This window comes from Nycticebus coucang, chromosome 10 (genome assembly GCF_027406575.1).
Source record: "Nycticebus coucang isolate mNycCou1 chromosome 10, mNycCou1.pri, whole genome shotgun sequence".
Lineage (NCBI taxonomy): Eukaryota > Metazoa > Chordata > Mammalia > Primates > Lorisidae > Nycticebus > Nycticebus coucang.
In genome coordinates, this window is record NC_069789.1 from 17248 (window position 1) to 161426 (window position 144179).

The 144179-nt window shown below is 38.9% G+C and overlaps 1 protein-coding gene and 1 pseudogene across 2 annotated transcripts; one reads left to right on the forward strand and one right to left on the reverse strand.

Moving 5' to 3' along the window:
- Positions 1-20567: 20567 nt before the first annotated feature.
- On the forward strand, positions 20568-77892 carry CENPC (centromere protein C). 2 transcript variants are annotated; one of them, XM_053607664.1, is made up of 19 exons: positions 20568-20786; positions 21871-21917; positions 25183-25253; positions 25963-26057; positions 33128-33236; positions 41095-41380; positions 42193-42402; positions 43008-43603; positions 45202-45369; positions 50712-51003; positions 53284-53430; positions 55615-55697; positions 61796-61855; positions 62411-62515; positions 63783-63911; positions 66405-66500; positions 68109-68263; positions 75484-75574; positions 77577-77892. In XM_053607664.1, the coding sequence occupies exons 1-19, from the start codon at positions 20769-20771 to the stop codon at positions 77645-77647; spliced, it is 2829 nt and encodes a 942-aa protein (XP_053463639.1). In that variant the 5' UTR covers positions 20568-20768; the 3' UTR covers positions 77648-77892. The 2 variants fall into 2 exon arrangements, with proteins under 2 accessions (XP_053463639.1, XP_053463640.1); XM_053607665.1 differs by lacking the exon at positions 53284-53430.
- Positions 51489-51630, reverse strand: LOC128597754 (uncharacterized; annotated as a pseudogene).
- Positions 77893-144179: the final 66287 nt, after the last annotated feature.

Below are 144179 nucleotides of genomic sequence, written 5' to 3' on the forward strand. Positions count from 1 at the left end.
AAAAATATTTGACAACCTTTCTGATGAACTTTGCCTATAATTAAGGTCAAATTTTTACATAGTGTGGCCCACATAAGCCCATTGCCCTTATCTGGCAGTGATGATGGCCACTGTTATCCTGATAACCATTGCATATGAGACACTGCTAGACAAGCTCTGATGAAACCAAATATGCCTACATGCCAATGTCTACAAATGATTTACTCACTTTCAAACCCTACTGTCATAGATAAGAGACTAGACTTCATAATAGCAAAGAACCAGGATACTCTATACACTCAATAAAATATTAACTGTAGAGGAATGCTTAAAAGACAGTTACTGATTCTTATCACATGAAAGGGAAATGCAGAGAACAGGACAGTTTCCTGGCAAGCCTAGAGATGTTTTGTGACTTAGGGGCAATCCCCCAAGTAACTCAGTGTTCCAGAATGAGATAAGATCGGTCACTAGTTAGTAAGCAGGTATTAAACATTGATGCTTGGTGCTCCTTTATGGGGGTTTTGGGGAAAGAACATGTGAAGAAACAGCACCTGACAATCCTTAGGCATGCAGCCCTCCTAGGTAATTACCTTAACTCTCCACACCTATTGTGTAAGTGCTTACCTCTCCACACCTGCTGTGTATAACCTTAATTAAATACCCGTTCCGGAGGTGGCTAAGGGCTCTCCGGCACCTCTGGTTAGCCCGCTTCTTGCAATCTAGCACTTCAATCCATGTCCAGTCTGGTTCTTTCGTGCAGTGGCGCTGGCAATAATTAACTATAAATTTAGACTAAATAAAAACACTTTAAAAATACAGCCACTTTAAAAACAAAAAGAAATGTTAACTTTATAATCTATAGACAGGAAGATCTTTTTAATATTTACTATGCTAATTAATAACATTACTTACACTTTTACTATAAAAATATAAAAGTATATAGGCAGACATTCAGAACCCAGATTTACTAGCTAGGATGGCAACAGAAGCTGGCAACTATCAAGAGCTATGGGTTAATATTAGTCATTCTTTCAGCCTTGTGCCCAGGCTCCGTGGGTCCTTGGGCAGAATCTTTTGTAGCCTGCAGAACCCAAACTGATATTCATCATCAGGATCACAGAGATCAATGCTGTCAGCCCTGATATCCAAAAGCTGTTGAAGTTTCTTCACCTTTGCTAGATCCTCAGTGGAAACTTTGTCAACTTAAAGGTCAACATGGCTTCAATTAACATGCAGAGGATTGTAGAACCATACATTACATGGGGGTACCCAGACCTGAAGTCAGTCAATGAGGTTATTACAAGAGTGGTGACAGCAAAATCAATAGGGAAGACCAGATCAACAGGCTCATTAGAAGAATGAACTTAGCCATCTACCCTGACTATTTTGTAATCTGGTCAGTTAATAAACAGTGACTGCTTTCAATAAAAAAAATATATATATATATATACACACACACACACACACATATACATATACATGTAACCCTCTGCAAACCCCCCCCCAAAAGAACAGCTCTTTAAAAAGATATCCTCGTGGCTCTCGGCACCTGTGGCTGAAGCAGCTAAGGCGCCAGCCACATACACCTGAGCTGGCGGGATCGAATCCAGCGTGGGCCCACCAAACAACAATGACGGCTGCAAACAAAAAATAGCCCGGCATTGTGGAGGGTGCCTGTAGTCCCAGCTACTTGGGAGGCAGAGACAGGAGAATCGCTTGAGCCCAAGAGTTGGAGGTTGCTGTGAGCTGTGATGCCACTGCACTCTACTCAGGGCGACAGCTTGAGGCTATGTCTCAAAAAAAATAAAAAGATATCCTCCCTCTTTGCAATTACTGACTTTTCTATAAATAAAAATGAAATTCTTAATCTCTCATCCACTTTTCCGTCAATAACTTAAATAACACTCATTAGTCCAACAGCAGCCAAACTCACTCAGAGGAAAAGCAAGAAGGTGCAGGGCGAGCTGCACTGACAAGCCTGAGCTGCAGGTGTCTGCAGACTGCGGCAACTCGCACCACAGGTGGTGAAGTGAGGCGGCCAGTGGATTGAACTGTCAGGTAGGAACTGGTGACCCGGCCGCAGGTCAGTCGACAGGGATACCTGGAGGAGGGGGTGAGAATGGGAAGGGGCAAGGGGTGCGAAGAATGGAGACAAGACAGGAGACTGATCAAGTCTCTTTTATTACAATGTTATCTCAGGGGTGGGTGTAGGAGGAGGTTTGCGTCACCAGGTATCCAAGCAACTCGGCCACAGCACCTGGCAGCAGCAGAAAATTCCCATCGGCAAGTTTCCAAGTTTTGCTCACATGATTTATGAGAAGAGGCCTAGCGTTTGCAGGGAAATAGAAACATAAGTCTGTTAGTATGGGAAATGGCACTTGGCCTACAAAATAGATGCTGTGGTGTCAGCCTTCCACAAACTGGGTATTTACCGATCTGGGATTTAATGGGCGCCAGCTGAGACAACGTCCCTGCTTTGGGTCAAATACTGGGGAGTACTTTGTGTGCAGTGGCAAATCTGAGACATCAATCAGCCATCACTGGGGAATCTGAGGGGGAAAGAGCACTATTTGTTGTACTGCTGTTGCGAGTTCCCTAGAAGTACAAAATTTCGGGAAGTAAATGACTTTTTAAGACAGTCTCACTCTGTCGCTCTGGCTAGAAAGTGCCTTGGAGTCATAGTTCACAGCAACCTCAACCTCGGGGCTCAAGCGGTCCTCCTGCCACACCCCCCGGAGCAGCTGGGACCACAGGCGCCCCCTCCCGCCCCGCAGAAGTAAACACTTTAATAAACAACCCTGTCAACGCCCTGTCAGTAAAGCAGAGACGACCCAAATCCAGCTCACCGCAGCTGTGGAACCAAGCGCCCAGGTCACAGTCGACGCCACTTTAGTGCGGAGAAGCCACTAAGTGGACTTCACACCAGCGGCCAAAGCAACTCGTGTGTGGAGGACCTGGGCGCGGTGGACACAGAGGGCTCTCCGCTTCCCACACGGAGCCCTCCCCGGGTCTCTGAACACCAGCTGCCCCTCAGCAGGCACAGCGGGGACAGGGAAGTCGCAGTCACCGTTGGAGTCCCGGAGCCCAGGCGTCCTGAGGTCCCTGCGCTGATGCGGGGGCCCCGCTCATCCCCCCAGGTAGGGCGGCGCTGAGGAGTCGCGCTTCCTCTCAGCCCCACGCACCGCAGGGCCGCGCGTTCTCCACGTCGCTGGCGGAGGAGGCGGTGCCGCGTCGTCTCACGCCCGGGCCCAGGCCGCGGGCAGGACAGGCTGTTCGCCCCTGCTGGCCATGGAGGGCACTGCAGCCTCGCGGCTCTCTGAGACCTCAGCTCCAGTTCCTGTCCCACCACACCCCGCTCTTGGAGCTGTCCCTATCCTAATTCCCAGACCCTGTGAATGTTCCTGCACCTGTTGAGAGGAGCTTGGCTATGTGATTAATTTAACGATTTTAAAATAGGAAATGATACAAGATTACCCCCAGGAGGGCCCAATGTAATCGCAAGGATCCTTGCAAGAGAGCAGCGGGAGGCCACGGAGACAGGACACCCTGTTGCGGGCCTGGAGGTGGCAGCGCAAGGCCACAGCAGAAGCCTGCGTGAGGAGGAGGGAGAGGAGAGAAGAGAGGGAGGAAGAGAGAGGAAAGAAGAGAGGAGAGGAGAGAGGAGAGAAGAGAGAGGGGAGAAGAGAGACTGTCCCTGACACCGCAGAAGTCGGGCAGCGCAGCCAGCGCCTCGACTTCAGACTGGGTTTTAAGCCACCGTTAGTGGTAATTTGTTACGGTATTAGGAATCTAATACAACTGGCATTTGCTACTCATTCCAAAAAACAATAAAGTCATTATCATCTTTAAAACAACAGGTGAGAGAATGAGGCTCTGCCCTACTTCATCTCTTCCTTTTCCACATGGTGCCTCCTAGCGTCTACATTCATTATCTCCACTTCTTCCCCTCAAATTCCTAAGGAGTGTTCCTCTAGTCCAACTTTCAACCAGAATCTTCCCTGAAGCTCCTCTCCCGAATAACTTCAGTGACGATCCACCCATCACTGTATCCAAATGAGCTACGGGCGCCAAGCCATGAATCTATTCTTGATGGTGAAGGTTTTCTGATTTCCTGAAGCTTTCTCCATCCCCAAAGGAAAAGTTATTACTCTTCTGTATACCCATAGCATTTTGCACATTTATTACAATATTTGCCTTATATTTTAGTTATTGGTATACATTTTGTATCAACAGGAAAATGAGTTCTTCAAGGGGAGAGACTGTTTTAAATAGCAGTTGATAAGTAGATTGCAATATCATTTATATAATGAATATGAGTTAAAAATATGATTCTAATTTAGAGAATTGTTAGCCCCCATTGTGACAGAAGTTTCATTTTTCTGATATATGTGACCATGGGTTGACATGTGATTCTTCTGTTGTCATGTAAAACAATCATGTTACGATGCAACAATTGAAAATACATGAGAACCAAACTATTATTCACAGCCATCAGCAGCATCTGTGTCACAGGAGCTTGTTATAAATCAGGTTATATGTCAAATTTACTCAACAACTTTGGATGGAGTATAATATTGACTCACATAAACCAAAAATCTCAGTGCAGTTTTGAGTCCTCTATGGTATAACGCCATTCAAGCCAATGACCACCCATTTTTACAACAGCTAAAGCTCTCTAATGTACATTACTATTTACTTCTTAGAATTCAATCAATTCTACGTCTGAACAGGAGGCTTTGCTCCCCCCTCACCACATTTTGACCTTTGTTTTACTTACTATCTATCGATGATTTATTGCCATATATATCACAATTCATTTCAGTAGATTTCAAATATTTGGTTTCTTTTTTCTTTGATACAGAGTCTCACTATGTCACCCTTGGTAGAGTGCCATGGTGTCCCAGCTCACAGGAACCTCAAACTCTTGGGCTCAAGAAATTATCTTGCCTCAGCCTCCCAAGTAGTTGGGACTACAGGCACCCGTCAAAATGCCCAGCCATTTCTTGTTGTAGTTGTCATTGTTTGGCAGATCTAGGCTGGGTTCAAATATAACTTCAGTGTATATGGCTGGTGCTGTCACCACTGTGCTACAGGTGCCCAGCTGATTTCAAAAATATTTGAACTGAATACATTTATGTTTATAATCCATAACTGAAGAATACAACTTCAATTTTAGCCATTATGTGCAATACTTAAAGCTCAGTATTGACTGTTATGAATCTAATACAATCTGTATTATGATAGAAGAAAGCACCATTTTCAATGAATAAAATGCACATCATAATGTCATAACCCCAGAGATTCTCAGATACCCAGGATGGGGTTTTCCACCCCGTTTGCCTAAGAATTACCATGGAAATGTTTCCCTGAAGTCTTCTAACACAGAAAACAAATGAGTAATTATTTCTATGGAAATTATATTAGTAACTCTGTCACAATAGTTTAATTATAATTTTCAGTACAAGAAGTCACTCCTAAAGTAATAAGAGTTCTTTCTAGTTCACACTATTTTTGTAGTATAGGTATCATTTATATTATTGAGATATATATATATTTTGGAATGCCAGCTAGATATGGACACTGGTTTCCAAACTAGGTAAATCACAGAATAATGGTAGCTTCACTAGAAACTGGAAATTTCAGGGTGGGAGATAGTTTGGGAGGCATAACAATAAATTAGTTTAACCATTTCAAACTTGGTACATATAAAGATTTTTCTTCCAATTAATTTATAATCCTTCAGTGGTTTTTTAGGGAATAAGGTGGATTAGTGCTGAACATCCATTCCAACCTTTCCAGTATGCAATTCTTTTTTTTTTTTTTTTTAAACTACTTTTTTTTTTTTTTTTTTGGCCGGGGCTGGGTTTGAACCCGCCACCTCCGGCATATGGGACCGGCGCCCTACTCACTGAGCCACAGGTGCCGCCCTCCAGTATGCAATTCTTTACTGCAGAGGCTGAAAAGATAAAAGCCACATTTCCCAGACTTCTCTGCAGTGAAGACTGGGACACATCCAACACAATGGGCAAGACAGAAGGGAGGCAAACGTCATTCTTAATACTGCCTTTGGTTTTCCTAACTAATGAAAAGACAAGTATGTTCTGTAGGCATCTGATTTTCTCCTTCCTTCCTTCCTTCCTTCCTTCCTTCCTTCCTTCCTTTCTTTTTTGAGGCAGAGTCTCACTGTATCACCCTGGGTTGAGTGCTGAGTTGTCATCACAGTTCACAGCAACCCCAGACTCCTGGGCTCAAGTGATTCTCCTCCCTCAGCCTCCCAAGTAGCTAGGACTAAAGGCGCCTGCCATAACACCCCATTAGGTTTTCTATTTTCAGGAAAGATGGGGTCCTGGTCTTGTTCAGGCTGGTCTTGAACTCCTGAGCTCAAGCAATCCACCCTCCTCAGCTACCCAGAGTGCCAGGATTAGAGGCATGAGCATCTGATTTTTCTGTGGCAATGTTGTCAGAAGCCTGGGTGTCTGATCACTATTTATTTTTTGGTTTGCTTATATGTTTTGAGACAGAGTCTCACTTTGTTGCCCTCAGTAGACTGCTGTGGCGTCACAGCTCACAGCAACCTCCAGTGTTGGGCTTAGCTGATTCTGTTGCCTCAGCCTCCGGAGTAGCTGGGACTACAGGCACCTGCCACAATGCCCGGCTATTCTTTTGTTGCAGTTTGGCCACGGCTGGGTGTGAACCCATCACCCTCAGTATATGGGGCCAGCGCCCTACTCACTGAGCCACAGGTGCTGCCCTGATCACTCGTTTTATGGGTGTTGATAGTTAAGCAGTGGGATGTCAGTTTGTATGTGCATTTCATTGTATGGGTGTGGTTCTGAGGCCACACTGATTGGCAGATTCTTATTTGTGGTGGCTTCCATAAGGTGGCAGTTTTGTAATTGTGGCAGCTTCCTGATTGCATGGTTAAGTACAGTTTTGGAGACCTTAGCATTAGCATTAGCTTCCCCAGTTTATAGATCACCTTGTCATTGTAGAAAAAGCAGCTGCCTCTAGGTGGTTTAATTCAATAGTGAGTCTTTGGGAATCATTACTGAAAGTCCAAAGTACACTGTCTTCATCCCTCTGAACAGTTCTGTTAGCTGTTAAATGCCTAACAGTAGACCCCTTTTTACCTAAACTAGCTATCATGGATTCTATTCCAAGTAATTGATTTGATTGATACAGTTCCCCATCACCTATGCAATAAGTAAAAAGTTATTCTGATATCGAGGGTGCCCTATAATCTAGTCCCATTTTGACAACATGAATGGTTTTCAATATCAGACAGATTTCATGTGTCATAACACCATTTTTGCCCCCGTGTCTTTGCTTATACTTTATCTTCCTATTTCATCCAACTTTTGTTATAAAATCTCTTACTGGGAGAAAGCTACAGTTCTGTCATTTTATGAGTTTCCACAGACCCTTGAATTCATAAATATCTCGTATATAATGCCAGATATATGCTTTTGTTGTTTGGGATAGGGTCTTGCACTCTCAGACTAGAGTACAGTGGCATCATCATAGTTCACTGCAACTTTAAATTCCTACTGTCTTTTGATCCTCCTGCCTCAGTTTCCCAAGGTTGTGTTTACATGCTTGAGCCACCATGCCTATCAATCCAAATTTAGCAGGTAGTATGACAATTCATGAAAAGATGCTTACTCTGTATTATAAGTTATAGCTGATAAAAATGCAGGCACTGTTCAAACTACTCTCGATAACTTTGTTTTGTTTCGTTGAGACAGAGTCTCACTATGTACAGCCCTTGGTAGAGTGCCATGGTGTCACAGCTAACAGCAACCTCAAACTCTTGGGCTTAAGTGATTCTTTTGCCTCAGCATCCCAAGTAGCTGGGACTACAGGTACCCACCACAACACCCAGCTATGTTTTGTTGCAGTTGTCAGTGTTGTTGTTTTTTTTTAGCTGGCCTGGGCCAGGTTAGAGCCCTCCACCCTTGGTGTATGTGGCTGGCACCTTAACCACTGTGCTATGGGCACTGAGCCGCTTGATAACTTTTTTTACAAAGAGCTAAAGCACTTTAATTCTTAATGTTTCTAATTAAATTACAATGTATTGATACTAAACTTACAATGTGGTAAATAAATGTTTTATCCTTTTTTTCATTTCTCCATACATTTAAAGGTCATGAAACACCCAGAATTTTCCTCATTGATTATTAAGACCTCTTTGCATGGTTTCAGGTTACACAATCATTTTTAGGGTTTCATACTACCTTATATACACCAATAGCTGCCTGAAATTTCAAACCTATGACCTATATTATTTACCAATTTTTACTCAAAGTAATTTAAATTTTTCAAGGCTAACAAACTACATTATTAAGCTTTTGAAAATCTAAATGCGTTTTCAGCAACAAAGTTCAGTTTTGTGAGTTAAGAACTATTTTGACTATAGGATACAGAAGAGACTGTAGAATCTAGTGTCATTTGTTGTTCTTGGATTAAGAGAAACAATAAAATATAATTGCAACCAAGTATTAAGTGGTTGACAGAAAGGCAATTTCAGAAATGTGGAGGTCTGTTAATTTATACAGAACTTTACAAGTAAGGGCTCATTGCAGACCTTAACACTCACCCTTCTGTAAAACTGTGTTTTTGTGAACGTTGCTGCTACCTACTTACACATTGCAAGTATGCTTTATTAACTTGGCAATTATGGTCTAGGATAGCATTTCTATCTGAGAATAATTTTGTCAAATGGCTACTTAAGGGGTGGGCACAGTGGCTCACACCTATAATCTGAGCACTCTGGGAGGCCAAGGTGGGTGGATTGCCTGAGGTCACTGTTTGGAGACCAGCTTGAGCCAGAGGGAGACCTCATGTCTGAAAATAGCTACTTGTGAGGCTGAGGCCCATGAGTTTGAGATTGCTGTGAGCTGTGACACCATAGCACTCTGATGAGAGCAACAAAGTGAGATTGTCTCAAAAAATAAATGAATATAGGCTACTTAAAGTGAACTTACTTAGCCACTGGGACCACATTTGGCAATAAAAATTAAAAATATTTAGACAATAAAACTAAAATTATAAAAGTAAGTTTATTTTACCTTAGCAAATTTTAAGCTATAATTGGTATACATTGTAAAAAAAATTCATTTTGGGATTATGACAAAGCTATATGATAGTAATTTGCTGATATTTTCACTTTTGCAGAATAATAAATGTTCTTAAAAAAAGTTTTAAAATCTCCAAGATTTTTATTATCACTTTCCCACATGATTTTACAATGAAAGATTTCAATCATACCGAGAACTTGAAAGAATAGTATTAATAAACACCTATTGTATTATTAAGCACCTAGGGTCAATAACACTTACCATTTTGCCATACTTATTTAATTATCTCAATTTCTTTTTGATTGAACATTACAAAGCACTTACAAATATTTTAACCCTAAATACTTTAATGTAGACCCTAAGAGTGAGGACAATGTATTACATAAACACAATTATGCTATAATGCCTAAAAAAACTTATATAATTCTCTGTCACCTGATAATCAGTTAATGCTTTGATTTTCTACTTGTTGCCTAGTTCTCTTTTTAGCCACTTTGTTTTGAACCAGACTCTGATCAAGATTCACATATTGAATTTGGTTTTCATTCAGTCCATCTGAGCCTCTTTCTCATTTTCTCTCTCCTTCTTTCATTCTTCCCCCACCTCCCATAAGGTTTACTGAGGTGTAACTTACAGCAAAAGTTATTTTTCTTTAGAAAGACAATTCTAGGAGTTTTGAAAAATATATGTAGTCATGTAACCTTAATAATTAATCCATAAATTATTTCCACCCCTGCCAAAAGTTCCCTAATGTCTCTTTACAGTTAATCTCTCCAAGTCCCCATAAACCATTGATCACATTTCTTTTGGTTTACTTATCGACATTCAGCTTCTTTCACTTAATGCTTTTGAACCTCATCCATATATTTTCTTTTTTTTTTGTAGAGACAGAGTCTCACTTTATGGCCCTCGGTAGAGTGCCGTGGCCTCACACAGCTCACAGCAACCTCCAACTCCTGGGCCTAAGCGATTCTCTTGCCTCAGCCTCCCGAGCAGCTGGGACTACAGGCACCGGCCACAATGCCCGGCTACTCATCCATATTTTTATATGTATCAGTAGTTTGTTTTTATTGCTGAGGAGTATTACACTGTATCAATGTACTATAATTTGTTTATCAGCTTTCCAGGACAGTTGCTAATGTTAATCTTCCAGGTGGAATTAAATGAAAACTTAGTTTTGTTTTGTTTTTTGAGACAGAGTCACAAGCTGTTGCCCTGGGTAGAGTACAGTGGCTGGCGTCACAGCTCACAGCAACCTCAAACTCTAGGGCTCAAGTGATTCTCTTGTCTCAGCCTCCCAAGTAACTGGGACTACAGGTGCCTGCCACAACACCCGGTTATTTGTTTGTTTTTGCAGTTGTCATTGCTGTTTTAGCTGGCCTGGGTTAGGGTTCGAACCTGCCAGCCTCAGTGTATGTGGCTGGCACCCTACCCACTGAGCTATGGGTGCTGCCCAATTAAAACTTAGTTTTAAGTGGTTAGTTGACTTTTGAATATTTTTGTACCTTGACTTCTGATTTTTTATGGAACCTTGTAACTAAAGAGATTTTATAATAAATACCTGTACCTTAAATGTTCAATGGAAATCAAACATCTAAAACATTCCTTGAAATATTTTTTAAATTTAGAAAGTTTAGGCTTGGCACCTGTAGATCAGTGGTTACAGCATTGGCCACATACTCCGAGGCTGGTGGGTTCAAATCCAGCCCAGGCCAGCAAAACAATAATGACAATTGCAAGAAAAAAATTGCTGGGCATTGTGGCGGGCACCTGTAGTCCCAGCTACTCGGGAGGCTGAGGCAAGAGAATCGCTTAAACCCAAGAGTTTGAGGTTGCTGTGACCTGTGATGCCACGGCACTCTACCTGGGGCAACACATTTAGTTAGACTCTGTCTCAATAAATAAATAAAAAAATAAAATTTAGAAAATTTAAATTATCTACCTAAAATTATAAGGAACTACCGGTTTTTCCTTCCCTTCTCAAGATAAATTTCTGGATACTATTACTTTTTCCATATACACACCTAATTACGTATACTTACATAGATTTATAAGTAACTTCCCCACACATACCCCTTACTTAGGTAAGTAGCTGTGAAACAAAACTTCAGGATTGAATCAGTTGTCACAGTATCTCACAAGGAGTAATCTTGATGCATTTTGGGGGGAGATTTATAATGGCAAACTTGTGGGTTTTAAATCAGCGTTACTCTCACGTTAATTAGCAATCCTATTTGAGGGTACTAAAACCATGCTGGGGCTATTAAATGCTAGAACAGCAGGTACAGATGCAAATGAGAAGTTTGCCTGGAAATTGTGGAGTCCCCGTAGCTCTGTTTTTGTAGAATGCTACTCCTTCTCTTTACAGCACTTCATCTCCAACATCTCTGTGCCCTGAATTCTACCCAGAACAAGTGGTCACATTTCAAGTTCCTCAAAATAACTGTGGGACTTACTGTTTCTACGGGAAGCAGGAGGACGTCATGGTACTTGTGGGACTTTACATCTATGATTGTGCTTGCTAAAATTTCAGACTGAGAGACAAAAAGTATACTTATTAATAGCTCAGTTCCGAAGTCAGAATCCTTGGGTTTATACCTAACTCTGCCATTTCTTGGTGGTGTGACCTTTAGCAAATGACTGTGTTCCAGTGCCCTAGTTTATACAACAGGGATATTAATTGTTCTCTCACAGGCATAAATGTTTCAAATGCCTTTGAAGTATTTACAGAATTTGTCACACTCAATAAATACTAGGTTTATTATCTATTCCAAATGTGACAGCACCAAATTGTATATAATGCAGACTGATTTGACAAAATTGGTAAATGTAGTAAAAAGTTCTCCATAATGATATCAATACCTTTTTTAAAAAAAGAATCGATCTCTTTACAAATACAAATAGTGTTATTATTGAATTCCTACTATGTTCCAGGCATTGGGATTAAATCTTAATAGGAATTATTTAATTCCAACATGTCAACAACTTTAATATTTTCCCCATTTTACAGACAAAAGAATTCAGAAACATAATTTAATTAATTTGGAGTAATAATGGCAGAATTACTGGAGTAAAGTGCAATCCAGGCATATCCGATTTCAGTGTCCTGAGTTTATAACCCCTAACAAAAGCAAATACATAAAATAAAAATTGGCTTTAATAGATGACAGCATTTGTTAAAGCATTACAGGTGTTTAAAAATTTCCTGATTAATGTATTTATTCAATTAGTAATCTATTTTCTCATTAAAATTATTCTGTAATCTTTTAAAATTTCAGATGAATATGAGGGTACAAATGTTTAGGTTACAATGTTTTCAATTCTAAGGTAAACTTCAAGTTGAAATTGAGCCCTTCCCCCAGGGGGTGTGTAGAACACCCTCACATTGTGGTGTTAGTTGAGATGCTGCCAATCACCCTCCCTTATCTTCTAATTTTTAATTGAATCCTAAAAATAAGACACAGTTTCAAAGAATCATATACTGGTGAAGTAGGAAAAAATCTTCAGAACATCTAATTTAGACTTCCATTCTATCATTTAAGAAACTCTCTGAATGGTGCACAATTTTGCCTTAGATGACAAGTGAAGCTAGTCAATGGCTGGGCAAGTTTTAGGGCTCTTGGTACAGAATTCTTTTCAGAACACCATAGTCAAATGATATACTTACATAGGTCATTCTTTTGGCAATATATCATGAACATATCACCCCTATACTTGGAAAAAAAATACAATCCATCATTATCATTTTACACAGTATTATTTTCAGAGACAATGTATATATAGAGGGTCGGTGTGGCTAAGGAATCTGCACAGGGAAATCTTTCTCTTCAAAATGTCTTCTGCAGAAAACCAAAGAAGGAGCGGAGCAAGATGGCAGCCAAGTAACAGCTTCCTTGCATCTGGGCACCGTGAGTCTGGGGATATAGGACTCCAGGCATCTCTGGCTAGTGAGATCAGCCTATCATCACCCCTGAGAGGATACAGGGATTCAGCGAGAGACTTCTGGACCCCAAAAGGAGGACTAAAACAGTGGAAAACCGGCAAGTGGTCGCGTGTGTTCAATCCGTCTAAACCCGCCCGCAACTGTAAGTTCAGTAGCAGCGAGACTGCAAACCAGAAGGGCCTTACCTGTGAACTGTTTTGGTGTCTTCGGACTTGGCACTCAGCTGAACTGCCTTGGGGAGAGCCTGAGCGGGAGTGCTTTTGTCTAGGGCCCCAGTCTGAGCCGTAGAGCCAGACGGAGCTAATAGTGTTTGGCTCTGGGTCACAGGCAGACATTGTGAGTGATTTGCCCCGGCAAGCTCCGCCCTCAGGGTCGCAGAGCTGGAATTGGGTGGGAGCTGGTAACCCAGCAACCAAGTAGCCTAAGGGCGGGGTCTGAGCCGCCTTGCAGCCCTAACCCTCGGGGGCAGAGGGAGACCAGTTTTGAAACACAGGGTAAGTGGATAGCCACTTCAGCAGTGATTCCAGCGACAAGCACTTCCCTGAGAAAGCTTCTGCTCAGTAAGTGAACAAGTTCAAAGTGCCTTTTAAGTGGGCTGAAGAGAGATTTAGGGTGTCTACCTGCTGGGGTTTGAGAAACTAGCAGCCTCCAGTCGTATCAGAACTGTGATTAACATCTCATACCCCAGAAGACCATGTGATGCCCAGACAATATTCAATAACATATACATACTGCTTTGTTTTTGGTTGTGTTTTTTTTTTTGGTTTGGTTGTTTTTTTGGTTTATTTTGATGTTGTGGATTGTTGTTTTGTTTTTTAAGTTCAACCTTTTCCATACAGATCCTTTTTCTTTCTCAATTTTTCTAGTTTAATTATAATTTCCTATTGCTGCCTATTTCAATAATTAGAACTTCATTTTTGTTAGTGTTTCTACTGCTATTATTTGGTTTTCTACCCAATTTTATCCCGTAAAGTTTTCTGTTTGCTTGTTTTGATTTGATTTATAGCATTTTTGTCTTTCCTCTCTACTTGGTGTAGGTGGGGTACTGTGTCTGATCAGGTTAGCAAAGAGCTGCTGACCTCAAGGGAACCACCCAACTGGGCACCCCCAGAAGGTGGTTTTTTTTTAAGGTTGTATCAAAGTACCCTACTGTACATCTATATTGCTCTGTCTCCCTCTTTCTGTGCCTCTCTTCTTTTTGTCAATATTCCTTTTACCCAACCCCTCTCCTTTCTCTATTTTTCTTTTTTTTTTTCTTATCACTCGGTCCTCCTTTCTTTCATCCCTTTTTTGCTCTTCAACCTTCTCACCCTTCTGGTCCTATAACCCTTAGTCCACAGGCACGAGAACTTAAAGAGCAAGAGGAAGTGAAAGGAAAATTAGGGCAAGGAAACAGATAAAAGAAATCACCCATGAGGAAGAATCAGCAGAAAACTCCAGGCAACATGAAGAACCAGTCCAGAACAACCCCGCCAAGGGACCATGAGGTAGCTACTACAGAGGATTCCACCTATACAGAAATGTTAGGAATGACAGAAAGGGAATTTAGAATATATATGTTGAAAACAAGGAAATAAATGATGGAAACAATGAAGGAAACTGCTAATAAAGTGGAAAATAACCAAAAGGAAATACAAAAACAGAATCAAATCAGAGATGAACGATATGAAGAATATAAAAAGGATATAGCAGAGCTGAAGGAAATGAAACAGTCAATCAGGGAACTTAAAGATGCAATGGAAAGTATCAGCAACAGGTTAGACCATGCAGAAGAAAGAATTTCAGAGGTAGAAGACAAAGTTTTTGAGATAACGCAGATAGTAAAAGAGGCAGAAAAGAAGAGAGAGAAAGCAGAACGTTCACTGTCAGAATTATGGGACTTTATGAAGCGTTCCAACATACGAGTTCTAGGAATTCCAGAAGGGGAAGAAGAATGCCCCAGAGGAATGGAAGCCATACTAGAGAATATTATAAAAGAAAATTTCCCAAATATCACCAAAGATTCTGACACACTGCTTTCAGAGGGCTATCGGACCCCAGGTCGCCTCAACTCTAACCGAGCTTCTCCAAGACACATTGTGATGAACCTGTCCAAAGTCAAGACAAAAGAAAAGATTCTGCAAGCTGCCAGGAGTAAGCGCCAGTTGACCTACAGGGGCAAATCCATCAGAGTGACCGCAGACTTCTCTAATGAAGCTTTCCAAGCAAGAAGACAAGGGTCATTTACCTTTAATCTACTTAAACAGAACAATTTCCAGCCCAGAATTCTGTACCCTGCTAAGCTAAGCTTCAAAATTGACGGAGAAATCAAATCATTTACGGATATACAAACATTGAGGAAATTCGCCACAACAAGACCAGTTCTACAGGAAATACTTCAACCTGTTCTGCACACTGACCACCACAATGGATCAGCAGCAAAGTAAGAACTCAGAAATTAAAGGACAGAACCAAACCTCCACACTGATGCAAAAGACAAAACTAAGCAATGGACTCTCACAAAATAAGACAAATAGAATACTACCACACTTATCAATTATCTCAATAAATGTTAATGGCTTGAATTCCCCACTGAAGAGACATAGATTGGTTGACTGGATTAAAAAACACAAGCCATCCATTTGCTGTCTGCAAGAAACACACCTGGCTTCAAAAGACAAATTAAAGCTCCGAGTCAAGGGTTGGAAGACAATTTTTCAGGCAAATGGAATTCAGAAGAAAAGAGGAGTTGCAATCTTATTTTCAGATACATGTGGATTTAAAGCAACTAAAGTGAAAAAAGACAAAGATGGTCACTTTATATTGGTCAAGGGAAAAATACAACAAGAAGACATTTCAATTCTAAATATCTATGCACCCAATTTAAATGCTCCCAGATTCTTGAAACAGACCTTACTCAGTCTGAGCAATATGATATCTGATAATACCATAATAACAGGGGACCTTAACACTCCTCTTACAGAGCTGGACAGATCCTCTAAACAGAAATTAAACAAGGATATAAGAGACTTAAATGAGACCCTAGAACAACTGTGCTTGATAGACGCATATAGAACACTCCATCCCAAAGATAAAGAATATACATTCTTCTCGTCACCCCATGGAACATTCTCCAAAATTAATCATATCCTGGGACACAAAACAAATATCAACAGAATCAAAAGAATTGAAATTTTACCTTGTATCTTCTCAGACCATAAGGCACTAAAGGTGGAACTCAACTCTAACAAAAACGCTCGACCCCACCCAAAGGCATGGAAATTAAACAATCTTCTGTTGAATAACAGATGGGTGCAGGAAGAAATAAAACAGGAAATCATTAACTTCCTTCAGCATAACAACAATGAAGACACTAGCTACCAAAACCTCTGGGATACTGCAAAAGCAGTTTTGAGAGGAAAATTCATCACTTTAGATGCCTACATTCGAAAAACAGAAAGAGAGCACATCAGGGCGGCGCCTGTGGCTCAGTCGGTAAGGCACCGGCCCCATATACCGAGGGTGGCGGGTTCAAACTCGGCCCCGGCCAAACTGCAACCAAAAAATAGCCGGGCGTTGTGGCGGGCGCCTGTAGTCCCAGCTACTCGGGAGGCTGAGGCAAGAGAATCGCTTAAGCCCAGGAGTTGGAGGTTGCTGTGAGCTGTGTGAGGCCATGGCACTCTACCGAGGGCCATAAAGTGAGACTCTGTCTCTACAAAAAAAAAAAAAAAAAAAAAAAAAAAGAAAGAGAGCACATCAACAATCTCACAAGAGATCTTATGGAATTGGAAAAAGAACAATCTAAGCCTAAACTCAGTAGAAGAAAAGAAATATCCAAAATCAAATCAGAGATCAATGAAATTGAAAACAAAAGAATCATTCAGAAAATTAATGAAACAAGGAGTTGGTTTTTTGAAAAAATAAATAAAATAGATAAACCATTGGCCAGACTAACGAGGAATAGAAAAGTAAAATCTCTAGTAACCTCAATCAGAAATGATAAAGGGGAAATAACAACTGATCCCACAGAGATACAAGAGATCATCTCTGAATACTACCAGAAACTCTATGCCCAGAAATTTGACAATGTGAAAGAAATGGATCAATATTTGGAATCACACCCTCTCCCTAGACTTAGCCAGGAAGAAATAGAGCTCCTGAACAGACCAATTTCAAGCACTGAGATCAAAGAAACAATAAAAAAGCTTCCAACCAAAAAATGCCCTGGTCCAGATGGCTTCACTCCAGAATTCTATCAAACCTTCAAGGAAGAGCTTATTCCTGTACTGCAGAAATTATTCCAAAAAACTGAGGAAGAAGGAATCTTCCCCAACACATTCTATGAAGCAAACATCACCCTGATACCAAAACCAGGAAAAGACCCAAACAAAAAGGAGAATTTCTGACCAATCTCACTCATGAACATAGACACAAAAATTCTCAACAAAATCCTAGCCAATAGATTACAGCTTATCATCAAAGAAGTCATTCATCATGATCAAGTAGGCTTCATCCCAGGGATGCAAGGCTGGTTTAACATACGCAAGTCTATAAACGTTATCCACCATATTAACAGAGGCAAAAATAAAGATCACATGATCCTCTCAATAGATGCAGAAAAAGCATTTGATAAAATCCAGCATCCTTTTCTAATTAGAACACTGAAGAGTATAGGCATAGGTGGCACATTTCTAAAACTGATTGAAGCTATCTATGACAAACCCATAGCCAATATTTTACTGAATGGAGTAAAGCTGAAAGCTTTTCCTCTTAGAACTGGAACCAGACAAGGTTGTCCTCTGTCACCTTTACTATTCAACGTAGTGCTGGAAGTTCTAGCCAATACAATTAGGCAAGACAAGGAAATAAAGGGAATCCAAATGGGAGCAGAGGAGGTCAAACTCTCCCTCTTTGCTGAAGACATGATCTTATACTTAGAGAACCCCAAAGACTCAACCACAAGACTCCTAGAAGTCATCAAAAAATACAGTAATGTTTCAGGATATAAAATCAATGTCCATAAGTCAGTAGCCTTTGTGTACACCAATAACAGTGAAGATGAGAAGCTAATTAAGGACACAACTCCCTTCACCATAGTTTCAAAGAAAATGAAATACCTAGGAATATACCTAAGGAAGGAGGTGAAGGACCTCTATAAAGAAAACTATGAAATCCTCAGAAAGGAAATAGCAGAGGATGTTAACAAATGGAAGAACATACCATTCTCATGGCTGGGAAGAATCAACATTGTTAAAATGTCTATACTTCCCAAAGCAATCTACCTATTCAATGCCATTCCTATCAAAATACCAACATCGTACTTTCAAGATTTGGAAAACATGATTCTGCGTTTTGTATGGAACCAGAAAAAATCCCATATAGCTAAGGCAGTTCTCTGTAACAAAAATAAAGCTGGGGGCATCAGCATACCAGATTGTAGTCTGTACTACAAAGCCATAGTGCTCAAGACAGCATGGTACTGGCACAAAAACAGAGACATAGACACTTGGAATCGAATTGAAAACCAAGAAATGAAACTAACATTTTACAACCACCTAATCTTTGATAAACCAAACATTGGGGGAAAGATTCCCTATTCAATAAATTGTGTTGGGAGAACTGGATGTCTACATGTAAAAGGCTGAAACTGGACCCACACCTTTCCCCACTCACAAAAATTGATTCAAGATGGATAAAGGACTTAAACTTAAGGCATGAAACAATAAAAATCCTCCAAGAAAGCATAGGAAAAACACTGGAAGATATTGGCCTGGGGAAAGACTTCATGAAGAAGACTGCCATGGCAATTGCAACAACAACAAAAATAAACAAAGGGGACTTCATTAAACTGAAAAGCTTCTGTACAGCTAAGGAGACAATAACCAAAGCAAAGAGACAACCTACAGAATGGGAAAGGATATTTGCATATTTTCAATCAGACAAAAGCTTGATAACTAGGATCTATAGAGAACTCAAATTAATCCACATGAAAAAAGCCAACAATCCCTTATATCAATGGGCAAGAGACATGAATAGAACTTTCTCTAAAGACGACAGACCGATGGCTAACAAACACATGAAAAAATGTTCCTCATCTCTATATATTAGAGAAATGCAAATCAAAACAACCCTGAGATATCATCTAACCCCAGTGAGAATGGCCCACATCACAAAATCTCAAAACTGCAGATGCTGGCGTGGATGTGGAGAGAAGGGAACACTTTTACACTGCTGGTGGGACTGTAAGCTAGTACAACCTTTCTGGAAGGAAGTATGGAGAAACCTCAAAGCACTCAAGCTAGACCTCCCATTTGATCCTGCAATCCCATTACTGGGTATCTACCCAGAAGGAAAGAAATCCTTTTATCATAAGGACAGTTGTACTAGACTGTTTATTGCAGCTCAATTTACAATCGCCAAAATGTGGAAACAGCCTAAATGCCCACCAACCCAGGAATGGATTAACAAGCTGTGATATATGTATACCATGGAATACTATTCAGCCATTAAAAAAAATGGAGACTTTACATCCTTCGTATTAATCTGGATGGAAGTGGAAGACATTATTCTTAGTAAAGCATCACAAGAATGGAGAAGCATGAATCCTATGTACTCAATTTTGATATGAGGACAATTATGGTTATGGGGGGAAACAGAAAGAGGGAAGGAGGGAGGTGGGTTGGGCTTTGGTGTGTGTCACTCTTTATGGGGTCAAGACATGATTGCAAGAGGGACTTTACCTAACAATTGCAATCAGTGTAACCTGGCTTATTGTACCCTCAATGAATCCCCAACAATAAAAAAAAAAAAAGTCTTCTGCAAATAGAATTTGAAGTTTAGAAGATAATTTTAATCCAAAAATAGATTACTTATGGAATAAATACATCAATCAGGAGTTGAGCTAATGATTTTATTTTTTTTTTGAGACAGAGTCTCACTATGTTGCCCTCAGTAGAGAGCCGTGGCGTCACAGCTCACAGCAACCCCCAACTCTTGGGCTTAAGCGATTCTCTTATCTCAGCCTCCCAAGTAGCTGGGATTACAAGCGTCCGCCACAACGCCCGGCTATTTTGGTTGTAGTTGTCATTTTTGCTTTGCAAGCACGGGCCAGGCTCGAAACGGCCACCCTCGGTGTATGTGGCTGGACCTCTAGCCTCTGAGCTACAGGCGCCAAGACAGAGCTAACAATTTTTAAAATCTTGTAATGCTTTAATAAATGTTGACACCTCTTATACTTAGCAGTATTACTGATTATTCTATAATAGCACTGTTGAGAAGTTTTACACTGGGCTCAAGGGGCCAAGGCGGTTCCCAAGACCGTGTCTTCCAATAAAAGTATGGCCAAGTCTCGCCCATCACACGCGCTGGGCTGCGAGAGGGAGGTGTAACCTAGTAGAGGAAAGTGGGGCGGGGCTGCGGGAGGGGGGGGCTATAAGGGCCGGAGCTCAGCGGGGCTGTACAGGAGCGCGGCTTTAGGGGGCGGGGCAGCGACCTAGAGGAGTGAGGGGCGGGCCCAATAACAGCTCTGCCTTATTGGGTCGCGCCGGCCTCTGTGCGCATGTGTCGTTCATTTCAAACTCCGCCGCGCGTTATTTCCTAGGTTGCTGAGGCGGAGTCCGGAAGCGGACGGTCTAAGGCGCTTAGCTTTGGCGGCCGCGGCCTCTCGCCTCTAAGGCGTTTGGCCGGTCGCTTTGCAGTCGTTTCCGCCATTCGGTCCCTGCGTCTCCTCGAGCCGTGACCAGTGAGGGCCTCCTCGGAACACTGCGCTGGCGTCGCTGGGCCGGAACATGGCGATGTCGGGCCTGGTACGCGCGGCCGGGGCGGAGGCGGGACGCTGTGATCTCTCCGGGCTGCGGTCCTCCCGGGGTTTGAACTCAAGTGCGATCGTGCAGATAGCCGGGGCTAATTTGCGGTGCTGCCCCCGAGGCGAGTCGTGTGGGGATTTCGCCCACGGCTTCCTTTTCTCAGCCCGTCTGTCCACTCGCTCCCGCTGCCGCTGCGGTCCCGGTCCTCAGCGCTCTCCTGCCGCAGCGCGTAGACGCCCAGCGGGTGTACTCCGCGCCCGGCTTTCTGGTCTGCAGAAACAGGCTGATTACGTAACAGATCTGTCTCGAAATAATTTGACTTTCTCGTTTCTCTTGTCAACATGTTGGCAGTGTACGCAATTTCCGAGGCGTAAGTCAGCGGTGACGTCCCGGGAGGCGCCCTTAGTTGGGTTGCCGGCTGGCGGCGGGGCGGGGCGGGGGTGCGGGCCTGCGGGCCTGCTGGTCTGTTGGACTTCCTGTTATTGTGGCTCTGCTTGTGGTTGCTATGGATTATAAGATCCTTGTCTGTCTCTCTCTCTCTCTTTTTTTTTTTTTATTGTTGGGGATTCATTGAGGGTACAAAGTCTCTTTTCTTATTTATCTCCCCTTCTAAGAAAATCTTGCGTCGATGATCTCTTGTTATTGGAAATTATGTGTGCATGAAGAAACGTACAAAAGGCTAGCATGGTGTGCACTTTGCATTGTGGACACCTACGTTGTTCGTATTATATTAAATTTGAAGAAGCAATAAAGCCATTCTCATTGGGAGAAGAGAAAGGGAGTAAAATTTACTAAATGCCTGTAATTCATTTTTCAAATGCCTGTCATAACCTGTTTTGAGTTCTACTATCTGACTATGTGTCATAACCCATTTAAACTACAAGGGAATAGGAATTTGGAGATGATCCCTGGCCATCCAGTACTTAAGTAGTTCTCAACTAGGGGCACTTCTGCCTCCAGGTGATATTTGGTGTGTGGCTTGCCCAGATTGAGGTGAAATTGTTAATATCAGTACTTTGAAGATAAATTGTATTTGAATATATTTTAAACTGAGAACCTAAACTGATGCTTTGCTTTCTTTCAGGATCATCTCAAAAATGGCTATAGAAGAAGATTTTGCCGACCTTCCAGGTTATTTATATACTTAAGCTTTTAAGATGATTCTTATTCCTGTCTTTACAAAGTTGATTTTTAAATGAAGAGACTATGACTAAAATAATGATTTTAATGCCCAGCAGAAAGTGATACACCAGTGATTAGGTGTGGTCATTTTACCTATTTTATACTAACAGGAGAATAGTAATGCAAGCAGAATGCAAGTAGGCAGTGAGAAAAGAAATTCATCTGGTAAAATAGTAACCGGAAGCAGTCTCAATTCTAAGTGAAAGCCCATTGAAAGAGCACTATTCAGAGTGGATGTAACAGTAAAACTAGAGAGATGTAGCTCATTCAGTGGGGCAAAAAGAAAAATACTGCACGTTATCATGCACTTGTTGGATGCTTATTTGGATTGCTTTGGTCCTTTTAGTTGTATAACCAATAAAGTCGAATTTTCTACTTAAATATTGAGTACTAATAGGATGAAAAGCATGTTTTTTAAGTGAAGATGTTATTATCAATAGCATCTTATTTACTGAGCATCTACTTTGCTAGGCCAAGCAGGGCATAGAAATAGGTTCTTTGCCTACAAGAAGCTTTTCATTCCTGTTGGAAAGATGAATACATACATTTGTGAAATAATGTAATGAACAAAAATATTACTTGTAAACATAATGAAGTAATAATTTATGTGTCATAAGGATCATCTCAAAAATGGCTATATATATAATGGCTGTGTATAATTAGGCATTACCTTGCATTGTAGGCAGACATGTAAGAAGTTAGCAAGGGATTTGTGTGTTCTTGATATTAAGGGAAAGCTTTAAAGTTGTGGTGTAACTTACATGCAGTGTGAATAGAGATTTAAAGATTTGGGGAAAGTACATTCCACACATAGAGAGTCTCTTAAACACAGGAATACATACGTGGTTTGTCAGCAGTGGGAAGACCTGATTTAAGATGGTGATAATGTTGAGTAGAAGTAGAAAACAAGACCACATGAATTGGGTGAGGGAGAAAATGGATATGTTAGTCTTTAGGCATCTATTACAGTCTTGAATAAACCATCTTAAATCCTCTTTTGGATAAGGCCTACCAGATATGAACACATATATAGATACCACATTAAAAAAAGCAAAGAAGAGTAGTTCGATGTTTATAGGTTGAGGTGCTTTGCTGCTAAGGTATTAATGAGGAGGAGGAAGAAAAGGTGAAATGGAGAAAATACTGAAAAAGCTGTAGGTCATTTTATGCACACATTTGGATGATAATTGTTGGCTGAGATGGGTCCTAAAATATTTCAGTTTTAAAATTCTATGGTGGATGACCTAATTATGTATTGTGGCCTGCAATCTTGAGTTACTTCATATATAAAACATTTCATACTCTCAAGAAAATAGGAATGTTGTAGATCAGGGTCAGTAAACTATAGCCCATAGGCTGGATAATTGTTTTGTAATTGGTTTTGTTTCAGTTTTATTGGAGCACACCTATTCGTTTACATATTATTTGTGGTTGCTTTTAAGATATAATGGTAGAGTTTAGTTGTGATAGAGACTTTATAGTTTTGTAAGCCTAAAATGTTTACTCTCTGGCCCTTTAAGGAAAAGTTTTTTAACCCCATTAGAGGTGCATGTCAGAATTTTATACTGTTTGAAATTTAGATATCCTTCAGTAGGTAAATGGTCAAATGTTGTGGTACACACATAGCATGCAACACTTCTCAACACTAAATTACTAGGAATGAACTACCGAATACATAGAGCAACTTGGATGGATCTCCAGAGAATTATGTTGCGTAAGAAAGGTCAGTGTAGAAGTTTATATACTAACAGTTCCATTTGCATACAATTTTTTTTCACATGATAGAATTTTAGAAAAGGACAACAGAATAGTAATGGACATTAGGAATAACAGGATGACAGGAGGAAGAAAGAATGGGAGTGGGAGGTGGGTGTGGTTGTTAAAAGGCCATAAAGTTATCTTCTTGGTGACAGAACTGTTCACGATCTCCACATCATATAGAACTAAATACACACAAACACATACAGAAATCAGGACATGTAGAACTGGAGAAGTTGGTGGATTTTATGTGTATCAATATCAGTGTCCTGGTCGTGATATTATGCTGTAGTTTTACATGGGGGACACTAGATGCAGTGAATAAAGGATCTCTGTATTATTTTTACAACTGCATGTGAATCTACAATCTCATTATAAGATTTAATTTTAAAATTTTATACTTCCTGTAATCTTAGCACTCTAGGAGACCAAGGTGGGTGGATTGCTTGAGTTCAAGAGTTCGAAAGTAGCCTGAGCAAGAGAGACAACCCCATCTCTACTAAAAATAGAAAGACTAGCTGGGAGTAATGGCACATACCTGTGCTCCCAGCTCCTTGGGAGGCTGAGACAAGAAGATTTCTCAAGCTCAAGAGTTTGAGGTTGCTGTGAACTATGATGCTGTGGCCCTCTACCCAGGGCGATAGCGTAAGACTCTGTCTCAAAAAAAAAGAAAGAAAAGAAATTTATACTGATTCATAAGCTGCTGTTAAGATTAATGATATTGAATCAAAAGTACATTTGAGAATTTATAGGGAAAAGTATGTTACTTGTAGATTTTAGGGGTTGTGACTGTAAAGTCACAAAACCAATCAGAGTCACTCCAGAAAGTTTGTTTTTGTTGAGATATAATAGTAATCTAAAACAGCTTTAGACATGGCTATTTGACTAAGGAATATAATTGTCAATATAGATTATTATGACATTCTACTTCTAATTATGAAGTGAAGAGTTCACTTGAAGTTACTCTTGAACTCTTAAGTACTTATTTTGTTTTCAGATAGTGAAGATATTTTTCTGCCTGGCATGATGGCTTGTGCCTGCAAGCTGAGATGGGAGGATTGCTTTAGGCTGGGGATTTGAGACCAGTCTGCATGACCTGGCAAGCCCTCCGTCTCTCCAAAGAAAAAAATAAAAACAGAAGAGAATAAAAAAACTAGCTGGGCAGGGTTATATGCACTTATATTCCCAACTATTCAGGAAGCTGAGGCAGGAGGATTATTTGAGCCCAGTTCAAGCCTGTATAGTGCTAATGAATATGCCACTGTGCTACAGCCTGGATGATAAACCTAGTCCCATCTCTTAAAAAAAGATAAAAAAAAAAAAATTTATGCTATTAAGTCATTAACATTTCATAGTAAGGAGATGTGGAATTTTCAGGTAGATGGCAACATAAATCAAAAATATCTTCTAGAAATGATAGGTTACTTTTTCTTTTCATTCTCTTCTTTTTTATTAGGGCACCTGACATTAACCCAGAGCAAGGCCACAACATACTGGAAATCTTACAAAACTGTTTTGAAGAAAAAAGTAAGGCTTTGGTTTTGAATGGGCTTTGAGGGTTGAGATGGATAAAAATCTAAATTTGTCATATTAATTCATATCAAATGGAGCAAATATGTTCTAGTATTTAAATATATGCAAAATATTTACCCTAGAATTTTGAGCTCATATGCAATCCTTCATGTACCTTCTGGTATACCTAGGATATACCAATAAAAATTATTGACAACAATTTGATAATAATTTGTCATTCCCTTTAATTCACATTATATTCCTGTAATCTGGAATATACATAATTACTATATACAGAGAAATTATTTCATTCAATAAAAATAGATGTGCAGAATTCTTGGAGTTAGTAGAGAGTTTAAAGTAATCTTTACTGAGTCACGTCCCTTTCTAAGAAGTGGTGAATTATGGCAAAAACTTTTCTAAGACAAGAGAATGGGCCAGCCAACAAAGTAAGGGCAGTGGGGAAAGAGAATCTCTTCTACACATGCTCTGAGAGAAGAACTGGCATATGCTGCTTTAGGATTTTTGTTTGTCTTACTTAGTTCCTGCTACTTTTTAGGAATGTTTGAATATTGAATTAATATCTGTGCTTGATTTAAGCCAATTGTGTTTAGAGTCAACAGGCAGTACTTCATGTGTCTCACAGAGCTACTGCTACTTTTAATTGTAACCAATAGATACTATACTGTATTTTGTTTTCAAAAATTGTATACTTTTTTTTTAGGTTTTGTCAATGACTTTAGTACAGATTCTACAAAATCAGTGCTTTATTCAACACCTAAAATAGAAAACATTTATATTCAGTCATCAAGCCAAAAGGTAAGTCATAAAGGAGAACTGGGATAGGCTTAATATATTAATGAATGTATTTATATACAATATACCTATGTACATGTTAGTTGTTTATAAGTCTTATTATTGAAAGATTTTACATTCCCATTGGCTTTTTATAAAATGTGGAGATATTTTGTGAAAATTCTGTCTTGATATTTTCTGTGTTTGGGGGCCTGGGAATTAGAATTATCAAATTGTAGCAATCATTTTTATTTTCTCCTAAAATAATACTTAAATTAGGTTTTTACTTAAAAAAAAAAGCTATTGAAGTTGCTGATCAGGTTGACAAGTTTGGTTGTTTTCTGAAAACTGAAGACATTCCATTGATATAAAGGGAAACCAATCCTTAAGAGTATTGGTTGACTTAACTATATTAAAATAGACTTTCAAATAGAGGTTTTGAAGCTAGTGATCTAAGGTAAATTATTCAAAAGCATGATACTAATTAGAAAAATCATGTAGTCTAGAAATAACATTCATTAGAAAATTATAAATGAGCATATTAAACATATATAGCCTTTTGGCTCCTATGAATAAAGACAGCCATTTCTTTTTGTAATGTGATAAAATACATTGATTTTTGAAAGTTAAATCAACTTCACTTTGTAGAATAAACTTGACTTGGTCATACAGTATTAGCTTTTTTGATTGGGTTTGTTATATTGAAGATGTTTCCATCTGTGTTGATGAGTAAGATCATCATTCTTAAAACGTTCTATGGCTTTTATACTACTATACATTCTCTTCTAAGTAGAATGTAATAAGTTGTATTTGGCCAACACTTACACTAAAACAGCTAATTTTAAAAAATGAAATGCAGAACAAGTTACGTTTTTAGATATGTGGGGAGCTGCAGAAATAATAAGGAGTAGCAGCAAATAATGCATAGCTAATTTTTCTTCCCTTCTGAGGCAAAATACCTCTGTGTGCTCTACTCAATGTCCCCTGACTTATGGAAGGTTTCCAATCTAGCTAGTAAGTATAGTCATTTTTCTAGGTGCTGTATGACTCAGAACATTCCCCCTCTGGCTTTACGTGGTTCTTTCCCTGGCCTTATGTGGTTTTCTCACAACGTGTGCTCTGATCAATATTTAATTGAATGCTTGAGGGAGATCTTTTGTACATCTCTGAGGTTCTTTCTCTATGTAGTTATCTCCTGTCTAATACTTTGCAAATTCTAACTACCATGGCCTTCCTAGATCCTCAACCTTGGCTCCTCAACTGAGAATTTACCCTCCGTGTACCATACCAGGCTATAGCTACAGCAGAAGGTTCCCTTCATGTGTTCCCCATCTCTCAAGGATCTCTCTGCTTTTTGTTTGATATCAAATTTCTCAAGATTCTTGTATATTTTGTCTGTTTTTCAAATTGTTTTAGGCAAGAGTGTACGTCTGGCTCTTAAGCAGGTGTTATGACATCTTCTCCTAAGCAGAGAGGTCTACTGCAATGACTTCCAAATGACTTTGGATCATTTAGAATAGGAAATATTCCAAACAGAATGATAAAAATATGACTTATCAAAACTCTTGAGATTTAACGAAAATAGTGTTAGAGGGCATTCATTACTTTAAATATATAAGAAATAAGGGCGAGGCATGGTGGCTCATAACTATAATTCTGGCAATTTGGGAGGCTGAGGCAGGAGGTTTCCTTGAGCCCAGCAGTTGGAGGTTTCTGAGGGCTATAATGAGGCCACTGCATGCTAGCTCAAGCAACAATCAGACTCTTGTCTCCAAAAAAAAAACAAAAAAAACCCACAAAAGAAATAAATGTTGAAAATCAAGGTTCTACTCGAGATGTTGTGCTAGCCTTATAAAGTAAGTTGTTCAATTTCCCTTTTTTCTATACTTTTAAAGTGTTTTTATGAATCAGATTATTATTTCTTAAATATTTGATGGAATTCAGTTACCTTGTTTTTGAAAAAGTTTTAACATATGAATTCATTTTTGTTTTTCTATGAAATATAGCATAAAGTGTACAGATCGTAACTGTATCTTTTGATGATTATTTATTTACAACTACTAACTAGATCAAGGTATAGACCATGAAGGATTTAGATTCTATTTAATAATAATGGTATATAATTTCAACTTTTTTTGTTCTAAATTTTTTTCTAGGGATTTGTTCATTTTATTTAAATTCTCAAATTTATTAAAGTTTGTGATAGTCTTCTATAGTTTTGTTAATGTCTTCAGTATTTATAGCAATGTCCTCTTTTTCATTCCTAAAAATAACATTGGTTATTTATGCCTCATTTTTTACTTTGATTAGTCTTGTCATGGTATCAAATTGTGTCTTTCAAAAACCAACTTTGGCTTTGTTGGTCCTCTCATATGCATATTTTTAGTTTCATTATTTCTTTTTTTTTTTTTTACTTCATTCTTTGTTGTTTGTATTTTATGTTATTAATTTTTTCTAATTCTTTTTTTCTTTTGAGTCAGAGTCTCACTTTGTTGCTCTCAGTAGAGTGCTCTGGTGTCATAGCTCACAGCAACCTCAAACTCTGGGGCTCAAGCGATTCTCTTGCCTCAGCCTCCCAAGTAGCTAGGACTACAGGCACCTGCCACAACACCTGGCTATTTTATAGACACAGGGTTTTGCTCTTACTCAGGTTGGTCTTGAACTGTTGAGCTCAGGCGATCCACCTGCCTCAGCCTCCCAAAGCACAAGGATTATAGGTGTGAGCCACCATGCCCAACCTCTAATTCTTCAGATAGATGCTTCCAAACAATACTTTATAGGTATTAGAGTTTTTCCAGGTAAGGTCTTTTTGCGCAGTAAGCTCTGCCAAAGCTTTGCACATAAGAAATGGAGTTTGCTTACTTTATTTAAAAATGAAATGGGTTAATCAGACCTAAGACTTTATGTATCTTAAAGGTTTTCTATATAAGAAATTGTATAAGATTCATAAGTCCAATTATTTCATATTTGTATGTCTTTAAGTAAAACAAGACATGCCTTGTTAGGTTTTAATTGAAACACAAATTAGCTTCATAAGATAAATTAGTAGTTTGTCTCATCTGTGTTTTGGGAAACTTGATTAAGCAGACATGATCAGTTCCTTCAAATTTTTATTATTTGTGAAACATATGGTTGGGGCTGTTTGGTAGAGATGTTTGTGATTATCACTTTAATGATTATTGGTTTTTTTCCATTTTTTTTTTTTTTTGCTACTTTTGGGATTTTATATTTCCTCTTTTCACTAATTGAATTTAGTTAACTTTCTTTTATGATCTTTCTCGTATCTATAGTTATTACTCTTTTTATTCAGCATATTGCTCATTTGTACCTTTTTTTTTAATTTGCCTTGTCAGAGGCGGTTCTCTCTCATTAGCGTTTTCAAAAAAACCATCAGTCTGCGTTGGTTTACTATTCTCTTTCCTTTTTACACATTTTTTATTTCTTCTTAATTTGTTGGAAGAATAATTTTTTAAGATCAAGGCATTATGTACATAGAAGTTCAAATAGTTCTACAAGGCATATTACAAAAAGCAATGGACTCCATTCTTCTTCTCTGGAGTCCCACTTCTTACTCTTAGCTAGTTCTTCTATTTGCCTTCATGTTTCTAAATAATGCTTATACTATTTCTTGATTCTGTTCAGTCTTAGCTGTTATCTATTGGCTTTACTATGGAAATTTAGGCTTTATTTGTCATTGCTCCTGTTCTGCCACAGCCCATATACTTCCCATTCATTGGTGCTTCATATTACAACTTTTGGTAGGATCAGTATTTAGTGTTTACAGTATTATTTAAGAGTACCTGTGGCTGGGTGCTGTGGGTAATCCCAGCTCTCTGGGAGGCCAAGGTGGTGGGTTGCTTGAGTTCGGAAGTTCAAGACCAGCCAGATCAAAAGTAAGACCCCGTGTCTCCACTAAAAATAGAAAAACTAGCTGGCTGTTGTGGACGGCGCCTGTAGTCCCAGGTATTGAGGAGGCAGAGGCAAGGAGACTGCCTGAGCCTAAAGGTTTGGGGTTGTTGTGAGCTATGATGATGCCAGGGCACTCTACTGAGGGTGACAGAGTGAGACTCTATCTCAGAAAAAAAAAGACTGTCTCAATAATCACAGCAATTTAGAATACCAATAGTTAACTTTTCTTTATGCATAGCTCTTAGTTTTCTCTTGACTTGGTTTTTCCATTTGTTGACATTCTGTGTTCCTATGACTGATTCATCACTAATTTCTGTGATAAAAGTAGGAATATCTTCTCAGTACATGTAGATACATTAAGTAATTTATCATTTTCAGGTTTTTTTGGGGAGGATACATTCTCTAGATCTTGCTACTCATTTCACCCTTTTTATTTTTAATTTTTCGCTCCTGTATACTTTTAGGCTTGTCACATAGGTGATGCATTACGTTCTTTCTTTTTCCCAGCGCATCCATTTGCTTTTCTTCTAAATTGCATTTCATAATTTTTAGATCCTAACTCTTCCTTTTTTTTGCTTTGCTGCTTCTTTTTTGATGGGGCTCATCCTTTAGAAGCATACTGAGAATTTAAGATCTTAAATGTTTGAAAATACCATCATTTTATGCTCATGATAATAATTTGGATGGGTAGAGAATTCTAGGTTAGAAATTATTTTTCCTTACACTTTTTAAGACATGGCTTTATTTTCTTTTAGCTTCTCCTGTTGCTGAGAATACCATTTTGATTCCTTGATCCTTTATGATTGACTATTTTTTCCTTCTTTGCAAGCTTTTAAGATCTTGTCATCTGTATTTAATGATCTGAAATTATGTTATGATAAAATAAAATTGATGTTAGGTTTCTCTAATCCTGTTCATTAAGTTTTCTTCTTACTATTAAGTACCTTCTTGGCTTTGCTCATTGCCTTTTACTTTAGAGCCTTTTATGAAACATTGAGTGATCCTAAGCATCTCCTCCTGTTTAAGAGAGGGAATCTAAAATGGATGGGAAACTATATCCATAGTAAAATTAGTAGATTGGTGGATTTCATACTGGACCATTTTATCTTCCAATGTGTAGATCTAATCTGTTTGGATATCCAGGTGTTATTATCTTCAGTTTTTTTTTCTCTTGGACTAGTGAGTTTTTCTAATGAAAAATCTTTCCTGCTTAGGGGTCTGTTTCTAACTGTGAATGTTCTCAACCAGGTGAAACAAAGGGGAAGGTGCAGCTTGAATGCTCTTATTTAATGTCTGTTTCTAGTGTATTACCCTTACCTTCAACTGTGTCTCCTGCGAGTTCCCAGTCTCCCTGATTTAAAAACTCCAGATAGTAAACATCAAATCTTCTGAGAGAGTTGGAGTAGCACTTTTGTTTCACTACTTTCTACATACACTTTTAACAACCCTCTGTTGTAGGCCCCAATGGTACCCTCTCTTTTAAATGTGTTTTATATCCTTAGTTACTGATCATTTTATGGGTTTCTCCATAAATATGATTCTATCTGCCTTTGAGTTTTCTCCATTGCTAGGATGTTTCTGTTCTTTCTGGGCTGAGACTAGTTGCTGCTTGTCTTCTTTCCAGTATGAAAAGGTTTGTGGATGTATCCACTCCCTTCTGTCTTTGACATTCTGGGTTTACGCTTTTAAAAAACTCTCGATGAAGGTTTTTTTTGAGACAGAGTCTGACTTTGTCACCCTGGGTAGAGTGCCATAGTGTTGTCATAGCTCACAGCAACCTCAAACTCGTGGGCTCAAGTGATCCTCTTTGCCTCAGCCTCCTGGATAGTTAGGACTATAGGTGCCTGCCTCAACACCTGGCTAGTTTTTCTATTTCTAGTAGACACAAGGTCTTGCCGTTGATTAGGCTGGTCTCGAACTCCTAAGCTCGCCTAGTCTACCTGCCTTGGCCTCATGGAGTGCGAGGATTAGAGGCATGAGTCATTGTACCTGGCTCTTGATGAAGTTTTAAGAGGAAGCAGAAATTAACTGAAAGCTTGCCTTTGTTTTTTTCTGTAATTGAATTCCATAGTGTATCCTCTAAATAGCAGTGTAGTGGATTTGTTCTTTATTTATTCCCCCGTTGGTAGAGTTTTAGGTTGTTCCTATCTAGTCATTATTACATTGATGCAGTAAACATCTTTGTTCGTGCCTCTTTGTGTATATTTTACAAAATAAATTTCTTTAGAATATGTACATTTGAAATGAAATTTTTAAATATTAAACTGATGGCTTAAAATATTTCAAATTGACAAAAAGTATATAATTTTTAAAATAATATAAATGAACATTCATATACCCATTACTTGGTATAAGAAATACAAATACCTTTGAAGCATTGATGTTTCTTTTTCTAATCCTATTCTGCTTTCTGTTTTTTTCACAGAGGTAACCACTCTCTGGAATTTCATGTTCATCATTCTTTCTTTAACAGTGAAATGCAGTAACATGAGAATAGTCTTTTTCCCCAGGAAAGCCTTTTGAAACCCAGCCCATTTTTATTGGAGGCTCATCCCGTAGGCAACCTCTGCCCACCAAAATTCTACACTCTCTGAAGGAAAGAACGCAGGTGTTCATTATAAATCACACTGTTACACAGTCTAGGCAGGCTAGTATAGCAGGCACAATCTTATCAGTTGATGATGGAGAGGATGTCTTAAAAGCCAAGTCTCCAGATGCCAACCAAAGGCTAGCCCTGTAATTGTCCCTTAAAACGATCAGGCCTCCCATGTTGTCTACTCTTCTCCATAAAGTGTACCTCTGTGTGCCGTATTGCTTTACATGTCCTTGTATATATTTTGAACTTTACGTAAGGACTGCATGCGTACTTCTGCATATTGATCTTGTTGGCTAAAATAATCATTTATTCATGTTATAGTTTCACTGCTGTATATGTAATATGATATAGCTATACTGTAATTTATTTATTCTCTCTCCTGTTAATGTACTTTTTTGTTCTTCAGAGCAACATTGTTGAAAAAACAGGAAATTTTAACTAGATAATGTCAAATTGTTTTGTAATATAGTTACTTCAGTATACAACTCTATAAGCTGGTTTGTTGTTTTAAAATACTTGGGGTTTTCCCCATTTTAAACACAAATAGTGTTAATGAGAATTGGTAATTTAATAAAAGTTGTATTTCTAGTATGCTCAGTGCCAGAAATCCCAGCCCAAGTCATTTCCAGTTTCTTCAAGGAAGAAAGAAGCTTCTCTGCAATTCATTGTAGAACCAAGTGAAGCTGCCAGCAGATCAGGTTGGTGGCATCATCATGGGTGTTACTTGCCTGACTCTTAAAAAAGTTAGAAATGGCAAAGGTAGCATCTGTATTAGTCTCTGACAAAATCAGCATGAGCCTAGGCACAATTGTGAAATGGATGCCTAGCACTCTGGGAGGCCAAGGTGGGTGGATTGCTTGAGCTCATGAGTTTAAGACCAGTCTGAACAAAAGAGAGACCCCCTCTGTACTAAAAATAGAAAAACTGAGGCAAAAGGATCGCTTGAGCCCAAGTTGGAGGTTGCTGTGAGCTGTGACGCCACGGCACTGTACCCAGGGCGACAACTTGAGACTCTGTCTCAAAAAAACAAAACAGAAAAAAAAATTTTGAACTGGATGAATTTGTTTTTGGTTCCCTCTCAATTCCATGGCTAGTGTTCTTTTTCTTTTTTCTTTTACTCCATAGTTACATGCGTTGGCTACTTTTTAAAGTTTTCTTTATTTTCATTTAAAAAGACTACCGCTCCATTTGAGGTTAATGGAGTCAAAGATTCAAAAGAAATATTTAATTTATTACTCTCATGATTCTACTGAGGTAACCTTTGAATCCTTCCGTGCTTTTTCACTGGTACTCATACATGCAAACTTACGTAAGCATGTGTGTGGGTATGTGTTGGTGTCTATGTATGCTTTCAGAAGAGGCTATTATAATTTTCTTCCACACCAACAGTTGTAGGAGAGTACCTTTTAACTGATAGACTACGACTGTTCTATTTTTTTGCCAGTTCATTGTTATTAGGTCATGTCATTGTTATTTTAGTGTCCATTTCCATAATTACCACTGAGTTTGTGCACCTTTTTGTTTATTGGCTATTGGATTTTATTATTTATTTATAGACAAAGTCTTAATTGTTACTTTCAGTAGAATGCATGGTGTCATGGCTCACAGCAACTTCAAATTCTTGGGCTTTGAGGCATCAGCCTTTTGAGTAGCTGGGACTACGGTACTTGCCACCACGCCTGGTTAGATTTTCTGTTTTTAGTAAATTCAAGGGATCCTCTTGCCTCAGCCTCCTAGAGTGCTGGGATTACAGGCCTGAGCCATTGTGCCTGGCTTTACATTTCATTTTCATTATTAAGTATCTGACTTTTATAGCTATAAATTTTCTGTTTTATTTAAAACATCTGGCTCACCCTAGTGGTATATGTAATTACTTCGATTTTATCTTAATATCTTATTTATTTATCTATTTATTATAGATTTAAGTCTTTAATCCATCTGGAATGTGTTTTGATATGTAATGTGACATAATTTTCCAAGTTTAATTTTTTTAGATGGTCAGTTGTGTTGGGTCCATTTGTTAAATAATCCATTCTCTTTTGAATATACTTATTTATCATATATTAAATATATCATTCAGTATACTTTTAAATTTTGATCTATGTCAACACAGCATTTATTACTGATGGTAGCTTTATGGTATGTTCTGATATAAAGATAAATATCCCCACTATTCTATTTCCATTCTCAAGGCTTTTTTCTAGGGTACTTTCAGTTTTATCCATTTCCCAATAAACTTTTTGGAACTCTAACTAGAATTGCATTTACTTCATATAGCAATTTTGCGAAAATTCACATTTTAAAGCTACTTAGGTTTTCTATAAAAGAAATTATGTGTAATGTACTTATTTCTTATAAAAATGTTAGTCTGAAGGACACTATCAAGAATATGAAAGGATAACCCAAGAGTAGGAGGAAATATTTGCAAATTATTTGTCTGGTAAGAGATTTATATCCGGGATATATAAAGAACTCTTACAATTCAATAATAACAAATAATTAAAATAATTAAAAAATGGGCAAGGGACTTGAATAGACATTTCTCTAAAGAAGGTACATAGTTGGCCAATGAACATATGAAAAGATGCTCAAAATCTTTAGTTATTAGAGAAATGCAAATCAAGGCCCCAGGGAGATAGCACTTTACACCCACTAAGATAGCTATGATTTTTTTTTGAAACAGAGTCTCACTATGTCATCCTTGGCCCCAGTAGAGTGCAGTGGCATCACAGCTCACAGCAACTCTTGGGCTTAAGTGATTCTCTTGCCTCAGCCTCCCAAGTAGCTGGGACTATAGGTGCTTGCCAAAATGCCTGGCTATTTTTTGTTGCAGTTGTCATTGTTGTTTAGCTGGCCTGGGCTGGGTTTGAACACACCAGCTTTGGTGTTTGCAGCTGGTGTCATAACCACTGTGCTACCGGTGCCGAGTCCAGATAGCTATAATTTTATAAGAAAGAAAGGAAAATAAAAAATGTTGACGTAGATAAATTAAAACTCTCATGCATTTATGATGTGAGTGTAAAAGGGTGCTGCCAGTGTGGAAAATAATTTTGTAGTTCCTCAAAAAGTTAAGCATAGAATTATATGACTCAGTAGTTCCACTTCTAGGTATATGCCCCAAATAATTGAAAGCAGAAATTCAAGCAGACACTTGAACACAAGTGTTCACAGCAGCATTGTTCGCAATATACAAGAAAAGGTGGAGACAACCCAAGTGTTTGTCAACTAATGAATGGGTAAACAGCATGTGTTATATACATAGAATATTATTCAGCCGTAAAAAGGAATGAAGTTCTTTCTTTTAGAGACAGGGTCTCATTCTATTACCCAGTGTCCTAACTCACTGCAGCCTTAAGCTCCTGGGCTCAAGTGATCCTGCACAAGTGGTTTCACTTTTATTGGGAGTAGAGAGTATGTACATTCAGAGACAGGAAGTAGGATAACAGGTTATTGGGGCTCCGGCAAGAGGTGGTAGTTAGTTAATGGAATCCCAGAGTTTCTTTTGGGATAATGACAAGTTCTGGAAAAAGATAATGGTGATGGTTGCACAGTGTTGATGCCACTAAATTGTGTTCAATCTAATCATTTCAGTCTATCCTATTGCCTTTGCTAGAATCCCTGAGTCAATATTGTCTCATATGGTGAGAGTAGGCATTCATGTCTGTTTTATGATTTAAACTGAAATTATATTAGTGATATACCATTTTAAATAATTGTGGATTCTTTGTGGGTAAATTTAATCTGTGCCTTTAATTTATTGCATTTTAGTATTATGTTAAGAGTGAAGGGATGAAAATCCCAGCCTTGATCTTGCTTTTATAAAACATTTGGTTTCATTATTAAGTATAAGGTAAGCTGTAGGCATTTTGCAGATGCTTTTTATAAGGTTAGGAAAATTTTCTATTCCTAGTATACTTAGAATTTGTAATCATGGATAATGTGGATTTTGTTAAATGTGTATTTAGGGTAAATTGATATGATCATATGACTTTTCTTTACGCTGGTGATATGTTGGCTTCTACTGATAGATTTTTTAATCAACCTTGCATAAAATTTTCACTTGGTCATGGTATATTATTGATTTGGTATCTTTCTTCTTTTCAAGTGTCTCCATTTATTGATACAACTGTCTTTGTCAGCACTGCTATAGCTACATCTCACAGGCTGTGTTTCTGTTTATTTAATTAATTTCTATGTGTTAAATATCCTTTGAGACTACTTCTTTAACCTACTGAATATTTAGAAGTGTGTTAATTTTCAAGTGTGTAGTAATGTTTATATTATTTTCTCCTTATTTTCTAATGCTGAATGCTTTTTAATTTTTTGAGACAAGGTCTTGCTTTGTTGCATGGGCTAGAATGTAATAGCATCATCATAGCTCATTGCAACCTTAAACTCCTCAGCTCAAGCAATCCTCCTGGCTAGCCTCTTAAGTAGCTGGGACTGTAGGTGTGTGCCACCATGCCCAGCCAGTTTTTTTTTTAGTTTTTGTAGTTTTTTAGTTTTGCTACATTGTATAGGCTGTTTTGAACTCCTAGTTTCAAACTGTCCTAGGCTAAAGTGCTAGGATTGCAGACTTAAGCCACTGGGTCCAGCCCAATTCCTTTATTTTTAAGTAATGTATTTATTTATGAAAAAAGCAATGCATAGTACAACTTCTTATTAATTTCAAAAGACAGAATCACTCTGTGTATTTCTCTCTGAAGTTCTAAACATTTTTTGTCAATTTCTTCATTTTTTTCTCTCAATTTTTGTACTTTTAAAAAATTTATTTATTTATTTATTTATTTATTTATTTTTTTAGAGACAGAGTCTCACTTTATTGCCCTCGGTAGAGTGCTGGGGCATCACAGCTCACAGCAACCTCCAACTCCTGAGCTTAGATGATTCTCTTCCCTCACTTTAGGTGATCTCTTTTGTCCCGAGTAGCTGGGAGTACAAGTGTCCGCCATAACACCTGGCTATTTTTTGTCGCAGTTTGGCCGGGGCCGGGTTTGAACCTGCCACCCTCGGTATATGGGGCCAGCATCCTATCCACTGAGGCACAGGCACCACCCTGTACTTTTCTTTTAATTTAAAAATATTAAGGGCAAAAATGTTTTTGTTATATATATACAATGTATAAAGCTGATGTTAGTGCTTTCATTATGCCTGCCAACAGGACAGTGTTCATTATACATAATAAGTAGGTAAGTTTTTAATCCCTTGCCTTCCTCCCAGCCTTATCCACTTCTTAGCTTACAGTGTCCTTTCTGTCTTTTTTGTGCTTGTCTGTGGCAATCACTTAGCTCCCACCTGTTAGTGAGAACATGTGATGTTTGTTTTTCTGTTCCAAGGATAATGTTCTTCATTTCCTTCCAAGTTGCTATGAATGACAGTATTTCATTCCTTTTTATGGTTAAGTAGTACTCCATGATATATGGATAGCATTTTGTTTATCCACTTATTAACTGATGAGGACTTAGGTTGATTCCATATCTTTGCAGTTGTGAATTGTGCTGTGATAAATATTCAAGTGTAGGTGGCTTTTTGATAAATTGATTTCTTTTAAGTAACCCAGTGGTGGGATTGCTAGGTCAAATGGTAAGTCTGCTTTTACTTCAGAATCTCATAATGTTTTCCGTAGAGGTTGTATTAGTCTGCAGTCCCACCAACAGTGTGTAAGTGTACCTTTTCTCTGTATCCATGCCAGCATCTTTTGTTTTTTGACTTTCTGGTGGCCATTCAGTGTGCCTGCCACCAGGATGCTGTTCATTGTACCCTGTAGGTAAGGTAGGTAAGTTTTTAATCCCTCACCTTCCTCCCACCCTACCCCCTTTTTAGCTTACCATGGGGCGAGGTGGTATCTCATTGTGGTTTTAATTTACATTTTCCTGTTGTTAAGTGATGTTGAGATTTTTGTATATGTTGGCCATTTGGCTGTCTTCTTTTGAAAACCTTCTGTTCATGTCTTTTGCCTACTTTTTGATGGGGTTTGTTTATTCTTTGCTCTTTTCAGTTCTTTGTAGATTCTGTTTTGTTTTGTTTTGTTTTGAGACAGAGTCTCACTCTGTTATGCTGTGTATAGTGCCCTGGCATAGCTCATGGCAACCTTAAATTCCTGAGCTCAAGCAGTCCTTCTTGCATCAGCCTCCCTATTTCCTACCAGCACTTGCCACAATGCCCAGCTATCTTTTTTTTTTTTTAGAGACCGAGTCTCACTTTGTCACCCTCGGAAGAGTGCTGTGGTGTCAGAGCTCACAGCAACCTCCAACTTCTGGGCTTAGTCAATTCTCTTGTCTCAGCCTCCCGAGTAGCTGGGACTATAGGCGCCCACCACAGCACCTGGCTCGCATTTCTTTGAGAGTTTCTGTCTTTTTCATTTGTTTCAAGAGAATTTGTAACTGGTAGAGCATTTTAATGATGTCTGTTTTAAGATTGTTGTTAAATAACTTTCACATCTGATTTATCCTGTCCTTTTGTTTCTTTTGATGATATCTTCTTTTTCACACATGTAAGTTTTTTGGTTTTAGGTATTGTTACTGGAATTTCTTTCTGCAGTATGTACTTGGTCTAGGGGGTTCAAAGAATGAACCCATGGACCACAGATCAGTGGTAAGATAGGATCTATTAGAAGGAATACAGAAGGAATAAAAAGCACCAGAGCTATTGGCAAAGGGGAAGACCCAAGGTGGGAAGTCTCCTTGTGGATCCTTTGGTCTAGGGATATAAGATGTTGAGAATTACATTTGGCCTGGACTTGGTAGACTAGAGACACTTTTTCAATGTTTCTGAACAAATGAATGAATGTAGTCCCTCCAGGGCATTTCCTTCTTGAAATTGCCTAGGCCTAGGAAACTGGGGTTCCCTTGTCCGGCTCTGAATGGGGCAACACTGTATCAGTATGATGATTCTGATTCTATCCTTGGTATTTTCATTATTTATATTAAGAGATTCTTGATCATAATTAAATCTTTTGTTCTAGTATATATTTGCCCTATTTTGATTCTTTCCTACTTTTATGGGTTTTATTTCCAATGATAGTTAAATGTTCAGAGTCCTACTAATAGTATTTTGGTCTGCTTAATTTCCTGATGCTGCTGGGATTCTAGCCCACTTTCAGTTGGTGCCATCTGGGGTGGGGTGGAGTTGAAGTTACCTGATGTCCTTGTTCACCTATGTGGGATTTTAGTCAGAAGGTACTGAGCCTGGGTTTCCTTATATCATTGGGTGAAAGACAGATACTGTTCTTGCCTCAGATTAGACTGCTGCTTGTGAAGTAAGGGACTATATGGCCCGGGGTATAGACTACCAGTGGATTGAACTTTGGGCTGTGAAGCAGGGCTTGGAAAGGTCAAGCTGCCTGTTGGGTCGCACTATTTGCCATCCCTGATGGCTGGAGCTGAGACTGGGTTGGTCTGAGCTCCTTTGCTGCTATTGTCCCATAGTGCAGCTTAGGGCTTTGCTGCTGTGCCACTACAGACAGAATGGCATGTACTGTGGCTCACATTGTAGAAGGGGGTTGGGTTTCCCCACTGTAGAAGGGTTGGTTGGGGTTCCCTTGTTCAGAGAATTCAGACTTGCCCTGCCTCCCTTTTCCAGGTTGCAAGCTTCTCCAGTGCCCAGTCCAGGGGTATATGGCAGACAAATAGAAAATCCAAGGGACTGACACATTGTGTGTTGTATCTCAAGTCTTTTCAAGCTAGTCCTCCTCCTTCCTTACAGGTTTCAAAGTCTTAGTGTTGATTAATAGATAGTTTTCAAAAAATTGGTTGTATTTAGTGGAAGAAGCTGGGAAATGGCATCTCATTCTAAAACCAGAATTGCTTTGTCATTGTATTTTAAATTTGTGCTTTGATTTTTTTTAAGTTTAGGAATCACTATGAATACTACCCAGACATTTTTTTTCTTTGATGCTGAAGGTTGAGCATTAAGAGAACATATATACACATAGGGTGCCAAAAATATTTATGCACATTTTAAGAAAGGAAAACCTGAATTAAAATTGTAATGTTTATTATATACTGATAACTAAAGATGAATACAAATAACGTTGAGTACTTCTTGCAGTTGCAGAAGTCAAATGTGACTTGAGTATTACAAATTTAAATACAGTTTTTTCATTCCTCAAAATGTATACATTTTTTGGCACCCTCTGTATATCTTTTTTTCCCATTACATATTCATAGATGTACACATATACATGCATACAGTACCTATGAGGTCAGACAGTAAGGTCACAAGCTCATCCTAGAAAAAGTGCTACGTGCTTCATTGCTGAATATCAATACGGTAACCAGATAGCCATGGGAAATACACACATACACATATGTATCATTATATCTCTATATATCTGTTACATATCTGTATTCGTGTATGAATATGTGATCATGTAGCTGCCCTAGATTATTAAGTGTTTATATATTGTAATCCATATATCTTTGATTTTTAAACTTAATAACTTGTGAATTTTCTCAAAACTATTTCTAATTAAGTCATTGCTTTATTTTATAAGGTACATTTGATTCTGATGTTATTTTTGTAACTGACAAGTGTCTTTATATAATTTTCTTCTAGTTCAAGGCCAAGAAGTTTGTCAGAAAGATCTGGCAACTGATGGTGGTTCTGAAAACACACCAGGCTCTAAAAGTATGTCAGATAGAAAACCAAAGGATTCTCAAAGGGAACCAGATGAAGAGTTTTATTTATCTATTGGCTCGCCATCTGCCCTTCTGGATGCAGAAACATCTGTTTTGCAAAATGCTATTCCATCTATTGCCCCAAATAAAGAGACTTATACTTTTGAAAATTCAGTAAATACACTATCTTCAAGTGCAGAGATTTCTCTTAAAACCAAAAAAAGGTAATTTTTTTAATCATACTTAAAAAATTTTACCTTTCCAAAGTGATAATTCAGTCTTTTTACATAGTTTTGTAGTAAAGATTAAGGATTATTAACATGTTATAAGAGAAACAATTTACATTTAGTAGATATGCAGTCTCTAATAAAGAAGGCCGTAATGTATACTTCAGAGAAGTTTGGAGGTTAACTTTTCTGTAGCCTGTGGAAAAATGTGTTTTCTTTCTTTCTCCTAAAAGAAACAATTTGTATTTCCTATATTATTATTTGTAACTGCAAGTATAGGTATGAATTAGGTCATTTCTAGGGCAAGAAAGTGTAAGTATTACTGGGAATGCATTGTGGTAAACTCAGTTCCATTTCCTGGGACTTTACCTTTGGCTTTCGGGAAGCAAAGTTGATCATTAAGCTTCTTTGCTATTGGAGACCTTTGTAATGAGTCTAATTTGTGTCTACAGTCTTGTATGATCTCCAAAGACAAGGAGTTAAGTATTGTCTAAGACTTTGCTATTCACAATTTGGTCTGCCACAGTGGTATAAATAAGCTGCAAACCAGTGCTTAGCTGTGCATTTTCTTGGTACATAATTTAACCATTCATTTCTCTTGTTTTTCTATTGACAAACACAAAATTTAATTTTGCTGAGCAATTTACCTTTGCTGATTTAGAATTTACAAATCAGCATTTACCAATTTTAAATAAGGGCTTAGTGCAAAATTTCTAAGTGGTCTTATAGTCTTTGTAAGGGAGTTCAGGAAGACTTACAACAGCAAACCCTTGGGGATCATTCAGCTTGTCCTCCTTTTAACCGTTCAGGTTAAACTTTGAAGATAAAGTTATTTTGAAGGAAGTAGAAGTAGAGAGTAAAGTAGAACAGTATAACATATCAGAAAGACAACAAGAAAGGAAACCAGCAGAAACATCTCAAAAAAGAATACAAGATCCCGAACATGGAATTCAAGCACAGGCTAAAAAGAAGTTTTCAACATTGTTTTTAGAAACTATAAACCGAAAAAGTGAATGCAGGTGAGTTATTAAGAATGTCCTTTGAGGCATTTTTTTCTTTTACATTCTATGAACCATATCTAAGGATTCCTTATGTTATTTAACTTAGAAATAAATCTTTTTTTTTTTTTTTTTTTGGCCAGGGCTGGGTTTGAACCCACCACCTCTGGCATATGGGACCGGCGCCCTACCCCTTTGAGCCACAGGCGCCGCCCAGAAATAAATCTTTTAATTGACACAGATTTTAATTGAAATCTTGCCTGGACTATAAGGAGAAGTAGTTTCTTACCAGTAAATCACCTCCAAAGCCATCCTTTAGTAGGTACTAAATTAGAGGTGAAAGCAAATGAGTTTATTTAGTTCTCATTGCTTCTGCTCATCAACACTTTGCCGTTTTCCGTATATGATATCAAAGAATGAAGGCAATGCACTATTTAGAAACAGAATCATATTAGAGTGCTTGTGTCACCGTCACAGGTTTTAAATCTTTTTTTTTCCATTTCTTCTAATTGTGCCAGTAAAAGGATAGTCCTAAAATAAATGTTAATGTGTTCTTGCCTACCTAAAAACTTCCATTGGTCTATCCAGTGATTTTTAGCCCTGATTACAGTAACGTTCTGTTTCAGTTCCATTGTTAGGCATTTGGCAACTGCTGCACCTCATTTGTCACCTCCAAATGATATAAAGTTGATAGAGGATGAATTTGTAATTGATGAATCGGATAGAAGTTTTGCCATTCAATCTTGGATTACAATACCAAGAAAAGCTGGGTCTGTGAAACAAGGCACAGTATCCCCTGCTGAGAGCACTGCACTCCTTCAAGGTAAAGAGTCAAGAGAAAAACATTCCCGTGTATCACCTAAGACTTTGGCAAGTGACGAAGCTTCCTGTAAAGCTCAACCACTAGAGAAATCTCAGCCCTCTGGTCAAGAAAGACTGGGTACAAGTTGTATGGAAAATGATTCTAGAGCTACAAAACGTGAAATATATTCTCAAGGTACAAAATCGTCTGGAAGCAAAAAAGCTATAAAACAGAAACAGACAAGAAAACTTAAGGTCAATATAGTCAAAGAACAGCTTGATATGGAACAATCTAATGATGAAAATTTAAATACATCACATATTGCTCAAAACAAGTTTCAAAGAAATTCACTTAAAAGTATGGAAGAGTGTGAAAAGATGAGAAATGATCATACTTCCAAAAAACAGATGTCACTTGTGGGTAAGGGTTTATATTAAATATGTATAACTATGAACATTATTCTACCATTTTATGTTTTTCAGTATCCCTGCCTAGCTTTGAAAAGTAGGCAAAGTAAACCTAAATCAACAAGGAGCCTCAAAAGCCTACAGGCTCTTTTCTAGACTCTTTTTGTTTTGTATATAATTCAGTTGTAACTCACTAAGTTATTGTTTAGCTTCTAAGATGGCCACATAGACACAGGGAGAAGTAAAAGGGAAAGACTAGTTACTGTAGTTGTTAAATGCCAGGTGCTATATTAGGCACTGAAATCACAAAAATTACTTAAGACACAGTTTCCTCTGTTAACAAATCATTTTGGTAGGTCTGTAAACCAACAGATAAATATAGATATATAGTATGAAAATAGAAGAGAGAGAGAATAGAGAGAGCAATTATCTTACCAGTGCCTTAGTATATCTTTGTATCTTGGGTGGCCATATAATTCCTCATCCAAATCAGAACCCTCTTGAGAATGAGTCAGGGCATTAACCCTTTGACTGCAGAGTGCTCAGAAATGGAATGTGCCATTTGAGACAACACTATTGCTGTCGTAAAGGTCACCACACACTTAATGGATTAAAATAACACGCTTTTATTATCTTATAGTTCTGTGGGGCAGAAGTTGCACTGGCCTGGCCTCAGGGTGTTGGTGGGGCTTTATTCCTGTCTGGTGGCTCTAGGAGAGAATCTGTTTCCTTGCCTTTTCCGGCCTCTTGAAGCTGCGGGTATTCCTCTACTCCTGTCCACCTTCCTCTGCCTGAAAAACCAGCAATGCCAGGCTCCTCATGTTTTGAATTTCTCTTGCCTTTTTTGTGGTCTCCTTTCTAACCATAGTTTTAAAGGACAAATGGATCTATCTGGACAACCCAAGATAATCTTTCTATTTCACAGTTTATATCTTAATTACATTTTCAATCTCCTCTTCTAAAAATTAGATTGGAGGGCGGCGCCTATGGCTCAGTGAGTAGGGCGCTGGCCCCATATGCCGGGGGTGGGGGGTTCAAACCCAGCCCTGGCCAAACTGCAACAACAAAAAAATAGCTGGGCGTTGTGGCAGGCACCTGTAGTCCCAGCCGCTCGGGAGGCTGAGGCAAGAGAATCACATAAGCCCAAGAGCTGGAGGTTGCTGTGAACTGTGTGACGCCACGGCACTCTACCGAGGGCAGTAAAGTGAGACTGTCTCTACAAAAAAAAAAAAAAAATTAGATTGGAAAAGTCATCAATTAAAACAGAAAAGCATTAATTGCCAATTTTTTTTTTGGACATTGGTAAGTAGGAATTAACCCTATTTTCTTTTTTAGAATATACTTAATTTTTTGGCTGAGGAGCATGTGCATTATCAAGCAGTGTGAAAAGTTTGCATTTAATAGAAAGTTGGTGCTCACTTTGGCAGCACATATAATTATCAGAAAGTTAGAGATCTTGTTGAGAAAATGTGATGTTTTAAATAGTAGAAAGGAAAAGACCACGGATAAATCTAAGGATTTCCTATGGCTGAGAGTGTTTTTGTTTTTTTATGTTTTCCTAAAAACTGTTCAGTAGATTGTGAATTGTTTTTATGGTTTTCATTATCTTAGAAAGCAAAAAAAGTAGCAGCAGAAAAGGTAAGGAAGAATCTAAAAAGAAGCGTTTTTCCACTGAGTCCAAGAACAAAGTTGTACCTGAAGAAGTGACCTTAACTGTCACAAGAAGTCGAAGAATTTCCAGGTGTCCGTCTGATTGGTGGGTGGTGAAGTCAGAGCAGCGTAAGTACTTTTATTAAATAATGTTTGTTCTCCCCCCAAAATCATTCTGTAAGGGGCTTTATGTATGTTTAATTTATAATTCATTATCCACAGAGAATCTCATGAGAACCAAGTTGAATTGGGTCATCAAAAGAAATATTGCATCAGTTATAAAGAAATTCCTTGAGGTTTTAAAATATATACAGTATTCTAAGAATAGGGGTATAGCTAAGGAAAAACAAAGCCAAAATTTGAAAGTCTTTGCTCTTATGGAGCGTACATTTCAGTGGGGAAAGATAATATAAATAAATGATTTATGTAGGGATAGATGATAAGGAAAAATAAAGTATAACTGAGTGCTTTCTTCACTTTAAGAAGGGTTCAGGGTACCTGTTGGGCTAAGATTTACCCATCCTTCCCACTTGAATTCACTGTTTTTTTTTCTCATGTGAGCATGTAGATATTAATCTACTTGTTTCAATTAGTACTGAGTACATGGGATACTTGTTTTTCCATTCTTGTAATACTTTGCTTAGGAGGATATTCTCCACTTCCATCCATACAAGAGTTACAAAATTTCCATCATTTTGTGGCTGAATAGTATTTCACAATATACACATACCACAATTTATTAATTCATTCCTATGTTGAAGGGCTCTTGGATTATTTCCACATCTTTGTGATTGTAAATGATGCTGCTAAAACATTCAAGTGCAAATGTCTTTATAATAAAATGACTTTTTTTCTTTTGGGTAAATAACAGTAGTGAGATTGCAAGATCAAATGGTAGGTCTACTTTTAGTTCTTTGGAGAATCTCCATACTTCTTACCATAGAGAGTGAATTAGTTTGCAGTCCCTCCAACAATGTGTAAGTGTTCCCTTCACTCTACACTGATGCCAGCATTTGTTACTTTGGGATCTTATGATGTGGGCCATTCTTCCTGGGGTTAGGTAATATTTCAAAGTGATTTTGATAGGCATTCTCTGATGATTTGGAATGATGAGCATTTTTTCATGTGTTTCTTGGCTGTTCGTCTTGCCTTCAAGAGAAAAGTTATGGTTCATGTCTCTTGCCCAGTTTTTAATAAAGGGGTTTGATGTTTTTTCTTGTTGTTTTGGTTGAGTTCTTTGTAGATTCTGGTCATTAGTCCTTTGTCAGATGTTTAGCATACAAATATCTTCTCCCATTTTGTAAGTTGTCTCTTTGCCTTGTTGGTTGTATCCTTAGCTGTGCAGAAACTTTTAAGTTTCAAACTTCCTTTATTATTAATACAGAGTACACAAACTAATTCTCAAGAGTTTTTTTTGTTCCAAGATATATTCATACTAGCAAGAGTTTATTTATTTTAAAGATTACTAGGTAAATCCTTTTATCTTTTATTTTTCAATAAGTTTTATAGTGTCATTAGGTCATTTTCGAATTTTTAATGATGAGCTCTGTAATCTGTGCTATCAAAAATCTGTAAAAAGTTTTTAACTTGATTGGGTCCCATTTATTTATTTTTGTTATTGATGTGATTGCCATTGGGGTGTTCTTCATACAGATTCCCTGTTCAATAAATGGTGCTGGGAGAACTGGTTAGCCATATGTAAAAGACTAAAACAGGACCCGCACCTTTTGCCACTCACAAAAATTAACTCAGGATGGGTAAAAGATTTAAATCTAAGCCTGGAATCTAAAAATTCTAGAAGAAAATGTGGGTAAAACTCTTAGTGATATTGGCCCAGGATATTTTTTGAAGGTAACCTAGAGGAAGTACTCTAATTATAGATTAGAGTGAGAGAAAGGCAGGAATCCAGCCTCACGGGTTTTGTTGATGCTGAGCTAGTAGAATGGAGCTGCTGTTTTACTGAGACAGGAGGAAAGGTATGAGAGAAGCAAATTTGAGAAGGATATCAAGATTTCAAGTTTTGATATGTTGATTTTGAGGTTTCTGATAGATATCAAAGTGCATAGATTGAGGAAATAGGATAAATAAGTTAAGGAAAGATGTAGTAGAACTGAAGGAGTGGCTTTTATTGAAAAGATGATAGCGTTAATATATTGGTAATCTCAAGGAGTTCAAAGAGTAGTAGGATCAGATAGTGGGGTAATTGAAACAAATTTTGCAAGTAGTGCAATAATAGATATTAAGTTTTGCAATGGGTGCTGTTGAAGAAAAGGCAAGCTACTAAGAACACATATCACTGTAGGCTCTGCTTAAATACCACAGATTTTTTTTAAACTTCTTTGTGGAAATCAGTGGATAAGGTCAGAGGAGTGTTAATCCTGCCGTTTGAAGGTAGTGGTTGTGAAGGTTGTAAAGGTTCCCATCAGGAGGTTCTTGCCACCAAGGAATTTACAATCTAGCAGATTATAAGTTAATTACACACACAAAAAAATAATTTGTGTTGAAGGTCCTGAAAACCACTTCTGGGTTTGTTGATTTGCTAGGAGAATTTGGCATATAGTTGTACTCAGAGCTACGATTCAGTACAGCAAAAGGATAAAAGCAAATTCAGTAGCAAAAAAGTACACAGGCTAAATCTAGAGAAGATCAAGAGTACTCTCCCAGTGGGTTCATCAGGAGGTACTTAATTTCTCAGCAGTAACGTTGTTACAAACATGTAAGTGTTGTCCTCCAGGGAAGCTTATTAAAGACTTAGTGTCCAAGATTTTTATTGGGCGTGGTCACATAGGTACCCTCTGTCTGGAAAGTACTAAAATTCTAGGAAAGCAAATATCAGCATAACCTGTATTTTTGTGTCAGCAGTTATATGAGTCCTAAACCATGCTTGTCAGTTAGGAAATGATGGCAGTTCTTCTGAAATTCAAGTTCACAGGGCTGACTTTGCAAGAAGGCCTTAGTAATGATAGTATTTTCATGCTTGCTATGCTCTTCTGCATATCATGAAACATTGTGTTGGAAAAATTATCATTTTTTTTTTTTTAGTGACATGGTCCTGAAAAATTGGTAGATTATAATATAGCAGTTACATATATAAATACTATTGACTGGAAGACATTTAGATCAATAAATGAAAGACTAGTACAAATATGGCACATCTTTGAGGCCTTGTTATGAATTATCGAATCATTGGGATCCTTTACTTATAGCAGCAAGTACTATTTATTCTGCTGTAGCCCTTTTTAGATTTTGGAGTTGGATCTGAATTCAAATTATGATCTTCCCACTTTGGGTGCACTGCTTTGGTAAGTTTCTCACTTTAATGTGATTACCATTCCCTCTATCTCATTGAGTTTGTAAGGATCAAATGTGATGGCATGGTAGGTGGCATATAGTTTTGAAATGTTAAGTGCTACTGTTACTGCCTTGGGAACTCACTTAGGAACCTGCCCCAGGTTGCCTGAAACACTTTAGTACTACGGTAGATGACTTTATGGGTTAATAAAAAACTTACAGAACTTGGTTACATGCTAGAACTCTGAAACTTAACAAAAAAGACTTGTGTAACAGTCCTGAGGTAGATGTTAGGAGTCACACAAGTAGAGGAATGCTTATAGATCAAATAGTACAAATTCCTTCATTTGATAGAAGAAGAAACTGAAGTCTGTAATGCAGAAAAACTACACAACTTGCCCCTAGCCTGCTTGTGGTACATATGTGTCGCTGTTGTCCTTCTGTACACATATTACATAAAAAAATGTTTATTGAGTGCTCAGTGTGAAGCAGGAATGGTGTGAGGTAAGACCAGGACTAGGGTAAGGCAAGCAAGGCACTCGAGTGGAAATTTAAAGGTATTTGGTTTCAGGGTTGTACGAGTTCAGGCTCTGTACCTACATGACTCTGAAAGTAAGCACCTTAACTTTCCACCCAAGGGTACACTCTGGCTTGCTTCAGTACAGTCCGAACTCTGTTCTTAGGCATTGGGAATTAAAGATTAGTAAAATACCAATCAATTCTTTGATCTCCAGGAATTGTCTGTCATTTGGAGGTAAGAGACAGACATAAGTAAATAGCCAGATGTGTGATGAACATTATTAAAGGCTTGAGAGAGAAGTATGCGAAGACTTGAGAATTAGGGAAAGCTTCCTGAAAGGTGAATTAGGGATTAAGTATTTGGTTGTGGTGAGGAAGGAGGATGGACTGTTTCAAGCAGTAGTAGCAGGTGCAGAGATCTGAAACTGAGAGCTGCTTCTTCTCTTTACTTTTTTCTTCACTGTACCTCAGAATTATCTGGGGGGCTTGTTAAAACACAGGTTAATGGGCCTGACTATGGGAGTTTCTGATTCATTAGGTCTGAGGTGAGGTCAGAGAATTTATGTTGCAAAGAAATTTTCAGGTAATGCTGATCTTGTTGGTTCAGGGCAGGAGTCCTCAAACTACGGCCCACAGGCTGCATGAAGCGGTGTGATTGTATTTGTTCCTATTTTGTTTTTTTACTTCAAAATAAGATATGTGCAGTGTGCATAGGAATTTGTTCACAGTTTTTTTTTTTTTTTAAACTATAGTCAGGCCCTCCAACGGTCTGAGGGACAGTGAACTGACCCCCTGTTTAAAAAGTTTGAGGACCCCTGGTTTAGGGATTGCCTTTTAGGAACCAGTGCTTTAGAGAAATTGCATATAGAGTTCAGTACTTCTGGCTTTTTTGGTCTGTTTGTTTGGAGAGGACTGTTGAGAGTCATGATTGATGAAATAAGCAAACTCTAGATGTAGAAATAAATTGACGTTGAAAGTATTTGAACTCAATCCTGAAGCTACAGATAATCACTAAAAGATTTTAAGCAAGGTTGTATTGGTCTAATTTTTGTTTTCCAGAGATGATTGTTGTAGCAGCAGAATAAAGAATGAATTGACAAACAACAAGGCTAGAGAAGGGGAGATGAGTTAGGAGGCTGTTTTTGCAATCCAGATAAATGATGAGGGCTTCTGTTGATGATAGTAGATTTGAGAGGCATTAAAGAAGTAGAACTGATAGGATTTAGGGCTTGATTGTGGGTAGGAGTGGAGGCCTTGGATGACTCAGATTTCTGATTTCAGTATATCTGCGTAGGTAGTTGTATTTTTCATTACGATAAGGAATAAAGCATAAGAGGCAGATTTAGGGGAGAAGGATAAGTGGATGTTATTTGTATCAGCATATAGATAATAATTAAAGCTGTGGGTAGATAGGTCCCTCAGAGAAAATATATAGAGTAAAAAGCTAAAGCTGGAACCTTGGGGAAGACCAGGATCTTAAGGATGGCCAGAAGAGTTCTGGGGAGAACTAGAGAGTAGTTTTAGAAGCTTGTGACAAATAAGGGTCTGGTACGAGATTGATATGTGTGTGTCTGAATGTAAATATTAACAATGTGGGTATTTCAATGATCTAGATAATCTGGACAAACAGACTAAATTTAGGTTATCCTTGAATCCTTTAGGTCCTATCAATAGCAATTCTTTAATAAGAAATGATTTATCAGCGCATCGAAACAACAGGCAGAAACCTACAAAGAATAAAAATCAGTCATCTAAGAATATTGGAGAAAAACCTGTTCCATTTAAAAGGAAGAATACAGCAACTCAAGGCAGCTTAAGAATACAGAAGTTTTCAAATGCTGAAAGTTCTGAAGATACTGGCCATGATAAAATTTCCAGTTGTTCCCAGAGTGAGCCATTGGAGAAAGACAAAGCAAACCTAGCTAAGAAGAAAGACCTTGATAATCATTTTGGGTAATGTCTGAAATGTGTACAAAATAGTTTTTTTGTTTATTTGTTTGTTTAGCATTTAATAGTTTATTATTTAATCATTTACAGAGAGGCAGTATTAGCATAAAGGGCTCTGCAGTTCTCATAACTTGGTTGGTATTAAATCCAGCCCCTTACCATTAACTGGATAACAGTTATGCAAAGTAGTATCCTGAACCTTTTTCTCATTAAAATGGAGAATAACATGTAGCCCTTGGGATTGTGACTGTTAAATTTAACAAAATATTATTCTAGCCCAAGAGTTTTTTTTTTTGTTTGTTTGTTTTTTTTTAAGTTTTGGTAAACATGTAACATAAAACATTTTAATCATTTAAAAGTGTACATGGTATAGTTCAAATTGTTTTCCTTTTAAATGAAATTAATGTGATATTAATAATTAGAAATATATCTCAATATTTTTCTTCTTTAGATGATAATAGTTCTATCTTTTGAGTGCTTTTCTTTGTGCCAAGTATTTGCTAAATGATTTGAATGAGTTCTTATTGGTCCTAACAGTGCATTGAGTTAAGTATGTTTTTATATATTCCTGCTTCTTTAAGCTGTTAAGAACAGACACTGTACTTGATCTTAGCCAGAAGACCAGGAAGCGATATAATTCTTGCTTTTTGCTATCGGATGCATTCAACAAATAATATAGGAGAACCTCCATAGTTCACTATCTCCTTACCTTGGCCACCTCCTTAAGTTGACCTAATTTGCGTACACTAGCCATGCACCTCATATATGTAACAATACATTAGGCCTAGGTCCTTATGTGGACCACCTCTGTATGTTGGCCAGTTGGTTACAGTCCCTTGAGTGGTAAACTCACAGAGGTTCTACTGTATATACTGTGTGTTAGAAATAGCAAAGCGCTAGAGATGTACCAAAATAAACAATAGAGCATTCTGAAATATGTTGGCATGTGTCATTATTGTACGTAAAGAAATCTCATATACATTCTATTTAATTCTTCAGACATTCTCCTATTTACCCTCTCTTTTTTATGTGTTACTGGATTTGGTTTGCTAGTAATTTGTTGAAGTGTTCTTTTCTATTTTTTGTTTTCCTTGTGATGTCTTTGTCTAGTTTTGGTATAAGGGAAATACTGGTTTCATAAAATAGGAAATTTTGTTCTGTTCTGTTTTTTGAAAGAGTTGGTGAAGAATTTTTATTAATTCTTCTTTGCTTGGTAGAATTCAGAGGTGAAACCATTTGGGCCTTCCCTTTTCTTTGTGGGTAGTTACTTTTTTTTTTTTTTTTTTTATGGATAAAGTACACATGCTTTTATTCCCCTATTCTCTTTTTTTTTTTTTTTTTTAATTCCTTAGGTCTTTTGGGGCTGGGCATGTTGGCTCACACCAGTAATGCTAGCACTCTGGGAGGCCAAGGCGGGTGGATTGCTTGAGCTCAGGAGTTTGAGACCAGCCTGAGCAAGAGCAAGACCCTGTCTCTACTAAAAATAGAAAAATTAGCTAGGCATGGTGGTACCTGCCTGTAATCCCAGCTAGTTAGGAGTCTGAGGCAAGAGGATTGTTCAAGTCCAAGAGTTTGAGCTATGCTGTCATGATACTCTACTCAAGGTGACAGAGTGAGACTCTGCCTCAAAAAAATTTTTTTTTTCCTTAGGTATTTTGAGATTGTTTATTTCTTCTTAAATCAGCGTTGGTAATTTATATTTCTAGGAATTTGTCCATTTCATCAATGTTATCTGATGGTTGGCATTAAGCTGTTCATTACTCTTCTCTAATAATTTCTTTTGAATCTTTTGACTCTGATGTTAGGACCCAAAAGGATAGTAGAACCTAAAGAAATAGTCACTAGGAATAGTGTATCTTGTTTGCATATGTTTGGCGTAAACTAACCAAAGAGATGAGCTGGGTCCCTCTAAGAGCCCTGCTGTCCCTTAGTAGGCTTATTGGGGTTATCAAAGAAAACAATTTTAGTTGGTTACTGATAGAGTAGTAAACCTTGATAGATTAGCCATGTAGTGTCTACTGTAAGGTGCCTCTTGGTAAGGTCTCCCAGTGTCCTTCTGTCATTACTTCCATCTTAGTTAGACTTTGTCTGCACCATTTCTCTCATTAGAAATTTTCAAAATGGAACTCTTGATAGGGCTGAGAATCAAATTTTCTTCCTGAGCTATCGTAAACCTTAGAATCTGAATGGGACAATTTCATATTTGTTATAGCCAATAATATATTATCTCTATGCTGATCCATGTATTGTTTCTGGAATAAATTATACATTTTTTTATTTTCATAGATGTACAGGAAGCTCAAAGGATCAGGATGGTATTATGAGTGCACACAATTTTCATCTAAAGACTAAGACCAATAGCTATACACGCACTACACCAGCAGATTCTAACTTGGATTCTGAAGAACCTAATGCTTCAGTTTTGGAGGAAAGGTGTGTATGTATTATGGCTGCGGTTCCCAGCCTCCAGACTGCAGACCTGTACTGGGTATTGGTCCATGGCCTATTAGGAAACAGGCTGCACAGCAGGAGGTGAGCAGTGGGTGAGTGAGTGAAGCTTCATCTGTATTTATAGCCACTCCCCATTGCTTGCTTCTCTGACATCTGCCTCCTGTCAGATCAGCAGCAGCATTAGATTTTTACAGGAGCATGAACCCTACTGTAAATTGCACATATGAGGGATCTAGGTTGCACACTTCTTATGAGAATCAATGCCTGATAATCTGAGGTGGAGATAGAATCATCCTGAAACCATGCCCCGCCCCACCCAGGTCTGTGGAAGAGTTGTCTTCTATGAAACTGGTCCCTGGTGCCAAAATGGTTGGGTACTGCTGTTCTAAGGATAATGAGATTTATTCTCTATATTAGTTACTCATTATGTATAAAATATTACTCCAAAACTTAATTTTTTTTTTTTTTTTTTTGAGACAGATTCTCACTATGTCACCCTGGGTAGAGTTCTGTAACATCTCAGCTCACAGCAACCTCAAACTCTTTGGCTTAAGCTATTCTCTTGTCTCAGCCTCCGTAGTAGCTGGGACTACAGGCACCAGCCATAATGCTCAGCTATTTTTTGTTGCAGTTGTCGTTGTTTAGCTGGCCCTGGCTGGGTTTGAACCCACCAGCCTTGGTGTATGTGGCTGGCACTGTAACCACTGTGCTATAGGTGCTGAGCCCCAAAACTTTGTATTTATTTTGTTATTGGCTATCTAATATTTATTATTTCATAGTTTTATGGGCTAGAAATCTCGGACAGGCTTAGCTAGCTAGTTCTGGCTCATGGAATCTCAGGAGGTTGCAGTTAAGGTGTGTTTCTGGTTTGTCATCCTCTGAAAGGCTTGATTGAAACTGAATCAATTTATAAGATGCCTTACTCACATGATTATTGGGTGGACATCCCTGTTCATTCAGTAGACCTTAGTTTCTTGCCATATGGCCCTCTCAGCTATTTAGTATGGCGCCTGGCTTTCCACAAAGCAAGTGATTACAGAGAAAATATGACTATGGTAGAAATCACCATGTCTTTTAATGGCTTAGTCTTTGACATTGTATACTGTCACTTCTTATACTTTAATTCTGTTCATGGAAACAAATTATTAGGTCGAAACCACATTCATGGAGAGATGGAATTAGGCTTCACTTCTTGAAAGGGATAGTATTGAAGAAGTTGTGGATATAGTGTTAAAACATACCCACTTTGTGAGCAAATTTAATTAATCTACTCTGATATCCAAAGTCATATAACCTTTTAAAAAATGAATAGATGGTAAATTATACGAATGTGTCACTTTTAAGGGATGGCTAAGATCTCTTTTTTTATGTGTGGGGTTATGATTAGGCCTATCCTACATCTATAAAGGAGGAAAGCATTTAGAAATGGAATAACCTGAGTCATCTCTATTTCTAGATTACATTTTAAGTTCCATTTGTTTTTGACTCTAGTTTTTAAAAAAATTCAGATATACTAATTTATTTGTAACTTCTTATAATTTGACCTTTATTATTATTTGAGTTGACTAAATTCATAACTGATCCATGAGTTATTTTAAAGCATTATAAAAAATATATTTAGCGTGTTTGGTCATTAATTATGAGGTTAAATTGTAGTCTTTGTTTTATGTAGTAAGTGTGCTTAATCCTCCGTTATCTGTGGGTTCCACATAGGTCTGTTACGCTAATTCAGCCAGCTGTGGATCAGAAACATGCAGGAAAAAGCCCACAAAACAATAAGAAGTAATGATATAATAATAAATAATACAAATAAAAGTATAGTATAACAACTATTTATGTAGCATTTACATTTTTTTAGATATTGTAAGTAATCTAAACATTATTTAAATTATACTGGAAAATGTGTAAAGATTATATGCAAATAATGCACCATTGCATATAACAGACTTTTGAGCATCCTCAAATTTTGGTATTGCTGGAGGATTCAGGAACCAATGCCTTGCAGATACTAAGGGATGACTGTATGTTTGAACATCTCTGTAGGTTTTATAGGAAAGAAACCTAATGGTAGTTTGAGAAGAAAAATGATGATTAAGGTAGAAACATTAGATACATACGTCATAAAAGCATCAATTTTGTGGTTTACCTTTTTTTTTTCCTCTTAAGTGGGCCTTCTGGGCGCAAGAATTATTTAATGTCTAGACAGAATAATTCTGATGTGAATGATGAGAAAGTTCAGGAAAGTTCAGGTAAGTTATTGTTTATTTCCAGCTGCCTTGATTTTATGATGGTGTATATATGGAATAAGGTGTGCTAAATTTTATTTAAGTTGTCATTGATTGAAAGGTATATTGAGTACCTATTCTTGTGACTCATGCTTTCTAGTTAAAATTTATGATACCCTGTACCTAGGTGAGAGAGAGATAATGAATGTCAATTTGCTTCTTTTAAAGTACGATGAAATGAAAATATCTACTCCACTATTTGAAATTGTTAAGTTGGTAAGGGTATATGCATGAAGGAAGATCTGCTGTCTGTTGGTGATTATTGAAGTTGAGTGATGAATATATTGGGTTTCATTATACCATCTTCTCTGTTTTCAATATGTTTGAAACTTTTCATACTACAATTTTTTAAAGGCTTCTCTCTCTTTCTTTTCTTTTCTTTCTTTTTTTTTTTGAGACAGAGTCTCACTCTGCTGCCTTGGGTAGAGTGCCATGGTGGCACTCAAAGCAACCTCAACTCGTGGGCTTGAACAATCCTCTTGCCTCAGTTTCCCAAGTAGCTGGCACTAAAGCTTGCTACAAGCCTCGGCTAATTTCTTTTATTTTTAATAGAGATGGGTTCTTGCTTTTGCACAAGGTGGTCTTGAACTCTTGAGCTCAGGTGATCTACTTGCCTTGGCCTCCCAAAGTGCTAGGATTACAGGTGTGAGCCAGTGTGCCCGACCTTAAAACGCTTCTTAATAGAAAATTTTATAATCCTGAAAAATGTGTGCTTGGATAAAATCTGTTATATTGTTTTTTATTTTTTAATTCACTAATTCTTTTTCCTTTTTAATTTTTTCCCCATCTTTAGATTTATTTTATTTTTTCTCTTTTAATTTGAATACTTTGTATGTTTTTCTGCTTTTTGTTTGATAAAGAAAAGTAATGTTTTTCCTGAATATAGTATTAGCTTCATTTAAAAACTTTTGCTATGTAGTGTCATTGTATTCTTTTTTTTAAATACATAAATCTAATGCTTTAATGTAACATAAAAATCATTAAGTACATGTGTTATCTTTCTCCAACATTATAGTATTAAATGTTTGATATTTAGTAAAAACATACAGAATGTATAAAACCTTCAGTCATATGTAGTGGAGACTAAAAAGTGTTAATCAAGTAGACTGTGGGGTTTTCATATGTAAAGATGGACATTTCAGAAAGAACTCAAACTGAAGTAAATCCATTAACACACATATTGCAAAGATCACCCACAAAAATGTTTACCACTTGCACCTATATACAGAAAAAAAACTGCCCAGAAATTAATATTGGAAATCTTACTAAGGGTATTATAGTGATCAACCTGAAAGGACGAATCACTTATTGGGGGTTTAACATGGCAGAGATCAGTGTAAATTAAATAACATATGAGTGAAAAAATATAAAATCTACAATAGCAAGAGGTGAGAAAACTGAATACTGTGAAAAAGATTTATTAGTCCATACAAGTTGGTTTGATAAACTACTGTTTACCTATTATAGCAAATTACCGAGATTTTCATTGTGACAGCATCTTCCCATACACATAAGAATCTGGAAACAATATATCTTTCTCAAATTGTCATTTAGTGTTTTTCTTTTCATTTTCTTTTCACTAATGTCATTCAATGTCATTGTATTCTAAATTACAGTGATTTTTCTTTAACCCAGCAGTTACTTTAAAAGAGTACTTTAGTCAAGAGGTTGGTCTTCAGAGTCAGGGACCTAGAATTGAATCTAATCTACTTACTAGTTATCTTGAGTAAGAAATGTCAATGTTGGTAACTTTAGTTTTTTTATCTATAAGTGATAATGTCACTTTCAATATCATAAGTTGATATAGGATGAATGTATGTCCTTGCTTAGTTTAATAGCTGGTGTATGTTAAATGCCCAATTTGGGCTATTATTTTAAGAAGTTGTATTTTTGGCTTGGCACCCATAGCACAGTGGTTATGGTGCCAGCCACATACACCGAGGGTGGCAGGTTGGATCACTGCCTGGGTCAGCTAAACAACAGTGACAACTGCAACAAAAAAAACCATTGTGGCGGGCACCTGTAGTTGCAGCTATTTGGGAGGCTGAGGCAAGAGAATTGCTTAAGCCCAAGAGTTTGAGGTTGCTGTGAGCTGTGATGCTTCAGCACTCTACTGAGGGCGACATAGCGTCGCCAAAAAAAAAAAAAAAAAAAGTTTTGTTTTGTTCTTGTTTGTTAAGTGTTTTCCTGTGTGTTGTTTCACTGTTCTGGAGTAATTGGCCTGTATTATTTGTTTGAATTTATTAGGATTTTCTTTGTGTTTTCTAATGTCTGTTTAGTTTTATATTTCCATGGATGTTTGAAAAGAGAATATTTTATATACGGATATGGGTTTAAAGATATGTATCTAGTCATGTTAATAATATAAATAGATATTTATATTATGTATTTTTTACATATGCTTTGGATATTTATGGTTTAAAGTATATATATCTAGTCATGTTGATAGCATAAATGGAAATTATTTTTGAATATGCTCTGGATATTTATGGACATTTAAGTTATTTATAGAATATTATGGAATTTTTACTGTATATTCTTTTATGGGCTTAGAGAGGTGGCAGTGAATAAAACAGGCAAAAATTTTTGTCCTCCTAGAACTTACTTTCTGGTGGGGTCAGATAATAAACAATATAAAAAGAGAGCAAAAATTTATGATTTGTTTGATGGTAAGAGAAGAAAAATAAAGCAGGGGTTTTAGGCTGGGAAATGGAGGTTATATTTTTGGGTAGGTGAGTAGGGGAGGCCTCACTGAGGAAGTGATTATGGTGCAAAGATACAGAAGAGGTGAACCACCCAGCTATCTAAGTAAACAATGTACTGGGCAGAGGGAAGATCAAAGTCAGAAGTTTTGATGTAGTAAGCAGTCTGACTTGATTAAGGAATGACAAACAGGCCAGAGGGCTAGAGGGGAGGAAGAGAAAGAGAGAGTTGACAGAATGAAAGATCACCTAGGATGTTAAAGGTTATTGTGAGGACTTTTGATTTTTATTAGGAGAGATGGGAATCTTTTTGAGAGTTTTGAGCAAAAGAGAGCTGACAGAATCACTGAAACTTCTGTGTTAGGAATGAACTGATGGAGCTGAGAGGCAGAGGAAGGTTGAAAGCAGGAAGACTAGTTGGTGAGGCATTAAAATAATTCTGGTGAGCTATGGTGCCTTGGACTATGATGGTAACAATACAGTGTAGAGAACAATAGTAACATTTTTAAGTATTTTTGAAGATAGAGTCAATAGAATTTCCTGATGGGTAGGATGTGGGGTAAGAGAATGAGAGATATCGGGGATAATGTCAAGATTTTTGGGCCAAGCACCTGTAAGAATGGCCTTATTATTGCCTTATTTGGGAACTATTAGGAAGAAGTGGGTTTGGGGGAAAAGGACAGAATATCAATTTGGACATGTTGCGCTTGATGTTATTCTGATTATTTATATCCTTCCTTTTGATTTGTGATCCCTTCAGGACTATTAGAGTCAAAGTGTTACCTTGCTGCAGTCTGTTTCTCCTTGTTTTTCTTGCAGTCTTTCTTACGTACATTTCAGTGCTGTTACTTACCTTGTACTTGCTTTGGTCAAATTTGTCTTCTTGATCCTGTTAAGTGCTTTTTACTTAGTATTCTGTTTTGTCTCATATTAGTAATGTGACCTTTGTTTGCTTTTGGTTAGTTGTTGTTTCTTCTTTGTTCATCCTTTTATTTAATCTTAGAAAACTAAAAGTGGCTTAGAAACAGCATATGATTGAATTGTTATGTTCGAGTAGTGTTAATATTTTTTCCTTTGAAAGATGTGTTCAACTCATTTGTACTTAATTATCAGCAGATATGCTTGTCACTTCTTTGTAAAGTTGGTAGACATTCTGTACTTTCACATATGCTAACAAGGACTCTTTTTTTTTTTTAAATACAGCGAGTTACCAGTCATATAGGAAAACAATCTCAACTCATGATCTTTTTTCTTTTAAACTATCCAGCTGCTGCTTTTTTGCTTCATGAAAGCTAATGCTTATGAATAGAAATTTGAAGGCAGCTTCTTTTTTTTCTTAGTGGAAACCTATTTTCTTCCATTCCTGTGCTTAATTAGGATTCCTTAATCTTTGAAATTTACGAATTGTCTCTGTATTAGTTGCTTTATTTTTTTAATTTAATTTTACTTTTTTGAGACAGAGCCTCACTATGTTGCCCTTGGTAGTGTGCGGTGGCATCATAGTAACCTCAGACTCCTGGGCTCAAGTGATCTTCTTGCCTCAGGCTCCTGAAGAGCTGGAACTATAGGCACCTGCCATGACACCCAGCTAGTTTTTCTATATTTAGTAGAGATAGGGTCACAATCTTGCTCAGAGCTGGTTTCAAACTCCTGAGCTCAAGTCATCCACCCACCTCGGCCTCCTAGAGTGCTAGGATTATAAGTGTGAGCCCCTGTGCCCAGTTGAGTGGGGGCATTTAATTGTCATGTTCCCCCCATTTCATTCAACATTGAACATTTCCTTAGTCTTTTCCCAAATTCCCTAACATTGACATTTTTAAAGAGTATAGAGTTTTCATTCTTTAGAATGACCTTCAAACTAGCCCTTTCTGATGTTTCCTCATGATCAAATGAGTGCCAAGCATATTCCACAGGAATACTGCAGAAGTGATGCTCCAGACTGGCAGGCTAGAGTGCAGAGGCAGTTCCTACTCACTGTTATCTTGAATTCCAGGGCTCAAGTGATCCTTCCACCTCAGCCTCCCAACTAGCTGGGATTATAAGGCATACTGACACACTACACTCAGCTAATTTTTTAATTAGAGACAGGGTCTTGATTTGTTGACTAGGCTGGTCTTCACTCCTGGCTGCTAGCATTTCTCCTACTTCAGTCTCCCAAAGTGCTGGGGTTACAAATGTGAGCCACTAGTGCCCTGCAACTGTTAGACTCTTCAGAAACATTTATTGTAGCTAAGTCTGTAGAAATGTTATGCTACTTTTTCTTATTTATTTATTTTGCTTATTGATTATATTTATTCTCTAGCTGGCTCATATAATTTGCTTAATTTTAAGCTTTTTTTTCATTTTGTAAGTTTCTAATTTTAAAAAATTTTATTAGGTTTAAGGGATACATGTGGTTTTTTTTTTTTTTTTTTGTTACAAGGATGAATTATATATAGTGGTAAAATCAGGGCTTTTAAGTGTACCTGACACCCAAATGTTTACCTAATAGGTAAATTTTCATCCTTCTCCCCTTTCCCTGCCCTCTAAGTCTTTCTTCCTGTGTCCATTATACCAATTTTTATAACTATGTATACCCATTGTTTAACCCCACTTATAAGTAAAAACATGCTGTATTTTTACTTTACATAGGATAATGGCTTCTAATTCCATCCAAATTCCTAAAAAAGATATTATTTCATTTTTTTATGGCTGTCTGAGTAGTATTCCGTGTATATATGTATATATAAAACTTTTTTTAAAATTCTATCGAAGTTGATGGGAATTTAGGTCGATTTCATATCTTTACAATTGTGAATCATGTTGAGATAAATATACAAGTGCATATGACTTCTTTATATAATCACTTTTTTTTTTTTTAGGTAGATACCCAGTAGAGGGATTGCTAGATTGAAAGCTAGGTCTACTTTTTAGTGCTTTGAGAAATCTCCATGCTGTATTCCATAGGGGTTGTACTAATTTTTAAATTTCCATCAGCAGTGTATAAACACTCTGTTTTTACCATATCTGACTTGCTAGCATCTAAGCTTTTAGTGGCTCTACACTAGAAATCTGGCTTTTGCCTTCACTCTTGGTGTCTCTCTTACCTCTTTTTTGTCTTCAAGTGTTTTTCCTCCGGTGATATATTCAAAATACAGATATTTGATGATTACTCTCCAAAGAACCTGCCTGTAGTCAGCTATCTTAAAAACCCTTTTTCTTAGATTTTGTTCCTCAGTAAGGAAGACCAAAAATAATAAAATGTATTGTCAGATCAGGTTTTGTTTAAAGTACTTAAACTAAAGTTGAACAGGTTATACAGTTTATGTAAATGTGGACTTAGCAGCTATTTCTCATGATATTATCTTTTGCGTTTTGTAGATGACTCAAGACTAAAAAGATTTAAAGTGACACCAAACAACAAAGTACATCATAAATTAGGTAATATTATTTTTCTCTTTTAACATTTCCATGGAGGATAATGATATAATTCAGTCTGTTTCTAATATAACTTTTTTTAAATGGAGGAAATACTATTATTTGGATTAACTGATGACTAAATTAAAATTATGTGCTTAGCTTTCATGAATTTCACAGTAAATCATTAGAAGCCACTGAGTTAGTCTTTTGTCCATTTTATAAATCCTGTAGCTCTCTCACTCTTCTGTCCTGTAGTGGGGAACATGATTCCACCCAACTTAAGAAATTAGGGTGGAAAATTTTGTCAAAAAAAATAGGACTGCTAGGTAGATGCCATTCTTCAGAGCTTCTCCCCTCACTTACATTCAGTTAACTCCTAAATGCAGTAGTAGCTAGCATGGTAAGTAAGAAAAACTGGGAGGTATGGAATCCATAGAGAGTCATGTGAGGATTTTTAATCCTTTTTTCTAGAAAAACATTCATGTTGTAAAAAGTAATACATGTATGAATCTTTCTTCTAAGTGTCATCAATTCCACACTTATATATTGATGATTTTATCTGACATCTGCTTATAGTGTTGCCCTCCAACACACCAAATGTTCGCAGGACCAAGAGAATACGTCTGAAACCTCTGGAATACTGGCGAGGGGAGCGAATAGATTATCAAGGAAGGCCATCGGGTAAAACCTAATTTACACTGTTGTCTGTCCGTAAAAAGTTTACGTGTACTGTGTTCCAGGCACTGTGCTACACATTTACTTCCATTCCTTCATTTAATTATCACCTCCCCAAAATATAAGAATAGAATTCAAATCCAGATTTGTCTGATTTCTATAGTGATGCTGGTATGTTTTTCTTTTTGGAAGCTATTTGTGTGACTTTATGGAGTGTTATTGTTGTATCTGACAAGGTTTCTAATGGCATAAAATAAAGCATTTGATTGGTAAATGCTTATGCTTATCAACCATTTTCTTATATTTTTCTACAAAATGATGTATGATAGGCAGCAGCAAAGTGTAGTGTTATGTTTATGTTATTTCCTTTCTTTGATGGAAATCAAATCAAGTCAAAGGAACAAAGGAATGTCGAATCTGTAGTTCACAGACCATGTGGATTATTTGAGGACACTTTGCTTATCTGTGGTGTCAGATATCACAACAAGTATGCACAGAACCTTTTATTTATTTATTTATTTATTTATTTATTTATTTATTTTTTGAGACAGAGCCTCAAGCTGTCACCCTGGGTAGAATGCCGTTGCATCACAGCTCACAGCAATCTCCAACTCCTGGGCTTAAGCGATTCTCTTGCCTCACCTTCCCAAGTAGCTGGGAGTACAGGCGCCCACCACAACACCCTGTTATTTATTGGCTGTAGTTGTCATTGTTTGGCAGGCCCGGGCTGGATTCTAACCCGCCAGCTCTGGTGTATGTGGCTGGCGCCTTAGCTGCTTGAGCTATAGGTGCCGAGCCAGTGTTTATGTATTTAATTTGTAGCCCAAGACAACCCTTATTCTTCTAGCGCAGCAGTTCTCAACCTGTGGGTCGTGCCCCCTTTGGACTGTATTAAAGGTTCATGGCATTAGGAAGGTTGAGAACCACTGTTCTAGTGTGTGGCAGAAAAAAAAAAAAAGGTTAGGCACCCTGTGTGGATTTCTATGAACAGTTCATTGTTTTTGTTGTTTAACATTCACTGATTTCAAAAAAGCAGCAGAGATCATCCAATCATGTTCTGTGAATGCTTCTAGATTTAGTGTGGTAGAGAAATAAGTGAAATTGGTCAGGGTTAGGGTTTTGTTATTTGAAATATTAGCTTTAGAATGTAGTTATAATAATATATTCCCTGATATTTTGAAAGCAAATGTGGTGTATTAACTTAAAGAGTTTTACTTCAAGATTTTCTCCTTGCCATATAGGGTATTTTAAATTTTTTGATACTATATTTCAGGAGGATTTGTGATTGGTGGAATATTATCTCCAGACACAATGTCATCTAAAAGGAAGACAAAGAGAAACATGGAAAAAGTCAACAAAATAGCTAATCAGAAAAGGATCTGTCTTGATAATGAAGAGAGAAGTATGAATTTATTTCTGAAAGTAACTTTTATATTTTATTTTGAGTAAGAATGCTTTGACAGGAAGCTCTTTGCAAAATTCAAAATTTACTTTTAAAAAATTCAGATGTGATACTTACTGTAGGTAGAGTTCTTTTTTTTTTTTTTTGAGACAGAACCTCAAGCTGTCGGCCTGGGTAGAGTGCCCATGGCATCACAGCTCACTGCAACCTCCAACTCCTGAGTTTAAGCGATTCTCTTGCCTCGGCCTCCCAAGTAGCTGGGACTACAGGTACCTGCCACAACGACTGGCTATTTTTTGGTTGTAGTTGTCATTGTTGTTTGGCAGGCCCAGGCTAGATTCGAACCCTCTAGCTCTGATGTATGTGGTTGGTGCCTTAGCCTCTTGAGCTACAGGTGCCAAGCCAGAATTCATTTTTAATGTCAATTCTTTTCCAAATTTTGGAAGTAAGATAATTTTATTAATTAAAAATTTGTTAATGTAGTATAAGTCTCTCTCTCCTTCTCCATGAGGGGGGCCCACTTCGGTCTTTGGAAGTGTTCTAAACTTCCTCTTTGTTTTTAAATACTTTCTTTTCATCTTTCCTGGAGGTCCTCTTCCTATCCTTCCACATCAGATACCAGAACAGACATCACCTTTGGCTGTGAAATTCCTAAGGCACGCTGCGGCATTTGTAACTTTTCCTTATAACTTTCAAACATTAAAATTAAGAGATTAAGATTGGGAATTAAATTTTCAGCTTAGTCTTCCATTTTACTTTTCCACTTCTCTAAAGAATCTGAGCCAACTCCTCTGTCCTGACCACGCCCCAACATCATGAGGGTTGGAGCACTGGTTGGCAGTGTGTCTACTTTAGCCCTTGCCATAAAAGTCTTTGTCTCCTCTAAGAGAATAGCAAATAGGTTTGTAGTACACTTGTTCTCCTTTGCTGGCTCCTCTCCTACTTAGTAGAAGAGGAGGTCCCTAGATGCTGCTTTTGTATTCTACTTTTGGAAGACTGACCTGGCAAGGAGCAGAGTGGTACACTGAGCCTATAATGCAGCTTGCTTTTTTTTTTTTTGCCCTGTTCCCACAGAGGTGAGAGTGGCAGCTGGGTAAAGCTCTATCTAGGCAGTAGTCACAGGCTGTGGATGTTCACTCCAACTGGGTCAAATTGTGATTGCAGTTCAAAGCTAGTGGGTCCCCGTTGGAGTATTAGACTATGAGGGTGGTTCCCGCCAGGCAACCAGCGGAGGCCTCAGGGACAAGGCCACCAGACCTAGGGTCAGTGCCGTATCCTCAAAGGCAGAGCTATGAGGCTAGGCAGCAACACTGGAGCTGTGGCCTTGCAGGTAGGGCAGGAGCTATGTGAGTGGATGGGAGTCGGGATAGCAGCATGGCAGCTGCAGAGGTGGAGCTGCATGGGGGGTTGTGAATGTAGGTCTGTGAGTGGCCTTTGTTCTCCCACCTGCTCAGGTCCTATGGAGGTAGTCACTCCTAGGGTTCACAGGTAGTGTCTGTGATGTCTGTTCAACTCAAATCCCCTGTTGTGGGGGAGAGGTCCTCATCTGCCTGAAACAGCCTAGCGCAAGAGAGTATACTCTCTGCCTTCCCCTTTCCTGGCCCAGTGGGGAAGATGTGGAAGTGGCTGCTACAAAGCTGAGCCCCACGTAGACTTTGCATCTTAGACCTTAGAGCTCAGAGTGGTGTCAGTTGTAGTAACCTGGGAACAAAAGTTACCAGGTCCCTGTTGCAACTACTGTCTGGTGCAGTGTTGCTGCACAGACTTCAAGCAGCTCGCTGATCAGTCCAGAGGTCTGTGGAGCTCACAGGGGCACCCTCATAGCTCAGGCCATAAGTAGATGCCTCCTCTTCCTATCTGCAGAATTTGCTTCTCCAGTGTCTCACAATGCTCTTTCCAAGAGTGTAGACCTGCAACCACTTGGAATTTTGAATCCTCTTCTTGACAGTGACATTTAAAAGCTGATTATAGTCTACCATCTTGCCCCTAAACTCTAAAGAATTCTTTTTAAAGTGTATTACATACTTATAACTGTTTTAGAGAATTTGAAAAACATTATTTAACTTATTGATGATATAGTAGTTCAGGAGTTGACATGCTATGATAGGCTTATGGAAAAAAAAAATAGAAAATTTAAGGTGTTTGCTTCTCTATTAAATCATTGTGGATTTTGTGATTGGGTGTGGTGGCTCATACCTCCAATCCCAGCACTTGGGGAGGCCAAGGCAGGAGGATCACTTGAGACCAGGAGTTGATACCATCCTGGGCAGTGGTGGAGCAAGATCCTATTTATAAAAAAATATATATATATTGTGAGTTTTGAGTTTGAATTATTGTTTGTCAGAGTGATCATTTATAAACAGGAAGAGACTGTTATGCCTGTGACGTATTTCTTTTATAGCTTTTCTATGCTTACATTTTGTACTGTACTTTTATATAATTGAGAAGAATTTTAACTAAGTGGTTTGTATTTCAATGGCATTTCTTTTGCAGGGAGTAGATTAATGGTAAATCTGGATATACCTCTCGGAGATCCTTTGCAGCCAACAAGGGTAAAGGACCCCCAAACGAGAGAGATTATTCTCATGGGTAAGATCAGAGATGATACTGAAAATACTTAATCAAACCATTAGTAAGAACAAACTGCTTGATGATCAGCTTGTCTACTTTCCTTTGCTCTTCTGAACTCTTTCAGCCCTCATGTCCAGCAGAGGGTCTACTTCTATTAAGCAGTCTATGTGAGGACAACTGTGAAGAGTATTGATGACAGACTACCTCTAGGGGATATGTGTTTGTCCTCAAGGGGTATAAGTGACTTATGTATCATTAGTGTCTCTTCCAAAAGGGTCTGAGGCCTTCTGTGACGAGCAAAACACATAGGGACAGGGGATGTTTATGAGGAGTTGAGGCAAGTTAATTGGCAGACCCAAGGATACATTCTAACTGGGGGGGCCAGGCAGGGATTGGGGACAGGGCACAGACACCCTTCTGGGCCTGTGGATGCCAATAATGGTACCTAGGACATGAAACTTTTGTTGAGGATGACTAGCAAGGACATCAATCAGTCGTAACAAATGCCAACCTTAACCACAGGCTGACAACAAGGTTCTTGACGTCTCTAGCTATTACATAGGCATTAAGTATTTAGTCTCTGGAAAGCTATGTAAGGACTACGGTGGGGTAGAGGTTAAGGAATACTCGGCAATTACCAATTCGGCAATATTTACACATGGGAAATGTTTAAATATTTTAACAGCTGTTAGGATTGTACCACCTAGTACTAAGGATTATTTGTCCTAAGTTAAAATACAAATAACTCAAACCAGAAAGGTGGTAATAGTATTCCCAATTAAAATGTCGGCGATGAACTAGGTTCCATTTGACATCTTAAGTTAACAGTCAAGTTATTTCTATAATCATATTCCTTTTTGTGAACAGAGGTAGAAGTACAGAGAATTTCATTTAGTATAATGTCTTAACTATAAAAACATAGCTGTATTCTACCAGATTAGAAAAATTATGAGTTATCAGTTCACTTTTTATCTGTTTCTTTAATTTATGTATTTTTCTATATCATCTGCTCTGTGGGATCACTTACGTTCTAAAATATCTAAGAAAGTAGAAGCTGGTGATAAAAGAATATTTTAATTATAGATCTGGGAAGGTTAGTAAGTGAAAGGGAAATTTTTGAAAGTGAAATAGTAATTTCTGAGTAACAGAATCCTGATTTCTCGTAGCTTTTACCTGATAAATGTCTTACCAGTCAAGCAAATAGATAAAAACTATTGGCACGGTGATGATACACTTGTGGGCTATTTTAAATTAAAAAAAAAAAAGCGTTATTTTGTTAAATCTCAGCTAGAAATAATAATGCTGCCATTATTAAAAACTAAGCCTTAGCATAGTGCTTACTCTGTGCTAAACAATGTTTTAAGTAGCTTACACATACTAACTCTTTGATAGGCATAGCAGCTAATTAAAATAGATGGACTATTATTATTATACTTCACAGAAAAGGAAATTGAGGTAGAGAAAATGAGCTTAATTAACTGGCCTGAGGTCATATTCCTTACAAGGCAGAGGCCAGATTTGACTCCTAACATTCTATCTCTATATATGTGTGTGTATGTGTGTTGTATCATTGACCAATGAGTTTTATTGCTACTGGTTTATATTTATATTACTATTTTCACCTAGATCTTGTGCGGCCACGAGATACGTGTCAATTTTTTGTTAAGCATGGTGAGTTGGAAGTATATAAAACATTGGATACACCCTTTTTTTCTACTGGGAAATTAGTAATAGGACCACATCAAGAAAAGGGAAAGCAGCATGTTGGCTCAGATATATTGGTGAGTATATTTCATCATATAGACCTATTTATGTTTTGCTGTAGATGTAGATTTGATGAGGCATTAAAATGTTTTTTCTCAGAAATGAAATCCTATTCTATGTTACACAGAGAAATGTTTTTATTTGTTAAATAAAACCAATACTTATTGGTATAACCAATACTTATTTAACCAACCAATACTTACTTAAAAGTACTTGTTCTACGTATAGAACTGCAGCCTTGAGTCCAGAATTTTTAAGGAATGGTCTTTATATAAAAGAATCTGGGTGTCCCTCTTTGCTTCCTCAGTGACTCACAATGTTCTTTACAAGAGTGTAGAATTTTAGAGATGGAAGAGATTATAGAAATGAAGTCTAATTCCACATTTTTCTTACTATACAATTGAGAAATAAGTTAAAAGATTCTTCAAAAATCATTATTATCTCAATTACCCTGATTGGATCATTATACATTATATACATGTATCAAAATATCACATGTACCACATAAATGTGCACAGTGATTATCTATCACTTTAAAACAGTAACCTGAAAAAAAACGAAAAATAAAAATAAATGAAATTTAAAAAAATTACTTAACTATTTAGCAGTAGTCTTAGGACTAAGAACTAGTTGTTTCAGTAAGTGCTAAGTAACGTACTATTATCTATAATAACATTGACTGAGGTTATAATGAGATTCAAGGTGAGTGAGTCTCTCTTTTTTTCTTTTTTCTTTTTCTCTTCTACCCCCAGTTGGAGACATATACCTTTGCAACTGAATTTGAAAATTATAGAATTTAAAGCCAGACATAGCAGTTCACACCTGTAATCCTAGTACTCTGGGAGGCAAAGGCAGGGTGGATTTCTTGAGCTCACAAGTTCAAGACCAACCTGAGCAAGAGCAAGAGCCTGTCTCTACTAAAAAATAGAAAAACGGAGGCAAGAGAAGCGCTTGAGCCGAACAGTTAGAGGTTGCTGTGAGCTATGATTGATGACGCCATGGCACACTACCCAAGGCGACAAGCCGAGACTCTTTATCTCAAAAAAAAAAAAAGAAAAAAGAAAAGAGTAGAATTTGAAAAGCATCAAATTTTAAGAATATTAAACATTATACCTGCATTTAAAAATGTTACAGCCAAAGGATATTTTTCAGTTTGTGACATTTTAGGAATCTGTGAAATTATTAGTTACCAAAGTATCACATTCAAAATGATTTTTTTTACTGTCAAAATTAAATTCAAAAAATGAGAAAAAAAGTGAAGACTCTCGAGTTTATATTAACAAAAAAGGGCAAATTTAGGCAAGAAAAGGAATACATATAAGGATTAAAGATTTATTTTTATATTAATGTAACTAGAATCCTGACTTGAATTAATGTAAAAATATTCATTAATCCAATCGTAAAATGTTACTGGCCTCCATTTATTATTGAAAGAATAAAAACACCTTTTTTTTGAGACAGTCGCACTTTGTTGGCCCAGGCTAGAGTGTAGTAGTATCAGCCTAGCTCACAACAACCTCTAAATCCTGGTTTGTTATCAACCTCCTGAGTAGTTGGGACTATAGGTGTCCACCACGGTGTCCCAGACTTTTTTTTTTTAAGTAGAGACAGGGTTTTACTCTTGCTCAGGCTGGTCTCGAACTCCTGAGCTCAAGGGATCTTCCTGGGTTGGTCTCCCAGAGTACTAGAATTATAGGCATGAGCCATCTAGCCTAGCTGTGACACATTTTAAAAGCAGCAGGACTGATAAAGTAACAATAATGAGGATAAACAGTATGAAATGTTATCACTGAACATAGCAGTTACTCATTGAAATGTAATGCCTTTACTATACAAAAAGATATTCAAATAGTAAGTTTGAAAGTGTTTAACCTAGCTAATATTCAAAGAAATCCACATTTAAAGCCAAATGACACTTTGTAATTACTGAGTTAGTGGATGTTATTTAAAAAATATTCATATCCTATGACCTATAAATCTCATTTCTAGAAATATTTCTTAGAGGAAATAATTTAAAAGTTAAGAAGGAATCTGAACATACGTAGTTATTTATTGAAACATTGATTATAATTGCAAAAATGAGAAACCACTGGAATGCAGGCAGGAAGAAAATTGTTGCATTTTTATTTGATTTAGTAATGGGAAAAATTATTATATGGTACAACAAACTGTTATATGGCACTTGTATGTTTCAGGCACTGTACTAAGCATTTTAAAATTAGTTTAAGCATGTTATTTTGAAGAATAGCCGTATGAGAGGTCTGGGGATAAACATTTAAGCAAATGTGCAAGATATAAGTTCTTTATATAGAGAGTAGAACCTCTATAAGTTGACCACCCAAAGAACTGTAACAAACTGATCAACACACAAAGGTTGTCAACATAAGGATCTAGGCCTACCGTATATATCATGTGGTGCGGATCTGGTCTATGAAAATTAGGTCAACTTTAGGAGGTGGTCAGCTATGGAGATTCTACTGTTTTTTGGTCAGAAAAATAGATACTATACAGTAGAACCACAGAAGAATTAACATATGAATTATGAGAGCTGTATGTAGAAGTCTCCTAGAAGACACCAAGAAAATATTAAGAAATAAAAAATATTAAAGTTAAATAATGTGGAGAACAGGGGAAAACATGCCAACATAAATAACCAGAATTTTAGGAGAGAAAAATATCTCAATGAACAATGGTTGGAAATATTTTTTAAATTAGACAATATATGTTCCAGAACTTGAAAAAAAGTGACAGTACCCTACTAAAAGGAACCAGTTCCTTGGAGAAATGCTTGATTCCAGGCTTGGGTCTGAGCTTAGAGCATTTTTAGTATACTTGACAGTCCACTTCTGCTAAAGATCATGCAAAAAAACAAAAGCAAATACAGAACCTGAATTTGATCAAGTATCTAGATCTGACAACTAGTTTATAGTAAATAAAGGATATAGAATCTTTCAAATGACACCTGGGCACATAATCAGTAAAATTCAGTTGTGTGAAGATTTTCATGATAAGCTGCTTGATGTATTTAATAAATAAACTTTAAGAAATAAAAAAGAGGGCGGCGCCTGTGGCTCAAAGGAGTAGGGCGTCAGCCCCATCTACTAGAGGTGGTGGGTTCAAACCTGGCCCCGGCCAAAAACAGCAAAAAAAAGAGAAATGAAAAAGAGACAACCAGGAGTTTCTCAACCATGACACTTGATATGTTGGACTAGATAAATCTTTGCTGTCAGGGGATTCTCCTGTTCATTGTAGGATATTTAGAAGCTTGCCTGGCCTCTACCCATTAGATTCCAGAAGCACAATTTTAGTTGTGAGAAATGTCTCCAGAAATTACCCATTGTCTCCTGAAGGGAAAAATCACCCAAGATTGAGAACACCTAATATAGATTGAAAGATTTAAGAAGTCAGATCAACCAGTCAATGTATGTGACCCTTAATTGAATCCTGATTCAAACAAATTCTTGAAAATATTATATTTAAGACATGATTTGGAAATTTGAATATTGCCTGGGTATTTGATATTAAGTATTTTTTGGTGTGATATCAGTATTGCATTTACATTATTTAAACACTTGATCTTTCAGTACACACTGAAATATTTGCAGATGAATTTTGATTATGGGCATTTCAAAATACAGTAGAACCTCTGTAAGTTGACCACCCAAGGGACTATAACAAATTGGTCTACATATGGAGGTGGTCAACACAGGAAACTAGGCCTACTGTACTGTTAAGTACATGTGGTGCATGTTTGGTCTATGAAAATTAGGTCAATTTAAGGAAGTGGTCAACTATGGAGGTTCTGCTATAATGTCCACTGAAGGAAGTAGAGAGACCCTAAATTGGACAGTTTGTTAGTATTAGGTATTCATGGAAGTTCATATTTTTGTGAATCTTAAAAGCCTTCTTAAATATTTTTTTTTTTTTTTATTAAACCATAGCTGTGTACATTACTATGATCGTGGGGCACCATACACTTGGTTCATATATCGTTTGACACATTTTCATCACATTAGTTAACATAGCTTTTGTAGCATTTTCTTAGTTATTTTGCTAAGACCTTTACATTCCACATTTACTAGGATTCACATATACCCTTATAAGATGCACCGCTGGTGTAATCCCATTAGTCTCCCTCCTATGTATTCTTAGAGAAACAAATTGAATAGATAAGGAAAAAACAGCTAGAAATTGAGGCTTGACTTTTTATACATACATATGTACATACATACATACATACAGGGTCTTGCTCTGTTGCTGGGGCCAGAGTGCAGTGATGTCATTATAGTTCACCGCATCCTTGAGCTCTTGGGCTCGAGCCTCCTTCCTGAATAGCTAGGACTATAGCCACAGCTAATTTTTAAAATTTTTTTAGAGGCAGTCTCACTATGTTGTCCAGCTGATCTTGGAATCCTTGATTCAAGTGATCTTCCCACGTTGGCCTCCCAAAGTTCTGATAGTACAGGCGTGAGCCACTGTGCTGCTCCTGTGCTTGACTTTCTGTGGTGTTACTTTTCTTTTTAATTGTTGCAAATTCTCTTTTGGATGTAATAAGAATTTTTTTTTTCTTATTAAGTTATAAAAATGCCTTTAGAACATTTCAGGACATTTTTTCTCATTTAAGGAGGCATTATATCATAGTGGTATAGGGAATAAATTCTGCAATCAAAGTGCTTGAGTCAAATCCCAACTCTGTCAGTTACATGATGATGTTGGAAAATTACTTAATCTCTCTGTGCCTCAGTGTCTTCATCTGTGAAAGCTATTAAAATAGTACTTGTCTCATTAGTAGGCACATACATTAAATGAATAAAAATAAAGTGCTAGGAACAGTGCCTGACACAGAGTAATTGCTGTGTTAGTGCTAGCTATTATTGCTTTTTTGGTATTTTAGGCTCATTGTGTAAAGTAGCCAAAAAAAAAAAAAAAACAAAGTAGGACAAATAATTATGAGGCAAAATATTTTTGATGGATGTCTTAGTCAGTTTGGGCTGGTATAATGAGAATTCCATTGACCTTGATCTGTGTCTCTTCATTAATTCCATTCTTGAAAGCTCTACCCTCATGACCTAATTATCCACCAAAGGTCTCACCTCCTAATAACATCACATTAGAGGATTAAGATTTTAAAATATGAATTTGGGGGATATACATTGAATCTGTAACAATGGCTGAAGCTAAGTATTTGAAGGCCTTACAATTTTTTATTTTTAGTTGTCCCCAGTAAACCAGATTATTGCCAGCGTGCTACCTATGTATAAAGTGCGAACTTTGCCATGTTTGAATGTGAAAGCCAGCATAACTTTCTTAATCTTGATGCTTGTGTAAAATGTGATTTTTCTGGGGGAAAAGAATTTGGATTTAGCTTTTTATTCTTTTTGATTCATCAGTCAGATTGAGTTGTTGGATGTCCCCAAGCATGGAACTTTTCATGAGGCATACATAAAACCTAGCTATATTTTTAGTATAACTAGGTGATAATCTTTATAGTGGTTATGGCTTTTCATAAGCTAATAAATAATAAAAACAAAAAGAAATCTTCCTGTTGCTGCTCTAACAGATTACAGTCATGGATCACTTAACAAAGGGGATATATTCTGCGAAATGAGTGAAAGGATAATTTTGTCATATCAGCACCTTAAGGTGGCACAGCTTACTCTTCACCTATGCAGTGTGGGGTAGCCTGTCTCTTCTAGGCTGCAGACCCGCACAGCGTGTTTTTGTGCTGAGTACTGTAGACTATGCTAAATCTAGAAACAATTTTTATTTCTTCAATAATAAACCAAGATTAGCTTAATTTTTTTACTTCATAAACTTTTACATTTTTTAAACTTTTTTTGTAATACTTAAAACACAACCATATTGTACAATACAATAAAATATAAAAATATTTTCCTTATATCCTTATTCTGTAAACATTTTTCTATTTTCTAAATTTTTTATATTTCTTTTTCAACTTTTTTATTAAAAACTAAGCACGCACACACACACACACACACACACACATTATCCTGGGCATAGAGAGGGTCAGAATCATCAAATCACTGCCTTCCATCTTGATAATCTTGTTTTACTACAAAGTCCTCAGGGACAGTAACACACATGGAGCTGTCATCTCCAATAATAAATGTCTTCTTCTGGATAGGTAAACTGTAAAATTGTTTTTGGTTTTTATAAGTAGATTTTTTGTTTTAATAAGTAGAACTAGTATACTCTAAAACAGTGGTTCTCAACGTGTGGGTCACGACCCACAGGAACTGTATTAAAGGGCCACGGCATTACTAAGGTTGAGAACCACTGCTCTAAAATAACAATAAAAAAGAAAAGCTAAGTACATAAACCAACAACATAGTTGTTTATTATTATAACGTATTATATACATATACTATACATAATTATATGTGCTGTACTTTTGTAAGACTGTCAGTGTAATAGATTTATTTACACCAGCATCACACTATCTTGTGAGTAATGTGTTGTGCTATGATAGCTATGATGTCACTAGACAATAAGAACTTTTTAGTTCCTTTATAGCCTTATAGGACTGCCATTATTTATGTGATTCGACATTGACCAGAACATCATCATGTGGCCCATGACTGTACCACAAATTTAGTAGCTTAAAACGATACCCTTTTATTATCTCAGTTACGTAGGTTAGAAGTCTGGCAGACTTGACTGATATCAGAAAGCTGGAGTCAAGGTGTTAGCAGGTCTGTTTTCCTTTCTGTAGTTATGAAGGTGAATCTGCTTTCAGTTCATTTATAGTCTTATTCAGATTGTTGGCAGATTCATTTTCATGTGGTTATGAGATTGAGATTACAGTTTCCTCACTAGCTGTTGGCCTGAGTGACATTCTCAGCTTCTAGAAATAGCCTATGTTCCTTGGCTCGTGGCCTATGCGTTTTCATTGCCAGCAACAGTGCAAATTCTTTTCCATGCTTTGAATTTCTCTGACTTATGCTTCAATATCTCCTCTGCTTCCAGCAGTAGAAAGTTTTCCATTTGTAAGGGCCCATGTGATTAGATTGGGCCTGTCTACATTATCAAGAATATTTTACTCCTCTCAGGTTTCCTTTTGCCATGAATTAATAACATATTTATAAGTCCTGGAGATTAGAGTATAGGCAGTCATTAGGAAATTGTTATTCTGCCTTCCACATTTTCTTTAAGGTTCTTTGGTGTGGTGTTGTCGTGGTTCACTTGGAAACGAGATTTTTATTTTTTAATTTTACAGATATTTTATGTTAACTTTGGTTACCTTTTGTGTACCTTACACGAAACATCTTACATAATAACTACTGGGGATTCTTTCTATATTCCTTCAGGTAAGTGTAATTAATGACATTTTATTTTACATACCTAGATAATATTTATATAGTTGCTTAAGGGCATTATGAAAATTGAAGCCACAGTACTCAAAATGAAGTGTGGTATGACTGATGCCAAAGCAGTTTGGTACATACAGTAGAACCTCTATAACCCAAAGGACTGTAACAAACTGGCCAGCATATGGAGGTACTCCACATAAGGAACTAGGCCTACTGTACTGATAATATATAGGTGGTGCATGTCCAGTCTATGAAAATTAGGTCAACTTAAGGAGGTGGTCAGTGTAGGGAGGTGATCAACTATGGAGGTTCTACTGCATTTTCCTTTCATTTAACATTCAGTAATTGCATTACTATTCTGGTACATAAATGAACAAGTTGTTTATTTTTTTTTGGCCGGGGCTGGGTTTGAACCCGCTACCTCCGGTATATGGGACCGGCGCCCTACTCCTTGAGCCACAGGCGCCGCCCAAGTTGTTTATTTTTAAATAAACTAAAAATTTTTTATTTAGAAGATACATTGTATTTCAAGGTAGGAAGAAGATTATTTCCCCTTATTTCCTAGAGATAAGAAATTATGTGCTCATTTTTTAGTGGGTTATTTTAAACATACAGAACGGTGTACTTTATTCACCTATTAAAGAGCACAAATCATTGGAAACAGGTATTTTAATCTATCCTGAAAGTTTGATCAAAACAACCAAAATCCCCGAGTTCTAATTGAAAGAGACAATAATAGGGTGGCGCCTGTGGCTCAAGGACTAGGGCGCCGGTCCCATATGCCGGAGGTGGTCCCATATGCCGGAGGTGGCGGGTTTAAACCCAGCCCTGGCCAAAAAAAAGAAAGAGATAATAATAGTAGTTAAATTTATATAATCTTTGGTATATGTCAGCCAGCACTGTTTTAAATATATTTAACTCAGTTAATCTTTTTTTATTTTTTGAGACAGTCTCAGTCGCCCTCAGTAGAGTGCTGTGACGTCACAACTCACAGCAACCTCCAACTATTGGACTTGAGTGATTCTCTTGCCTCAGCTTCCTGAGTAGCTGAGACTACAGGCACCCACCACAATGCCCAGCTATTTTTTGTTACTGTTGCCACTGCTGTTTTAGCTGGCTGGGGCCGGGTTCGAATCCGCCACCCTCGGTATATAGGGCTGGCACCCTACCTGCTGAGCCACATTAAGATACATATTATTAATCTTAATATGTATCAATTTCTAATATATACAAAGTCTCAGTAATATATGTAATAGCATATGTAGTGCTTATTATTTATCTGTAGTTCACTTTTGCTGTTATTTATCACCCCATTTTATTTAAGAGTAGCATTTGGGCTCAGTGCCCATAGCACTGTGGTTATGGTGCCAGCCACATGCACCAAGGGTGGTGGGTTCAAAAGTGGCCCGGGGCAGCTAAACAACAACAACCAAAAAATAGCTGGGCGTTGTGGTGGGCACCTGTAGTCCCAGCTACTTGGGAGGCTGAGGCAAGAGAATTGAGGTTGTTGTGAGCTGTGACACGACAGCACTCTACTGAGGGTGACTATAAGTAAGACTCTGTCTCAAAAAAAAAAAAAAAGTAGCATTTGCCTTTTTTAAATTTTGAAATTTTATTTTAATTAATACTGTACCTTTGTATGTTTTCCTTGTATTTGCATTATGTCAGGGTTAGGGGAATCAACAGCAGTTCTAAAGACCTAATAAAGATTGGTGTCAAAAAGACATTTTCCTTTCCCATACCCTTGATTAACTCATCTCTGTATTTATTACTATAATGATGAGAAATTTATGTTCTTTCAAGCCTTACCTGGATCATTTGCGATAGTTAACTCTTAAATCTTTGAGTTCATGGAATTAAATTAGTTCCTTTGGGCTAGGTGAATTATTTTTATTTTATGTTATATATTATGAATGCCACGTGATGACTAAATGTCTAATCAAAGGGAAATGATTCCTATGGAAATAAGTTTTGTATTTTTTTATCACTTTACTTTTAGGTAATTATTACAACATCAAAAATCTCTTGAATGAAGAAAGTACTCTTCTTTTCACTCAGATAAAAAGATGAAAGATGAAGCAAGTTTGAATACATACAGCAGTTTGTATATTTGGGAGGGGCACTTATCATTGTAATTAATTCTGATGTCTTAAAATAAAAATGTTATTTAGTTTTGTGTAAACTTGTACTTGATTAATATTTGAAACTCCACATGTATCTTAATAGTTTTTCCATGACTATACACATGGTCTGTAGTGATGCCCATATTATGACATTATTTTAATAATATAAAAAATTTAAAAATGAAATACAGAACTTTTTATCAGAAGAGATATGATTAATTTGTCTATTCATTTAATAAAAACTTTTCTAAATATTAGTTTTAAATAATTGATCATTAAATAATCCAATAGTAGAGAGCTGTGGTGAATGGTATGTATTTGGCATTAGTTTCTTAGGGTTACTATAACCAGGTACCATAAACTGAGTGAGTTAAAGCAACAGAAATCTATTTTCTTAACTCTGGAGTCTAAAAGTCTGAAAAAGGTGTTGTCTGTGCTATTGTAGGGGAGGATCCTTCCTTCCTTTGTCCTAACATCTGGTGGCTTACTGGCAGTCTTTGGCATTTCTTGGCTTACTACTGTAGCGCTTTAGTCTTTATCTCCGTTGTCACGTGTTCTCACCTCTGCTGTCTTTGTCTTCGGGTGACATCTATTTAACTATTATTTACAAATATTTCCTCTCAAGTTTCTGTTCATATTTTCTCCCTGTGTGCTTTGCTACTACTTTTTTTGTGTGTTCTCCTTCCCTTCCCACTTTTAATATTAAAATGAAGTGTCTCAATAAACCAAAACTAAAATACTACATATGGATAAATTTTATAATTATCATTAACTCTGAATAGGTTGATGTCTCATTATCCTTAGGCCAGCCCCTTTTTCAGCTTTGTCATTTAACAGTGAAATATACATATTCAAAACAGTTTTGGGAGGTGGGGCTTAGGAGGAATGAGGTATGATAAGGCTTTTTTAATTTCCACTGCCATAAAAATGAAAGATTATTTCTCTTTAGAGCATGACAAATTTGTTGTTCCGTAGAAATAAATACAGTTGTTAGATTTCTGTCTAAATATTTTATAATCTGGTTATATTTATACATACATATATAAAGATTTTTATTACAAAATAAAATTCGGCTAGACGTTTTCTTTATTGAATAGTCCAAGTCCAGTAACATAACTGCTATATTGCAAGTAAAATTTGGGGATATTACTTTAAAGGGAAACACTTAAAAATGTATTAGACATTTTGATTTTAGTAATTCAATCTTTTAACTTACCCAAAATTTTACATAAATTTTATATGCAATTTTGCAATTTCTCTAAATCATAAAGATTTCTCCAAATTATGTTATTAAGTTTAAATACAAATGCTTAAAAATTTTTCTAATACTTACTGAATTCTTTATCATATTCCTATTTTGCAGTGTTCTTTTTTGTATTGTTTGGGATTCATTGAGGGTACAAAGAATTAGGTTACACTGATTGCATTGTTGGGTAAAGTCCCTCTTACAATTGTGTCCTGCCCCCAAGAGATATGTGATACACCATGACTCCCAACCCCCTCTCTCCTTTCATAAGTGCAAAATGTCCTTATAATAAAAGGATTTTTCCTTCTGGGTAGATGCCCAGTAATGGGATTGCAGGATCAAATGGGAGGTCTAGTTTGAATTCTTTGAGGATTCTCCATACTTCTTTCCAAAAATGTTGTATTAGTTTGCAGTCCCACCAGAGAAGTGTTCCCTTCTCTCCACATCCACGCCAGCATTTGCAGCTTTCAGATTTTGTGATGTGGGCCATTCTCACTGGGTTAGGTGATATTTTAGGGTGGTTTTGATTTGCATTTCTCTAATAATTAGGGACAATGAGCATTTTTTCATATGTTAGCCATTTGTCTTCTTTAGAGGAGATTCTATTCTTCTCTCTTGCCCAGTGATACATGGGATGGTTGGGTGTTTTTTTGTTGACTTAATTGAGTTCTCTGTAGGTCCTAGTTATCAAGTTTTTGTCCAATTCATGATATGCAAATATCTTTTCCCATTCTAAAGGTTGTCTCCTTACCTGTATAGAAGCTTTTCAGTTTAATTAAGTCCCATTTGTTTATTTTTGTTGTTGTTGCAATTGCCACTGGACTCTTCTTCGTAAAGTCTTTCCCCAGGCTGATTATCTTCAAGTGTTTTTTTCCACACTTTCTTCAAACATTTTTATTGTTTCATGCCTTAAATTTAAATCTCTTATCCATCTTGAGTCAATTTTTGTAAGTGGTAAGAAGTGTGGGTCTAGTTTCAGTCTTTTACATGTGGTTATTCAGTTCTCCCAACACCATTTATTGAATGGGGATTCTTTTCCCCAGTGTATGTTCTTGTTTGGTTTATCAAAGATCAGGTGGCTGTAAGAGGTTAGTTTCATCTCATGGTTTTCTATACGGTTCCAAATGTCACTATCTCTATTTTTGTGCTAATACAATACTTAAAACTGATATGTGATGAAGTCAGCAAGAGCATGCTTTGAGGAAAGAACACCATTTTCAATAACTTGTACTGGGAAAACTGGATAGCCATATGCTGAAAAATAAAACTGAACTCCTAAACCTATGTACAAAAATTAAGATGGATTATAGACTTGAATGTAAGACCTGAAACTATAAAAAATACTAGAGAAAAACCTAAGGAAAACTCTTGTGGACATGGGTCTTAGGCAAAGAATTCATGACTAAAGCCTCAAAAGCACAGGCAACAAAAACAAAAATAGGCAAATTGGACTTAAACTACAAAGTTTCTGTATTGTAAAAGAAATAATCAACAGAGCGAACAGATAACTTGCAGGATAAGGGATAATACTTTCAAACTATACGCTGATGGACAAATATCTAGAATTTACAAGGAACTCAACAATAAAGACAACAACCCCATTAAAAAGCCCACTTTTAAGGACACGAATAGATGTTTTCAAAAGAAGACAAATGGCTAACAAGCATATGAAAAATGTTCAACATCACTAATCAGAGAAATGCAAATTAAAAGTGTACTGAGATCATCTTCTACCTATCAGAATGGTTATTACTAAAAGGACAAAAAATAACAGATGCTGGAACGATGCAGAGGAAAGGGAACTCTTATACAATATTAGCAAGAATGGAAATTAGTGAAACCTCTGTGGAAAACAGTATGAAAATTTCTCAAAGAAATAAATATGGGACTATCATACAATCCAGTTAATACCATTTCTGGATATTTACCCAAAGGAACATGAAGCAATGTATAAAAAAGATACCTATGGTAATTTATTTATGGCAGCACTATTACAGCAGCAAAGATATGGAATCAACCTAAGTGTCCATCAACAGAAGAATTGATAAAGAAAATGTGGTATGTATACACAATGGAATAGTATTTGGCCATAAAAAGGGAAATTATGTCTTTTGTAACAAGATTGATGGATCTGGAGGCCATTATTTTAAGTGAGTCAAGTCAGACACAGACAAATGCATGTTCTCACTTATGAGTTGGAGCTAAATACTGTGCACATGTGGCAGCAGAGTATGAAATGGTAAGCAACAAAGCAGGAGGGAGGTGGGTGATGGGGAGGGGAGGTCGTTTGGTAAGCATGATGTGCACTGCCCCACTGACCATGTGCAGAAGTAAAGAAGGCCCTGAGTTCAGCACAATGTGACACATCAGTGTGGAAAAGTAGCAATTGCACCCAATGAATATACAAAAATGGAAACATTTTTAAAGGAGGTTGGGGCCTTTAGGAGATAATTAGAATATGAGGGTAGAGCCCTCATAAGTGGAATTAATTCCCTTATAAAAGAGGCCCTAGTGAGAATACAGGGAAAGACTGCCTTCTATGAAGTGAGAGGAGGCCTCACCAGACACTGAGTCTGCTGGCACTTTGATGTTAGATTCCTCAGCCTCTAGAACTGTGAGAAATCAACTTCTGTTGTTTATTTAAAAACATCCCTTGAAGGCTTGCATGTAACAAGAAGGTAGAGGCAGGGTGACCCTTCTTTTTCCTTGCATTGGGACATCTGTCTTCTCTTGCCCTCAGACACCTCCAGAACTCTGTGTTCTCGTGCATTCACCCTCATGCTGCAAATTACACCATTGGTTCTCCTACTTCTCAGGCCTTTGGATTTTGAATAATGACATCCCAGGCTTTCCTGGCTCTGGAGATGGCAGAGGGCCTATTAGGGTACTTCTTGGCCTCCATAATCTCATAAGTCAATCCTTCACAAGAAATCTCCTTATGTAAATGTCTCTCTGTTTATCTTACTCCTTCTGTTTCTCCGGAGCACTTGGATACAGTATGGTTCCTATTTATCGTGCCAATTTTATTTCTAAATCTATATCCTCTCACTTTGTCTTGTAGCTAAAGCAAAGACTTCCAGTCCCCTGCTGGGTCCAGTGCTCAGTCTGGTCTTTGGATCTGTTATCTGCGCCCTTCTCTGTGGGTGATCTTCCTCACCACATGTACCTTTGCTCCTCGCACCCATTCTTTCTGCTTCCATAGGCTCAAGAGCACCCATGAAACTCCTATGACTGCCTATGAAATGAAATGGAGACTCCAACCCACTTTTCCCTTCATAATCCTGTTGTTTTTTGCCCTGCTGCTCTCCATCTGTGGAAATTCAGGTACCATTGTTTCATGTGAGAGCTGGCATAACTGAAAGCAAAGATGACATCACGAAGTTGGATATCTCAACTAGGTTAAAAAAATTTAAAAAAAGAACATTGCAGAAACAATAGTCTGGTAATCAAGGTTTTCATCTGTGAGAATTTTACAAGAGAAAAAGGATTTGCATGTTTCACACAGCCAAACTTGAAGTACAGGGTCTTTGCTGTAAGCCACTAGTTCTCTGTGGACTGCTGGGAGTGGTGGAGAAACCCCTGAGATTCTTCAGTGTTTGCGAGGTTAAGACTACTGGAACAACAAAACTTATTCAGCAGTTGGGTTTTTTAAAAAAAATGACTAAGATGTGATTTGATTTGTCTTTATTATTGTGTTGATATTTACACTGATTATACAGAAGTGATTATGAGTAAAACTATTTTACCTCAGCATGAATTAAATATCCAGCACCAAATATGCTAGGAGTTATTCTCCAACATTAAGATAACTTGACCAATGTGTTTTAACATAATGGAGCTCAAAATTTTCATTAATATGGTTTTTCAAATGCTTCCACATTGTAAGTCACTTTAAGAAAACACCACTTTTCAAGTTGTGGCATAGTATGAGAGTAGACACACTAGAATCTGAACACATACTTATTCCCTTTCCAACCATGTATCGTGACCAGATTTTCTTTCATTTACTTCAAACAGAAATAACATGTTGGAGTACAATGAATGCAGAAGTAGAGATCAGAATCCAGCTTTCTTCTGCTAAAACAGATATTAGAGATTTGCAAAAACATAAAACGGTGCTATTCTTTTTAGTAATTATTTTTGTTTTGAAAAATTTAGTTTTTCCCCTATAAAATATATGTGTATTATATAGTAACATGTAATCAGTTTACTGTTATTAATTTGGAAATAAATATTAGGAAATTATCTGTTTTAATTTCTAACATATTAATGGTGCCATTCACACAAAAGTTCCATGGCTCCTCACATTTTTTAAGAGTATAAAGGGGCCTTGAGACCAAGCTGTTGAGTCCAGAGGATGCAGCTCACTTCAGGGCATTTGGCCCACAGAGGGAGGTTAGTGCCCTTTCCAATCTGGGTGGAGGAAGAGAGGAGCATAGCTCCTTCCCCACCTCAAGGTTTGTGGCTTTGTTTGGGGAAATAGAGACAAGTTCAAGAGTGGGACAGTAGCAGAGCAGAGAGTTCCTGAGCCTGGCTTCCATCAGGAGCGGCTATGTAGAGCATTCCCCCTCAACCCCTAAGGCCTGTGTGCGGCATGAAGAAGATGCACAAGGGTCCCACACGGTCCTCCATGGCTGAGTGCGCAGTGCTAATGCACTCACAGCGCGCAGTCCAAAGTGGGATCAGGGAAAAGTCACTGAGAACCAGCACCATGAGAGCTGTAGCCACGCTCAGTCCTCAGTGAGGGGACCATCGTCCTGACAGCACTGAGAGCAGCCTGCACGTGGAGAGAAAAGCTCACTAGAACTGCCCCATGGGTGGAACTCGCCAGCACGTGAACATAGCAGGAAGGGTCACCACTCTCACCCAAGCTTTCCTCCACTCTCTGAGAAGGGACAGCCCAGTACGTGGCAGAACCAGAGACTGAACTAAATCAGAAGAGAGTTTTGTTTGGTTTTAAATGCACAAGTGAATATGTTACTGTGAAGAAGCAACCTTTCTTTTTTCTGCTGTAGAATAGAGATTTACAAGCTTGTTAGTTTTATTTATAAAAGAGTAAAAAAAGGTGCATCCGAGATGTGCCTCTTTGTGGCATGTCTGTGTTATGTTAGGCTTATATTTGCTCACTTAAGTATTTGTTGACTGAATAAAGAATAAACTTTATTATTTATAATAAGATCTCAACTTTGGTTTATATTTGCCCTTCATACAGATAAGTTTATGTAACCAGTAAGGCCAGAACCCAAAGGTCCTGACTTTCAGGACAGGCCTCTCTACTCAGAACTGTGACTCTGAGTAAAAGTTCAAGTGCACACAGAGTCCTACCAACATGCCCCTACATTAGATTCTCTCTGGTTTCTCTCTCTGCTCACTCCATTTCAGATACACTAGCCTTTTTGCAAATCCTAGAATGTATGCTCCACTTTGAACATCTGTACCCTGATATCCACCCCACTGTGGGAGGAAAGGTCTCTGGATGGCTTGGGCTGATCTGGCTGTCCCACCCTCCCACCATTTTACTCAGAATATCCATAGCCTAAACCCAGAATGCAGTGTCCTAAAAAGAAGGGTCCATTTGTCTAGGTTACATCCATATTTCTCCTAGGACACAATGTCCTGTGGTGCTTGAACTCAGGGATTCCATTGGCACCGTGGTATAAAATCAAGGGTGGAGTGCTTTGGAAGCCCTCAGCTATAGTGTGACAGGGGCCTCATGCAGGTAAGACTCCATCTGGGCAGCTTTTCTGAGCCTTGGGGGACTGGTTTCCATGAATTCTAGGCTTCTGTTTATTCTTGCTGCCTATCTGTGAGGAATAAATCTTCTTTGCCAGATTTCCTGTGTGTGTTCTGTCTCACCAGGCTCATGCCAGTGGCAGAGAGTGTTGGCACTCCTTCTAGTCTCTGCTCTAACACTGCCTTCTCCTTGAAGCCTTCCTTGAGTAGTCTTTTTAAAATTGCAACCTCCTCGACCATACCCATGGATTCTACCGTGCTTTATTTATTCCCATAGAAATTGTTGTCTGTATTCCCTTTCCAAAATGCTCTACGAAGGCAAAGGTGTGTTTTGTAAGCTGTGTGTGGTGTAATATGGGCTCTCAGTACACATTTGTTGAATCTGTTGAGTTGAGAGCTCTTTGCCTCCTGGAGCTCCACTCTGAACTTCCTCCCCTTGGCACATTCCTTCACCAAGCACCCCCACCCCCAACTCTACTCCTATTCTCAACTCTAGCTTTGAAACCTTTTCTAATTGCTAATCCCTGTAGGTATTAATGCTGTTTGTCCAGAAGTCTTACCTACCTTCAGAACAGCCTCATTTTAAAACTGTTAGATCTTCTGTTTTGTGAAAGAAACCCATCATTTCATTGGTGTCATTGTCACTCTTCACACCCCCAATGCCAGTCACACATCCCGGATGCTGTTGGCAGCCCAGTCCTGTCTCATCTGTTATGTAGTATGACTATCAAACAAGTTGTCACTCACTGCAAATCTCAGTAGATTGAATTCTATCGTTTACATTGCCAGTGGTCATAGTCCAACATAGTTTTCAGTTTTTTTTCCCTCCAAGCTGGGTGGGAAGTAGAGGAAGTAGAGGATGAGTAAGATTACTAGGAGTAAGACATAGTAATTACATGGTGACTCGGGAACCTCCACAGTAACCATATTTTTTTATTTTAAGAGCTACAGTGATTTTTTTAGATCACTTTAGTCAATTGTCTTAATTTATGGAAGTGAACAAATGCTGGGCTGTTAAATTCTTTCTCAAAGTCACTTCAGTAATAAGAGGTAGAGCTGGAAATAGAAGCCAGGATTTTGTTCTCAAGCCAGTGCTCTTTCTAGCCCACCAGGCTTCCTTCCCATAGGCTATTTTAGGAAAGTAATTTGCCTTTTTCCTCTTGAACACCACCTCCACCTCTCCTCTGTTGGGGACCAGCCTCACCATGCAGTGGGTCTACTTCCTTGTGGCCTGGTGCAAGAAGACTGGAAAATTGTTAGTAGGAGTTATAGAATATTATTATAGAGAAATAATAGAAAGAGACAAAGAGATAGTTTTAAGAGCAGCGGGACTTGGGAGGCAACACACACTTCTTCATGAGGCTTCCAGTATGCTATTCCGAGTATCAGGCTGGCTCTGTATTTATTTCATACATCAGTGTTATAGTCATAAATTTCATGAAAGCAAGGCAAACAATCCCATCAAGGTTCTTTCTTTCTTTCTTTTTCTTTTCTTTTTTTTTTTTTTTTTTGAGACAAAGTCTCAAGCTGTTACTCTCGGTAGAGTGCCATGGCATCACAGCTCACAGCAACCTCAAACTCTTGAGCTCAAGCAATTCTCTTACCTCAGCCTCCCAAGGAACTGGAACTACAGGTGCATGCCACAATGCCCTGCTATTTTTGTTTTGGTTATAGTTGTCATTGTTGTTTGGCACGCCTGGGCTGGATTCAAATCTGCCAGCTCCAGTGTATGTGGCCCTAGCCATTTGAGCTACAGGTGCCAAGTCCAGCCAAGGTTCTTGCTGTGCTTGCATTCCTACTACCTAGACTAACTCTTCCACTGATTACATTAATTGCATTGATTTACTTATTACTTTTTACTGTTTCAAAGTATTATGGTCTTAATGTAAACAAAGTCTTGATAAGGAAGCCAATCAGAGGCCGACTCAAGGACCAAATCCTAGCTGACCCATAGTCACACACCACAGATGTGATGTTTTAATACTCTGACAACCTCGTGTTCAAACAGATACTCCTCTGACCCAATCAAGGTGACAGAAGAAAAGAGATCCATCTTCTCCTTATCTGGTCCGAAGCGAGTCTTCTTGAGTTGGACAAAGTTTAAAGTATTTACATTCTTAACTCCCAAAAACCATTTCCTCAGAGCACACATCCTTGCCCTGGCAGAAAGCAGGTTCAAGGCCTCCAGCCAGCTGCTGCGCTGTAACTGTGAGGGGAGGGGGGAAATACAACATGCCAGACTGCAGAAATATTAAAGTGACAGCATCTCATATTTTGTGCTCAGACCTGGGGAAATGGGTCCAAACCGAATTCCACATAACTGTCTCCCTTTGTCTAGACCTTATTCCCTATTCCTAATAATATTTCTAATCCACTAACAATTAATAATTGAATATTGATTTCAAACTTATAAAATCATTATTACTAGTAATGCAAGCACATCAAGATATGACTCCTCCCTTAAGTATTTCCACATGCACTCTTCACTCCTCTTTATTAGTTCCTTTTATTTAGATTGAGTGGTTTAATCATAAGGAAACCATCATAAGGTATCACTGGTAGAATAAAAATGCAGCTGTTTTATCTGATTCTTACTTCACTACTTTTTTCACCAGATTGCATTGATTTTGTGTATGGCATTAAAGTTGATTATCAATTCCCAGTTGCAATCTATTGAGTTAGGTTAAGGTCAGGTTAAAACAGGATTGGTATTGTGTAGAAAATGTGTATAAATGACTTAAATAAGTTTCCATGGAAATATCATTAGCTTCTTGGTAACACTGGACATCTGACTCACTTTGGCCAACAGAATGCAATAGAAATGACAGACAGTCATTTTGAGCCTCAGCCTCAGGGTTCTTGAATACTTCACAGGCTGCTTCCAAGTTTGGGCCTTATTGGGACTTGCATCCTGCCAAGACATTATGAGAATAAGCCTTCACTAACCTGCTGAAGGATGAGAGGCCACGAATCATAGAGACAAGTTATTCCAGCTGAAGCCTCCTAATCTAGCCACCTTCTGGCTAACTTGACAAAGGATCAAAGATGTAGATGTGAACCAATGAAGACCAGAAGCATCACTCATCTGAACCCAGCCCAAAGTGTTGACTAGTTTTTAGCCACTAAGTCTTGGAATAGTTTCTCATGTGGCTTACTAGTAAAGAATGCCCAGCTAACTATTTTTTTACAGTGGCTAACTAATACAGAAGAGAAAGTGTTTTCTAGTGAATTCATTCATAAAGTTGTGTCTGAGACAAAGCAGGGCATTATTTAAGGATGATGATGTATCTGTGGTTCAAAAATCAGTTATAATTTTACTTGTTTTAACTTGGTTTTCCATTTCAGCTTCAAAGGTTATCACTGGTAGGTTTTTTTTTTTGGAACCATGGAAACAAGGGAGAATTTTTGTATTATATGTGCTATGTAAATAAGATTATGTTTTCAGCCTGTGAGAGGAATAAAAGGATTTAGAGAATTTAAGTTGTTCTTGACCTTGGCTTAGATATGCTGAGGCTGTGTCTGTCTACTTAGCAGTGCAGTGCATTCCCTGATAAGGCAGCTCTGGGATCTCCCTTTGTCTGAGTTTGAATGATGTGAGGGAGAGAAGGGAACAGTCATCCAGATGCATGAATGAGAAACTGAGAAGACAAGAACAGCAGCAGCAGGATTAGTACACTTCGTCTTCAAGTTATGCGCTCAGTGTTGGTTGAGTCCTTTAAGGGAACTAGACACTAGTTGTCCTGATGAAACTGAGCGAGACACTGGCAGGGAATGTTACCTGTCAGTGAGGAATCCATGGAACTGCCTAAGTGCCAGCCTGCCTCCGTAAGCTCAGCTGTTTCTTTCCGTATCTCGCCTCTTTATCACCAAGAATATATGAAAACATTCTTTCTTTTTAGAGGGATATTAAGACTAAACATTTGAATATATGGCATTAAAAAAAAACCCAAAATGCAATCATCTGGTAGTTTTTTTTTTTTTTTTTGGCCGGGGCTGGGTTTGAACCCACCACCTCCAGCATATGGGACCAGCGCCCTACTCCTTAAGCCACAGGCGCTGCCCCATCTGGTAGTTTTAAGTTGCAGCTTTAATACATGCTAAGATACACTAAAAATGAGGTAAACAACGTTATCTACTCAGCTTCTACAGAAAAGATCTGTTCAACACACTGCAGTCTGGCAATGACACCACAAGATGGCAAAACAGCAACTCTAATCTATAAGGCTTTATTTTTCCAGACTAAAAGATGTATCCTGTTGGAGCTAATTAACCCTGCCATTAATTCAATGGCAGGGTTAATTAGTTAAAGTTAGGCATAATAGTTATGGTTTCAAAAAATATTTTAATTTTTTTTTTTTTTTGCAGTTTCTGGCCTGGGCTGGGTTTGAACCCACCACCTCTGGCATATGGGACTGGCACCCTACCCCTTTGAGCCACAGGCGCCACCCAAAAAATATTTTAATTTTTTAATAATCTCCATTTCATTTGTATCCAGGGAATAGCAAGAAATGAGAATTTGGCTTGCCAAAAATAAATATACATTTCATTTTGGTTTAAGGACTATAACCTAACATTTAAAGTCTATTACAGCCAGTAGACACAGAGCTCAAATATGCTAAGATGGCTCTGGAATTGAAGTGAAGTTAATTGTATTACATTTTGGTCCCAAATTCTTGCATCAGGAGAAGAGATTAGGGAAAAGGAAGCACTTTTTTTCTGGAGTGAATTGAAAAAAGTACATTCAGGAGCAAGTCAGGTTAAACTTCCCCTTTCAAATTATTGCTGAGGCTAGCCAGGATCACATGTGAAAGAAGAAGGGAGGAGAGAGGTGAAGGAAAGAAGGTTGAGCTACTTATACAACAAAAAGGAAATCTTTCTGATGCATTACTGTGCTGTTCCGTATGTTGTATGTTTTTTATATTTTATTTTTTAGAAAACAAAAATAGAACATTAATTCAGAACTCAAAAGAAACACTAAGTAGGTAGGGTAAGAGATTAAATATAAACATAGCACGTCCCCCACTCCCACTCACTCTGCCCCCCCCCCCCCCCCGTTTCTCCAAGGTTACATGGCCAAATGGAATCTTGGAAAGAGTTGCTGGACAAGAGAACTGTCAGTGCTTCTCTGATCTGGACTCCTGCTGTGTCTTCAGCCACCTCTCCTCTTCCCCTTGGGTGGTCCTTGAACAAAACACTAGTGCACACTGGCTGTCCCATCAATTTTCGGCCACTGAGTCCCTCCATAGCAGTCTGGGCGTCCTTTTATAGTTCATATTCAACTAGAACATACCCTTCCAGGTATCTTGTTCGCCTGTCCAGATCGAGATGGATGGTTTTTATTCCCCCATATTCTGAAAATACGTCGTGGTTATCTTCTTCAGTGGCTTCCTCGAGGACACCAGTGACAAAGAGAATCCAGCCTTCAACAGAGCGTGGTGGTCCTGCTCAGCACTGTCATAATCCTCGCACGTCCTCACTGGGGTCCGTCTTCGGAGTTGAAGCCGTGGCCCTTCCATTTTCTTGATTTTTCTTTCAGCTTGTGAATGCTCTTGCCCCCACCCTCATCCATGATGAAATCCTGGCTCCCACCTCGTCTGCCCTTCGCTTAGCTCTGGTCTGTCCATGGGCTGTGTCTATAAATCCTTTCTATGATCCTGCGAGGTCAGTAGTGGTATCACCACCCCCATTTTGTAGTAGGAAAAATCAAGTCTCAAAGCAGTTAACTAGGGTGGCTCAGTGAGCGGGGCGCCGGCCCCATATGCCGAGGGTGGCGGGTTCAAACCCAGCCCCGGCCAAAACTGCAACAAAAAAAAAAAAAAAAAAAAAAAAAATAGCCGGGCGTTGTGGCGGGCTCCTGTAGTCCCAGCTACTCAGGAGGCTGAGGCAAGAGAATCGCCTAAGCCCAGGAGTTGGAGGTTGCTGTGAGCTGTGTGATGCCATGGCACTCTACCGAGGGCAATAAAGTGAAACTCTGTCTCTACAAAAAAAAAAAAAAAAAAAGCAGTTAACTAACCAAAGATTACCGAGCTAGTTAGTAGAAGAATTACATTTTCAACCCAGGTAGTTGAAGTCCAGGTCCTTGCTTTTAGCTTTCACACTACTACACCATCCCCGAACATGGGCCAGAAGTAGCGGACCTCAGTTTGTGCACAAGGTGCTGACCTAGCACATAACGTACACTACTGTCTGTGTGTAGGGGAGGAATACTCTTTTTCTTCTACGCTTCTAGATTCTCTATGGGATCTCCTAAATAATTAAAAAGAAATTAGCAAGAGAAAAACATGCAGATCCATTTAATATACGCTTTATGTGACATGGGAATCTTCATAAGGAAAAGATGACTTGAGGAAATGGTCAAACTTGAGGTACTTGTAGCCTGCAGACTACTTATCGTTGGGTCTCAGCAGAACCCGCCTGCTCGAGTTTTGAAAAGCTGAGGTAAAACATAGAATGATCGGGTGGAGGTTAGGTCCACTCCTTGATTTATGTAGCCCCCAGGCCAGTCTGGAGAGGGTGCTGGTGGGAGCCGGGTGGCTTCCTGCAAGGGGAAGCCACCACTCCCGCTCGTGGAGTGCAGCATGGCCTCCATAAAGTGGGATGTGAACCTCCCTTTTGGGAAACCTTGGGAAGGTCAACATAAGATAAATTGGTTTTAAACCAAATAAAGATAACATCTAGGTGTTGGAAAGCTTAAAAAAAAAAAGAAAAGGTTAAATTTGAGATTTTTTATGGTAGGTTTGATGATGGGTGGACAGTAGTGGAAAAACATGACAGGACAAAAGGGTAAGAGCTTAAAGCAGTAAACTGGAGGGAATTTAGGAAGGGCCTGATTGTGCCAGTTCTTCTTGCCCGACCCTCCATCTTCTGAGATAAGGATGGTGCTTTCCTCTGAGTACAGGAAGGGCATAGGGAAAGAAGGTCAGAGATTTTCTCACACTGCCCATCCCTCAGATTCCTTCAGCGTAATACATTCAACATGCCAAAGTACCATATTTTGGGATAGTATTTCCTGAACCCTGTCATATAAAATAACAGTGATTGTGTGGTTTTGTTAAATTATGTTTTTAATGTAGTTAGTTGACTTCTTTTTAGGTGGGCAAGGACAAGTTAAAAGCCAGGAAATGTAAGCTATTACCTGGGCCATTTAGCAAGCATCTCTCAGGAGTGTGCTTTTGCTTTTTCAAATTGAAATGGTGCTATATCTTAATAGCTGACCAGCTGTTTTCTGCACTTCCAGGAACAAACTTGGAAGCTCTCCCAAGTTCAGGCTTTTGAATTGGTCTCTGCAGGTGCAAATATATGTGTGATCATATATGTCTGTTGGTAGCATTTATACCTTTGAAGTTATTAAAACTCAAAACTGCACAAAGACTTTTGAGACCCTGTAGAAGAGACAGTGACACACACACACACACACACACACACACACACACACACACTCACACCCAGATAGAGAGAGAGAGAGAGAAGACGTAGACACAGACACACAGATGAACTGAGAGGCTGATTGATTGAATGAATAAGAAAACTGACATTCTCAAGCAAAATTCCACCTGCTTTGGGACTGATGCCCATCCCACCTTCTATTCCTCTTTGTTATTGTCTTCTCATGTATTGGTCTAGCTGCCATAGTTATTAAAGGGCTTAACTCCTGCTGGTGGCCTCTTCTCTGCTGCAGTGTCTCTTGAGCAACTCATCTGACACCCAGCCTCAGCGTACATTCACCCCTGTGACATTCATCTCTGTGCACACCTGTGACATTGTCACTTGAAGGCACTGGGGTGAATCTCTAACCATTATCTCCACCTTTCTGGATCTCTCTCTTTCTTGTTTATGGTTTACCTTCTCTCTCACCTCATTGTTGTCCTCAGTTTCTTCCCTGTTCACTTTCTTCTGCATATTCAGGCTTTACTTTTTCTCTTGTCAGGCTACCTTCCTTATATAATTTCTTTTATTCTCTTACCAGCATTTTATTCTCTTATTTTTCCATCCAATTCAAAACTCATCCTGGAGGACATAAGTAAATTTCTCACTCTGCATTCATTTCTCAGCCTTTGTAGTGGAGAGAGGGATTTCTCTTCCGTTACAGAGTTCATGACTGAGACCTCTATACCAAAAGACAGATCAATAAGAGAATAGCACATAGCTTTATAATGTTTGATATACGTTTTATGTGACATGGCATTCTCTGGAAATGCAGACACAAGAAACGGGAAAACCTATTTTTTGTGGGTAGTCACATAGAAGTATGATTGAAGGACAAAAAGACATGATATAATGGCATTACAATAACCTGGGGGAATTTAGCAAGACCTATTTGTTTAGGTTCTTCTTTGTGTACCTGTGTGACATTACTTTCCTCTGGGTACAGATGATATGAGGGTCATGTGATCCATTTTAGAAGAAGGCCACTTTAAGTTCTGTGACTTGCTGCAGGGAAAAGAAGAGAATGGGAGGTGCAAATGACTCCTTGCTTCTGCTGTTTTTTTTCAATATGGCCATTGCACCATATTGTGGAGTAGCATGTCCTCAACTCCATCACTCACAGCACCTTTTATCTTTCCCTAGAACATTACAGCATTTCCTCCTTCAAGAGCAGTTGTTTTATAGTTGGGACCCTGAATATCCATGATGTTTAAAACTTGCTCATGGTCATGTGGCTAGAAGCTGGCCAGGTTTTCTTATACCAACGTTAGTGATTTTTTATTCTTTTATTGAATTATCTCAGGAAAGGGACACACAAATTGTGTATATGTTAATTACCTTTGTTCAAAATTAAAGATTTTTTTTATTGTTGTTTGTTTGTTTTGGTTTTGGTTCTTGGTGATAGAAATCCAACTCTACAGAACACCAGCAATCATGAAGGAAAGCTGCATGAGCTTACACGGTATGCCAGTAGGTGGCAGTCGGAACCTTCAATGTATTTAAATGACTGGAATCATTTTCTGACAATGTTAGTTTAACTTTAGGGAAAACAAAAAGACACACATACCATCTAATTTATAGTACCTCTAGCAATTATAGCACAGCTTTCACAAGATGCTTTAGTGAAAGTGGATCAAAATCATTTAAGGATTGGCGGGGCCTGTGGCTCAAGGAGTAGGGCGCCGGTCCCATATGCCAGAGGTAGCGGGTTCAAACCCAGCCCTGGCCAAAAACCAAAAAAAAAAAAAAAAGAATTAAAAAAAATCATTTAAGGATTAGAGACAAAGCTCTGGAGGGAAGATTTGGGTATTTGGTCCTGCTTTGAAAGTAGCCTGAGTGTATAAGCTTTCCACAAACTACTAAATCATTTAGCGCAGGAAGTTTCAATCCCTGGTTTTATTGCACATCAGGAGGTCTCCAATTATCTCAAAATGTTTTGCAAAAATCTTATAAAGCTATTTAATTCTCTTTAACTTAACTACGAATATAGATTTTAAAACTCTTAGGAGGGAGATGGCAAGCTTAGGTACATGACAGACTGAAAAGAACTGAGAGAATCAGTTCCTTTGTATCTAAAATATCCCCCACATTGATTTGCAGTAATGCTAACAGTTTTCATTATTTCGTCCTCCTATGGGTAAGGCTTTGAAGGATCTGGTAAACTGCAAATGTTTCATCTGGATGAACTAAACTATTATATCTTTCATACTAAGAAATATTGCAACTATTTTAGTCATCTAATCACCTGGCAGTGATTTGAGAACAAAGGAAAAAGGCCAGAAAATCAGATGGTGGGGAGGGTTAGGAAAGATGGATAGCTTGGAATGAGGTTGTCCAGTGCCCCAAGATAGTTGTTTTTAACAATTTTATCCAGTTTTATACTTTGCCTTCTCTTTCTTTTTGAGGAGAGGAATCCATGGCCCCTTCACACTGTCATAACTGAAAATTCTCCTTGGCAAGTGGATACTTTGGAAAGTAGCTTGGTTTGGACCATGTTGTTAATACTTCCCCTTCATCTGCGCAAGAAGGCTGGCTTTCCTCCGGGTGTGAGGATCACAGCGGGGCAAGAACCTGGAAGTGGGCCACCAGAAGAGGGAGCTAAGGCTGTGTTGAGAAGCTGAACTGGAGCAGATTTCTGATATCAAGGAACTCTGCAGATAGGGCCCCTGCAGACACTTACCCCTGCACAGATGCACGTATATGGCCACTAGAAAGCCAGAATTAGGCACCTGCCACCCAAAGGGTGTCAATGTCTTAAAGAGACATAGCAGCACCCACAAGTAAGGAAAGATTCCATTTTCCTCTCATCTTGTTTCCTTGTCCAAACAACCCAGGAGCTAGAAAAAGAAGAAGAGGCAGAAATGTTAAAGAACAGAGAAGGAAGAAATCATGTCACATTTATACCCCATGGAGAACAAAAAATAAGAAAGAATAACAATGTTTTCAATCTGTATATCACTCAGCACCACCAGAGAAGCTAGCCTGAGTGCTGACAGTGGTTGAGTCCTGTGCACACTCCTCTTACATGTTCATTCAACCACTGAGCAAGGATTTGCTGAACTCCTACTAAGTGCCAGCTATAGGAGATGCAAAGAAATAAAAATCAGACATGGCATTTGCTATCAAAACTTACTACTTAGTGGAAGCTGTGGTCATTGAGCAGGTAACACCAATGGCTATAAACTGGGAAGTGTTCTGAGGAGGAGATAACAATCAAGTCCATATTAAAAAGCAACTTTTTCTGTAACGTCCACTCAGCGTGTTCAGGGAAAATACTATGTAATTATTTGATGTATTGAGTCTACACCACAGAAATGGAAAGGATGCCCCACTGGGGTCAAAGATCACAGTCCCTCCCATCACTGCCTTTCTTCCTCGTCCCTGTCTCTCCCTACCCCAGTTCCTTCCTTACTTCCTTGGTGGAAGGTACCTCACTCTTGTCAGATGTCCCTCTCAGGCTTGAACTTGTAGCACATGTCATCTTTTCTTGCTTTTCTTCCTGTTCTCCTCTGCCTTGGCATTTCAACTCCCAAGCAGACTTACCATTCTGATTCTTGCCAAGGCTCTACTTTCTAGAGGCTAAGATGAAATCCTATTTTTTTTTTTAATAAAGCAACTCATTTTTAATGATACAATTTTTTGTAGAAAACCCTGTGATTTGCAGACACAAATAGGGGAGAGTTGACATTCCCTTTACCTTCTGAGTGTTCAGTAACTGAGTCTATAAAATTATCTACAGCAGGCAGATTAATAGGAGAAAGGTTACAAATTTAGTACACACACAGGGGTAGCACATGAAAGAAAAGTAAATACCTCAAACCCAATGAGATCTACAAGCTGAAACACCCTCTTTATCCAGGAGAGGGAAGGAGGACATAGCCAGCTTAGGGGAGAGTAAATGCTTTAGGGGAAAGATGAATGGGCCCTTGGAGAATAGATGACAGTTTGGGATGAAGCTTGTTCAGGTGTGGTGCTGTGATGAAAGTTAATCTTCCCTGGTTGATGAACATGGGAAGAAGGGTCGTAACAGAGGAGCTCCTTTTGAAGAATCTAATTTGTCTTGAGGTGGATGAGGGGATTCAGAGAAAGTCCCTCCCTGCATGTGCTATTCATCAAGTAAGTTTAGCTCGAAGTAATCAGTACATACTGAACATCCCAAACCCAAAAATTTGAAATCCAAAATCCAAAACTGTTTGAGCACCGACACAATGCTCAAAGGAAATGGTTATTGGAACATTTTAGATTTTAGATTTGAGATTTGAGATGTTAAATACAGTACAGGGCTAATATTCTAAGATCTGAAATACGTGTGGTCCTAAGTATGCTGGGTAAGGAATACTTAACCTGTATATCAGAGCAGTGTTCGAAAGGGGGCAGGACTTCCTTAGTTAGTCTGTTTCCCTCCTAGGATTATGAGCAACCTGAACAGATGGACTTGTATTGAGGTCTTTGAATCCCAGTCTCTAACAGAGTCCTGATCAACAGGGAGGGGCTCAACAAATAACTGACAAACTGAATGTCTGAAGTGTCTGAGAGGCACATATGCACATTCTTCTTGAAGAAGCTTTATACTTATTCAAAATACAAATTGATCAGTGCAGTTAGTCAGGTGGATGTAGGGGAGAAAAATATCTTCTTCTATCCATCTTAGCTTCCTTGGTTAGGGCTCTGTAACAAAAGACAGATTCACAAGATAAAAACATGCACATTTTCTTAAGATGAACGTTATGTGACCTGGAAACCTTCAAAAAGAGATATAAAGACCTGAAGAAGTAGTTAAATCTAAGTATTTTTATTCTAGATTTGAGGATGTGTGGAAAGTCACAGAGAAGGTGATAGGACAAAAAGCCCTGAGCTGAGAGCAGTGAATGGGAGGAAACGCAGCAAGGCCTGCTCCTTTAGGGTCTTCCCTGTGCCTGCATCTCCAGAAATAAGGACATTGCTTTTCTGGGTACAGAAAGGGCACTCTCCTGTCAGGGTTTTCTAACATGCTTCAGGGGAGGGTCTGAAGGCCCTTCCTGAACAAACTGTTCCTTCAACTCGAAATATTCAGTATGCCAAGCTGCCATATTCTGGGATAGCATGTACTGAACTCTCTCACGGAGATTATCTGTACCATAAAATAGCATCTTTAGGAAATTATATAATAAGGAAAACATCACATAAATCTAGTTTGTCAGAAAATTGCTTTTTACAAATATTTCCTGGATTATGCTTATTTCTGAAAGAAGCAAACTCACATATATACATGCTGGAATCTTTCACGAGATCATTTGTGACAACTTTGTAATGTTCTATAAAACGGGGACTTCTCTTGTCATGTGACAGAATATTGAAATAGGTTATGAACTATGAATCCACATAGTTAAAACAGCTGTTCAACTGTTTAAGCTCTTTAAAAATGATGGGCCCTCCATAGTTTATGGATTAATCACAAACGTTCATGTTCATGCCTGCCTGATGTGAAGCTCTTCTGATCAGCCACATTTCTGTACTCTCAAAGACTAGTCATTTAAGTTATGTATTGGGGGTTGGGTTCCCTCAGCCCAGCTGACCTGGTTCAAGTACTCAGCTGAGCTAGAAAGTTCAACTGTAGCATGTGGGAATGGAAAGCAAAAGTGAGTGGAATCAGAAAATAAATCTGGAGCAGAACAGGCAGCTGAACAGAGAGCAAAAGTGACCTGTACAAGTTTCAGGGCAACAAAGAAGGATTTTATTTAAGAACAAAGGGAAAGTTTAGAGCACTTCCAAAGACAGTTGGAAGTGGGTCCCTCTCATGAAGGAGCAGAGGTGAGACAGAGGAGACCCAAAGGCCGGCAGGGGTGTGAACAGCTTCTTCCTCTCTGTCTGAATTAGATGCAGCTCCTTAGTTGCCCTCTCTGCTTCTCCAGGAATTACTGCTCTTTTCTACTGATCATTGATCAGTTTTGTTTTCTATTGGTCCATAGTTACCTAGGTTACCTCATACCTACATTCTTTTCCCTTGTTTTGGGAAGAGTTGCTGAGCCGTGAGTGTCCTAGCGGCCCTCCGGACTTCCCTGTCCAGCAGGCCAAGCCTTCCTCCCACCCCCCAGCAGCACCTTTCTCTGTGTCCCTTCTCATTAAGATGCAGTAGCTTCTAGGCAGAGGTCAGCAGTTGAGTCCCCAATGAGGCCAAAGGCAAGACAAGCTCTGCTCCAGTGCCAAAACACTGGCTTCAGGTTCTGACTGTGAAGTTTAAAGCTATTCCCCAACTATGACTCAGTCCCCTCCTTAGTAAACTCTGCTCCTAGCCCTGCCTGGCCTGCTGCAGCACTATCCACATGGTTCACAAGACACAATGGATATGACTTGTGATGGTGCTTTGCAAGGTGCAAAGTGCTGGTTGAATGTGGGTGTTATTTTTGTTAATCAGGAAGAACACACACCTCATTGCTTAGTGATGGCAAGGCACATGGTGTCATCAACTAAGATAATGTAATGGTCTTAAGAGGCTCTAATTCAGTTTCTCCTTTTTATTCAAGCACACAATTGCATTCTAACACTTCACAGACAGCTTGAAATGGGCCCTGTGGAGGCTGATAAGAAAATTAGAGCAAGGAGCTAATTGCGCCTTTATTTTAATAGCTGAGTCAAGGAGCAGGTGCTTTATTGCAAGAAGGAGGACCGCTTTCTCTCCCTGCTGCTCAGAAAGATGGTGGCTTCTTACAGAGCAGACTCCCATGGTAAAGGACGCAGGCTGTGCCATCAAGAGATCTCCTGCATTTGAGGAAGGAAAAAGGTGCTGTCACCATCAAAACGATATAACCTCAGTGGGTAAAATGCTGTTATTTTCACAGCATTTTTTTCTTAAATCACTGGGGAAAAGTGGGTCCTTAGTTACAGGGTACCTGCCTTTATTTGTATAGATAGTTATTTGCCCTCATTATAATTCCTAGAGATACAACTATACGCAATTTTAGCTGGACATTAATAAGCGAGAATATAAAACCTGTGCCTTGTGGAAACCCTGAAAGAGAAGTGCATACCCCTCCCCCACTGCACGGACTTGGACTTGAGGGGGGCGGTCAATTTTCTCTCTGTTCACTCTGGTCCCAGGGCTTGTGATCTGAGAAGCTTACAAGAAAAAATTAAGCATTTCTAAGCTAACTGTTGGGACCACTATCAACACCTTCCACCGAGCGCCTGGTATGGAACAGACAACATGGGAAAACATATATCTGGAATAAATGAACAGATGAGTGAATGACTCCTACATTTTATAGTGACAAGGAGAAAAAAGGTTTGCTGTAATGCGGAGTTCCCAGACTTACCACATGTACTGTTTTGGGATGTTTTTCATAGCAAGTAGGTGCTGTTCTTCCCATTTAGCATTTAGCATTTAGCATTAAAATTATAAGTTAATGTAGAATTCTAAAATCACTGGGGTCAGTGCTGGAAAAATCTTGGGAACAATTGGTTATGATGCATGCTAAAGTTCCTTCTGCTATTGTTTGTGTGCTTACATTCCCCAAAATTCCTATAATGAAATCTAATTACCAATAGGATAGTGTTAGGAGGTAGGTGAGGCCTTTGGGTTATAAGGGTGGAGCTCTAAGACTAAGCGATTAAGGTCTTTATAAAAGAGGCCAATAGGGAGAGAGAGCAGCTCTATGTCTGGTTGATTTTGAGTGTTGGAGTTAAGGTGTGTTTGAAAGGAGGCTACCATACAGCTGCTTTTTTGCCACCTGGGGGATGACTGTCCTTAAAGGCCTATTCATTTCATGCCTACTCACTGGGAGAGAAGCGAGCATAGTGTCCTTTACCGGCAAAGATGGGCTAATTTTAAAAAGGAAAGCTGGATACACGGAGCAGTGAGCACTGCGACTTTGTTTAGCATCACTCTGGTAAACAATCCAATTACAACCCTCCTTTTGAATTCTTAGGGCATTTTAAATCTAAAATTAATTTATTGGGGCATATTAAAGGATCTGATTTCTATCAATCAACTTCCCAGAAGTTTTTTACTATTCCTTCATTATATATTAAAATATACTTTAAAGTTCTTTATTGCAAAAGTTTGCTCAAGATAATTCCAGAAGTAGAGATGTGAAAGGGAAAGTTAAAAGGACCCATCATCTCCAATCCAGAGATAGCAGGGTACATTTTCCACAATTTCTCTTTGTATGTCTACACATATTGATAAGATATGATTAAAATATACCTATTATTTTGTGATATCTACATTAAATACATCAAAAATATATCTGCATCAATAACACTACATGAGACCTCACCAGTCTATGCTGACATAAACTTTCATTCGTTCAATACTATTCTAAGAGCTTTATGTGTATGGACTCAGATCCTATGCAGACCAGTCAAGTCCCACTTTACAGATGAGGACAGAGAGGTTGTTCTACTTGCTGAGGCCCATTCAGCTAGTATATGGCAGAACTGGTATTCAAACACAACTATGTTTCCTTATTAAATTCTCTTTTCTATTCTTCCCCCAAGTGACCTCTGATTTTATTGTTTTTCTTTAACCTCCCACCTCAAGATCTCCCCAGTACTTTCCCACAAATGTTTGGTAAAAATTTTTCACTTTTCCCTCCAGTTTTTCAGGCCTAGCATATCACTGCCTCTGTCCTACATTTTTTTTTTCTATTTTTTTTCTGTCCTCAATTTTTCTTCTGGGTTCAACTTTCTTTCCATAGTTTCCCTCTGCTCAGGCCTCTAGAAAGTGGCTCTTACTTTTCTCTTTGTTTCTCTCCCCAAGTCTTTTTCCTTCACTTTTCATAGTGAAGGAAACCAGGCTGCCTCTTGCAGAAAGATTTGCTGAATAGCAAGGAGAAATATAAGAGAAGTCATGAAGGGGGCGCCTATAAAATGGGCTCCTGACTGGCTGCTCTCAACCCTGATCTCCAGCCCACCCTCTGGCCCTGCAGGGCCCTTCCCAGAGTCTTATTTCCTGCCTAGGTCCATTCGTCAGGGGCCCGCTTCAAGCATTTCCAGGCCTCTGAGTTCAGGTGCACTTGTCTCAATCTAAATTCAGTTCCTAATTTTCATCTTCTATTCTAAGTGGCCTTTTCACAGCATGAATGAAGAGGAAGTACCTACTTCATTTAGGGGGTACCCTGCTCCCAGCCACAGCGGTGTGAAAATTACTATAAGAAAATTACATCATGACATAATGTCTAACATTAGCTAAGGTGGGATGATTCAATCAATGGACACTGTATAAAAGACATCACAGTCCAGTTTATTTTTATTTTTCATTTTTCTTCAGTGAAGATTATTCTTACTGGTCCCTTCTGCAGCCCTGTGATCCTTACTTATTAAATTATATACTTTAGATATGTGGAGTATATTGTATGTCAAATACACATCTAAAAAGCTTTTAAAAAGAATACTCCTTACTGGGGGCAGTGCCTGTGGCTGAAGGAGTAGAGAGCCGACTCCACATACCAGGGGTGGTGGGTTTGAACCGGGCCCCTGCCAAAAATCTGGAAAAAAAAAGAAAAAAAGAATACTCCTTCCCCCATAAAAATTACTAAATATTCCCAGTTTTAGTTTCCTTCTTTCAACACTAATTATCTTACCCCATTCTCCTCTGCTTTCACTGTTTCTGATAAAAAGTTCATTGTCATTCTAACTTTTATGCTCTAAAAGTAAGATTTCATTCCCCTCTGGCTTCTTTCAAGAATTTTCCTTCGTCTTTTACTTTTTGTAGGTTGAATTTCTGAGTGTAAATTTTGTAGGCATCTATTCCTCTTGGTGTTCTCTGAGCTTCCTGGGTGTGTGGTTTAGTGTCCGTCATGATTTGCATATTGGACCCTCTAAGCTTCATGTTAAAAGTGGACTCCCCAGAGGCGGAACAAGATGCAAGCCGAGTAACAGCTTCCTTGCATCTGGGCACTGTGAGTCTGGGGAGATAGGACTCCAGGCATCTCTGGCTGGTGGGATCTGCCTATCATCACCCCTGAGAGGATACAGGGAGTCAGCGAGAGACTTCTGGACCCTAAGAGGAGGACTAAAACAGTGGAAAACCGGCAAGTGGTCACGTGTGTTCAATCCGTCTAAACCTGCCCGCAACTGTAAGTTCAGTAGCAGCAAGACTGCAAACCAGAAAGGCCTTACTTGTGAACTGTTTTGATGTCTTTGGACTTGGCACTCAACTGAACTGCCTTGGGGAGAGCCTGAGCGGGAGTGCGGAGAACTTTGGCCTTTGTCTAGGGCCCCAGTCTGAGCCGCTGAGCCAGACGGAGCTAATAGTGTTTGGCTCTGGGTCACAGGCAGCCATTGTGAGCGATCTGCCCTGGCAAGCTCCGCCCTCAGGGTCGCAGAGCTAGAATTGGGTGGGAGCTGGTAACCCAGCAACCAAGTAGCCTAAGGGCGGGGTCTGAGCCGCTTTGCAGCCCTAACCCTGGGGGGCAGAGGGAGACCAGTTTTGGCACACAGGGTAAGTGGATAGCCACTTCAGCAGTGATTCCAGTGACAAGCCCTTCCCTGGGAAAGTGCTTCTGCTCAGCAAGTGAACAAGCTCAAAGTGCCTTTTAAGTGCGCTGAAGAGAGATTTAGGGTGTCTACCTGCTGGGGGTTGAGAAACTAGCAGCCTCCAGTCGTATCAGAACTGTGATTAACATCTCATACCCCAGAAGACCACGTGTTGCACAGACAATATTCAATAACATATACATACTGCTTTGTTTTTGGTTGTGTTTTTGCTTTTTTTTTTGGTTTGGTTTGGTTGTTTTTTTTGTTTATTTTGATGTTGTTGATGTTGTTTTGTTTTTTAAGTTCAACCTTTTCCATACAGATCCCTTTTCTTTCTCAATTTTTCTACTTTAATTATAATTTCCCATTGCTGCCTATTTCAATAATTAGAACTTCATTTTTGTTAGTATTTCTACCGCTATTATTTGGTTTTCCACCCAATTTTATCCCGGAAAGTTTTCTGTTTGCTAGTTTTGGTTTGTTTTATAGCATTTTTGTCTTTCCTCTCTACTTGGTGGAGGTGGGGTACTGTGTCTGATCAGGTTAGCAAAGAGCTGCTGACCTCAAGGGAACCACCAAACTGGGCACCCCCAGAAGGTGTTTTTTTTTTTAAGGTTGTATCAAAGTACCCTACTGTACACCTATATTGCTCTGTCTCCCTCTTTCTGTGCCTCTCTTCTTTTTGTCAATATTCCTTTTACCCACCCCCTCTCCTTTCTCTATTTTTCTTTTTTTTTTCTTAACACTCAGTCCTCCTTTCTTTCATCCCTTTTTTGCTCTTCAACCTTCTCACCCTTCTGGTCCCGTAACCCTTAGTCCACAGGCATGAGAACTTAAAGGGCAAGAGGAAGTGAAAGGAAAATTAGGGCAAGGAAACAGATAAAAGAAATCACCCATGAGGAAGAATCAGCAGAAAACTCCAGGCAACATGAAGAACCAGTCCAGAACAACACCACCAAGGGACCATGAGGTAACTACTGCAGAGGATTCCACCTATAAAGAAATGTTAGGAAAAACAGAAAGGGAATTTAGAATACACATGTTGAAAACAATGAAAGAAATGATGGAAACAATGAAGGAAACTGCTAATAAAGTGGAAAATAACCAAAAGGAAATTCAAAAACAGAATCAAATAAGAGATGAACGATATGAAGAATATAAAAAGGATATAGCAGAGGTGAAGGAAATGAAACAGTAAATTAGGGAACTTAAAGATGCAATGGAAAGTATCAGCAACAGGTTAGACCATGCAGAAGAAAGAATTTCAGAGGTAGAAGACAAAGTTTTTGAGATAACTCAGATAGTAAAAGAGGCAGAAAAGAAGAGAGAGAAAGCAGAACGTTCACTGTCAGAATTATGGGACTTTATGAAGCGTTCCAACATACGAGTTCTAGGAATTCCAGAAGGGGAAGAAGAATGCCCCAGAGGAATGGAAGCCACACTAGAGAATATTATAAAAGAAAATTTCCCAAATATCACCAAAGATTCTGACACACTGCTTTCAGAGGGCTATCGGGCCCCAGGTCGCCTCAACTCTAACCGAGCTTCTCCAAGACACATTGTGGTGAACCTGTCCAAAGTCAAGACAAAAGAAAAGATTCTGCAAGCTGCCAGAAGTAAGCGGCAGTTGACCTACAGGGGCAAATCCATCAGAGTGACCGCAGACTTCTCTAATGAAATTTTCCAAGCAAGAAGACAATGGTCATCTACCTTTAATCTACTTAAACAGAACAATTTCCAGCCCAGAATGCTGTACCCTGCTAAGCTAAGCTTCAAAATTGACGGAGAAATCAAATCATTTACGGATATACAAACATTAAGGAAATTCGCCACAATAAGACCAGCTCTACAGGAAATACTTCAACCTGTTCTGCACACTGACCACCACAGTGGATCAGCAGCAAAGTAAGAACTCAGAAATTAAAGGACAGAACCTAACCTCCACAGTGATGCAAAAGATAAAACTAGCAATGGACTTTCACAAAATAAGACGAATAGAATACTACCACACTTATCAATTATCTCAACAAATGTTAATGGCTTGAATTCCCCACTGAAGAGACATAGATTGGTTGACTGGATTAAAAAACACAAGCCATCCATTTGCTGTCTGCAAGAAACACACCTGGCTTCAAAAGACAAATTAAAGCTCCGAGTCAAGGGTTGGAAGACAATTTTTCAGGCAAATGGAATTCAGAAGAAAAGAGGAGTTGCAATCTTATTTTCAGATACATGTGGATTTAAAGCAACTAAAGTGAAAAAAGACAAAGATGGTCACTTTATATTGGTCAAGGGAAAAATACAACAAGAAGACATTTCAATTCTAAATATCTATGCACCCAATTTAAATGCTCCCAGATTCTTGAAACAGACCTTACTCAGTCTGAGCAATATGATATCTGATAATACCATAATAACAGGGGACCTTAACACTCCTCTTACAGAGCTGGACCTATCCTCTAAACAGAAATTAAACTAGGATATAAGAGACTTAAATGAGACCCTAGAACAACTGTGCTTGATAGACGCATGTAGAACACTCCATCCCAAAGATAAAGAATATACATTCTTCTCGTCACCCCATGGAACATTCTCCAAAATTGATCATATCCTGGGACACAAAACAAATATCAACAGAATCAAAAGAATTGAAATTTTACCTTGTATCTTCTCAGACCATAAGGCACTAAAGGTGGAACTCAACTCTAACAAAAACGCTCGACCCCACCCAAAGGCATGGAAATTAAACAATCTTCTGTTGAATAACAGATGGGTGCAGGAAGAAATAAAACAGGAAATCATTAACTTCCTTGAGCATAACAACAATGAAGACACTAGCTACCAAAACCTCCGGGACACTGCGAAAGCAGTTTTGAGAGGAAAATTCATCGCTTTAGATGCCTACATTCGAAAAACAGAAAGAGAGCACATCAACAATCTCACAAGAGATCTTATGGAATTGGAAAAAGAAGAACAATCTAAGCCTAAACTCAGTAGAAGAAAAGAAATATCCAAAATCAAATCAGAGATCAATGAAATTGAAAACAAAAGAATCATTCAGAAAATTAATGAAACAAGGAGTTGGTTTTTTGAAAAAATAAATAAAATAGATAAACCATTGGCCAGACTAACGAGGAATAGAAAAGTAAAATCTCTAGTAACCTCAATCAGAAATGATAAAGGGGAAATAACAACTGATCCCACAGAGATACAAGAGATCATCTCTGAATACTACCAGAAACTCTATGCCCAGAAATTTGACAATGTGAAAGAAATGGATCAATATTTGGAATCACACCCTCTCCCTAGACTCAGCCAGGAAGAAATAGAGCTCCTGAACAGACCAATTTCAAGCACGGAGATCAAAGAAACAATAAAAAATCTTCCAACCAAAAAATGCCCTGGTCCAGATGGCTTCACTCCAGAATTCTATCAAGCCTTCAAGGAAGAGCTTATTCCTGTACTGCAGAAATTATTCCAAAAAATTGAGGAAGAAGGAATCTTCCCCAACACATTCTATGAAGCAAACATCACCCTGATACCAAAACCAGGAAAAGACCCAAACAAAAAGGAGAATTTCAGACCAATCTCACTCATGAATATAGATGCAAAAATTCTCAACAAAATCCTAGCCAATAGATTACAGCTTATCATCAAAAAAGTCATTCGTCATGATCAAGTAGGCTTCATCCCAGGGATGCAAGGCTGGTTTAACATACGCAAGTCTATAAACATTATCCACCATATTAACAGAGGCAAAAATAAAGATCACATGATCCTCTCAATAGATGCAGAAAAAGCATTTGATAAAATCCAGCATCCTTTTCTAATTAGAACACTGAAGAGTATAGGCATAGGTGGCACATTTCTAAAACTGATTGAAGCTATCTATGACAAACCCATAGCCAATATTTTACTGAATGGAGTAAAACTGAAAGCTTTTCCTCTTAGAACTGGAACCAGACAAGGTTGTTCTCTGTCACCTTTACTATTCAACGTAGTGCTGGAAGTTCTAGCCAATACAATTAGGCAAGACAAGGAAATAAAGGGAATCCAAATGGGAGCAGAGGAGGTCAAACTCTCCCTCTTTGCTGACGACATGATCTTATACTTAGAGAACCCCAAAGACTCAACCACAAGACTCCTACAAGTCATCAAAAAATACAGTAATGTTTCAGGATATAAAATCAATGTCCACAAGTCAGTAGCCTTTGTGTACACCAATAACAGTGAAGATGAGAAGCTAATTAAGGACACAACTCCCTTCACCATAGTTTCAAAGAAAATGAAATACCTCGGAATATACCTAATGAAGGAGGTGAAGGACCTCTATAAAGAAAACTATGAAATCCTCAGAAAGGAAATAGCAGAGGATATTAACAAATGGAAGAACATACCATGCTCATGGATGGGAAAAATCAACATTGATAAAATGTCTATACTTCCCAAAGCAATCTACCTATTCAATGCCATTCCTATCAAAATACCAACATCGTACTTTCAAGATTTGGAAAAAATGATTCTGCGTTTTGTATGGAACCGGAAAAAACCCCGTATAGCTAAGGCAGTTCTCTGTAACAAAAATAAAGCTGGTGGCATCAGCATACCAGATTTTAGTCTGTACTACAAAGCCATAGTGCTCAAGACAGCATGGTACTGGCACAAAAACAGAGACATAGACACTTGGAATCGAATTGAAAACCAAGAAATGAAACTAACATTTTACAACCACCTAATCTTTGATAAACCAAACAAGAACATACCTTGGGGGAAAGACTCCCTATTCAATAAATGGTGTTGGGAGAACTGGATGTCTACATGTAAAAGACTGAAACTGGACCCACACCTTTCTCCACTCACAAAAATTGATTCAAGATGGATAAAGGACTTACATTTAAGGCATGAAACAATAAAAATCCTCCAAGAAAGCATAGGAAAAACACTGGAAGATATTGGCCTGGGGAAAGACTTCATGAAGAAGACTGCCATGGCAATTGCAACAACAACAAAAATAAACAAAGGGGACTTCATTTAACTGAAAAGCTTCTGTACAGCTAAGGAGACAATAACCAAAGCAAAGAGACAACTTACACAATGGGAAAGGATATTTGCATATTTTCAATCAGACAAAAGCTTGATAACTAGGATCTATAGAGAACTCAAATTAATCCACATGAAAAAAGCCAACAATCCCATATATCAATGGGCAAGAGACATGAATAGAACTTTCTCTAAAGACGACAGACGAATGGCTAACAAACACATGAAAAAATGTTCATCATCTCTATATATTAGAGAAATGCAAATCAAAACAACCCTGAGATATCATCTAACCCCAGTGAGAATGGCCCACATCACAAAATCTCAAAACTGCAGATGCTGGTGTGGATGTGGAGAGAAGGGAACACTTTTACACTGCCAGTGGGACTGCAAACTAGTACAACCTTTCTGGAAGGAAGTATGGAGAAACCTCAAAGCACTCAAGCTAGACCTCCCATTTGATCCTGCAATCCCATTACTGGGCATCTACCCAGAAGGAAAAAAATCCTTTTATCATAAGGACAGTTGTACTAGACTGTTTATTGCAGCTCAATTTACAATCGCCAAAATGTGGAAACAGCCTAAATGCCCACCAACCCAGGAATGGATTAACAAGCTGTGGTATATGTATACCATGGAATACTATTCAGCCATTAAAAAAAATGGAGACTTTACATCCTTCGTATTAACCTGGATGGACGTCGAAGACATTATTCTTTGTAAAGCATCACAAGAATGGAGAAGCATGAATCCTATGTACTCAATTTTGATATGAGGACAATTAATGACAATTATGGTTATGGGGGGGGAAGCAGAAAGAGGGAAGGAGGGAGGGGGGTGGGGCCTTGGTGTGTGTCACACTTTATGGGGGCAAGACATGATTGCAAGAGGGACTTTACCTAACAATTGCAATCAGTGTAACCTGGGTTATTGTACCCTCAATGAATCCCCAACAATAAAAAAAAAAAAAAAAGTGGACTCCCAAAGGTAAGGCTAATGGGAGGTGTTTGTGTTGTGGGGGAGGAGCCTTTGTGAGTACAATAATGTCCTCGCTGGGAAGTGAGCTCCACTCTTAGTTCCTGTGAGAGCTGGTGGGTGAGAATAGCTGGCCCCTCCCTCTCCCTCTCTTGCTTGTTCTCTCACCGCGGGGTCTCTGCACACAGCCCCTTCCCTTTCTGTCATGAACCGGAGTAGCTTGAGGCTCTCCCTGGGTGTGGGTGCCTAACTGTGTTTTTGTGCAGCTGCAGAACTGTGAGCCAAATAAATCCTTTTTATTTTTTTATTTTTTATGCTTTACCTCATTTAATCCCCCACCACACAGTTATGGCTCCTATTTTACAGAAAGGAGTGTGATGACTTTTCCAAGTCACATAGTCTGTGGTGGAGCCAGGATGCAAACCTTCATATGCCTGCCTCTATCTATGACAGAATACAGGCCCCTTCATCCTAAACATAAACTGCATGCTTGCTGTGCAAACAGGGCTTTAACAGTCCCCAAATTCGTACTCAAATTCCTCCTAAGTGAGCATTCTGGAGCCACCAGTGCACTGAATCTGGTCTTTGCTTCTGAGCTTCAGGGTGGTGATGAGAAGAATTATCAGCCCTATGAGGGGTCTTGGAAAGAGTGTGCCCTTGGCTTCTTGCCTTGGCTCTCCCCACTGCTGGGTAGGGGATGAGGGCGTCACTCCCCTCTCTGGGCTTGGCAGCATCTCCCAGTCCATTGAGGTAGTGCTGGGTCAGAGTCTCCAGCACTAGGACCTTCCAAGGTTGAACTCATCTCTCTACCCCCAGAAAGGCCAGGAGGCTGGGGAAGGACCTGCTTGGGGTTGAATACTTCTGCCCAACACTCTTCAGGCCCTTGTCCCATTCCTGGCAGGAAATTTAACCAAGACCAGTCATGGTAAGTATCTGCCTGGGAGAATGGCTATCTCCCCTGACCCCATGGGACATCTGCACTAAGACTTCCCCAAACACCTTGTATTGGAGCCTCCAAGTCTCACTGTTCTTTTCTTTCTCCTTAAATGACTGACAGTGACAAAGGAGCAAAGGTAAGCAAGTGGGGAAATGTGGGGGTCTGGGTCTGGAAGGGAGTCAGTGTTCAGGGAGACCATGATGTCCACTAAAAGGAGAAGGGAATAACCACAGTGGACATGTGAAGCCCATGTGTGCATGCATGCACACTCAGTTTTATCCCAGGCTCTCAAAGACTAAGTGAGACTCAACCTCCTAAAAAACCTCTCTTTTCTTAAAGATCTGCCGATCTCTTAATCCCACCTGGAAGTTCATTCTAATGTCTAACTTAAATCCATGTTGCTGCAGCATAAGGCTATTTCTGTGAATCCTGGCCATTTCTCCTGTGGGGGCTTTCCAGTTTCTCACCCCTTACCCCCAGGATTTCAATTTCTGCATGAGAAACCTCTTTTGAGGCTTGTCAAGGCTCATTAGGCTCAGCTTCTCCTAAGTTTTGTGGTTAGGGCTATAGTAAGTGGTTAGGGGAAGCCTCTCTACCCATACTTTTCTAGACCCTCTTTCAGAGACTCAACTTCACTCCTTTTCTCCTCCTGCAGCCTGAGAGGCCTATTCCTCCACCTCCACTTCATAACTTTCCGGGGTGGCAACACCAAGCAGGTAGGAAGGAGCCAGAGCACGGTGTTGGAGTGAGCAGTGTGCAGGCAGGTAAGAGGGCTTTCTGCACAGGGCAGGCCTCCAGCAGAAGGTCTGTAACTGGCTCCTGAGGGGAGTCTCAAGGCCAGGGTAGGGACCAGAAACTCTCTGAATACTAATCACATAATTGGGGCCATAGACCCCAGTAGGAAACTTACCTGAGGGCCAAATGTCCAGAGGGTCTCTGCATGGGGCGGGGGGTGGTGCACAAGGTGGCTAGGGGTGCTAAAGGCTCTGTTTTGGGAGGTCCCAGGCTGGCCGCTCATGAACCCTGCTATCCCTCTGTGACCCAAGCCGTGTCTTTCTCCTGCAGCAAGATGAGCTTCAAGTATCTCACCTACAGGGCCCTGGAGATGGGCTTCCGAGAGGTTGTCAACCATGTGACCAAACAAGGGAAGGTGAGTGTCCCCAGTCCTCCTCGATCTGTGAGGCCAGGTCTGTCTGCTCCCTAAGGCCTCTAACCCCGTGGCACCTTGGTGTGAACTAGACTGGAGACCCCTCTCTTCAGCCAGGCTGCCCCCCCGGCTCGGGACACAGAGTCTGACAGCTTTCAGGACACAGAGCTTGGACCCCCTCAGGCCCTCTACTGGGCACCTCTGCACAACCATGGGCCTATGTAGTTTTGGCTCCTTCTTAGCCTGGCCCAACATTGCCCACAAATGTTCAGAAAACCTAGGACATCATAGCAGGACGTTTAAGCAGTGCCCTGGTCTGTGGGATCCCTGGAGGGGTTCCTGCAGGAGACCTGATCTGTAGTGGATTTGGCATGAGAGAAAGCCTCACTCCCAAGGACCAGTGAGAGAAGCGAAGGTAGAGAAGGAGCTGGAACCCATACAGGAATCCTGCATGGCTGAGTCCTCGCTGGTGGGCAGGGAGGTTGGGGGGCACCAGCCATCTCCTCCTCCCGTGTCTCCTCAGTGCTCAATCCCTGGTGAGACACAGAATGAAGTACACTGCGTTCGAGGTAGAGGAGTGTCTCCTTTCTGGAGTGTGTTTGGGGACAAATTCTGGAAGGTGGAAATGGGGTGGGAAGCCAGTTCTAAGCTGGCACTCAGAGCAAATATGTCCTGCCGGCCACCCTGCAGGTACCTGAAAAACCTACAGTTCCACCGTTTCTGGTCCTTGGATGACACGCAAGTGCACATGGAATACAGCGTTCCATTGTGACGTCCAACTGTGAGGAATCTGTCAAGATGCCCATTAATAATCCAGTGCCAGGCAGGAAGAAGTCCCAGATCCAGGTGAGAACTCCCCCAGCTCCTCTCTCCGGTTCCAGGGTTTTGGAGCTAGCAACTTCAACTTACTGTTCAAGGCTTTCGAGGAGGAACAGGATCTGCTGGGCAATTTCACTGACTTGGAGACCGACAAGGGGGTGCCTGACATGTAGGCCCTGCCCACCTCATTCAGCCCATTGAGGTCTTGCCTCCTGTTTCTGGAACTCTCCCACCCCCAGGTCCCAGATAAATCTTTTTTAAGAAACCAGTTACCCAGCCTCAGGTATTCCTGTTATAGCCCATGCAAATGGGCTATAACATAAAATTGATACAGAGGAGTAGGGTGTTGCTATAAAGCTATCTAAAAATGTGGACGCAGCTTTGAATTTGAGTAATGGGCAGAGGTTGAAAAACTTTAGAGGGCTCAGGAGAAGACAACGTGATGAAGCAGAGTGTGCAGCAGCCCTGAGACTCGCTGAGTGGTTATGACCAAAATGCCAATAGCAATGTGGACTTCCAGGGTTGTGCTGACAAGGTCCCAGATGGAAATGAGGAACTTACTGGGACCTGGAGCAAAGGTCACGCTTGTTCTGCCACAGGAGAAAGCTCGGCTGTATTGTGACCACACTTTAGGGCATTGTGGAAGGCTGTATGAGTGGTGACCTAGAGGGATAAATTTCTAAGCAACAAGTTCTTCAGGAAGTGATATGGCTGCTTTTAACAGCTTGTGATCCAGTAGGAAACAAAGGCATGACCTAAATTAAAGTTTATCATTAAAAGGGAAGCAGAATGTAAAAATGTGAAACATCCTCTGCCTGGCCATGTGGTTGAGAAGGGAAACACAGTTTCAGGAGAGGAATCCATGTGCTCTGTGGAGCAGTGGCATGCTAGAGATGTTGGCATGGCTAACGGGGCCAGGAATGGTACTTATGATAATGGGCAAAAGGCTCTTGAAGACATTTCCAGGAGGGAGGCAGTCCCTCGGCACAGGCCCAGAGGCCTAGGAGAACAAAATTGTTTTAGCCACCAGGATTGGGCACTACTGCCTCCTGTGACCTCAGGATGCTCCCTGCTGCTCTGGCTCTAAGCATGGCCCAGACAGCCCCAGGCACCACTTGGGCTGATGCTCCAAAAGGCACACACAAGCCATAGCCCTGGTGGCATCCAGGTAGTGTTATATCTGCAGGTGTCGCAGTGCAAGTGTCGTGCAGCCTTTGGCTGCTTCCGCCTAGATTTCAAGGGATGTATTAGAAAGCCTGGGTGCCCAGGCAGAAGCTTGGCACAGGATCAGAATCCCCACAGAGAGACTCTACTCAAGCAGCGCCAAGCAGAAATGTGGGGTTGGAGTTCCTGCAGAGAGTCCCCTTCCTGACAGGCCTGCCACCCTCCAGAACCTGGAATTATGGAGCCACCAGCAGCCTACATGTTCAGCAGGAAAGAGCCACAGGCATTAGAATCCAACCTAAGAGAGCAGCTATCTGGGCTGTGTCAGAAAAAGCCAGTTGAATAGGACTTTCAGGCCTCAAGAACCCCAGCCCCCACCCAGTGCCAGTGTGCCCAGGATTCAGGACACAGAGTCAGAGGAGAGTGCTTTTGAGTTTTAAGATCTAAGGTCTGCCCTGCTGGATTTGGGACTTGTGTAGGGACTGTTACCCCTTTCTTTTGACCAATTTCCCCCTTTTAGAGTGGGAATATTTACCCCACATTTGTTCTACCATTGTGTGTTGGAAATAAATAACTTCAATTTTAGAGGCTCATAACTCTAATGGATGTGCCTTTGGATGTGCCTTGAGTCTCAGATGAGACTTGGAAATTTTAAGTTAATATTAAGACCAGTTAAGAATTGGGACTGTTGGAAAGGGATGCTTTTACAATGTGAGAAAAACATGAGTTTGGGTTGGTGAGGGGCAGAATGCTATGGTTTGGATGTTTGACCCCCTCCAAATCTCATCCCAAACAGTGCCACCTAATGGGAGGTGTTTGGATCATGGTATGGAGCCCTTATGAACAGATTAATGCCCTCCCTGGGTGCAAGCCAGTTCTCACTCTTCTGAGTTTCTGCATGAGCTAGTTGTTAAAAAGAACCTGGTACCTCTCTCCTGAACCCCTCGCTTTTGTTCTTGCCATATGGTCTCTGCACATGTCGCTCCCCTTGCCTTTCTGCCATGAGTGGGAGCAGCCTCAGACCCTCAGCAGGTACGACTCCTACACCACACTTCTTTTTCTTCTTCTTTTTTTTTATTATTAAATCATAGCTGTGTACATTAATGCGATCATGGGGCACCATACACTGGTTTTATAGACCGTTTGACACATTTTCATCACACTGGTTAACATAGCCTTCCTGGCATTTTCTTAGTTATTGTGTTAAGACATTTATATTCTACATTTACTAAGTTTCACATGTACTCTTGTAAGATGCACTGCTGGTGTAATCCCACCAATCACCCTCCCTCTGCCAATCCTCCCCCCTCCCTCCCCTTCCCCTCCCCCTTCCCCATATTCTTAGGTTATAATTGGGTTATGGCTTTCATATGAAAGCCATAAATTAGTTTCATAGTGGGGCTGAGTACATTGGATACTTTTTCTTCCATTCTTGAGATACTTTACTAAGAAGAATATGTTCCAGCTCCATCCATGTAAACATGAAAGAGGTAAAGTCTCCATCTTTCTTTAAGGCTGCATAATATTCCATGGTGTACATATACCACAATTTATTAATCCATTCGTGGATTGATGGGCACTTGGGCTTTTTCCATGTCTTAGCAATTACGAATTGGGATGCAGTAAACCTTCTGGTACAAATATCTTCGTTATAATGTGATTTTTGGTCTTCTGAGTATATACACCACACTTCTTGTACAGCCAAGTAAGCCTCTTTACAAATCTCCAGCTCAGGTATTCCTCTATAGCAACACAAATAGACTAAGATAGTCTCTGTCACTCAGTTTGAAAAATTCTCAGCCATTTGATAACCCCAAATAAGTGATTGAGTCAAGAATCTTGATCAAAGAGAGGTTTACTAAGCCAAAGTCCAAGGACACACCTGGGAAAAACACAAACTACAAACAAATTTGGGAATTTTTTTCCAAAGGGGAATTTGGGAACTTTGGTATTTAAGGGAAAGTGTACTGAAAAAAAGGAGGGGAGATGAAGCAAATGGTTACCTTCTTGTGAGGCCCAGGAAATCTACATTTTACATAAAGCAAGGCAAATTCTAAAAGAGAAATAGAGAATGAAGGGGGCGTCAATTGTGCAGACAAACTTTCAACAGGTTAGTGTGGAATTGAACAGCTTTAGTTTTAGGCGCTAGACTTAGCAGCAGACTCAAAGTTACAATTTCCACCCTTGTTTATGAGAGGCCAGCAAAAATTTCCGTATGAATGCCCACAGGGGGCAGTCCTTCCCAGACATCTGAGGCCTTCCACCTTCCTGTGGGACTCTGGCAGCTGTGTGATGTGACAGCCGTTATTCATTTGAAAGGAGAGGCCGCATCACTCGGCCTCCATTTCACATGAGGCATTAGGGTAGGGATGGCGCTGAGATTTTCATCCTTTACACATTATAACTTCTAATATTTCTTTTGCTTTGTTGTCTTTTTATTTTACTTGTGGTATTCCAATTACATATACCTATACTTTTTGAAATTATCCCATAGTTTTTGGATCATCTGTTGGTTTAAAAAGCTATTTTGTCTCTGCCTTTAAGTTTGGGAAATTTTATCCATGTATCTTCACGCTCACTGATTCTGACCGTGGCTTTGTCCTGTCCTGTCTACTGGTGAGCTCATTAAAGGCATTCTTCATTTGTAGTGTTGATTTTTAATTTCCTTTTGATACTTTCTTGGAGTTTCCATATTTCTGCTCACAATACCCAGTTGTTCCTGCACAATGTCTCCTTTTCTCATCAGACTCCTTAACTTATGGATCATTGTCACTACAGATTCTCTGTGTGATAGTTCAAAAATCTGTGTTCTGTCTGGCTCTGGTTCTAGTGTTTGCTTTATCTTTTCAGACTGTGTTCTTCATGCCTTTCAGCATGTTTTCTAGTTTTTTTTGTTGTTGGAAATCAAACATGTTATATTGAGCAGTAGGGACTGAGGTGAGGGGCCTCTAGTGTGGAGGCTCCCATTATCCTGTGAGGGTTGAGCTGTGTCTGATGTTTGCTACAGCTGTAGGCATCACAGGCTTCACATTATCTGATTGTCCTTGTGATGGCGGCCACTGTTGTCCTACATAGCCATTACACACAGGGCTGTGTTGGACAGGCCTGGAGGGGCCCGATGAGGCCATGTGCCACCATCTGGAGTTGTTTATTTACATCCAAGGCCTTCTGTTGTAAAGTCAGGAAACTGGATGCTCCAAGGACCATGGTGCTGGTCAAGGATCCAGTACACAAAGGGTACTTAGAAATTCACTTAGTAAAGTAGTGACTGACTATGAATTTAGTCTAGAGTAGGGATGCTTTGAAGATACAGCCACTTATTAAGATAAGGGGGTAGTGTGTAACCTTGTAACCTAGGAGGAATCAGTTTAATGTATACTGTGATAGTTGACAACACTGCTGCTGCTGCCTCTTATTGTGAGAGTACAAATGAACACAGGAAAACAGGAGGGCGGAACAGCTCTTTGAGGAAACACCTTCACTGTTCTCCAGAATTGCTGACTCTTCTGTAAATAAAAGTGGAACTGTTGATGTTTCATTTGCTTCTCTTTTGATTAGCTTGGGTGACAGGCAGGCAGACTGCTTGGTCCAGCAATACTTGTTTTTCTCTTTCCTGTTGCCCTTGGTCTTCCTCAATTTCTGCTTGGATAGAATAGGCATTTTGCAGCCCATCAGCTGTAAGCCACTGCTGTGGTCCTGGTGCGCTGTTGGTGTGGCGATGAGGATGTGGGCAGGGAAAGGATTTTATAATCTTATGACTAAATTTGTCTTTTAGTGGGCTTAGGCTATAATCTTCAAAGATTATCTTCTTAGTTTTATTTTTACCCCTTATGTGTGATCAGAAGGCTTGGAGGGTCTGGAATTAGAGAAATGCCCATCCCCAGCTGGAAGAAGGCTCTGGTAAGGACTCTTCCCCCAGAGTGGGCTTTATCATGCAGAAAGCTCTGGGCATTTCACATGGTGATTTTACCTTACCCCTGCCAGAACCACAGGAAAATCTTCCTTGGCTTATGGAAAATCTTACCATGAAAATATGGCAGGCCTGGGATAAATAAAACCTATAGAAGTGTGGGGATTCCCTACATTGGGGAGCCCAGGAGTTTCTCATTCTCATACTAGTCCACTCTCAGCCTCCAGCAAGTTACCAAAATTGTCATGAACCTGCCCCTGCCGGTTTGTAGCTCTCTGGAGGATTCTGCTCCAGGTAAGCAGATCTCAGATGTGATTCTCTGGATTCACCTGTTTCCCCAGATTTGGGGATAGTGGTTTTCCCTACACCGTTAATTCTCTGGTAGGTCCAAGAAAAGTCATTGATTTTCATTTTGTTCTGCTTTCTCCTTGTTCTAAGGATGAAAGTGTTAGCTTCTTATCTCTTTACCTGTTGGAGCTCAAATAGGAAAACTTATTTTTCCAGTATTGGGCAGTTTTCCTAAACTCTTCAATGTGTTAAGATAGATCACAGGAAATTTGAAACACTGCCTTCCAATGCCAGTCTAATATACAAGAGAGACCATCAAACAACCGGAAAATGGGTGGCTGGGAGAGTAGTGGGAGCATGAAACGTGGCTGTATTCCAGGCTGGGATGGGGCAGAGCAGAATGTGGAGACCGGGCAGGCAAAAATTCAGGACAGAGGTAGTTCCTGAGTTGGGAGTGTTGCCCCTGAGAGTTAACACACTGGAGAAGGAGAGGTAGGAGAGGAAAGGTCATCTGGGTCAAGTGCAGCCTTATCAACATGAAAGAGGGAAGTATCCTGGACCTCATTGCTTAGTAATTCTGAATATTTTTACATAATTACTTCCTATCATTTTTATGCTACTTAATTCAAAATACTGTCTGCACCACAAAGAGAGTCCTGCAGGGCCCTGTGCACCTAATCTAATACAATTAAGACTTTATTTTCTTTTGAGTTATAAATGAAAATGCGATACATTCATTTTAATTATAATTTGTTTTTCACATCTTAATTTGCGAGATTATAAAATAAAGGGGAAATCCTTAACTTTCCTGTGTTTTAAGAATTGATTTGTGAGAAATACTTTAATTAATAAGTCTAATAACAGAATCCTGTCAGTTGCAAGATATTCAATTAACCACAGTTGCCCCTTGGGACAATTTCCTGGACTTCAGTGATCCATTGAAGGTTTTGAGAACCAGAGACAAAGCTTCAAGTCCAACACAGGAGAGGGATGTCTAATAATTAGAACAACAGACTGGGAGTTAGTTACCTTGAATTGTGTTTTTGCTTTAGCAGGTTTTTCCTGTGTGACCTTGGGCAAATTGCATAATCTTTGGGGGCTTCTTTATCTTTCAAATGCTGATAGTACTTGCTTGATTTTAAAGGTCCTCAGATGAAAGCTATTTTATGAGCCTGTAGTATTATTAGGAAATGCCAGATTTAGAAGTTATTATTAACTATGGTAGGCATGTGAATGCACACCTCCTCCCACACACAAAAAACCACACACAAAAATCACCCCCAGAGCTCAGCTGCTGGGTTGCCATGGGCACGGTGTTCTTTTCATGCTATTTCACAGAGCAGTTAACAGCCAGTAGTTACTTGAGGGTAAAAGTTGTGTTTTCACTGTTCCTTTCAGGTCAACATTACTTATTTATCGCCTTTAGGCCTCATTACAGTCCGCTGGTGGCTTTATAAGTGTCACCATCACGAACATCTGACATTGGTTCTTAGAATGTAAGAGAAATAACCTACATTTGATATTGGTTCTCAGAACTTAAGAGAAATAACCTAACAGAAATGTGGACTCCTGCAAGGTAAATGAATGGAAATGTTCTGAAAAAACAACATTAAGATTGTAACAGGAAGAAAATAACGAGTTGCCAGTGGATAGCTTGCAACACATACGCAGGGCTCCCTTGGCTGTAACCAGAAACCCATTTATCATGATTCTGTAAAGTTAACCAGATTGGTAAATATTTATGCTAGTAGAAATAACATCTTCTTTATTTTGTTTCATTTATGTTCTATGAAAGCATTGTGCTTCTTTCCATGATATCATTTCTTTATGCTTCAGAAAAACAAAAGCAAAATTATTATGAGTTTTGCTGCTTATCCCTTGGAGGCAAATGTTCTGAAACATAGCCAACTATTTGTTCCTGATCTTTTGCCTCTCCCCTTTTTTCTTCCACTGTTTGTCTGCTTATGAGGAGCTAGAAAATGTACCACGTGCAAGGCAGCAGGACTCAGAGCAGCAATGGGAAGGCCTCGTCTGAACTGCGTCTCTTCCTGGGCTGCCTGAGCATCGGCTCCATCCAGGACCGGGGCTCAGTGGAAGGCTCACTGTGCCACCAACTTTCCTTTTCAGAGAAACATAAATAGTTCTGGAAAAGTTCTGTTTTATGTGGATTTATTCATTAAACACTAAATAGCATTAAGTATCTGCTATATGTTGGATAACATGATAGGTACTGAGAAATCCAGGATTAATAAAGCATAGTTCATAATTTCTGGAGATTTACAATAAAGTAGGAGAAATAACTATGTAATTTGATTGTATCTGGGGCTTGGTAGTTTATAGGTAAAATCAAGTAACTTAAATTCCTCTGGTTCATAGTACTACCATATAGCATGTGTCCTGGTCCCTTTAAAATATACTTCAGTAGTTTGGGGATGTCTTCTAGAACAGTTTGTATCTTCTTTGTTTGTTATTCATTCCCCCCTGGTCACTGCTGCTGAGGTTCCATGGGAAAGGTAACAGTATTCTCTTAGGCATCCAAAGATAGAAAATTGTTTAGGATTAACTCCATATCCATAGTTCTGGAAGCTGGGTAACTACCCTGTTTCCCTGAAAATAAGACAGTGTCTTATTTTAAGGTGTGCTCCCAAAGATGTGCTAGGTCTTATTTTCAGGGGACGTCTTATCTTCCCTGTAAGTAGGTCTTATTTTTGGAGGATGTCTTATTTTCAGGGAAATGGGATAGTGGTAGCATTAATCCAAGAGAGGGAAATAGGAAGAAGAATGAATTTTGGGGGAAAGTTAAGAAGAGGATATTGTATATTTGAGTTAAAGATATTTGTCAGACACCCAAGTATAGATGACAAATGAAAAGTTAGAGTTACTATTCTGTTGCTCAGGAGAAAAATGTGTAAATTTAGGGGTTTATCAGTTTATAGTGAATGTTGAAGCCATATTCATTATTGATATTGCCCAAGAAAGTATTTAGAGATTGGAGGAAAGGGGATAAGTTATATAGAGAGTGCAGGCTTCTTTTGGAACTGTGCTTGACCAGGGAAGAGACTGGAGAGAAAATGAAGACGAGACACCACAAAGTCTGGGGCAGCAGGGCTCCATATCAGGGAACAAGGGCAAAACTTTTGTAGGAGATTTGTTGGCCAAAGACAGGCTTCAATGACGTCTCAGTCAAGTCTGAAAACTATAAGGTTTTACACCTGCTATTACTAACATCTCCATTATTATTAATACATATTTATTTAGACCTCAGTTACATAAAATAGGGTTAATCATAATCCTTGCTTCATTATCATACTATCATTATTAGATCATTGCCTAGTACTTATTTATTTTATGTATTTATGATACCTATGAACCAACTACCCAATCCCAAATCTAGAACATTACTGGTAACTATATTTACTTATATGTGGTTGTAATTTTTTTGTCTAAAATAAGAAAGAATCACATATATCTGTATACTTAAATAAGTATAAATAGTAAATAAATAAATAAATAAGTAAAAATAATAAGTAAAAATAATATCTTTGCTTATTTTTAAACTTTCAAATGGCCTGTAGTCTCCAGGGCTTTATTTTTTTTACTTGATATTATGTTGTTAAGATTCATACATGAACTTACTTATAGTAACATATTCTACTGTGCAATATTTCATTGTGTGAATACAGCATGTTTCTTTTTTACAAGTCATACTTGTCAATGTGCCTTCCTGTTGCTTCAACATCTTTACTCTTATGAGCAGTAGTTACCATGATCATCTTGTACATGTGCAAAAGTTTCTCTTGTGGATTATATCTAGAAAGACACACACGTACACACACTCAGCTCCTTCTGGTTGTTTCTCTGGAACACCCTGACTCATACAACTTCTGGCCATGTTTCCTTCAACTGAAGCAGCTGCACAACCAAACCTAACTTGAGAGAAGGTGAAAACAGTGTGGGAGCAGGTGGAGTATTTGATGAGCACCCTTGTCTCTACTCCTAAGAAGTGAAAATTTTAGGCTTTACAAAACAAAGCCAAATTGCTCTCCAAGTATTGATGCAAATTTATACTTTTAGTAGCAATGTAGAAGAGATGTAATTTATTTTGTAAAATATCTAGCAAATTTCTTCTCACCAAAGGTTTTTTTCAGAGCATTTGTTTTCCTGCTTTATCTTTGTACTTTCATGTAAAGTGAATAGAGACATCCTTATACTTATTTTTTAGATAGAAATAATTGGTTTAAACAAGTGGTTAGCATACTGCTGCTTTTGCCTGTTTGTCCTTCCTTGGCTTCTGTTAACGGCACCTGGTCTTTTATTTCTTGGACCACCTTTACCCACTGCTATGATGAGTCTACTGAGTTTTGTTTATCTCTCCTCCTTTCTTAATATAGAAAGGGGTATAAGATATAGTCACAGTCACTAGGTCAATGGTCAACTTATGGCCCAAATGAGGCCATGCGATATATTTGGATATTCAGGGAGAGGCATTCTGTTTTAATGAGACTGAGAATTGTAGGGCCCATGTATGCCTAGGGCTGCCGTGGGCTATGTGTCCTAGCCACCTCAAACACACCATCTGAAGACTAAAGCCAATGTAAAAAGCAAAGAAGGGCCAAGTACAAAAGGGAGAGCCACAGAGCCTGGGCATGGTTGATCTCCTTGGTTTAGCTGTGTCTGAGTCCCTGGACTTTCCAGTTATATGAATGAATACATTCCTTATTTCCCTTAAGCTCATTTTAGTTGGACATCTGAGAACCCTAATTGGCTACTTAGTGACTGGGATAAGATCTGAACCCTAAGTTGGATTCTTCAGAAATGGTGACTTCTTGGCACTGCTTTGTTGGGCTAAATGTGACCAGCTTCAGCTTTCCCGTGGAATTCTGGGGGTAAAGACTTAGGACAAATTTCCTGGGGTAGGGGGTTAAGATTTTGAGAAACCATTTGAAAGGTTCTATCATGAGTAATGTGTCGCAGCACAATTAATATATTATATGATTTTGTTGTTCACTAGTCCAGACATTGATTCTTGAGTTCCTTGGTCTGCGCACAATAAAAAGATACACATCCATCACCTCACACAGCATGGCGAGATTTTAACTTTGTACTTACCTCAAAGTGACAAATAGTTAATTAGACACAGAAAACATTTTTCTAACATAGACAATTTTGAACTTGAAGTTTGTGCTGTTGCCAGAGAGAGGAATCCCGGAGGGTGTGGGCTCTGAACGCTAAATAAATCCAGAACCTTCTGCAGTGTCTCAATAACTGCCAAGTCAGCTGTGAGTCTAATTAATCAAAACAAATTTACAATTAAACCCACAAAGAAGTGCTCATTATACCTGATCTGGCAGGGGGAAAATATGTACTGGAAAGGGATGCCCGCGAGCGAGGAGGGAGCGCAGGTCTCATCCCTGGCCTTCCAAGGTCCCCCGAGCCCTGTTCTCACTCCCCTAAGGCTCGGCTGGCTCCTGGGGGAGAGCTGCAGGCGGTGCCTCTTGAGCCCTGCAGAGCATCTGCACCTGTGACTCAGGATGGGACCTACTCCTTCCAGCAAAGCTTGGATTCCTTGGCATCTGCCCCTGTCTATCTGCAGGTATGCCAGCAGGGAGCAGGCTCAGAGTCAGAGGCCCAGGGTGGAGGGGCCGTCCTCAGCTGCGTCTGCTGAGCAGGGCTTGTAGGAGCCAAAGGCAGCTTTCCCATGCGCTACGTTAAGGTTATGTTGCTGACAGTCCAGTCTCAGATTCCTAGTTCTGCCGTGTGAAGTCGACCCTGCGGCAGCTTCCAGAATAGGAAGGACTTGAAGTGGGCCAGACTTCACCATACCTCTGCCGGCTTTGGATGGGAATTGATGTTTGCTGAGACTGGGCTATTTCGCTGACCACTGTTTTGGGGCTTGTACAACTTCTGCCTTGATTTTTAGTCCTGGTCTCTTTCTTATTTCAGGTCTTGGTTTCCTCTACCCTATTCCTTCCTTTCCTTTCCATATCTCACTGGTGCCTGGATTCCTGTTTCCAAACCATGACTGCTTTGCTGGAGGACAACTGTCTGCCCAATTCCTAAGCTGGTCACCTTATCACTCCACAGACATGGGCTGACATACTAGGTGAGGGAATCTAGGTGGTAGAGTCCCACCAAACCAATTTCCTTTTCCTTTTGGGGACACAGGTGTATTACATCTTCCAGCTTTTGCTGCAGGTCAGTGGACCCATGTGCCTCAGTTCTGTGCAGTGGAATGTGAGGGATGTGACAACTGTCACTCTCAGGACTGGCTCCTAAAATCTCTCTGGAAGTCCTGCCCTTGGTTTGCTCTTCCCTTAACTGTGGGTTGAATAGGGAAGATTTGAGGAGTCTTTGGAGCCCTTGGAGGAGTGAAAACACTAGTGAAAAGACACTGGTGTCTGAATGATTGTGTGGAACACAGCCTCTACTGAAGCACAGTCATGGGGGTAAGTAACATATAGGCACTTTTGATTTAATACACTAAGGTGTCGAGGTGGTTTGATACAGCACTTAGCTTGTCTTGATAATATATCTTATGCTCATCCATTCATGTAACAGATAACTACTGATTACTTAGAAAGTGCCAGATTCTGTGTTACATTCTGGTGGAACCCATAGCTGACCACCTCCCTACATTGACCACCTCCTTAAATTGACCTAATTTTCATAGATTGGACATGCACCACATGTACATGTTAGTACAGAGGCCTATTTCCTTGTGTTGACAACCTCTGTATGTTGGCCAGTTTGTTACTGTCCCTTGGGAGGTCATCTTATAGAGGTTTTACTGTATAGACTTTGACAACATTCCTCCTATAATCTCCGGGTTACTAATAAGGATGGGAAACCCAAAGAAGCATGATTAACACTTTCAAGGAGTGATGTCTACAAAACTGGATAAGAAAAATTTTCTGAGGTTATGAACCTTGAATTATCATTAAAATAGAGTAGCATGTGAATTTGTAGGTAAAGAGTTGACAGTTTATGTGGAATAAAGAGCTCTTTTGGATAAAGATTAAATGACAGCAAATTGTACCATATATGGGAAAAGAATCAAAAGTCTACCAAGTCCTCACTAGATACTGGCCAACATGACATGCTTCTGTTCAGCTCTCCCTGCAGTATGAAGTAGGTGTCACCTTCATTTTCTGTTGCAAAGGCTGAGACTCAGGAACAGTTCATCACCTGTGTGAGGTCACACAGCTGATCAGAGTGGTAGGACTGGCATTCTAGCCTCGGTCTGTGGGTCTCAGTGTGTGCTATTTGGTTTTGCTGGTGAAATTGTTGTCATAGCAGGAGAGTAAGAAGAGGAAGGTGACCTGCTGGGGTGGCAGCCTTTGGTTTTGGGGATAAAAGAAAGAGCTGTGTCCCTCCCTCCCCTGAGAGATACACACTCCATTAGTTTTTCATTTGCCAGAAGCATCAGTTTTTTAATATTTTCTCTTTCCTTTTATCTCAGGGGAATATCAATCTGTACTGATTTATTATTAATTTCCCAGTAATATGCTTACCTACTCAAAATTTTTTTACTGTTGCTTGTAAAAGAAGACCTGTCTATTCTTGAAATTTCAGGACTTTAATCACTCTGGGATGAAATATTACCTCAAGAGACATTATAAGGAGAAGAGGTAAGCACAGGAAAAAGTAACTCCTTCCACCCTCACCCTTCTGCCTTTTCTCTGGAACAAGCAATAACTACTTTAGAGGAGGCTATTTTTTCAAGCCTCCACTAAACTGATCGTATGGTGTTTCTCTATAATCCTCTCTGTCCAAGAAACATCAAACTTATACTTAAAATAACATTTCTAGAGGAAAGTAATCCTCTCGGCAGAGCATGTCTCTTCTTTTTGCTTTTCAAATTTGTTTTCATCCCTCAGAGCCTAATTTTTTAATTGACTGATCTGATTATTTTAGGGTATCTTTCCTATGTGGATATAGCAAAGCACATTTTTGACTGTTATTCTGAACTACTGAGAATTTTTTTTTTTTGAGATAACATCTCACTATGTTGCCCTGGGTAAAGTGCAGTGGTGACATAGCTCACAACAATGTCTCTTTGAGGACATAGGGAGTCAACGAAAGACTTCTGGACCCCAAGAGAAGGACAAAAGCAGTGGAAAACTGGCAAGTGGTTGCGTGTGTTCGATCAGTCTAATCCCACCAGCAGCAGTGAGACTGCAAACTGGAAAGGCCTTCCTTATTTGTGAACTGTTTTGGTGTCTATGGACTTGGCACTCAGTTGAACTGCTTTGTGGAGAGTTTAGGCAGGAGTGCAGAGAACTTTGGACATTGTCTAGGGCCCCAGACTGAGCCGCTGGGCCAGACAGAGCTAATAGTGTTTGGCTGTGGGCTGCAGGGAGCCATTGTGAGAGAACTGCTTTGACAAACTCTGCCCTCAGGGTCGCAGAGCAATGAATCGGTGGGAGCTAGTAATCTAGTGACTGAGCAGTCTAAAGATGGTGACTGAGCTGCCTTACAGTCTGAACCCTCAGGGGCAGAGTGAGACCGGTTTTGGCACACTGGGTAAGTGGATAGCCATTTCAGCAGTGATCCCAGCTACAAGAACTTTCCTGGGAAAGCTTCTGTTTAGCCAAGTTTAGAAGTGTAAAGTGCCTTTTAAGAGGGCTGAAGAGAGATTTAGGGTCCCCAACCTGCGGGGTTTGAGAAATCAGCAGAGGCCTCCAGTTGTATCAGCATTGTGATCAACATCTCATACCCCAGAAAATCACCTGTTGCCCAGACAATATTCAACAAGATATATATACTGCTTTTTTTGTTGTTTGTTTGTTTTTGTTTATTTGTTGTTGTTTTGTTTTTAAATTTCAAACTTTTCCCTATAGATTTTTCTTTTCTTTTCTTTTCTTTTCTTTTCTTTTTCTTTTTTCTTTCTCCATTTTTCTAGTTTAAATATAATTTCCCATTGTTGCCTTTTTCAATAATTAGAACTTCAGTTTTGCTAGTGTTTCGACCCCTATTATTTGATTTTTCACCCAATTTTATCCCCTAAAGTTTTCTATTTGCTTGTTTTGGTTTGATTTATAGCATTTTTGTCTTTCTTCCCTACTTGGTGGAGGTGGGGTACTGTGTCCAATCAGGCTAGCAAAGAGCTGATGACCTCAAGGGAACCACCCAACCTGGAACCCAGAGAGGTTGGGGTTTTTTAAAGGTTGTGTCAAAGTACCCTACTGTACACCTATATTGCTCTGTCTCCTTCTTTTTGTGCCTCTCTTTTTTTTGTCAATATTCCTTTTACCCACCCCCTCTCCTTTCACTTTTTTCTTTTCTTTCTTTCTTTTTTTTTTCTTTTATCCCTTCTCGTTCTTTAACCTTCTCATCCTTCTGGTCCTGTACCAGAGGGACTCACCAAAACCCTAGTCCACACGCACGGCAACTTAAAGAGCAAGAGGAAGTGAAAGGAAAATTAGGGCAAGGAAACAGATAAAGATATCACTCGTGAGGAAGAATCAGCAGAAAACTCCTGGCAACATGAAGAACCAGTTCAGAGCAACCCCTCCCAAGGGACTATGAGGTAGCTACTGCAGAGGATTCCACCTATAAAGAAATGTTAGGTATATGTATACCATGGAATATTATGCAGCAATAAAAATGGAGACTTTGCCTCCTTTATGTTTACATAGATGGAGCTGGAAAATATTCTTCTTAGCAAAGTATCTCAGGAATGGGAAAAAAAGTATCCAATGTAGTCAGTACTACTGTGAAAGCAATTTATAATAACTCACACTTGCATATGAAAAATGAAACACAACTTTAGGCTATGATAGAGGGAAGGGGAGGGTGAGGGATAGGGAAGGAGGTGGGAGGGATAGTAGGGAATAGTAGGGGGACCACAACTATGGAGCACATTACAAGTACAAGTTGGTTCTATCATGTGTAGAACACAAATGTCTTAATGCTATAATTGGGTAAATGAGATGAAAGTTATGCTGATTAGTATGATGTAAGCACTCCAATTTGTACAAATAATCAACACACTGAAATTGGCATAAATGTATTTATGATCTATGTACAAAAGACTTAATAAAAAAAGAAAAAAAGTTAGGAATGACAGGGAATTTAGAATACACATGATGAAAACAATGAAGGAAATGATGGAAACAATGAAGGAAATTGCTAATAAAGTGGAAAATAACCAAAAGGAAATCCAAAAACAGAATCAAATAAGAGATGAATGATATGAAGAATATAGAAAGGATATAGCACAGCTGAAGGAACTGAAGCAGTCAATTAGGGAACTTAAAGATGCAATAGAAAGTATCAGCAACAGGTTAGACCATGCAGAAGAACAAATTTTGGAGGTAGAGGACAAAGTTCTTGAGATAACTCAGAAAATTAAAGAGGCAGAAAAGAAGAGAGAGAAAGCAGAATGTTCACTGACAGAATTATGGGACTTTATGAAGCATTCCAGCATACAAGTTATAGGAATTCCAGAAGGGGAAGAAGAAAGCCCCAGAGGAATGGAAGCCATACTAGAGAATATTATAAATGAAAATTTCCCAAATATCACCAAAGATTCTGACACACTCCTTTCAGAAAGATATCAGAACCCAGGTCGCCTCAATTCTGACTAAGCTTGTCCAAGACACATTGTGATGAATCTGTCCAAAGTCAAGACAAAAGAAAAGATTCTTCAAGCTGCCAGGAGTAAGCGCTAGTTGACCTACAGGGGCAAATCCATCAGAGTGACTACAGACTTCTCTAATGAAACTTTCCAAGCAAGAAGACAATGGTCATCTGCCTTTAATCTACTTAAACAGAACAATTTCCAGCCCAGAATTCTATATCCTGCTAAGCTTTAAAATTGATGAAGAAATCAAATCATTTACTGATATACAAACATTGAGGAAATTTGCCACAACAAGACCAGCTCTACAGGAAATACTTCAACCTGTTCTACACACTGACCATCACAATGGATCAGCAGCAAAGTAAGAACTCAGAAATTAAAGGACAGAACCTAACTTCCACACTGATGCAAAAGATAAAACTAAGCAATGGACTCTAATGACATAAGATGAATAGAATACTACCACACTTATCAATTATCTCAATAAATGTTAATGGCTTGAATTCCCCACTGAAGAGACATAGATTGGCTGACTGGATTAAAAAACACAAGCCATCCATTTGCTATCTGTAGGAAACACATCTGGCTTTAAAAAACAAATTAAAACTCTGAATCAAGGGTTGGAAGACAATTTTTCAGGCAAATGGAATTCAGAAGAAAAGAGGAGTTGCAATCTTATTTTCAGATACATGTGGATTTAAAGCAACTAAAGTCAAAAAAGACAAAGATGGTCACTTTATATTGGTCAAGGGAAAAATACAACAAGAAGATGTTTCAATTCTAAATATTTGTGCACCCAATTTAAATGCTCCCAGGTTCTTGAAACAGACCTTACTCAGTCTGAGCAATATGACATCCTATAATACCATAATAACAAGGGACTTTAACATTCCTCTTACAGAGTTGAACAGAGCCTCTAAACAGAAATTAAACAAACATATAAAAGATGTAGATGAGACTCTAGAACAACTGTGCTTGATAGATGCATTTAGAATACTCCACCCCAAAGATAAAGAATATACATTCTTCTCATCACCCCATGGCACATTCTCCAAAATTGATCATATCCTAGGACATGAAACAAATCTCAACAGAATACAAAGAATTGAAATTTTACCTTGTATCTTCTCAGACCATAAGGCACTAAAGGTGGAACTCAACTCTAACAAAAACATGCAACCCCACACAAAGGCATGGAAATTAAACAACCTTCTGTTGAATGACAGATGGGTGCAAGAAGAAATAAAAGAGGAAATAATTAACTTTATGGGCATAACAACAATGCAGACACAAGCTACCAAAACTTGTGTGATACTGCAAAAGCAATTTTGAGAGGAAAATTTATCACTTTAGATGCCTACATTCAAAAAACCAAAAGAGAGTGCATCAACAAACTCACAAGCCATCTTATGGAATTGGAAAAAGAAGAACAACTAAGCCTAAACTCAGTAGAAGAAAAGAAATATCCAAAATCAAATCAGAGATCAATGAAATTGAAAACAAAAGAATCATTGAGAAAATTAATAATACAAGGAGTTGTTTTTTTGAAAAAATAAATACAATAGATAAAACTTTGGCCAGACTAACTAAAAATAGAAAAGTAAAATCTCTAGTAACCTCAATCAGAAATGATAAAGGGGAAATAACAACTGATCCCACAGAGATACAAGAGATCATCTCTGAATACTACCAGAAACTCTATGCCCAGAAATTTGACAAGGTGAAGGAAATGGATTAATATTTGGAATCACACCCTCTCCCCAGACTTAGTCAGGAAGAAATAGAGTGCCTGAACAGACCAATTTCAAGCACTGAGATTAAAGAAACAATAAAAAAGCTTCCAACCAAAAAATTCCCTGGTCCAGATGGCTTCACACCAGAATTCTATAAATCTTCATGGAAGAGCTTATTCCTGTGCTGTAGAAATTATTCCAAAAAATTGAGGAGGAAGGCATCTTCCCCAACATGTTCTACGAAGCAAACATCACCCTGATACCAAAACCAGGAAAAGACCCAACTAAAAAGGAGAATTTCAGACCAATTTCACTCATGAATATAGATGCAAAAATTCTCAAAAAAAATCCTAGCCAATATATTACAGCTTATCATCAAAAAGTCATACATTATGATCAAGTAGGTTTCATCCCAGGGATGCAAGGCTGGTTTAATATACGCACGCCTATAAACATTATCCACCATATTAACAGAAGCAAAGAAAAAGACCATATGATCCTTTCATAGACGCAGAAAAAGCATTTGATAAAATCAGCATCCTTTTCTAACTAGAACACTGAAGAGTATAGGCATAGGTGGCACATTTCTGAATCTGATAGAAGCTATCTATGACAAACTGACAGCTAATATTTTACTGAATGGAGTAAAACTGAAAGCTTTTCCTCTTAGAACTGGAACCAGGCAAGGTTGTGCTCTGTCACCTTTACTATTCAACATAGTGCTTCAAGTTCTAGCCAATACAATTAGGCAAGACAAGGAAATAAAGGGAATCCAAATGGGAGCAGAGGAGGTCAAACTCTCCCTCTTTGCTGACGACATGATCTTATACTTAGAGAATCCCAAAGACTCAACCACAAGACTCCTGGAAGTCATCAAAAAATACAGTAATGTCTCAGGATATAAAATCAATGTCCACAAGTCAGTAGCCTTTGTATATGCCAATAATAGTCAAGATGAGAAGCTAATTAAGGACACAACTCCCTTCACCATAGTTTCAAATAAAATGAAATACCTAGGAATATACCTAATGAAGGAGGTGAAGGACCTCTATAAAGAAAATTATATAGAAATTCTCAGAAAGGAAATAGCAGAGGATATTAACAAATGGAAGAACATACCATGCTCATGGCTGGGAAGAATCAACATTGTTAAAATGTCTATACTTCCCAAAGCAATCTACCTATTCAATGCCATTCCTGTCAAAATACCAAAATCATACTTTCAAGATTTGGAAAAAATGATTCTGCATTTTGTATGGAACCAGAAAAAAATCCTGTATAGCTAAGGTAGTTCTTAGTAATAACAATAAAGCTCAGGGCATCACCATACCAGATTTTAGGCTGTACTATAAAGCCATAGTGGTCAAGACAGCATAGTACTGGCAGAAAAATAGAGACATAGACACTTGGAATCGAATAGAAAACCAGAAAATGAAACTAACATCTTACAAACACCTAATCTTTTATAAACCAAACTAGAACATGCCTTGGGGGAAAGAGTCCCTATTCAATAAATGGTGTTGGGAGAACTGGATATCCACATGTAAAAGACTGAAACTGGACCCACACCTTTCCCCACTCACAAAAATTGATTCAAGATGGATAAAGGACTTAAATTTAAGGCATGAAACAATAAAAATCCTCCAAGAAAGCATGGGAAAAACACTGGAAGATATTGGCCTGGGGAAAGACTTCATGAAGAAGACTGCCATGGCAATTGCAACAACACAAAAATAAACAAATGGGACTTCATTAAACTGAAAAGCTTCTGTACAGCTAAGGAGACAATAACCAAAGCAAATAGACAACCTACACAATGGGAAAGAAAAAGTTTGCATATTTTGAATCAGACAAAAGCTTGATAACTAGGATCTATAGAGAACTCAAATTAATCCATATGAAAAAAGCCAAGAATCCCATATATCAATGAGCAAGAGACATGAATAGAACCTTCTCTAAAGAAGACAGACGAATGGCTAACAAACATATGAAAAAATGTTCATCATCTCTATCTATTAGAGAAATGCAAATCAAAACAACCCTGAGATACCATCTAACCCCAGCGAGAATGGCCCACATCACAAAATCTCAAAACTGCAGATGCTGGCGTGGATGTGGAGAGAAGGGAACACTTTTACACTGCTGGTGGAACTGCAGACTAGTACAACCTTTTTGGAAGGAAGTATGGAGAAACCTCAAAGCACTCAAGCTAGACCTCCCATTTGATCCTGCAATCCCATTACTGGGCATCTACCCAGAAGAAAAAAAATCCTTTTATCATAAGGACACTTGTACTAAACTGTTTATAGCAGCTCAATTTACAATCGCCAAAATGTGGAAACAGCCTAAATGCCCACCAACCCAGAAATGGATTAACAAGCTGTGGTATATGTATACCATGGAATACTATTCAGCCATTAAAAAAATGGAGACTTTACAGCCTTTGTATTAACCTGTATCGAAGTGGAATACATTATTCTTAGTAAAGCATCACAAGAATAGAGAAGCATGAATCCTATGTACTTAACTTTGATATGAGGACAATTAATGACAATTAAGGTTATGGTGGGGGTGGGGGAAGGGGAGAGCAGAGAGAGGGAAGAAGGGAGGGGGTGGGGCCTTGGTGTGTGCCACACCTTTTGGGGGCAAGACACGATTGCAAGAGGGACTTTCCCTAACAAATGCAATCAGTGTAACCTCAATGAATCCCCAATAATAAAAAATAAAAAAAATAAGAAAATAAACAAAACTGGAGGGATCACATTACCTGACCTCAAATTGTTCTGCAGAGCTGTAATATGAAAACAGGATAATACTGTCATAAAACAGACACATAGACCAAAGAATAGAACAGAGAACCCAGAAATCACATATCTATCATGAACTTATCTTTAACAACAGCCAAGAACACATTTTGGAGAAAGGACAGTCTCTTCAATAAATGGTGCTGGGAGAATTGGATATCCATATGCAGAAGAATAAAACTATACCTTTACCTCTTGCCATATACAAAAATCAAAACAAAATGGATTCAAGACTTAAATCTAAGACACAAAACTTAAAAACTTATAATAGAAAACATTGGAGAAATGCTTCAGGACAGTGGTCTGTGCAAGGACTTGCTACATGATAGTCCCAAAGCACCCAAGTGAAATTGCACAGATAGGGCCACATTAAGTAAAAGGCTTCCGTAAAGCAGAGGAAACGATCAGCAGGATGGGAGAAAATATTTGAAACTACTCACCTGACAAGAGATCGGTAACTAGAATATATGAGAAGCTTCAACAACAGACAACTCTAAAGGAAAAAAATCAAATAATCTGATTAAAAATTGGGCAAAGGATTGGGTGGTGCCTGTGACTCAAAGAAGGAGGGCACCGGCCCCATATGCTGGAGGTGGTGGGTTCAAACCAGCCCCGGCCAAAAACTGCAAAAAAAAAAAAAAAATAATAATAATAAAAAATAAATAAATAAATAAAATAAAAAATAAAATAAATAAATTGGGCAAAGGATTGGAATAGACATTTCTCAAAAGAAGACATAGAAAACAGGTATAGAAAAAAATGGTCAACATCCTTAGAGAAATGCAAATCAAAGCTGCAGCGAGACATCATTTCATCTATTTAAAAAGGTTTTTATATAGAAGACAGGCTATAATGAAATTGAGCAAGGATATGGAGGAAGGTGAAGCCTTATACACTACTGTGGTGAACACTATGGAAGTTCTTAAAAAACTGGTGATAGAACTAACAACAGACCCAGCAGTCCCACTGCTAGGTATATATGCAAAGGAGGGGAATTCAGTATACGGAATAGATATCTGCACTCCCATGTTTATTTCAGTACTATTTATAATATCCAGTATTTGGACTCACCCTAACAAATAAATGAATAAAGAAATTGTGATGCATAGACACTATGGAATATTATATAGCCATAAAAGAATGAAATCCTGCCATTTACAACAACGTGGATGGAGCTGGAGAATATTATGTCAAGGGAAATAAGCCAAGCACAGAAAGGCAAAGCTCACTAGTTCTCACTCACATTTGTGAGTTAAATATTAAAACAATTGATCTCATGGAGACAGAGAATGGAATGACAGTTACCAGAGGTGGCAAGGGTAGCAGGGAATAGGAGATAAAACGGAGATGGTTAAAGGCACAAAAATATAGTTAGGTAGAACAAACGATATTTCATAGAACAACAAAGGAACTATAATGAATGATAAGTAGGGCATAGTTTGAAATAACCAAAATAATTCTAAAACAACGAAATGATAAATGACCGAGAGGATAGATAACCCAGATACCCTGATTTGATTAACACACATGACATGTCTGTATGAAATGTCATCTGTACCTTAGAAATACATAAAAATGTTGTATACCTATAATGATTAAAATTTTAAAAATTAACAATAAATTTTTAAAAATGTATTAATGTGCATAGGGGAGAATCACAGACTGGTTGCCCTGCTGTGTCATGGGCACAGATGGTAATAAGCCTTTCCTCTCAGGGAAATGGGAGATGAGAGAGTATGGATGATTTTAAGGGGGTAGTAAATAATTTTTAGGGGTTTTCAATGGGTTTGAAGAACATACTATGGCCTCGAACAAAGTCTGTTAAGCCTCCATAGCAAACAGTGGTTTGTGACCATAACCTGTCCAGGTGCATTGACAGACTTTCACCTTTCTTCCTGTGATCTGAGCTTAGTTCATGAAAACTCAGTGAAAGGACTGGAGGTAATTGTTTTCTTCTTTGCTGGGTCAGGGCTTGAGGCAGATAAAAGAGTTTCAGAGAGCAACTTCATCCTGTGCTTTGGCAGAGACAGAGGATGAAGAGGATGTGCGTGTGTGTGTCCAGAGAAGCCCAAGATTTCTTCAGTCCAGCATGGCAAAGCCCACATTGTGGGGTGTTGTTTCTGAGCCCCAACACCTCTTTCCCAAAAGTTAAGTAGACTCTTTTCCTAAGATCTTTTTTTCTATTTGAGGACAGGAATTAAATCCGAATTATTCTTATATTTCTCAAATAACCTCCACGGACTCTTATAAATAATTGATCAAGAAGCTTCTCTTTATTTATTTATTTTTTGTCATTAAGTCATATATACATAGATCATGAATACATTTATGCCTTTGTGGGATTCAATGTGTTGATTATTTTTACAAATTGGAGTGCTTACATCCTACTGATTGACATAGCTTTCACCTCATTTACTTAATCACAGTGTTAAGACATTTGTGTTCAATACTTGATAGATCAATGCAGCATTAAAAAAAAAAGATGGAGACTTTACCTCTTTTACATTTATATGGATGGAACTGGAAAATATTCTTCTTAGTAAACTATCTCAGGAATGGAAAAAAATATCCAATGTACTCAGTACAACTGTAAAATCAATTTATAATCACTCACACTTTCATATGAGAGAATCACAACTATAACTTGGAACCAGGATGAAGGCGGGTGGGGTGGTTCGGGAAAGGGAGGGTTAACGGTGGGACCACACCTATGGAGCATATTGCAAGGGTACAAGACAAGAAGCTTCTCTTGAATGAAATTGAAATTTAATTGAATGAACTGAATGTTCTCCTTGCCAAAGGAAACTAGCAGCCATTGCAACAACCTCACTCTATCCATTCTTAAATTCATTTTTGCCTCCATTGCTCTCCATGATTTCCTTTTTCTCAGCCCTGTTCCTCCTTGCTATGTCCTACCACAGGGAAAACTCATCAAATATCATTCTGTCTTCTAACCTCTCTTATTCTGTCTATTCTGCATCCTTCACGCACTTGCCAGGGTAAGGGCAAAGAAGATTGCCACAGCCCTGTGAAGGTTTGTGTCTAAGTCTGTTGAAATAAATTGATAATAGACAGATTAACAGGGAAAAAGTACATACATTTATTTTATTTTATTTTATTTTTTTTTGTAGAGACAGAGTCTCACTTCATGGCCCTCGGTAGAGTGCTGTGGCCTCACACAGCTCACAGCAACCTCCAACTCCTGGGCTTAAGGGATTCTCCTGCCTCAGCCTCCTGAGTAGCTGGGACTACAGGCGCCCGCCACAACGCCCGGCTATTTTTTGGTTTGCAGTTCAGCCAGGGCCGGGTTTGAACCCGCCACCCTCGGTATATGGGGCCGGTTCCTTACTGACTGAGCCACAGGCACTGCCCAGTACATACATTTATTAACATGCATAGACACAGGAGCCACACACAAAGCTCAAGATTCCAAGGGCAGGCCAGACTACTGAAGCTTTTATACTGTCCTGAGCTTACAGAAATAACAAGGGCTTGAAGCTGGGGGTCTGAGGGTGGCACCACATATTACTGGAAAATGAGGGTAAGAATGTGGGGCAAGCAAAGCCTGCCTGGTAATATGAATAAAAATCTCTCAGGTAATCTCAGAGCTGTCTTCAGAAAGAATAGGTGGTACTGTACCCTGTGAAAAAAGTCTGTCACCTTTAAAGCATAGAATTGAGTATCATTCCCTGTGAGTTAATCTCCCCTAGATTCAGATAAAGGATGGCCTCAGAGAAAGCCCACTGCATGGCTGTTTCCCTCACTACTGTAGACTTGCTGTACAGATAAAATCTTCCCCAGAAAAGGAGAGCTCTTTAAAGCTATTCCTGTGGCCTGCAGCCCCTCTGAATAGCCATTCTGATGTATGCCAAAGGAGTTCATGTGGGGATGAAACACGCTGGTTCTCTTCACCAGGATGTGGAGTTGTTTCTGTGTGCTGACCAGTGGCTAATTTTCTTTTTATCAGAAATAAAAAAACACTCAGTTGCCTCCTGTGATACTACTGGCATGATCCTGACACCATCACATCACGATGAATAGGAGGCCCATTACTAAACATGTGGTGCTGTGAAGATTCTCACTGATCCTCTATAGGTCATTAAATCCATACATGCCTGATGGGCAATAAAAGAGAAAGTGGATGATAATGGCAGCTGGAGGCGGCTGCTGCTCTCCTAGGCTGCTTTAACCACAAGAAAAGACAGGAAATGATCCATGTATTTTTAAAATATGTATATATTCTATTCATTATTCTAATTTCAAGTGCCTATGCATATTTCACAGGCAACTGGTTCACAAATAAAACTCAGACTGAGTTTTCAGTATTCAATTCTTTCTATTTTCTATGGGGACATGGTATTCCATTTGATTAAACAATGAGGAGTGGGTGTGCTCCAGCTAGAGCAGTCCTCGTGCTGGAGTGACTGGGAGGGCAGGTGCTCATCAGACACACTTGTTTGTCACCTTCATGACATGTATGTAGGATGTTGCCCTGTGTTGATAAGGTATTGAGCAAAGTCAGATTTTAATTCCAGAATCAAACCATCAAGCCAATAAAAATAAGGTAGCTTTAGAGTTTATCCTTTAAATCTAAAATAAAAGTACTATCTTAAGACAAGTCAGAATTACTTTAGACATTTTATCCCTATTTTTTAATGTCACAGAAAAAGTCAAACATAAACAAAATATTGTAAAATAAGGATATCTAAAATGCCCCAGGTTTAAAAATCAACCAATTTTACCATAAACCTCAGTATTGGTCAACATTGAACAAACATACAAAATTACTACAATAAACGCTTGGCAATTGAACACTTTTGATTTTGAAGTGAAAGAAAAGATTTATTTTCTCACCCATTGCTAGATTCATGGCTGAGAACCCTATAACAAAAAGAATACAGATTAACAGACAAGAGTGTACAAAGTCACTTAATGTGGGTTTTTCTTTTTATTGTTAAATCATAGCTGTGTACATTAGTGCAATCGCCTGTACCCATTCTAAGATGCACCATAGATGTGGCTTCACCCATTACCCTCTCTCCACCAAAACCTCCCTCCTCCCTTCCCCTTCCTTGGCCCTTTCCCCATAGTCTTGTGCTATAGTTGGGTTATAGTCCTCATGTGAAAGCTATAATTTAGCTTCATAGTAGGGCTGAGTACATTGGATACTTTTTCTTCCATTCCTGAGATACTTTGCTAAGAAGAATATGTTCCAGCTCCATCCATGTAAACATGAAAGAGGTAAAGTCTCCATCTTTCTTTAAGGCTGCATAGTATTCCATGGTATACATGTACTACAATTTGCTAGTTTATTCGCGGGTCGATGGACACTTGGGCTTCTTCCATGACTTAGCAATTATGAATTGGGCTGCAATAAACATTCTGGTACAGATGTCTTCGTTATATTGTGACTTTTGGTCTTCTGAGTATAAACCTAGTAAAGGAATTATAGGATAGAATGGCAGGTCTATTTTTAGGTCTCTAAGTATTCTCCAAACATCCTTCCAGAAGGAACGTATTAGTGGGCATTCCCACCAGCAGTATAGAAGTGTGCCCTTTCCTCCACATCCACGCCAACATTTCTGGTTTTGGGATTTTGTTATGTGGGCTACTCTTTCTGGGGTTAGGTAATATCTCAGAGTAGTTTTGATTTGCATTTCTCTCATGATTAAACAGTCAAGGACTCTATTCCTTTCACAGTAGTGCCAAAGAAGATGAAATATTTGGGAGTATACCTAACAAAGGATGTGAAAGATCTCTACAAAGAGAACTATGAAACTCTAAGAAAAGAAATAGCTGAAGATGTTAACAGATGGAAAAACATACCACGCTCATGGCTGGGAAGAATCAACATTGTTAAAATGTCCATACTGCCCAAAGCAATATATAATTATAATGCAATTCCTATTAAAGCTCCATTGTCATACTTTAAAGATCTTGAAAAAATAATACTTCGTTTTATATGGAATCAGAAAAAACCTCGAATAGCCAAAACATTACTGAGCAATAAAAACAAAGCAGGAGGAATCACGCTACCAGACCTGAGACTGTACTATAAATCCATAGTGATCAAAACAGCATGGTACTGGCACAAAAGCAGAGAAGTAGATGTCTGGAACAGAATAGAGAACCAAGAGATGGATCCAGCTACTTACCGTTATTTGATCTTTGACAAGCCAATTAAAAACATTCAGTGGGGAAAAGATTCCCTATTTAATAAATGGTGCTGGGTAAACTGGCTGGCAACCTGTAGAAGATTGAAGTTGGACCCACACCTTTCACCATTAACTAAGATAGACTCTCACTGGATAAAAGATTTAAACTTAAGACATAAAACTATAAAAATACTTGAAGAAAGTGCAGGGAAAACTCTTGAAGGAATCAGCCTGGGTGAATATTTTATGAGGAGGTCTCCCCAGGCAATTGAAGCAGTATCAAAAATACAGTACTGGGACCTGATCAAACTAAAAAGCTTCTGCACAGCCAAGAACATAGTGAGTAAAGCAAGCAGACAGCCCTCAGAATGGGAGAAAATATTTGCAGGTTATACCTCTGATAAAGGTCTAATAATCAGAATCCACAGAGAACTCAAACGTATTAACAAGAAAAGAACACGTGAGCCCATCTCAGGGTGGGCAAGGGACTTGAAGAGAAACTTCTCTAAAGAAGACCGATGCACGATCTACAAACACTTAATGTGTTTTATGTGGCACAGGAACCTTTGTAAGGAAGTGAAGACCCAAAGACATAGGGAAACCTGTGTGTTTTCATTTTTTGTTCTCTGATCTTATTAAGGATGTCCCTATGGTGAGTTGTAATTCACTTTTATGTCCTTTCAATCTGCTCTTCCCACAGGTACAGATCGGGCATTTGTTTAGAATGAGAGCTCTTTAAAAATCCTTTCAAATATAAAGTTTTTCCAAATCAAAGGATCCATGTCTGGTCATTGACAAGTAGGGTGGCCAGAAATGCTCTTATTCCAAAAGTGACTTAATCCAATAAGACTTTTCACAACAAGACCCACAAGTAACTTTCAAGGCTTAGAAAAAAATTTACTTTGGATGAAAAGGGCATCTCTGAAGTGGGCACAGAAGCAGGTCCCATGACCCAAAGTCACCCCCAAAGGCAGCTTTCAGAAAACAGAGACTCTTCTTGCACAGGGCACAGGAGGCGAGATGAGTCCCCAGAGAGCCGGTCTGGCTCCAGAGACATTTGTTGGGGTTTCCAGCCTGGAAAGCTGTTGGCCAGGTGAGGCTCCATGCCCCTATTCCTGGTTGGCGGAGACCAGGGAACATTTCCCATCACTGGTTATAAGCCAAGCTCTAAAGACACAAAGTAAGACAGGAGGAGAATTTTTTTCTGATTTTCCTTTCTGTGACAAATGACACAAAAAGACAGAGACAAGTGGGGGAGAAAGACTATTTGTGGGAGTGAAATGATAAGAGATCAAAAGCACTTGAGCAAATCGCAGAGTTGTGTGCCCAGAACACTGGCCCATGCACAGACATTCTCCCCTGCATGTTTGAAGTTTGAAGTGAAGGAAAAAGTTGTTTTTACCTTTTTCTTGTGACTGGCACTATAGACAGAGACACAACAAAGCTGACTCTGACAACATTCTTGTCTTTCACTGGCTTGTTGTCACTTGTCCCAGGATTTCAGCCGAAGGCTCTGCAGCTTGTCTGGTATCTCAACTGTCCATCATTAAGTGCCAGAGACTGCAGAGAGGAAAGATTTCTTTCCACTGGTCCATTCAAGGCCTAGGTTTCCCTTGGGCAGGACAATCACAGGAGCTTTCTATTCAGCCATCTGGCTACCTTCTCTCTCTCTTAATAAGTTTTTATTTCTTTTCTTCTCTTAAATTTCTTTGTATCAGTTAACTTTCTGTGAGCTTGCAGTGGGTGAAGGGGAATTACCTTTGTCCTCTCATCTGATTCAGGCACTTGACAAGCATTTAGGGTGTTTGGCAGAGGACTCTGGAGGATGTCAGGGGAACGAGGCATAGCCACAGAACAGAGGGTGCCAAGGTCATGTAGAATGTGGTTTGAGATGTTAGCAAGATGAAACTTAAGAGACATAGGAAAGAAAGAAAGAAGCTAATATTCATTGAATAATTTATTTTATTTTATTTTATTTTTTCAACAGATATTAATGAATGAAACACCTGCTATGTGCCAGGAGCTACTCTGCAGGCTAGATTTATACCACAGTACCGCATCTGTATATCCCAATAATGCTTTACCAGCACGATTTAATTTCATTACACAATCTCCCTCATTATGTGCTGAATTGAAATCCTCCCCATCATTAACATGCTGAAGTCCTACCCTGCTGTGCTTCAGACATGGGATATGTCCTTTAAAAAGGTAATTCAGGTTAAATTAAATCATTAGGATGGGCCCTAACCAATGGGACTAGTGTCCTTATGAGAAGAGAAAGTTTAGGGCACAGGACACCTAGGGAGACCATGTGAAGACCTGGGGAGAAGTCTGCTATCAGCCTGTAGAAGCCCAGGAGAAGGAGAACAAGAGTGGTGCCCCCAGGCTGCCAACTTGGAGCTCCCACCTTAATTTTGCCCCTGGTGATTACTCACACCTGGGGAGGAAGGAATCACTCTACCAATCTGCCACTCAGAGCTCAGCCTGCTGACTTGCAGAAGAAGGCAGAGGACTCTGCAGCCAGCAACAGTACAGTAGACTCTCAATAGACACACAGTAGATGCCGACCTAGAATAGCCATAAGACAAATTTCTATGTCATCAGCTTAAATCTACATTGTGGTCGATATCTCACAAAGTACTCTAGAGAGGATAATAGGAGGTCCGCATGTGCAGTAAAACTCTGACTCCAAGGTGACCTCTGGACCATGAGGTGGGCCTGACCCAGGTGGTATGAAAGAGAACTCCCAGCCATATTCAAGGCCTCTTTACTTAGCTGTCCTGGCAAAAGAGGTCTGTTCACCGTCCTTGGCGAAGATATCCTGCTTTGTAAACATTTTTACTCTGTAAACCTGCCTTTTTCTTCCTCAATAAACTTTATTTTACACTTGCCTTACTTTAGGGTATCTGGCCATTTTTTGACCAAAAGCACTCTAAGAGCCAAGGCCCCAGCAGCTTCTGGAAACCTGGACATGTTATGACATAGGCAGCTGCCTTGAAATCCAAAAGTGGTTTTCAGAATTGAGTCCTTCAGAACTTGTATCAAAAAAATTCCCCATAGTTGCTAAACACAACAGCATTAAGGATATGTGCATAGAACTTCTAAAAGAATCTTCTAAAGGAATCTTGACATTTTAATCAACAGAAAACCTTGTATGTAAATAGCCAAAAACTGCCAATTCTAGCACAGTGAGAATTTTAGAAAGCTACGATATAAAATGACCAAACAGAATATCATCTCACACTACTAGTTCCTTACCTAGAGTATTGCATTTATAGGTCATGATTATACTTTTGGAAAAATACAAATAAATTAGAACTTGTTCAAAAGAGAGTGAGTTAAAAATGACTAAAGGACTCAGCAACATTCTGTATCAGAACGGCCAAGAAGACTTGAGGAGTCTCCCAGAGGATAGCTGCTTTCACTTGAAAGGAAAGAGGGAAATGATCTGAATGAGGCTGCAGGAAAATAGGACCGAGCCCTTAAAAGGAAAGTTTGTTTTCTTCTGTAAGTAAATTTATTTCAGGTTAATATGAGGGTACAAACAACCACGTCAAAATATTTGATTTTGTTAGGTAGAGTCCCCCTTGTGGTTATGTCCGTCCCACAAAAGGTGTCCCAACCCATGCCCATTCAATCTTATCCTCAAGCAAGGGTGGTTGAAGCACAGGAAAAAAAAACTAGGTGTTTTGGAGCATGTGGGGCAGAACAATATTTGTTCTGCTCACCTTTATCACGAAGCATCAGTGAAGTTCTAGCCTTAAATTATTGACGCAGGTCTGGGAAGACAGTGCTTGATCTACTATGCCCAACTCTATTTGGGTTAAACATCAACAAAGGAACCCTGGTGAGATTCACGTTGCTTTTCTCCTGGTCTGGCCAGAGGTAAAGAATTACTACACACTTGCTGGTCTCCAACTGACTATGTATGAATACCCAAGAGAGAAAATTATTCTTCAGGGGCAGTTTTTTTCTGTTAAATAATTACATAGTAAGAAGCAGTAGGAAATAGAACCTGAGGCACAGAATTAAGAAGTCTGTTCATAATAGGGTGTGAATGCTCTTTCATTGGGTTAGTCTATGATTTGCTCAGTATTGTGCAGAAGATGTACTTGATAGAAATTAAAGTGGGAAATGGAAATTAGAACCTGTGCATAGGTAGATATCCCCCAGAAATGGTAAATGCACAGCACTAAAATTATCCTTTTTCTGGAGGATAATAATTTTGTCCTTAGTTGAGTTTAAAAACACAGACTGTGGATTCTGGACAGTTGCCTAAACTGACAAACAGCCTAGTTAGTTAGGTTAAAACCAGGGAGATTTTCTTCTTTCATCAGGAACAACTGTTTTTCTGCTATGGTTTTTGGTAATAGTAAGTATTTGATTCCACAAAACAAAACTTATCTGAGGTAATTGCTTTAGGGTTGGGCATTGTCTTGTATTCAAAATTTTCTAGTGCTAGATTATGAGCCCTATGTCTCATTAACTCAACTCTAAAAAGTAAGGCATGTCACAGGCTTCTCACTGTGCCCAACTGACTGCCAAGAGCCTGTGGTGGAGACAGCAGATGGATATAAGCTAAAGACACTTCCCTTCCTCTGAAGTGTGGCTGTGGACTCTGAGAGTAATGATGTGGTGGTGCCAGCTTTATCCTTCTTCCCAATTTTCCTGAAAGATGTGGATGCTCAGGGTGATCTTGGACAGATGTTCAGGGTGGCAGACCTTTCATCAGCTGGGGCCCCTGAATGATTTTTCCAAGCAGAGTACAACCATCTCCCCTTCCTGCTAACTGGGAAATCCACAGTGGATTCCATGAAACAGACTTTTATTGTGTGAAGGAATGTTGGTGTTTACACCAAATACAGTTGCCATTACCTTAACTTACTCAAGCCCTGAAATGATTACCTTGACTCTGGGAGAGATAACAGTCAGTGCTGCTACAAAGAAAAACAATCAAAACAATAAAACATTTTACTTAATCCAGCTGATACTGAGACATCTTATAGAAAGGGTAATAAATCAGAAATGATAGTTTTGAAGTTTTATTTAAGAATTCTAAACTTTGAACTTCAATTCACAGAAAAAGAAAATTTAATTTTGGACTTTAATGCTGTGGCTTTAACTTGCAAGAGGATTTCACCTTGAGCTTTAAATTCTATCTAGGATGTTGATAATAGAAAGGGTCTTACATTCAAATTCTGAGAATTTCTTTTGCTGATGTTTTATTGTTGGAGTACATTTCATTCTACTGTTATTTAGTCACATTGCATAACATGAAACGTTATATTAGAGTATGTTTCTACAAACGTTTGAATGAAAAATAGAAAAGAGCTAATTTGAGCTGTATTTACAGAATAGCTTGGAAATTGGTGTAATCAGTATATGGCTTTTATCTAGATCAAAGCCTTCTGGGAGCAAAATCCAATTTCTCAATAGTCTCCCCAGGAGAGACAGTGGTTGGTGTCCTCAGGGAGGTGGGACCAGGACTGCCCAGAGGCTAACTGCAGACTTCTCAGCTGACTCAGAAAGGATGGGGGCTCCATCCTCAAACTTCTTAAACAGATCAATGGCCAGCCTGCAATTTTGTATTCTATAAAACTAGGCTTTTTGTAAGAAGGGAAATACTTTTTCAGAAAAGCAAACACTGAAGGAATATGTCAAGACTGGACCTGCCTTGAAGGAGTACTCAGATCTAGATTATACATCAGTCAGTACAATAGGCACCCACCAGAGTAAAATCACCCAAAAGCTAAAGTTCAGAGTCCATATAAAATAATGGTTCAAGAGGCAACAAATTAATAAGATTCTCTCCAACAGGATGAACAGAACTAATGGAATTGCATTGCACATATTAATTTTCTCAACAAATGTGAATGGTTTGATTTCCTCACTACAGAGGCAGAGATTGGTTGAATGTATAAAAAAATACAAGCCATGTATATGTCATATTCAGGAAACACATATAATCTAAAAGGACTCATTCAGACTAAAGGTGAAGGGATAGAAATAAATATTCCACGCAAATGGAAATCAAAAGAAAGCAGGTACAGTTTTATCTCATAT

Excerpts from the sequence above, each read along its gene's own strand:
- CENPC (XM_053607664.1), top strand. Across the intron at positions 33,237-41,094 it reads TGAAGCTGCCAGCAGATCAG|TTCAAGGCCAAGAAGTTTGT; the intron begins GTTGGTGGCATC and ends ATTTTCTTCTAG. Across the intron at positions 42,403-43,007 it reads AACCGAAAAAGTGAATGCAG|TTCCATTGTTAGGCATTTGG; the intron begins GTGAGTTATTAA and ends GTTCTGTTTCAG.